Raw genomic sequence first — 144,179 nt, 5'->3', positions numbered from 1 at the left:
TAATATCTGAAAAACACTCTTTTTCACGGGAAAACTGTGTTCAAATCGCAGAAAACTGAGTGCGATACTGGTTACTTCTATAATTTAGTGTAATTGGGCTCTAAATTTAGGAATATAGATGATAAAACATCAGTTCTTCTTCACAGAGCTGATATAAAAGTATGAATGTATTGTGTACTCTTAGAAATCACAGTGATAGTCAAGCCACTCTTCAATGTAGTAAGATTTACATTTAAAGTCTGTTATATTTGAGAAAACACTGTGTAAAAACTTGGAAATCCAGAGAATGAGCTTCAATCCATGGTCAAAAGTAGGAGAAACACTGTGAATTCAAAGGAAAGAGCAGGGTAATATATAAGAATGTGCCTGAAACAATAGGAATACAAGTTTATTGAGCCTTAATATCTGAAAAACACTGTTTTTCCAGGGGAATCTGTGTTCAAATGGCAGAAAACTGAGTGCGATACTGGTTAATTCTATTATTTCAGTGTAAAAGCTTGGCGATTTAGCAAGAAGTTGATCAAACATCAGTTCTTCTTCACAGAGCTGATATAACAGTATAAATGTATGGAAAACTCTTAGAAATCACCATGATAGTAAAGCCAGTCTTCAATGTAGTAAGAATTTACATGTAAAGTCTGGTATATTTGGGAAAACACTGTGTAAATACTTGGAAATCCAGTGAATGAGCTTCAATCCATGGTCAAAAGTAGGAGAAACACTGTGAATTCAAAGGAAAGAGCAGGGTAATATATAAGAATGTGCCTGAAACAATAGGAATACAAGTTTATTGAGCCTTAATATCTGAAAAACACTGTTTTTCACGGGAAAACTGTGTTCAAATCGCAGAAAACTGAGTGCGATACTGGTTACTTCTATATTTCAGGGTAAAAGCTTGGCGATTTAGCAAGAAGTTGATCAAACATCAGTTCTTCACAGAGCTGATATAACAGTATAAATGTATTGAAAACTCTGAAAAATCACCATGATAGTCAAGCCAGTGTTCAATGTAGTAAAAATAGACATTTAAAATCTGGTATATTTGGGAAAACACTGTGTAAATACTTGGAAATCCAGTGAATGAGCTTCAATCCCTGGTCAAAAGTATGTCAAACACTGTGAATTAAAAGGATAGAACAGGGAAATACATAAGAATGTGCCTGAAACAATAGGAATACAAGTTTATTGAGCCTTAATATCTAATAAACACTCTTTTTTCCGCAGAAACTGTGTTCAAATCGCAGAAATCTGAGTGCGATACTGGTTACTTCTATCATTTCATGTAATTGGGCTCTAAATATAGGAATATAGATGATAAAACATCAGTTCTTCTTCACAGAGCTGATATAACAGTATAAATGTATGGTAAACTCTTAGAAATCACCACGATAATCAAGCCAGTCTTCAATGTAGTAGGAATTTACATTTAAAGTCTGGTATATTTGGGAAAACACTGTGTAAATACTTGGAAATCCAGTGAATGAGCTTCAATCCCTGGTAAAATGTAGTTCAAACACTGTGAATTCAAAGGAAAGAGCAGGGAAATATATAAGAATGTGCCTGAAACAATAGGAATACAAGTTTATTGAGCCTTAATATCTAATAAACACTCTTTTTTCCACAGAAACTGTGTTCAAATCGCAGAAATCTGAGTGCGATACTGGTTACTTCTATCATTTAGTGTAATTGGGCTCTAAATATAGGAATATAGATGATAAAACATCAGTTCTTCTTCACAGAGCTGATATAACAGTATAAATGTATGGAAAACTCTAAGAAATCACCATGATAGTCAAGCCAGTGTTCAATGTAGTAAAAATTGACATTTAAAGTCTGGTATATTTGGGAAAACACTGTAAATACTTGGAAATCCAGTGAATGAGCTTCAATCCATGGTCAAAAGTAGGTCAAACACTGTGAATTCAAAGGAAAGAGCAGGGAAATATATAAGAATGTGCCTGAAACAATAGGAATACAAGTTTATTGAGCCTTAATATCTGAAAAACACTGTTTTTCACGGGAAAACTGTGTTCAACTCGCAGAAAACTGAGTGCGATACTGGTTACTTCTATAATTTAGTGTAATTGGGCTCTAAATGTAGGATTATATATGATAAAACATCAGTTCTTGTTCACAGAGCTGATATAACAGTATAAATGTATGGTAAACTCTTAGAAATCACCACGATAATCAAGCCAGTCTTCAATGTAGTAAGAATTTACATTTAAAGTCTGGTATATTTGGGAAAACACTGTGTAAATACTTGGAAATCCAGTGAATGAGCTTCAATCCATGGTCAAAAGTAGGTCAAACACTGTGAATTCAAAGGAAAGAGCAGGGAAATATATAAGAATGTGCCTGAAACAATAGGAATACAAGTTTATTGAGCCTTAATATCTGAAAAACACTGATTTTCCAGGGGAAACTGTGTTCAAATCGCAGAAAACTGAGTGCGATACTGGTTAACTCTATATTTCAGTGTAAAAGCTTGGCGAGTTAGCAAGAAGTTGATCAAACATCAGTTCTTCTTCACAGAGCTGATATAACAGTATAAATGTATTGAAAACTCTAAAAAATCACCATGATAGTCAAGCCAGTGTTCAATGTAGTAAAAATAGACATTTAAAATCTGGTATATTTGGGAAAACACTGTGTAAATACTTGGAAATCCTTGGAATGAGCTTCAATAACTGGTCAAAACTAAGTCAAACACTGTTTATTCAAAGGAAAGAGTAGGGAAATATATAAGAATGTGTCTGAAACAATAGGAATACAAGTTTATTGAGCCTTAATATCTGATAAACACTCTTTTTTCCCGCAGAAACTGTGTTCAAATCGCAGAAAACTGAGTGCGATACTGGTTACTTCTATATTTCATTGTAAAAGCTTGGCGATTTAGCAAGAAGTTGATGAATCATAAGTTCTTCTTCAAAGAGCTGATATAACAGCATAAATGTATTGAAAACTCTAAGAAATTACCATGATAGTCAAGCCAGTGTTCAATGTAGTAAGAATTTACATTTAAAGTGTGGTATATTTGGGAAAACACTGTAAATACTTGGAAATCCAGTGAATGAGCTTCAATCCATGGTCAAAGTAGTTCAAACACTGTGAATTCAAAGGAAAGAGCAGGGAAATATATAAGAATGTGCCTGAAACAGTAGGAATACAAGTTTATTGAGTCTTAATATCTGAAAAACACTCTTTTTCACGGGAAAACTGTGTTCAAATCGCAGAAAACTGAGTGCGATACTGGTTACTTCTATAATTTAGTGTAATTGGGCTCTAAATTTAGGAATATAGATGATAAAACATCAGTTCTTCTTCACAGAGCTGATATAAAAGTATGAATGTATTGTGTACTCTTAGAAATCACAGTGATAGTCAAGCCACTCTTCAATGTAGTAAGATTTACATTTAAAGTCTGTTATATTTGAGAAAACACTGTGTAAAAACTTGGAAATCCAGAGAATGAGCTTCAATCCATGGTCAAAAGTAGGAGAAACACTGTGAATTCAAAGGAAAGAGCAGGGTAATATATAAGAATGTGCCTGAAACAATAGGAATACAAGTTTATTGAGCCTTAATATCTGAAAAACACTGTTTTTCCAGGGGAAACTGTGTTCAAATGGCAGAAAACTGAGTGCGATACTGGTTAATTCTATTATTTCAGTGTAAAAGCTTGGCGATTTAGCAAGAAGTTGATCAAACATCAGTTCTTCTTCACAGAGCTGATATAACAGTATAAATGTATGGAAAACTCTTAGAAATCACCATGATAGTAAAGCCAGTCTTCAATGTAGTAAGAATTTACATGTAAAGTCTGGTATATTTGGGAAAACACTGTGTAAATACTTGGAAATCCAGTGAATGAGCTTCAATCCATGGTCAAAAGTAGGAGAAACACTGTGAATTCAAAGGAAAGAGCAGGGTAATATATAAGAATGTGCCTGAAACAATAGGAATACAAGTTTATTGAGCCTTAATATCTGAAAAACACTGTTTTTCACTGGAAAACTGTGTTCAAATCGCACAAAACTGAGTGCGATACTGGTTACTTCTATATTTCAGGGTAAAAGCTTGGCGATTTAGCAAGAAGTTGATCAAACATCAGTTCTTCACAGAGCTGATATAACAGTATAAATGTATTGAAAACTCTGAAAAAATCACCATGATAGTCAAGCCAGTGTTCAATGTAGTAAAAATAGACATTTAAAATCTGGTATATTTGGGAAAACACTGTGTAAATACTTGGAAATCCAGTGAATGAGCTTCAATCCCTGGTCAAAAGTATGTCAAACACTGTGAATTAAAAGGATAGAACAGGGAAATACATAAGAATGTGCCTGAAACAATAGGAATACAAGTTTATTGAGCCTTAATATCTAATAAACACTCTTTTTTCCGCAGAAACTGTGTTCAAATCGCAGAAATCTGAGTGCGATACTGGTTACTTCTATCATTTCATGTAATTGGGCTCTAAATATAGGAATATAGATGATAAAACATCAGTTCTTCTTCACAGAGCTGATATAACAGTATAAATGTATGGTAAACTGTTAGAAATCACCACGATAATCAAGCCAGTCTTCAATGTAGTAGGAATTTACATTTAAAGTCTGGTATATTTGGGAAAACACTGTGTAAATACTTGGAAATCCAGTGAATGAGCTTCAATCCCTGGTAAAATGTAGTTCAAACACTGTGAATTCAAAGGAAAGAGCAGGGAAATATATAAGAATGTGCCTGAAACAATAGGAATACAAGTTTATTGAGCCTTAATATCTGAAAAACACTGTTTTTCACGGGAAAACTGTGTTCAACTCGCAGAAAACTGAGTGCGATACTGGTTACTTCTATAATTTAGTGTAATTGGGCTCTAAATGTAGGATTATATATGATAAAACATCAGTTCTTGTTCACAGAGCTGATATAACAGTATAAATGTATGGTAAACTCTTAGAAATCACCACGATAATCAAGCCAGTCTTCAATGTAGTAAGAATTTACATTTAAAGTCTGGTATATTTGGGAAAACACTGTGTAAATACTTGGAAATCCAGTGAATGAGCTTCAATCCATGGTCAAAAGTAGGTCAAACACTGTGAATTCAAAGGAAAGAGCAGGGAAATATATAAGAATGTGCCTGAAACAATAGGAATACAAGTTTATTGAGCCTTAATATCTGAAAAACACTGATTTTCCAGGGGAAACTGTGTTCAAATCGCAGAAAACTGAGTGCGATACTGGTTAACTCTATATTTCAGTGTAAAAGCTTGGCGAGTTAGCAAGAAGTTGATCAAACATCAGTTCTTCTTCACAGAGCTGATATAACAGTATAAAAGTATTGAAAACTCTAAAAAATCACCATGATAGTCAAGCCAGTGTTCAATGTAGTAAAAATAGACATTTAAAATCTGGTATATTTGGGAAAACACTGTGTAAATACTTGGAAATCCTTGGAATGAGCTTCAATAACTGGTCAAAACTAAGTCAAACACTGTTTATTCAAAGGAAAGAGTAGGGAAATATATAAGAATGTGACTGAAACAATAGGAATACAAGTTTATTGAGCCTTAATATCTGATAAACACTCTTTTTTTCCCGCAGAAACTGTGTTCAAATCGCAGAAAATTGAGTGCGATACTGGTTACTTCTATATTTCATTGTAAAAGATTGGCGATTTAGCAAGAAGTTGATGAATCATAAGTTCTTCTTCACAGAGCTGATATAACAGCATAAATGTATTGAAAACTCTAAGAAATTACCATGATAGTCAAGCCAGTGTTCAATGTAGTAAGAATTTACATTTAAAGTGTGGTATATTTGGGAAAACACTGTAAATACTTGGAAATCCAGTGAATGAGCTTCAATCCATGGTCAAAGTAGTTCAAACACTGTGAATTCAAAGGAAAGAGCAGGGAAATATATAAGAATGTGCCTGAAACAGTAGGAATACAAGTTTATTGAGTCTTAATATCTGAAAAACACTCTTTTTCACGGGAAAACTGTGTTCAAATCGCAGAAAACTGAGTGCGATACTGGTTACTTCTATAATTTAGTGTAATTGGGCTCTAAATTTAGGAATATAGATGATGAAACATCAGTTCTTCTTCACAGAGCTGATATAAAAGTATGAATGTATTGTGTACTCTTAGAAATCACAGTGATAGTCAAGCCACTCTTCAATGTAGTAAGATTTACATTTAAAGTCTGTTATATTTGAGAAAACACTGTGTAAAAACTTGGAAATCCAGAGAATGAGCTTCAATCCATGGTCAAAAGTAGGAGAAACACTGTGAATTCAAAGGAAAGAGCAGGGTAATATATAAGAATGTGCCTGAAACAATAGGAATACAAGTTTATTGAGCCTTAATATCTGAAAAACACTGTTTTTCCAGGGGAAACTGTGTTCAAATGGCAGAAAACTGAGTGCGATACTGGTTAATTCTATTATTTCAGTGTAAAAGCTTGGCGATTTAGCAAGAAGTTGATCAAACATCAGTTCTTCTTCACAGAGCTGATATAACAGTATAAATGTATGGAAAACTCTTAGAAATCACCATGATAGTAAAGCCAGTCTTCAATGTAGTAAGAATTTACATGTAAAGTCTGGTATATTTGGGAAAACACTGTGTAAATACTTGGAAATCCAGTGAATGAGCTTCAATCCATGGTCAAAAGTAGGAGAAACACTGTGAATTCAAAGGAAAGAGCAGGGTAATATATAAGAATGTGCCTGAAACAATAGGAATACAAGTTTATTGAGCCTTAATATCTGAAAAACACTGTTTTTCACGGGAAAACTGTGTTCAAATCGCAGAAAACTGAGTGCGATACTGGTTACTTCTATATTTCAGGGTAAAAGCTTGGCGATTTAGCAAGAAGTTGATCAAACATCAGTTCTTCTTCACAGAGCTGATATAACAGTATAAATGTATTGAAAACTCTGAAAAATCACCATGATAGTCAAGCCAGTGGTCAATGTAGTAAAAATAGACATTTAAAATCTGGTATATTTGGGAAAACACTGTGTAAATACTTGGAAATCCAGTGAATGAGCTTCAATCCCTGGTCAAAAGTATGTCAAACACTGTGAATTAAAAGGATAGAACAGGGAAATACATAAGAATGTGCCTGAAACAATAGGAATACAAGTTTATTGAGCCTTAATATCTAATAAACACTCTTTTTTCCGCAGAAACTGTGTTCAAATCGCAGAAATCTGAGTGCGATACTGGTTACTTCTATCATTTAGTGTAATTGGGCTCTAAATATAGGAATATAGATGATAAAACATCAGTTCTTCACAGAGCTGATATAACAGTATAAATGTATGGAAAACTCTAAGAAATCACCATGATAGTCAAGCCAGTGTTCAATGTAGTAAAAATTGACATTTAAAGTCTGGTATATTTGGGAAAACACTGTAAATACTTGGAAATCCAGTGAATGAGCTTCAATCCATGGTCAAAAGTAGGTCAAACACTGTGAATTCAAAGGAAAGAGCAGGGAAATATATAAGAATGTGCCTGAAACAATAGGAATACAAGTTTATTGAGCCTTAATATCTGAAAAACACTGTTTTTCACGGGAAAACTGTGTTCAACTCGCAGAAAACTGAGTGCGATACTGGTTACTTCTATAATTTAGTGTAATTGGGCTCTAAATGTAGGATTATATATGATAAAACATCAGTTCTTGTTCACAGAGCTGATATAACAGTATAAATGTATGGTAAACTCTTAGAAATCACCACGATAATCAAGCCAGTCTTCAATGTAGTAAGAATTTACATTTAAAGTCTGGTATATTTGGGAAAACACTGTGTAAATACTTGGAAATCCAGTGAATGAGCTTCAATCCATGGTCAAAAGTAGGTCAAACACTGTGAATTCAAAGGAAAGAGCAGGGAAATATATAAGAATGTGCCTGAAACAATAGGAATACAAGTTTATTGAGCCTTAATATCTGAAAAACACTGATTTTCCAGGGGAAACTGTGTTCAAATCGCAGAAAACTGAGTGCGATACTGGTTAACTCTATATTTCAGTGTAAAAGCTTGGCGAGTTAGCAAGAAGTTGATCAAACATCAGTTCTTCTTCACAGAGCTGATATAACAGTATAAATGTATTGAAAACTCTAAAAAATCACCATGATAGTCAAGCCAGTGTTCAATGTAGTAAAAATAGACATTTAAAATCTGGTATATTTGGGAAAACACTGTGTAAATACTTGGAAATCCTTGGAATGAGCTTCAATAACTGGTCAAAACTAAGTCAAACACTGTTTATTCAAAGGAAAGAGTAGGGAAATATATAAGAATGTGACTGAAACAATAGGAATACAAGTTTATTGAGCCTTAATATCTGATAAACTCTCTTTTTTCCCGCAGAAACTGTGTTCAAATCGCAGAAAACTGAGTGCGATACTGGTTACTTCTATATTTCAGAGTAAAAGCTTGGCGATTTAGCAAGAAGTTGATGAATCATAAGTTCTTCTTCACAGAGCTGATATAACAGCATAAATGTATTGAAAACTCTAAGAAATTACCATGATAGTCAAGCCAGTGTTCAATGTAGTAAGAATTTACATTTAAAGTGTGGTATATTTGGGAAAACACTGTAAATACTTGGAAATCCAGTGAATGAGCTTCAATCCCTGGTAAAATGTAGTTCAAACACTGTGAATTCAAAGGAAAGAGCAGGGAAATATATAAGAATGTGCCTGAAACAATAGGAATACAAGTTTATTGAGCCTTAATATCTAATAAACACTCTTTTTTCCGCAGAAACTGTGTTCAAATCGCAGAAATCTGAGTGCGATACTGGTTACTTCTATCATTTAGTGTAATTGGGCTCTAAATATAGGAATATAGATGATAAAACATCAGTTCTTCTTCACAGAGCTGATATAACAGTATAAATGTATGGAAAACTCTAAGAAATCACCATGATAGTCAAGCCAGTGTTCAATGTAGTAAAAATTGACATTTAAAGTCTGGTATATTTGGGAAAACACTGTAAATACTTGGAAATCCAGTGAATGAGCTTCAATCCATGGTCAAAAGTAGGTCAAACACTGTGAATTCAAAGGAAAGAGCAGGGAAATATATAAGAATGTGCCTGAAACAATAGGAATACAAGTTTATTGAGCCTTAATATCTGAAAAACACTGTTTTTCACGGGAAAACTGTGTTCAACTCGCAGAAAACTGAGTGCGATACTGGTTACTTCTATAATTTAGTGTAATTGGGCTCTAAATGTAGGATTATATATGATAAAACATCAGTTCTTGTTCACAGAGCTGATATAACAGTATAAATGTATGGTAAACTCTTAGAAATCACCACGATAATCAAGCCAGTCTTCAATGTAGTAAGAATTTACATTTAAAGTCTGGTATATTTGGGAAAACACTGTGTAAATACTTGGAAATCCAGTGAATGAGCTTCAATCCATGGTCAAAAGTAGGTCAAACACTGTGAATTCAAAGGAAAGAGCAGGGAAATATATAAGAATGTGCCTGAAACAATAGGAATACAAGTTTATTGAGCCTTAATATCTGAAAAACACTGATTTTCCAGGGGAAACTGTGTTCAAATCGCAGAAAACTGAGTGCGATACTGGTTAACTCTATATTTCAGTGTAAAAGCTTGGCGAGTTAGCAAGAAGTTGATCAAACATCAGTTCTTCTTCACAGAGCTGATATAACAGTATAAATGTATTGAAAACTCTAAAAAATCACCATGATAGTCAAGCCAGTGTTCAATGTAGTAAAAATAGACATTTAAAATCTGGTATATTTGGGAAAACACTGTGTAAATACTTGGAAATCCTTGGAATGAGCTTCAATAACTGGTCAAAACTAAGTCAAACACTGTTTATTCAAAGGAAAGAGTAGGGAAATATATAAGAATGTGACTGAAACAATAGGAATACAAGTTTATTGAGCCTTAATATCTGATAAACACTCTTTTTTCCCGCAGAAACTGTGTTCAAATCGCAGAAAACTGAGTGCGATACTGGTTACTTCTATATTTCATTGTAAAAGCTTGGCGATTTAGCAAGAAGTTGATGAATCATAAGTTCTTCTTCAAAGAGCTGATATAACAGCATAAATGTATTGAAAACTCTAAGAAATTACCATGATAGTCAAGCCAGTGTTCAATGTAGTAAGAATTTACATTTAAAGTGTGGTATATTTGGGAAAACACTGTAAATACTTGGAAATCCAGTGAATGAGCTTCAATCCATGGTCAAAGTAGTTCAAACACTGTGAATTCAAAGGAAAGAGCAGGGAAATATATAAGAATGTGCCTGAAACAGTAGGAATACAAGTTTATTGAGTCTTAATATCTGAAAAACACTCTTTTTCACGGGAAAACTGTGTTCAAATCGCAGAAAACTGAGTGCGATACTGGTTACTTCTATAATTTAGTGTAATTGGGCTCTAAATTTAGGAATATAGATGATAAAACATCAGTTCTTCTTCACAGAGCTGATATAAAAGTATGAATGTATTGTGTACTCTTAGAAATCACAGTGATAGTCAAGCCACTCTTCAATGTAGTAAGATTTACATTTAAAGTCTGTTATATTTGAGAAAACACTGTGTAAAAACTTGGAAATCCAGAGAATGAGCTTCAATCCATGGTCAAAAGTAGGAGAAACACTGTGAATTCAAAGGAAAGAGCAGGGTAATATATAAGAATGTGCCTGAAACAATAGGAATACAAGTTTATTGAGCCTTAATATCTGAAAAACACTGTTTTTCCAGGGGAAACTGTGTTCAAATGGCAGAAAACTGAGTGCGATACTGGTTAATTCTATTATTTCAGTGTAAAAGCTTGGCGATTTAGCAAGAAGTTGATCAAACATCAGTTCTTCTTCACAGAGCTGATATAACAGTATAAATGTATGGAAAACTCTTAGAAATCACCATGATAGTAAAGCCAGTCTTCAATGTAGTAAGAATTTACATGTAAAGTCTGGTATATTTGGGAAAACACTGTGTAAATACTTGGAAATCCAGTGAATGAGCTTCAATCCATGGTCAAAAGTAGGAGAAACACTGTGAATTCAAAGGAAAGAGCAGGGTAATATATAAGAATGTGCCTGAAACAATAGGAATACAAGTTTATTGAGCCTTAATATCTGAAAAACACTGTTTTTCACTGGAAAACTGTGTTCAAATCGCACAAAACTGAGTGCGATACTGGTTACTTCTATATTTCAGGGTAAAAGCTTGGCGATTTAGCAAGAAGTTGATCAAACATCAGTTCTTCACAGAGCTGATATAACAGTATAAATGTATTGAAAACTCTGAAAAATCACCATGATAGTCAAGCCAGTGGTCAATGTAGTAAAAATAGACATTTAAAATCTGGTATATTTGGGAAAACACTGTGTAAATACTTGGAAATCCAGTGAATGAGCTTCAATCCCTGGTCAAAAGTATGTCAAACACTGTGAATTAAAAGGATAGAACAGGGAAATACATAAGAATGTGCCTGAAACAATAGGAATACAAGTTTATTGAGCCTTAATATCTAATAAACACTCTTTTTTCCGCAGAAACTGTGTTCAAATCGCAGAAATCTGAGTGCGATACTGGTTACTTCTATCATTTAGTGTAATTGGGCTCTAAATATAGGAATATAGATGATAAAACATCAGTTCTTCACAGAGCTGATATAACAGTATAAATGTATGGAAAACTCTAAGAAATCACCATGATAGTCAAGCCAGTGTTCAATGTAGTAAAAATTGACATTTAAAGTCTGGTATATTTGGGAAAACACTGTAAATACTTGGAAATCCAGTGAATGAGCTTCAATCCATGGTCAAAAGTAGGTCAAACACTGTGAATTCAAAGGAAAGAGCAGGGAAATATATAAGAATGTGCCTGAAACAATAGGAATACAAGTTTATTGAGCCTTAATATCTGAAAAACACTGTTTTTCACGGGAAAACTGTGTTCAACTCGCAGAAAACTGAGTGCGATACTGGTTACTTCTATAATTTAGTGTAATTGGGCTCTAAATGTAGGATTATATATGATAAAACATCAGTTCTTGTTCACAGAGCTGATATAACAGTATAAATGTATGGTAAACTCTTAGAAATCACCACGATAATCAAGCCAGTCTTCAATGTAGTAAGAATTTACATTTAAAGTCTGGTATATTTGGGAAAACACTGTGTAAATACTTGGAAATCCAGTGAATGAGCTTCAATCCATGGTCAAAAGTAGGTCAAACACTGTGAATTCAAAGGAAAGAGCAGGGAAATATATAAGAATGTGCCTGAAACAATAGGAATACAAGTTTATTGAGCCTTAATATCTGAAAAACACTGATTTTCCAGGGGAAACTGTGTTCAAATCGCAGAAAACTGAGTGCGATACTGGTTAACTCTATATTTCAGTGTAAAAGCTTGGCGAGTTAGCAAGAAGTTGATCAAACATCAGTTCTTCTTCACAGAGCTGATATAACAGTATAAATGTATTGAAAACTCTAAAAAATCACCATGATAGTCAAGCCAGTGTTCAATGTAGTAAAAATAGACATTTAAAATCTGGTATATTTGGGAAAACACTGTGTAAATACTTGGAAATCCTTGGAATGAGCTTCAATAACTGGTCAAAACTAAGTCAAACACTGTTTATTCAAAGGAAAGAGTAGGGAAATATATAAGAATGTGACTGAAACAATAGGAATACAAGTTTATTGAGCCTTAATATCTGATAAACACTCTTTTTTCCCGCAGAAACTGTGTTCAAATCGCAGAAAACTGAGTGCGATACTGGTTACTTCTATATTTCATTGTAAAAGCTTGGCGATTTAGCAAGAAGTTGATGAATCATAAGTTCTTCTTCAAAGAGCTGATATAACAGCATAAATGTATTGAAAACTCTAAGAAATTACCATGATAGTCAAGCCAGTGTTCAATGTAGTAAGAATTTACATTTAAAGTGTGGTATATTTGGGAAAACACTGTAAATACTTGGAAATCCAGTGAATGAGCTTCAATCCATGGTCAAAGTAGTTCAAACACTGTGAATTCAAAGGAAAGAGCAGGGAAATATATAAGAATGTGCCTGAAACAGTAGGAATACAAGTTTATTGAGTCTTAATATCTGAAAAACACTCTTTTTCACGGGAAAACTGTGTTCAAATCGCAGAAAACTGAGTGCGATACTGGTTACTTCTATAATTTAGTGTAATTGGGCTCTAAATTTAGGAATATAGATGATAAAACATCAGTTCTTCTTCACAGAGCTGATATAAAAGTATGAATGTATTGTGTACTCTTAGAAATCACAGTGATAGTCAAGCCACTCTTCAATGTAGTAAGATTTACATTTAAAGTCTGTTATATTTGAGAAAACACTGTGTAAAAACTTGGAAATCCAGAGAATGAGCTTCAATCCATGGTCAAAAGTAGGAGAAACACTGTGAATTCAAAGGAAAGAGCAGGGTAATATATAAGAATGTGCCTGAAACAATAGGAATACAAGTTTATTGAGCCTTAATATCTGAAAAACACTGTTTTTCCAGGGGAAACTGTGTTCAAATGGCAGAAAACTGAGTGCGATACTGGTTAATTCTATTATTTCAGTGTAAAAGCTTGGCGATTTAGCAAGAAGTTGATCAAACATCAGTTCTTCTTCACAGAGCTGATATAACAGTATAAATGTATGGAAAACTCTTAGAAATCACCATGATAGTAAAGCCAGTCTTCAATGTAGTAAGAATTTACATGTAAAGTCTGGTATATTTGGGAAAACACTGTGTAAATACTTGGAAATCCAGTGAATGAGCTTCAATCCATGGTCAAAAGTAGGAGAAACACTGTGAATTCAAAGGAAAGAGCAGGGTAATATATAAGAATGTGCCTGAAACAATAGGAATACAAGTTTATTGAGCCTTAATATCTGAAAAACACTGTTTTTCACTGGAAAACTGTGTTCAAATCGCACAAAACTGAGTGCGATACTGGTTACTTCTATATTTCAGGGTAAAAGCTTGGCGATTTAGCAAGAAGTTGATCAAACATCAGTTCTTCACAGAGCTGATATAACAGTATAAATGTATTGAAAACTCTGAAAAATCACCATGATAGTCAAGCCAGTGGTCAATGTAGTAAAAATAGACATTTAAAATCTGGTATATTTGGGAAAACACTGTGTAAATACTTGGAAATCCAGTGAATGAGCTTCAATCCCTGGTCAAAAGTATGTCAAACACTGTGAATTAAAAGGATAGAACAGGGAAATACATAAGAATGTGCCTGAAACAATAGGAATACAAGTTTATTGAGCCTTAATATCTAATAAACACTCTTTTTTCCGCAGAAACTGTGTTCAAATCGCAGAAATCTGAGTGCGATACTGGTTACTTCTATCATTTAGTGTAATTGGGCTCTAAATATAGGAATATAGATGATAAAACATCAGTTCTTCACAGAGCTGATATAACAGTATAAATGTATGGAAAACTCTAAGAAATCACCATGATAGTCAAGCCAGTGTTCAATGTAGTAAAAATTGACATTTAAAGTCTGGTATATTTGGGAAAACACTGTAAATACTTGGAAATCCAGTGAATGAGCTTCAATCCATGGTCAAAAGTAGGTCAAACACTGTGAATTCAAAGGAAAGAGCAGGGAAATATATAAGAATGTGCCTGAAACAATAGGAATACAAGTTTATTGAGCCTTAATATCTGAAAAACACTGTTTTTCACGGGAAAACTGTGTTCAACTCGCAGAAAACTGAGTGCGATACTGGTTACTTCTATAATTTAGTGTAATTGGGCTCTAAATGTAGGATTATATATGATAAAACATCAGTTCTTGTTCACAGAGCTGATATAACAGTATAAATGTATGGTAAACTCTTAGAAATCACCACGATAATCAAGCCAGTCTTCAATGTAGTAAGAATTTACATTTAAAGTCTGGTATATTTGGGAAAACACTGTGTAAATACTTGGAAATCCAGTGAATGAGCTTCAATCCATGGTCAAAAGTAGGTCAAACACTGTGAATTCAAAGGAAAGAGCAGGGAAATATATAAGAATGTGCCTGAAACAATAGGAATACAAGTTTATTGAGCCTTAATATCTGAAAAACACTGATTTTCCAGGGGAAACTGTGTTCAAATCGCAGAAAACTGAGTGCGATACTGGTTAACTCTATATTTCAGTGTAAAAGCTTGGCGAGTTAGCAAGAAGTTGATCAAACATCAGTTCTTCTTCACAGAGCTGATATAACAGTATAAATGTATTGAAAACTCTAAAAAATCACCATGATAGTCAAGCCAGTGTTCAATGTAGTAAAAATAGACATTTAAAATCTGGTATATTTGGGAAAACACTGTGTAAATACTTGGAAATCCTTGGAATGAGCTTCAATAACTGGTCAAAACTAAGTCAAACACTGTTTATTCAAAGGAAAGAGTAGGGAAATATATAAGAATGTGACTGAAACAATAGGAATACAAGTTTATTGAGCCTTAATATCTGATAAACACTCTTTTTTCCCGCAGAAACTGTGTTCAAATCGCAGAAAACTGAGTGCGATACTGGTTACTTCTATATTTCATTGTAAAAGCTTGGCGATTTAGCAAGAAGTTGATGAATCATAAGTTCTTCTTCAAAGAGCTGATATAACAGCATAAATGTATTGAAAACTCTAAGAAATTACCATGATAGTCAAGCCAGTGTTCAATGTAGTAAGAATTTACATTTAAAGTGTGGTATATTTGGGAAAACACTGTAAATACTTGGAAATCCAGTGAATGAGCTTCAATCCATGGTCAAAGTAGTTCAAACACTGTGAATTCAAAGGAAAGAGCAGGGAAATATATAAGAATGTGCCTGAAACAGTAGGAATACAAGTTTATTGAGTCTTAATATCTGAAAAACACTCTTTTTCACGGGAAAACTGTGTTCAAATCGCAGAAAACTGAGTGCGATACTGGTTACTTCTATAATTTAGTGTAATTGGGCTCTAAATTTAGGAATATAGATGATAAAACATCAGTTCTTCTTCACAGAGCTGATATAAAAGTATGAATGTATTGTGTACTCTTAGAAATCACAGTGATAGTCAAGCCACTCTTCAATGTAGTAAGATTTACATTTAAAGTCTGTTATATTTGAGAAAACACTGTGTAAAAACTTGGAAATCCAGAGAATGAGCTTCAATCCATGGTCAAAAGTAGGAGAAACACTGTGAATTCAAAGGAAAGAGCAGGGTAATATATAAGAATGTGCCTGAAACAATAGGAATACAAGTTTATTGAGCCTTAATATCTGAAAAACACTGTTTTTCCAGGGGAAACTGTGTTCAAATGGCAGAAAACTGAGTGCGATACTGGTTAATTCTATTATTTCAGTGTAAAAGCTTGGCGATTTAGCAAGAAGTTGATCAAACATCAGTTCTTCTTCACAGAGCTGATATAACAGTATAAATGTATGGAAAACTCTTAGAAATCACCATGATAGTAAAGCCAGTCTTCAATGTAGTAAGAATTTACATGTAAAGTCTGGTATATTTGGGAAAACACTGTGTAAATACTTGGAAATCCAGTGAATGAGCTTCAATCCATGGTCAAAAGTAGGAGAAACACTGTGAATTCAAAGGAAAGAGCAGGGTAATATATAAGAATGTGCCTGAAACAATAGGAATACAAGTTTATTGAGCCTTAATATCTGAAAAACACTGTTTTTCACTGGAAAACTGTGTTCAAATCGCACAAAACTGAGTGCGATACTGGTTACTTCTATATTTCAGGGTAAAAGCTTGGCGATTTAGCAAGAAGTTGATCAAACATCAGTTCTTCACAGAGCTGATATAACAGTATAAATGTATTGAAAACTCTGAAAAATCACCATGATAGTCAAGCCAGTGGTCAATGTAGTAAAAATAGACATTTAAAATCTGGTATATTTGGGAAAACACTGTGTAAATACTTGGAAATCCAGTGAATGAGCTTCAATCCCTGGTCAAAAGTATGTCAAACACTGTGAATTAAAAGGATAGAACAGGGAAATACATAAGAATGTGCCTGAAACAATAGGAATACAAGTTTATTGAGCCTTAATATCTAATAAACACTCTTTTTTCCGCAGAAACTGTGTTCAAATCGCAGAAATCTGAGTGCGATACTGGTTACTTCTATCATTTAGTGTAATTGGGCTCTAAATATAGGAATATAGATGATAAAACATCAGTTCTTCACAGAGCTGATATAACAGTATAAATGTATGGAAAACTCTAAGAAATCACCATGATAGTCAAGCCAGTGTTCAATGTAGTAAAAATTGACATTTAAAGTCTGGTATATTTGGGAAAACACTGTAAATACTTGGAAATCCAGTGAATGAGCTTCAATCCATGGTCAAAAGTAGGTCAAACACTGTGAATTCAAAGGAAAGAGCAGGGAAATATATAAGAATGTGCCTGAAACAATAGGAATACAAGTTTATTGAGCCTTAATATCTGAAAAACACTGTTTTTCACGGGAAAACTGTGTTCAACTCGCAGAAAACTGAGTGCGATACTGGTTACTTCTATAATTTAGTGTAATTGGGCTCTAAATGTAGGATTATATATGATAAAACATCAGTTCTTGTTCACAGAGCTGATATAACAGTATAAATGTATGGTAAACTCTTAGAAATCACCACGATAATCAAGCCAGTCTTCAATGTAGTAAGAATTTACATTTAAAGTCTGGTATATTTGGGAAAACACTGTGTAAATACTTGGAAATCCAGTGAATGAGCTTCAATCCATGGTCAAAAGTAGGTCAAACACTGTGAATTCAAAGGAAAGAGCAGGGAAATATATAAGAATGTGCCTGAAACAATAGGAATACAAGTTTATTGAGCCTTAATATCTGAAAAACACTGATTTTCCAGGGGAAACTGTGTTCAAATCGCAGAAAACTGAGTGCGATACTGGTTAACTCTATATTTCAGTGTAAAAGCTTGGCGAGTTAGCAAGAAGTTGATCAAACATCAGTTCTTCTTCACAGAGCTGATATAACAGTATAAATGTATTGAAAACTCTAAAAAATCACCATGATAGTCAAGCCAGTGTTCAATGTAGTAAAAATAGACATTTAAAATCTGGTATATTTGGGAAAACACTGTGTAAATACTTGGAAATCCTTGGAATGAGCTTCAATAACTGGTCAAAACTAAGTCAAACACTGTTTATTCAAAGGAAAGAGTAGGGAAATATATAAGAATGTGACTGAAACAATAGGAATACAAGTTTATTGAGCCTTAATATCTGATAAACTCTCTTTTTTCCCGCAGAAACTGTGTTCAAATCGCAGAAAACTGAGTGCGATACTGGTTACTTCTATATTTCAGAGTAAAAGCTTGGCGATTTAGCAAGAAGTTGATGAATCATAAGTTCTTCTTCACAGAGCTGATATAACAGCATAAATGTATTGAAAACTCTAAGAAATTACCATGATAGTCAAGCCAGTGTTCAATGTAGTAAGAATTTACATTTAAAGTGTGGTATATTTGGGAAAACACTGTAAATACTTGGAAATCCAGTGAATGAGCTTCAATCCCTGGTAAAATGTAGTTCAAACACTGTGAATTCAAAGGAAAGAGCAGGGAAATATATAAGAATGTGCCTGAAACAGTAGGAATACAAGTTTATTGAGTCTTAATATCTGAAAAACACTCTTTTTCACGGGAAAACTGTGTTCAAATCGCAGAAAACTGAGTGCGATACTGGTTACTTCTATAATTTAGTGTAATTGGGCTCTAAATTTAGGAATATAGATGATAAAACATCAGTTCTTCTTCACAGAGCTGATATAAAAGTATGAATGTATTGTGTACTCTTAGAAATCACAGTGATAGTCAAGCCACTCTTCAATGTAGTAAGATTTACATTTAAAGTCTGTTATATTTGAGAAAACACTGTGTAAAAACTTGGAAATCCAGAGAATGAGCTTCAATCCATGGTCAAAAGTAGGAGAAACACTGTGAATTCAAAGGAAAGAGCAGGGTAATATATAAGAATGTGCCTGAAACAATAGGAATACAAGTTTATTGAGCCTTAATATCTGAAAAACACTGTTTTTCCAGGGGAATCTGTGTTCAAATGGCAGAAAACTGAGTGCGATACTGGTTAATTCTATTATTTCAGTGTAAAAGCTTGGCGATTTAGCAAGAAGTTGATCAAACATCAGTTCTTCTTCACAGAGCTGATATAACAGTATAAATGTATGGAAAACTCTTAGAAATCACCATGATAGTAAAGCCAGTCTTCAATGTAGTAAGAATTTACATGTAAAGTCTGGTATATTTGGGAAAACACTGTGTAAATACTTGGAAATCCAGTGAATGAGCTTCAATCCATGGTCAAAAGTAGGAGAAACACTGTGAATTCAAAGGAAAGAGCAGGGTAATATATAAGAATGTGCCTGAAACAATAGGAATACAAGTTTATTGAGCCTTAATATCTGAAAAACACTGTTTTTCACGGGAAAACTGTGTTCAAATCGCAGAAAACTGAGTGCGATACTGGTTACTTCTATATTTCAGGGTAAAAGCTTGGCGATTTAGCAAGAAGTTGATCAAACATCAGTTCTTCACAGAGCTGATATAACAGTATAAATGTATTGAAAACTCTGAAAAATCACCATGATAGTCAAGCCAGTGTTCAATGTAGTAAAAATAGACATTTAAAATCTGGTATATTTGGGAAAACACTGTGTAAATACTTGGAAATCCAGTGAATGAGCTTCAATCCCTGGTCAAAAGTATGTCAAACACTGTGAATTAAAAGGATAGAACAGGGAAATACATAAGAATGTGCCTGAAACAATAGGAATACAAGTTTATTGAGCCTTAATATCTAATAAACACTCTTTTTTCCGCAGAAACTGTGTTCAAATCGCAGAAATCTGAGTGCGATACTGGTTACTTCTATCATTTCATGTAATTGGGCTCTAAATATAGGAATATAGATGATAAAACATCAGTTCTTCTTCACAGAGCTTATATAACAGTATAAATGTATGGTAAACTCTTAGAAATCACCACGATAATCAAGCCAGTCTTCAATGTAGTAGGAATTTACATTTAAAGTCTGGTATATTTGGGAAAACACTGTGTAAATACTTGGAAATCCAGTGAATGAGCTTCAATCCCTGGTAAAATGTAGTTCAAACACTGTGAATTCAAAGGAAAGAGCAGGGAAATATATAAGAATGTGCCTGAAACAATAGGAATACAAGTTTATTGAGCCTTAATATCTAATAAACACTCTTTTTTCCGCAGAAACTGTGTTCAAATCGCAGAAATCTGAGTGCGATACTGGTTACTTCTATCATTTAGTGTAATTGGGCTCTAAATATAGGAATATAGATGATAAAACATCAGTTCTTCTTCACAGAGCTGATATAACAGTATAAATGTATGGAAAACTCTAAGAAATCACCATGATAGTCAAGCCAGTGTTCAATGTAGTAAAAATTGACATTTAAAGTCTGGTATATTTGGGAAAACACTGTAAATACTTGGAAATCCAGTGAATGAGCTTCAATCCATGGTCAAAAGTAGGTCAAACACTGTGAATTCAAAGGAAAGAGCAGGGAAATATATAAGAATGTGCCTGAAACAATAGGAATACAAGTTTATTGAGCCTTAATATCTGAAAAACACTGTTTTTCACGGGAAAACTGTGTTCAACTCGCAGAAAACTGAGTGCGATACTGGTTACTTCTATAATTTAGTGTAATTGGGCTCTAAATGTAGGATTATATATGATAAAACATCAGTTCTTGTTCACAGAGCTGATATAACAGTATAAATGTATGGTAAACTCTTAGAAATCACCACGATAATCAAGCCAGTCTTCAATGTAGTAAGAATTTACATTTAAAGTCTGGTATATTTGGGAAAACACTGTGTAAATACTTGGAAATCCAGTGAATGAGCTTCAATCCATGGTCAAAAGTAGGTCAAACACTGTGAATTCAAAGGAAAGAGCAGGGAAATATATAAGAATGTGCCTGAAACAATAGGAATACAAGTTTATTGAGCCTTAATATCTGAAAAACACTGATTTTCCAGGGGAAACTGTGTTCAAATCGCAGAAAACTGAGTGCGATACTGGTTAACTCTATATTTCAGTGTAAAAGCTTGGCGAGTTAGCAAGAAGTTGATCAAACATCAGTTCTTCTTCACAGAGCTGATATAACAGTATAAATGTATTGAAAACTCTAAAAAATCACCATGATAGTCAAGCCAGTGTTCAATGTAGTAAAAATAGACATTTAAAATCTGGTATATTTGGGAAAACACTGTGTAAATACTTGGAAATCCTTGGAATGAGCTTCAATAACTGGTCAAAACTAAGTCAAACACTGTTTATTCAAAGGAAAGAGTAGGGAAATATATAAGAATGTGACTGAAACAATAGGAATACAAGTTTATTGAGCCTTAATATCTGATAAACACTCTTTTTTCCCGCAGAAACTGTGTTCAAATCGCAGAAAACTGAGTGCGATACTGGTTACTTCTATATTTCATTGTAAAAGCTTGGCGATTTAGCAAGAAGTTGATGAATCATAAGTTCTTCTTCAAAGAGCTGATATAACAGCATAAATGTATTGAAAACTCTAAGAAATTACCATGATAGTCAAGCCAGTGTTCAATGTAGTAAGAATTTACATTTAAAGTGTGGTATATTTGGGAAAACACTGTAAATACTTGGAAATCCAGTGAATGAGCTTCAATCCATGGTCAAAGTAGTTCAAACACTGTGAATTCAAAGGAAAGAGCAGGGAAATATATAAGAATGTGCCTGAAACAGTAGGAATACAAGTTTATTGAGTCTTAATATCTGAAAAACACTCTTTTTCACGGGAAAACTGTGTTCAAATCGCAGAAAACTGAGTGCGATACTGGTTACTTCTATAATTTAGTGTAATTGGGCTCTAAATTTAGGAATATAGATGATAAAACATCAGTTCTTCTTCACAGAGCTGATATAAAAGTATGAATGTATTGTGTACTCTTAGAAATCACAGTGATAGTCAAGCCACTCTTCAATGTAGTAAGATTTACATTTAAAGTCTGTTATATTTGAGAAAACACTGTGTAAAAACTTGGAAATCCAGAGAATGAGCTTCAATCCATGGTCAAAAGTAGGAGAAACACTGTGAATTCAAAGGAAAGAGCAGGGTAATATATAAGAATGTGCCTGAAACAATAGGAATACAAGTTTATTGAGCCTTAATATCTGAAAAACACTGTTTTTCCAGGGGAAACTGTGTTCAAATGGCAGAAAACTGAGTGCGATACTGGTTAATTCTATTATTTCAGTGTAAAAGCTTGGCGATTTAGCAAGAAGTTGATCAAACATCAGTTCTTCTTCACAGAGCTGATATAACAGAATAAATGTATGGAAAACTCTTAGAAATCACCATGATAGTAAAGCCAGTCTTCAATGTAGTAAGAATTTACATGTAAAGTCTGGTATATTTGGGAAAACACTGTGTAAATACTTGGAAATCCAGTGAATGAGCTTCAATCCATGGTCAAAAGTAGGAGAAACACTGTGAATTCAAAGGAAAGAGCAGGGTAATATATAAGAATGTGCCTGAAACAATAGGAATACAAGTTTATTGAGCCTTAATATCTGAAAAACACTGTTTTTCACTGGAAAACTGTGTTCAAATCGCACAAAACTGAGTGCGATACTGGTTACTTCTATATTTCAGGGTAAAAGCTTGGCGATTTAGCAAGAAGTTGATCAAACATCAGTTCTTCACAGAGCTGATATAACAGTATAAATGTATTGAAAACTCTGAAAAAATCACCATGATAGTCAAGCCAGTGTTCAATGTAGTAAAAATAGACATTTAAAATCTGGTATATTTGGGAAAACACTGTGTAAATACTTGGAAATCCAGTGAATGAGCTTCAATCCCTGGTCAAAAGTATGTCAAACACTGTGAATTAAAAGGATAGAACAGGGAAATACATAAGAATGTGCCTGAAACAATAGGAATACAAGTTTATTGAGCCTTAATATCTAATAAACACTCTTTTTTCCGCAGAAACTGTGTTCAAATCGCAGAAATCTGAGTGCGATACTGGTTACTTCTATCATTTCATGTAATTGGGCTCTAAATATAGGAATATAGATGATAAAACATCAGTTCTTCTTCACAGAGCTGATATAACAGTATAAATGTATGGTAAACTGTTAGAAATCACCACGATAATCAAGCCAGTCTTCAATGTAGTAGGAATTTACATTTAAAGTCTGGTATATTTGGGAAAACACTGTGTAAATACTTGGAAATCCAGTGAATGAGCTTCAATCCCTGGTAAAATGTAGTTCAAACACTGTGAATTCAAAGGAAAGAGCAGGGAAATATATAAGAATGTGCCTGAAACAATAGGAATACAAGTTTATTGAGCCTTAATATCTGAAAAACACTGTTTTTCACGGGAAAACTGTGTTCAACTCGCAGAAAACTGAGTGCGATACTGGTTACTTCTATAATTTAGTGTAATTGGGCTCTAAATGTAGGATTATATATGATAAAACATCAGTTCTTGTTCACAGAGCTGATATAACAGTATAAATGTATGGTAAACTCTTAGAAATCACCACGATAATCAAGCCAGTCTTCAATGTAGTAAGAATTTACATTTAAAGTCTGGTATATTTGGGAAAACACTGTGTAAATACTTGGAAATCCAGTGAATGAGCTTCAATCCATGGTCAAAAGTAGGTCAAACACTGTGAATTCAAAGGAAAGAGCAGGGAAATATATAAGAATGTGCCTGAAACAATAGGAATACAAGTTTATTGAGCCTTAATATCTGAAAAACACTGATTTTCCAGGGGAAACTGTGTTCAAATCGCAGAAAACTGAGTGCGATACTGGTTAACTCTATATTTCAGTGTAAAAGCTTGGCGAGTTAGCAAGAAGTTGATCAAACATCAGTTCTTCTTCACAGAGCTGATATAACAGTATAAATGTATTGAAAACTCTAAAAAATCACCATGATAGTCAAGCCAGTGTTCAATGTAGTAAAAATAGACATTTAAAATCTGGTATATTTGGGAAAACACTGTGTAAATACTTGGAAATCCTTGGAATGAGCTTCAATAACTGGTCAAAACTAAGTCAAACACTGTTTATTCAAAGGAAAGAGTAGGGAAATATATAAGAATGTGACTGAAACAATAGGAATACAAGTTTATTGAGCCTTAATATCTGATAAACTCTCTTTTTTCCCGCAGAAACTGTGTTCAAATCGCAGAAAACTGAGTGCGATACTGGTTACTTCTATATTTCAGAGTAAAAGCTTGGCGATTTAGCAAGAAGTTGATGAATCATAAGTTCTTCTTCACAGAGCTGATATAACAGCATAAATGTATTGAAAACTCTAAGAAATTACCATGATAGTCAAGCCAGTGTTCAATGTAGTAAGAATTTACATTTAAAGTGTGGTATATTTGGGAAAACACTGTAAATACTTGGAAATCCAGTGAATGAGCTTCAATCCATGGTCAAAGTAGTTCAAACACTGTGAATTCAAAGGAAAGAGCAGGGAAATATATAAGAATGTGCCTGAAACAGTAGGAATACAAGTTTATTGAGTCTTAATATCTGAAAAACACTCTTTTTCACGGGAAAACTGTGTTCAAATCGCAGAAAACTGAGTGCGATACTGGTTACTTCTATAATTTAGTGTAATTGGGCTCTAAATTTAGGAATATAGATGATAAAACATCAGTTCTTCTTCACAGAGCTGATATAAAAGTATGAATGTATTGTGTACTCTTAGAAATCACAGTGATAGTCAAGCCACTCTTCAATGTAGTAAGATTTACATTTAAAGTCTGTTATATTTGAGAAAACACTGTGTAAAAACTTGGAAATCCAGAGAATGAGCTTCAATCCATGGTCAAAAGTAGGAGAAACACTGTGAATTCAAAGGAAAGAGCAGGGTAATATATAAGAATGTGCCTGAAACAATAGGAATACAAGTTTATTGAGCCTTAATATCTGAAAAACACTGTTTTTCCAGGGGAAACTGTGTTCAAATGGCAGAAAACTGAGTGCGATACTGGTTAATTCTATTATTTCAGTGTAAAAGCTTGGCGATTTAGCAAGAAGTTGATCAAACATCAGTTCTTCTTCACAGAGCTGATATAACAGTATAAATGTATGGAAAACTCTTAGAAATCACCATGATAGTAAAGCCAGTCTTCAATGTAGTAAGAATTTACATGTAAAGTCTGGTATATTTGGGAAAACACTGTGTAAATACTTGGAAATCCAGTGAATGAGCTTCAATCCATGGTCAAAAGTAGGAGAAACACTGTGAATTCAAAGGAAAGAGCAGGGTAATATATAAGAATGTGCCTGAAACAATAGGAATACAAGTTTATTGAGCCTTAATATCTGAAAAACACTGTTTTTCACGGGAAAACTGTGTTCAAATCGCAGAAAACTGAGTGCGATACTGGTTACTTCTATATTTCAGGGTAAAAGCTTGGCGATTTAGCAAGAAGTTGATCAAACATCAGTTCTTCTTCACAGAGCTGATATAACAGTATAAATGTATTGAAAACTCTGAAAAATCACCATGATAGTCAAGCCAGTGGTCAATGTAGTAAAAATAGACATTTAAAATCTGGTATATTTGGGAAAACACTGTGTAAATACTTGGAAATCCAGTGAATGAGCTTCAATCCATGGTCAAAAGTATGTCAAACACTGTGAATTAAAAGGATAGAACAGGGAAATACATAAGAATGTGCCTGAAACAATAGGAATACAAGTTTATTGAGCCTTAATATCTAATAAACACTCTTTTTTCCGCAGAAACTGTGTTCAAATCGCAGAAATCTGAGTGCGATACTGGTTACTTCTATCATTTAGTGTAATTGGGCTCTAAATATAGGAATATAGATGATAAAACATCAGTTCTTCACAGAGCTGATATAACAGTATAAATGTATGGAAAACTCTAAGAAATCACCATGATAGTCAAGCCAGTGTTCAATGTAGTAAAAATTGACATTTAAAGTCTGGTATATTTGGGAAAACACTGTAAATACTTGGAAATCCAGTGAATGAGCTTCAATCCATGGTCAAAAGTTGGTCAAACACTGTGAATTCAAAGGAAAGAGTAGGGAAATATATAAGAATGTGCCTGAAACAATAGGAATACAAGTTTATTGAGCCTTAATATCTGAAAAACACTGTTTTTCACGGGAAAACTGTGTTCAACTCGCAGAAAACTGAGTGCGATACTGGTTACTTCTATAATTTAGTGTAATTGGGCTCTAAATGTAGGATTATATATGATAAAACATCAGTTCTTGTTCACAGAGCTGATATAACAGTATAAATGTATGGTAAACTCTTAGAAATCACCACGATAATCAAGCCAGTCTTCAATGTAGTAAGAATTTACATTTAAAGTCTGGTATATTTGGGAAAACACTGTGTAAATACTTGGAAATCCAGTGAATGAGCTTCAATCCATGGTCAAAAGTAGGTCAAACACTGTGAATTCAAAGGAAAGAGCAGGGAAATATATAAGAATGTGCCTGAAACAATAGGAATACAAGTTTATTGAGCCTTAATATCTGAAAAACACTGATTTTCCAGGGGAAATTGTGTTCAAATCGCAGAAAACTGAGTGCGATACTGGTTAACTCTATATTTCAGTGTAAAAGCTTGGCGAGTTAGCAAGAAGTTGATGAAACATCACTTCTTCTTCACAGAGCTGATATAACAGTATAAATGTATTGAAAACTCTAAAAAATCACCATGATAGTCAAGCCAGTGTTCAATGTAGTAAAAATAGACATTTAAAATCTGGTATATTTGGGAAAACACTGTGTAAATACTTGGAAATCCTTGGAATGAGCTTCAATAACTGGTCAAAACTAAGTCAAACACTGTTTATTCAAAGGAAAGAGTAGGGAAATATATAAGAATGTGACTGAAACAATAGGAATACAAGTTTATTGAGCCTTAATATCTGATAAACTCTCTTTTTTCCCGCAGAAACTGTGTTCAAATCGCAGAAAACTGAGTGCGATACTGGTTACTTCTATATTTCAGAGTAAAAGCTTGGCGATTTAGCAAGAAGTTGATGAATCATAAGTTCTTCTTCACAGAGCTGATATAACAGCATAAATGTATTGAAAACTCTAAGAAATTACCATGATAGTCAAGCCAGTGTTCAATGTAGTAAGAATTTACATTTAAAGTGTGGTATATTTGGGAAAACACTGTAAATACTTGGAAATCCAGTGAATGAGCTTCAATCCATGGTCAAAGTAGTTCAAACACTGTGAATTCAAAGGAAAGAGCAGGGAATTATATAAGAATGTGCCTGAAACAGTAGGAATACAAGTTTATTGAGTCTTAATATCTGAAAAACACTCTTTTTCACGGGAAAACTGTGTTCAAATCGCAGAAAACTGAGTGCGATACTGGTTACTTCTTTAATTTAGTGTAATTTGGCTCTAAATTTAGGAATATAGATGATAAAACATCAGTTCTTCTTCACAGAGCTGATATAAAAGTATGAATGTATTGTGTACTCTTAGAAATCACAGTGATAGTCAAGCCACTCTTCAATGTAGTAAGATTTACATTTAAAGTCTGTTATATTTGAGAAAACACTGTGTAAAAACTTGGAAATCCAGAGAATGAGCTTCAATCCATGGTCAAAAGTAGGAGAAACACTGTGAATTCAAAGGAAAGAGCAGGGTAATATATAAGAATGTGCCTGAAACAATAGGAATACAAGTTTATTGAGCCTTAATATCTGAAAAACACTGTTTTTCCAGGGGAAACTGTGTTCAAATGGCAGAAAACTGAGTGCGATACTGGTTAATTCTATTATTTCAGTGTAAAAGCTTGGCGATTTAGCAAGAAGTTGATCAAACATCAGTTCTTCTTCACAGAGCTGATATAACAGTATAAATGTATGGAAAACTCTTAGAAATCACCATGATAGTAAAGCCAGTCTTCAATGTAGTAAGAATTTACATGTAAAGTCTGGTATATTTGGGAAAACACTGTGTAAATACTTGGAAATCCAGTGAATGAGCTTCAATCCATGGTCAAAAGTAGGAGAAACACTGTGAATTCAAAGGAAAGAGCAGGGTAATATATAAGAATGTGCTTGAAACAATAGGAATACAAGTTTATTGAGCCTTAATATCTGAAAAACACTGTTTTTCACGGGAAAACTGTGTTCAAATCGCAGAAAACTGAGTGCGATACTGGTTACTTCTATATTTCAGGGTAAAAGCTTGGCGATTTAGCAAGAAGTTGATAAACATCAGTTCTTCACAGAGCTGATATAACAGTATAAATGTATTGAAAACTCTGAAAAATCACCATGATAGTCAAGCCAGTGGTCAATGTAGTAAAAATAGACATTTAAAATCTGGTATATTTGGGAAAACACTGTGTAAATACTTGGAAATCCAGTGAATGAGCTTCAATCCCTGGTCAAAAGTATGTCAAACACTGTGAATTAAAAGGATAGAACAGGGAAATACATAAGAATGTGCCTGAAACAATAGGAATACAAGTTTATTGAGCCTTAATATCTAATAAACACTCTTTTTTCCGCAGAAACTGTGTTCAAATCGCAGAAATCTGAGTGCGATACTGGTTACTTCTATCATTTCATGTAATTGGGCTCTAAATATAGGAATATAGATGATAAAACATCAGTTCTTCTTCACAGAGCTGATATAACATTATAAATGTATGGTAAACTCTTAGAAATCACCACGATAATCAAGCCAGTCTTCAATGTAGTAGGAATTTACATTTAAAGTCTGGTATATTTGGGAAAACACTGTGTAAATACTTGGAAATCCAGTGAATGAGCTTCAATCCCTGGTAAAATGTAGTTCAAACACTGTGAATTCAAAGGAAAGAGCAGGGAAATATATAAGAATGTGCCTGAAACAATAGGAATACAAGTTTATTGAGCCTTAATATCTGAAAAACACTGATTTTCCAGGGGAAACTGTGTTCAAATCGCGGAAAACTGAGTGCGATACTGGTTAATTCTATATTTCAGTGTAAAAGCTTGGCGAGTTAGCAAGAAGTTGATCAAACAACAGTTCTTCTTCACAGAGCTGATATAACAGTATAAATGTATGGAAAACTCTAAGAAATCACCATGATAGTCAAGCCAGTGTTCAATGTAGTAAAAATTGACATTTAAAGTCTGGTATATTTGGGAAAACACTGTAAATACTTGGAAATCCAGTGAATGAGCTTCAATCCATGGTCAAAAGTAGGTCAAACACTGTGAATTCAAAGGAAAGAGCAGGGAAATATGTAAGAATGTGCCTGAAACAATAGGAATACAAGTTTATTGAGCCTTAATATCTGAAAAACACTGTTTTTCACGGGAAAACTGTGTTCAACTCGCAGAAAACTGAGTGCGATAGTGGTTACTTCTATAATTTAGTGTAATTGGGCTCTAAATGTAAGATTATATATGATAAAACATCAGTTCTTGTTCACAGAGCTGATATAACAGTATAAATGTATGGTAAACTCTTAGAAATCACCACGATAATCAAGCCAGTCTTCAATGTTGTAAGAATTTACATTTAAAGTTTGGTATATTTGGGAAAACACTGTGTAAATACTTGGAAATCCAGTGAATGAGCTTCAATCCATGGTCAAAAGTAGGTCAAACACTGTGAATTCAAAGGAAAGAGCAGGGAAATATATAAGAATGTGCCTGAAACAATAGGAATACAAGTTTATTGAGCCTTAATATCTGAAAAACACTGATTTTCCAGGGGAAACTGTGTTCAAATCGCAGAAAACTGAGTGCGATACTGGTTAATTCTATATTTCAGTGTAAAAGCTTGGCGAGTTAGCAAGAAGTTGATCAAACATCAGTTCTTCTTCACAGAGCTGATATAACAGTATAAATGTATTGAAAACTCTAAAAAATCACCATGATAGTCAAGCCAGTGTTCAATGTAGTAAAAATAGACATTTAAAATCTGGTATATTTGGGAAAACACTGTGTAAATACTTGGAAATCCTTGGAATGAGCCTCAATAACTGGTCAAAACTAAGTCAAACACTGTTTATTCAAAGGAAAGAGTAGGGAAATATATAAGAATGTGCCTAAAACAATAGGAATACAAGTTTATTGAGCCTTAATATCTGAAAAACACTGATTTTCACGGGAAAACTGTGTTCAAATCGCAGAAAACTGAGTGCGATAGTGGTTACTTCTAGAATTTAGTGTAATTGGGCTCTAAATTTAGGATTATATATGATAAAACATCAGTTCTTCTTCACAGAGCTGATATAACAGTATAAATGTATGGTAAACTCTTAGAAATCACCACGATAATCAAGCCAGTCTTCAATGTAGTAAGAATTTACATTTAAAGTCTGGTATATTTGGGAAAACACTGTGTAAATACTTGGAAATCCAGTGAATGAGCTTCAATCCATGGTCAAAAGTAGGTCAAACACTGTGAATTCAAAGGAAAGAGCAGGGAAATATATAAGAATGTGCCTGAAACAATAGGAATACAAGTTTATTGAGCCTTAATATCTGAAAAACACTGATTTTCCAGGGGAAACTGTGTTCAAATCGCAGAAAACTGAGTGCGATACTGGTTAATTCTATATTTCAATGTAAAAGCTTGGCTATTTAGCAAGAAGTTGATGAATCATAAGTTCTTCTTCACAGAGCTGATATAACAGTATAAATGTATGGAAAAGTCTTAGAAATCACCATGATAGTAAAGCCAGTCTTTAATGTAGTAAGAATTTACTTTAAAATCTGGTATATTTGGCAAAACGCTGTACAAATACTTGGAAATCCTTGGAATGAGCTTCAATAACTGGTCAAAACTAAGTCAAACACTGTTTATTCAAAGGAAAGAGTAGGGAAATATATAAGAATGTGACTGAAGCAATAGCAATACAAGTTTATTGAGCCTTAATATCTGATAAACACTCTTTTTTCCCGCAGAAACTGTGTTCAAAAGGCAGAAAACTGAGTGCGATACTGGTTACTTCTATATTTCAGTGTAAAAGCTTGGCGATTTAGCAAGAAGTTGATGAATCATAAGTTCTTCTTCACAGAGCTGATATAACAGTATAAATGTATTGAAAACTCTAAGAAATCACCATGATAGTCAAGCCAGTGTTCAATGTAGTAAGAATTTACATTTAAAGTGTGGTATATTTGGGAAAACACTGTAAATACTTGGAAATCCAGTGAATGAGCTTCAATCCATGGTCAAAGTAGTTCAAACACTGTGAATTCAAAGGAAAGAGCAGGGAAATATATAAGAATGTGCCTGAAACAGTAGGAATACAAGTTTATTGAGCCTTAATATCTGAAAAACACTCTTTTTCACGGGAAAACTGTGTTCAAATCGCAGAAAACTGAGTGCGATACTGGTTACTTCTATAATTTAGTGTAATTGGGCTCTAAATTTAGGAATATAGATGATAAAACATCAGTTCTTCTTCACAGAGCTGATATAAAAGTATGAATGTATTGTGAACTCTTAGAAATCACAGTGATAGTCAAGCCACTCTTCAATGTAGTAAGATTTACATTTAAAGTCTGTTATATTTGAGAAAACACTGTGTAAATACTTGGAAATCCAGTGAATGAGCTTCAATCCATGGTCAAAAGTAGGACAAACACTGTGAATTCAAAGGAAAGAGCAGGGTAATATATAAGAATGTGCCTGAAACAATAGGAATACAAGTTAATTGAGCCTTAATATCTGAAAAACACTGTTTTTCCAGGGGAAACTGTGTTCAAATGGCAGAAAACTGAGTGCGATACTGGTTAATTCTATTATTTCAGTGTAAAAGCTTGGCGATTTAGCAAGAAGTTGATCAAACATCAGTTCTTCTTCACAGAGCTGATATAACAGTATAAATGTATGGAAAACTCTTAGAAATCACCATGATAGTAAAGCCAGTCTTCAATGTAGTAAGAATTTACATGTAAAGTCTGGTATATTTGGGAAAACACTGTGTAAATACTTGGAAATCCAGTGAATGAGCTTCAATCCATGGTCAAAAGTAGGTCAAACACTGTGAATTCAAAGGAAAGAGCAGGGAAATATATAAGAATGTGCCTGAAACAATAGGAATACAAGTTTATTGAGCCTTAATATCTGAAAAACACTGTTTTTCACGGGAAAACTGTGTTCAACTCGCAGAAAACTGAGTGCGATACTGGTTACTTCTATAATTTAGTGTAATCGGGCTCTAAATTTAGGAATATAGATGATAAAACATCAGTTCTTCTTCACAGAGCTGATATAACAGTATAAATCTATGGATGAGTCTTAGAAATCACCATGATAGTAAAGCCAGTCGTTAATGTAGTAAGAATTTACTTTAAAATCTGGTATATTTGGCAAAACGCTGTATAAATACTTGGAAATCCTTGGAATGAGCTTCAATAACTGGTCAAAACTAAGTCAAACACTGTTTATTCAAAGGAAAGAGTAGGGAAATATATAAGAATGTGACTGAAGCAATAGGAATACAAGTTTATTGAGCCTTAATATCTGATAAACACTCTTTTTTCCCGCAGAAACTGTGTTCAAATCTCAGAAAACTGAGTGCGATACTGGTTACTTCTATATTTCAGTGTAAAAGCTTGGCGATTTAGCAAGAAGTTGATGAATCATAAGTTCTTCTTCACAGAGCTGATATAACAGTATAAATGTATTGAAAACTCTAAGAAATCACCATGATAGTCAAGCCAGTGTTCAATGTAGTAAGAATTTACATTTAAAGTGTGGTATATTTGGGAAAACACTGTAAATACTTGGAAATCCAGTGAATGAGCTTCAATCCATGGTCAAAGTAGTTCAAACACTGTGAATTCAAAGGAAAGAGCAGGGAAATATATAGGAATGTGCCTGAAACAGTAGGAATACAAGTTTATTGAGCCTTAATATCTGAAAAACACTCTTTTTCACGGGAAAACTGTGTTCAAATCGCAGAAAACTGAGTGCGATACTGGTTACTTCTATAATTTAGTGTAATTGGGCTCTAAATTTAGGAATATAGATGATAAAACATCAGTTCTTCTTCACAGAGCTGATATAAAAGTATGAATGTATTGTGAACTCTTAGAAATCACAGTGATAGTCAAGCCACTCTTCAATGTAGTAAGATTTACATTTAAAGTCTGTTATATTTGAGAAAACACTGTGTAAATACTTGGAAATCCAGTGAATGAGCTTCAATCCATGGTCAAAAGTAGGACAAACACTGTGAATTCAAAGGAAAGAGCAGGGTAATATATAAGAATGTGCCTGAAACAATAGGAATACAAGTTTATTGAGCCTTAATATCTGAAAAACACTGTTTTTCCAGGGGAAACTGTGTTCAAATGGCAGAAAACTGAGTGCGATACTGGTTAATTCTATAATTTAGTGTAATTGGGCTCTAAATTTAGGAATATAGATGATAAAACATCAGTTCTTCTTCACAGAGCTGATATAAAAGTATGAATATATTGTGAACTCTTAGAAATCACCACGATAATCAAGCCACTCTTCAATGTAGTAAGAATTTACATTTAATGTCTGTTATATTTGAGAAAACACTGTGTAAATACTTGGAAATACTTTGAATGAGCTTCAATAACTGGTCAAAACTAAGTCAAACACTGTTTATTCAAAGGAAAGAGTAGGGAAATATATAAGAATTTGCCTGAAACAATAGGAATACAAGTTTATTGAGCCTTAATATCTGAAAAACACTGTTTTTCCAGGGGAAACTGCGTTCAAATCGCAGAAAACTGAGTGCGATACTGGTTACTTCTATAATTTAGTGTAATTGGGCTCTAAATTTAGGAATATAGATGATAAAACATCAGTTCTTCTTCACAGAGCTGATATAACAGTATAAATGTATGGTAAACTCTTAGAAATCACGACGATAATCAAGCCAGTCTTCAATGTAGTAAGAATTTACATTTAAAGTCTGGTATATTTGGGAAAACACTGTGTAAATACTTGGAAATCCAGTGAATGAGCTTCAATCCATGGTCAAAAGTAGGACAAACACTGTGAATTCAAAGGAAAGAGCAGGGTAATATATAAGAATGTGCCTGAAACAATAGGAATACAAGTTTATTGAGCCTTAATATCTGAAAAACACTGTTTTTCCAGGGGAAACTATGTTCAAATCGCAGAAAACTGAGTGCGATACTGGTTAATTCTATATTTCAGTGTAAAAGCTTGGCGATTTAGCAAGAAGTTGATCAAACATTAGTTCTTCTTCACAGAGCTGATATAACAGTATAAATGTATTGAAAACTCTAAGAAATCACCATGATAGTCAAGCCAGTGTTCAATGTAGTAAAAATTGACATTTAAAGTCTGGTATATTTGGGAAAACACTGTGTAAATACTTGGAAATCCAGTGAATGAGCTTCAATCCCTGGTCAAAAGTATTTCAAACACTGTGAATTCAAAGGATAGAGCAGGAAAATACATAAGAATGTGCCTGAAACAATACAAATACAAGTTTATTGAGCCTTAATATCTGATAAACACTCTTTTTTCCCGCAGAATCTGTGTTCAAATCGCAGAAAACTGAGTGCGATACTGGTTACTTCTATATTTCAGTGTAAAAGCTTGGCGATTTAGCAAGAAGTTGATGAATCATAAGTTCTTCTTCACAGAGCTGATATAACAGTATAAATGTATTGAAAACTCTAAGAAATCACCATGATAGTCAAGCCAGTGTTCAATGTAGTAAGAATTTACATTTAAAGTCTGGTATATTTGGGAAAACACTGTGTAAATACTTGGAAATCCAGTGAATGAGCTTCAATCCATGGTCAAAAGTAGGTCAAACACTGTGAATTCAAAGGAAAGAGCAAAGAAATATATAAGAATGTGCCTGAAACAATAGGAATACAAGTTTATTGAGCCTTAATATCTGAAAAACACTGTTTTTCACGGGAAAACTGTGTTCAAATCGCAGAAAACTGATTGCGATACTGGTTACTTCTATAATTTAGTGTAATTGGGCTCTAAATTTAGGATTATAGATGATAAAACATCAGTTCTTCTTCACAGAGCTGATATAACAGTATAAATGTATGGTAAACTCTTAGAAATCACCACGATAATCAAGCCAGTCTTCAATGTAGTAGGAATTTACATTTAAAGTCTGGTATATTTGGGAAAACACTGTGTAAATACTTGGAAATCCAGTGAATGAGCTTCAATCCCTGGTAAAAAGTAGTTCAAACACTGTGAATTCAAAGGAAAGAGCAGGGAAATATATAAGAATGTGCCTGAAACAATAGGAATACAAGTTTATTGAGCCTTGATATCTGAAAAACACTGATTTTCCAGGGGAAACTGTGTTCAAATCGCAGAAAACTGAGTGCGATACTGGTTAATTCTATATTTCAGTGTAAAAGCTTGGCGAGTTAGCAAGAAGTTGATCAAACATCAGTTCTTCTTCACAGAGCTGATATATCAGTATAAATGTATTGAAAACTCTAAGAAATCACCATGATAGTCAAGCCAGTGTTCATTGTAGTAAAAATTGACATTTAAAGTCTGGTATATTTGGGAAAACACTGTAAATACTTGGAAATCCAGTGAATGAGCTTCAATCCATGGTCAAAAGTAGGTCAAACACTGTGAATTCAAAGGAAAGAGCAGGGAAATATATAAGAATGTGCCTGAAACAATAGGAATACAAGTTGATTGAGCCTTAATATCTGAAAAACACTGATTTTCCAGGGGAAACTGTGTTCAAATCGCAGAAAACTGAGTGCGATACTGGTTACTTCTATATTTCAGTGTAAAAGCTTGGCGATTTAGCAAGAAGTTGATGAATCATAAGTTCTTCACAGAGCTGATATAACAGTATAAATGTATTGAAAACTCTAAGAAATCACCATGATAGTCAAGCCAGTGTTCAATGTAGTAAGAATTTACATTTAAAGTCTGGTATATTTGGGAAAACACTGTGTAAATACTTGGAAATCCAGTGAATGAGCTTCAATCCATGGTCAAAAGTAGGTCAAACACTGTGAATTCAAAGGAAAGAGCAAAGAAATATATAAGAATGTGCCTGAAACAATAGGAATACAAGTTTATTGAGCCTTAATATCTGAAAAACACTGTTTTTCACGGGAAAACTGTGTTCAAATCGCAGAAAACTGAGTGCGATACTGGTTAATTCTATAATTTAGTGTAATTGGGCTCTAAATTTAGGAATATAGATGATAAAACATCAGTTCTTCTTCACAGAGCTGATATAAAAGTATGAATATATTGTGAACTCTTAGAAATCACCACGATAATCAAGCCACTCTTCAATGTAGTAAGAATTTACATTTAATGTCTGTTATATTTGAGAAAACACTGTGTAAATACTTGGAAATACTTTGAATGAGCTTCAATAACTGGTCAAAACTAAGTCAAACACTGTTTATTCAAAGGAAAGAGTAGGGAAATATATAAGAATTTTCCTGAAACAATAGGAATACAAGTTTATTGAGCCTTAATATCTGAAAAACACTGTTTTTCCAGGGGAAACTGTGTTCAAATCGCAGAAAACTGAGTGCGATACTGGTTACTTCTATAATTTAGTGTAATTGGGCTCTAAATTTAGGAATATAGATGATAAAACATCAGTTCTTCTTCACAGAGCTGATATAACAGTATAAATGTATGGTAAACTCTTAGAAATCACGACGATAATCAAGCCAGTCTTCAATGTAGTAAGAATTTACATTTAAAGTCTGGTATATTTGGGAAAACACTGTGTAAATACTTGGAAATCCAGTGAATGAGCTTCAATCCCTGGTAAAATGTAGTTCAAACACTGTGAATTCAAAGGAAAGAGCAGGGAAATATATAAGAATGTGCCTGAAACAATAGGAATACAAGTTTATTGAGCCTTAATATCTGAAAAACACTTTTTCCAGGGGAAACTGTGTTCAAATCGCAGAAAACTGAGTGCGATACTGGTTACTTCTATATTTCAGTGTAAAAGCTTGGCGATTTAGCAAGAAGTTGATCAAACATCAGTTCTTCTTCACAGAGCTGATAAAACAGTATAAATGTATTGAAAACTCTAAGAAATCACCATGATAGTCAATCCAGTGTTCAATGTAGTAAAAATTGACATTTAAAGTCTGGTATATTTGGGAAAACACTCTGTAAATACTTGGAAATCCAGTGAATGAGCTTCAATCACTGGTCAAAAGTATTTCAAACACTTGAATTCAAAGGATAGAGCAGGAAAATACATAAGAATGTGCCTGAAACAATACGAATACAAGTTTATTGAGCCTTAATATCTGATAAACACTCTTTTTTCCCGCAGAAACTGTGTTCAAATCGCAGAAAACTGAGTGCGATACTGGTTACTTCTATATTTCAGTGTAAAAGCTTGGCAATTTAGCAAGAAGTTGATGAATCATAAGTTCTTCTTCACAGAGCTGATATAACAGTATAAATGTATTGAAAACTCTAAGAAATCACCATGATAGTCAAGCCAGTGTTCAATGTAGTAAGAATTTACATTTAAAGTCTGGTATATTTGGGAAAACACTGTGTAAATACTTGGAAATCCAGTGAATGAGCTTCAATCCATGGTCAAAAGTAGGTCAAACACTGTGAATTCAAAGGAAAGAGCAAGGAAATATATAAGAATGTGCCTGAAACAATAGGAATACAAGTTTATTGAGCCTTAATATCTGAAAAACACTGTTTTTCACGGGAAAACTGTGTTCAACTCGCAGAAAACTGAGTGCGATAATGGTTACTTCTATAATTTAGTGTAATTGGGCTCTAAATTTAGGATTATATATGATAAAACATCAGTTCTTCTTCACAGAGCTGATATAACAGTATAAATTTATGGTAAACTCTTAGAAATCACCACGATAATCAAGCCAGTCTTCAATGTAGTAAGAATTTACATTTAAAGTCTGGTATATTTGGGAAAACACTGTGTAAATACTTGGAAATCCAGTGAATGAGCTTCAATCCATGGTCAAAAGTAGGTCAAACACTGTGAATTCAAAGGAAAGAGCAGGGAAATATATAAGAATGTGCCTGAAACAATAGGAATACAAGTTTATTGAGCCTTAATATCTGAAAAACACTGATTTTCCAGGGAAACTGTGTTAAATCGCAGAAAACTGAGTGCGATACTGGTTAATTCTATATTTCAGTGTAAAAGCTTGGCGATTTAGCAAGAAGTTGATGAATCATAAGTTCTTCTTCACAGAGCTGATATAACAGTATAAATGTATGGAAAAGTCTTAGAAATCACCATGATAGTAAAGCCAGTCTTTAATGTAGTAAGAATTTACTTTAAAATCTGGTATATTTGGCAAAACGCTGTATAAATACTTGGAAATCCTTGGAATGAGCTTCAATAACTGGTCAAAACTAAGTCAAACACTGTTTATTCAAAGGAAAGAGTAGGGAAATATATAAGAATGTGACTGAAGCAATAGGAATACAAGTTTATTGAGCCTTAATATCTGATAAACACTCTTTTTTCCCGCAGAAACTGTGTTCAAAAGGCAGAAAACTGAGTGCGATACTGGTTACTTCTATATTTCAGTGTAAAAGCTTGGCGATTTAGCAAGAAGTTGATGAATCATAAGTTCTTCACAGAGCTGATATAACAGTATAAATGTATTGAAAACTCTAAGAAATCACCATGATAGTCAAGCCAGTGTTCAATGTAGTAAGAATTTACATTTAAAGTCTGGTATATTTGGGAAAACACTGTGTAAATACTTGGAAATCCAGTGAATGAGCTTCAATCCATGGTCAAAAGTAGGTCAAACACTGTGAATTCAAAGGAAAGAGCAAAGAAATATATAAGAATGTGCCTGAAACAATAGGAATACAAGTTTATTGAGCCTTAATATCTGAAAAACACTGTTTTTCACGGGAAAACTGTGTTCAAATCGCAGAAAACTGAGTGCGATACTGGTTAATTCTATAATTTAGTGTAATTGGGCTCTAAATTTAGGAATATAGATGATAAAACATCAGTTCTTCTTCACAGAGCTGATATAAAAGTATGAATATATTGTGAACTCTTAGAAATCACCACGATAATCAAGCCACTCTTCAATGTAGTAAGAATTTACATTTAATGTCTGTTATATTTGAGAAAACACTGGGTAAATACTTGGAAATACTTTGAATGAGCTTCAATAACTGGTCAAAACTAAGTCAAACACTGTTTATTCAAAGGAAAGAGTAGGGAAATATATAAGAATTTTCCTGAAACAATAGGAATACAAGTTTATTGAGCCTTAATATCTGAAAAACACTGTTTTTCCAGGGGAAACTGTGTTCAAATCGCAGAAAACTGAGTGCGATACTGGTTACTTCTATAATTTAGTGTAATTGGGCTCTAAATTTAGGAATATAGATGATAAAACATCAGTTCTTCTTCACAGAGCTGATATAACAGTATAAATGTATGGTAAACTCTTAGAAATCACGACGATAATCAAGCCAGTCTTCAATGTAGTAAGAATTTACATTTAAAGTCTGGTATATTTGGGAAAACACTGTGTAAATACTTGGAAATCCAGTGAATGAGCTTCAATCCCTGGTAAAATGTAGTTCAAACACTGTGAATTCAAAGGAAAGAGCAGGGAAATATATAAGAATGTGCCTGAAACAATAGGAATACAAGTTTATTGAGCCTTAATATCTGAAAAACACTTTTTCCAGGGGAAACTGTGTTCAAATCGCAGAAAACTGAGTGCGATACTGGTTACTTCTATATTTCAGTGTAAAAGCTTGGCGATTTAGCAAGAAGTTGATCAAACATCAGTTCTTCTTCACAGAGCTGATAAAACAGTATAAATGTATTGAAAACTCTAAGAAATCACCATGATAGTCAATCCAGTGTTCAATGTAGTAAAAATTGACATTTAAAGTCTGGTATATTTGGGAAAACACTCTGTAAATACTTGGAAATCCAGTGAATGAGCTTCAATCACTGGTCAAAAGTATTTCAAACACTTGAATTCAAAGGATAGAGCAGGAAAATACATAAGAATGTGCCTGAAACAATACGAATACAAGTTTATTGAGCCTTAATATCTGATAAACACTCTTTTTTCCCGCAGAAACTGTGTTCAAATCGCAGAAAACTGAGTGCGATACTGGTTACTTCTATATTTCAGTGTAAAAGCTTGGCAATTTAGCAAGAAGTTGATGAATCATAAGTTCTTCTTCACAGAGCTGATATAACAGTATAAATGTATTGAAAACTCTAAGAAATCACCATGATAGTCAAGCCAGTGTTCAATGTAGTAAGAATTTACATTTAAAGTCTGGTATATTTGGGAAAACACTGTGTAAATACTTGGAAATCCAGTGAATGAGCTTCAATCCATGGTCAAAAGTAGGTCAAACACTGTGAATTCAAAGGAAAGAGCAAGGAAATATATAAGAATGTGCCTGAAACAATAGGAATACAAGTTTATTGAGCCTTAATATCTGAAAAACACTGTTTTTCACGGGAAAACTGTGTTCAACTCGCAGAAAACTGAGTGCGATAATGGTTACTTCTATAATTTAGTGTAATTGGGCTCTAAATTTAGGATTATATATGATAAAACATCAGTTCTTCTTCACAGAGCTGATATAACAGTATAAATTTATGGTAAACTCTTAGAAATCACCACGATAATCAAGCCAGTCTTCAATGTAGTAAGAATTTACATTTAAAGTCTGGTATATTTGGGAAAACACTGTGTAAATACTTGGAAATCCAGTGAATGAGCTTCAATCCATGGTCAAAAGTAGGTCAAACACTGTGAATTCAAAGGAAAGAGCAGGGAAATATATAAGAATGTGCCTGAAACAATAGGAATACAAGTTTATTGAGCCTTAATATCTGAAAAACACTGATTTTCCAGGGAAACTGTGTTAAATCGCAGAAAACTGAGTGCGATACTGGTTAATTCTATATTTCAGTGTAAAAGCTTGGCGATTTAGCAAGAAGTTGATGAATCATAAGTTCTTCTTCACAGAGCTGATATAACAGTATAAATGTATGGAAAAGTCTTAGAAATCACCATGATAGTAAAGCCAGTCTTTAATGTAGTAAGAATTTACTTTAAAATCTGGTATATTTGGCAAAACGCTGTATAAATACTTGGAAATCCTTGGAATGAGCTTCAATAACTGGTCAAAACTAAGTCAAACACTGTTTATTCAAAGGAAAGAGTAGGGAAATATATAAGAATGTGACTGAAGCAATAGGAATACAAGTTTATTGAGCCTTAATATCTGATAAACACTCTTTTTTCCCGCAGAAACTGTGTTCAAAAGGCAGAAAACTGAGTGCGATACTGGTTACTTCTATATTTCAGTGTAAAAGCTTGGCGATTTAGCAAGAAGTTGATCAAACATCAGTTCTTCTTCACAGAGCTGATATAACAGTATAAATGTATGGAAAACTCTTAGAAATCACCATGATAGTAAAGCCAGTCTTCATTGTAGTAAGAATTTACATGTAAAGTCTGGTATATTTGGGAAAACACTGTGTAAATACTTGGAAATCCAGTGAATGAGCTTCAATCCCTGGTAAAATGTAGTTCAAACACTGTGAATTCAAAGGAAAGAGCAGGGAAATATATAAGAATGTGCCTGAAACAATAGGAATACAAGTTTATTGAGCCTTAATATCTGAAAAACACTTTTTCCAGGGGAAACTGTGTTCAAATCGCAGAAAACTGAGTGCGATACTGGTTACTTCTATATTTCAGTGTAAAAGCTTGGCGATTTAGCAAGAAGTTGATCAAACATCAGTTCTTCTTCACAGAGCTGATAAAACAGTATAAATGTATTGAAAACTCTAAGAAATCACCATGATAGTCAATCCAGTGTTCAATGTAGTAAAAATTGACATTTAAAGTCTGGTATATTTGGGAAAACACTGTGTAAATACTTGGAAATCCAGTGAATGAGCTTCAATCACTGGTCAAAAGTATTTCAAACACTTGAATTCAAAGGATAGAGCAGGAAAATACATAAGAATGTGCCTGAAACAATACGAATACAAGTTTATTGAGCCTTAATATCTGATAAACACTCTTTTTTCCCGCAGAAACTGTGTTCAAATCGCAGAAAACTGAGTGCGATACTGGTTACTTCTATATTTCAGTGTAAAAGCTTGGCAATTTAGCAAGAAGTTGATGAATCATAAGTTCTTCTTCACAGAGCTGATATATAACAGTATAAATGTATTGAAAACTCTAAGAAATCACCATGATAGTCAAGCCAGTGTTCAATGTAGTAAGAATTTACATTTAAAGTCTGGTATATTTGGGAAAACACTGTGTAAATACTTGGAAATCCAGTGAATGAGCTTCAATCCATGGTCAAAAGTAGGTCAAACACTGTGAATTCAAAGGAAAGAGCAAGGAAATATATAAGAATGTGCCTGAAACAATAGGAATACAAGTTTATTGAGCCTTAATATCTGAAAAACACTGTTTTTCACGGGAAAACTGTGTTCAACTCGCAGAAAACTGAGTGCGATACTGGTTACTTCTATAATTTAGTGTAATTGGGCTCTAAATTTAGGATTATATATGATAAAACATCAGTTCTTCTTCACAGAGCTGATATAACAGTATAAATTTATGGTAAACTCTTAGAAATCACCACGATAATCAAGCCAGTCTTCAATGTAGTAAGAATTTACATTTAAAGTCTGGTATATTTGGGAAAACACTGTGTAAATACTTGGAAATCCAGTGAATGAGCTTCAATCCATGGTCAAAAGTAGGTCAAACACTGTGAATTCAAAGGAAAGAGCAGGGAAATATATAAGAATGTGCCTGAAACAATAGGAATACAAGTTTATTGAGCCTTAATATCTGAAAAACACTGATTTTCCAGGGAAACTGTGTTAAATCGCAGAAAACTGAGTGCGATACTGGTTAATTCTATATTTCAGTGTAAAAGCTTGGCGATTTAGCAAGAAGTTGATGAATCATAAGTTCTTCTTCACAGAGCTGATATAACAGTATAAATGTATTGAAAACTCTGAAAAATCACCATGATAGTCAAGCCAGTGGTCAATGTAGTAAAAATAGACATTTAAAATCTGGTATATTTGGGAAAACACTGTGTAAATACTTGGAAATCCAGTGAATGAGCTTCAATCCATGGTCAAAAGTATGTCAAACACTGTGAATTAAAAGGATAGAACAGGGAAATACATAAGAATGTGCCTGAAACAATAGGAATACAAGTTTATTGAGCCTTAATATCTAATAAACACTCTTTTTTCCGCAGAAACTGTGTTCAAATCGCAGAAATCTGAGTGCGATACTGGTTACTTCTATCATTTAGTGTAATTGGGCTCTAAATATAGGAATATAGATGATAAAACATCAGTTCTTCACAGAGCTGATATAACAGTATAAATGTATGGAAAACTCTAAGAAATCACCATGATAGTCAAGCCAGTGTTCAATGTAGTAAAAATTGACATTTAAAGTCTGGTATATTTGGGAAAACACTGTAAATACTTGGAAATCCAGTGAATGAGCTTCAATCCATGGTCAAAAGTTGGTCAAACACTGTGAATTCAAAGGAAAGAGTAGGGAAATATATAAGAATGTGCCTGAAACAATAGGAATACAAGTTTATTGAGCCTTAATATCTGAAAAACACTGTTTTTCACGGGAAAACTGTGTTCAACTCGCAGAAAACTGAGTGCGATACTGGTTACTTCTATAATTTAGTGTAATTGGGCTCTAAATGTAGGATTATATATGATAAAACATCAGTTCTTGTTCACAGAGCTGATATAACAGTATAAATGTATGGTAAACTCTTAGAAATCACCACGATAATCAAGCCAGTCTTCAATGTAGTAAGAATTTACATTTAAAGTCTGGTATATTTGGGAAAACACTGTGTAAATACTTGGAAATCCAGTGAATGAGCTTCAATCCATGGTCAAAAGTAGGTCAAACACTGTGAATTCAAAGGAAAGAGCAGGGAAATATATAAGAATGTGCCTGAAACAATAGGAATACAAGTTTATTGAGCCTTGATATCTGAAAAACACTGATTTTCCAGGGGAAACTGTGTTCAAATCGCAGAAAACTGAGTGCGATACTGGTTAATTCTATATTTCAGTGTAAAAGCTTGGCGAGTTAGCAAGAAGTTGATCAAACATCAGTTCTTCTTCACAGAGCTGATATATCAGTATAAATGTATTGAAAACTCTAAGAAATCACCATGATAGTCAAGCCAGTGTTCATTGTAGTAAAAATTGACATTTAAAGTCTGGTATATTTGGGAAAACACTGTAAATACTTGGAAATCCAGTGAATGAGCTTCAATCCATGGTCAAAAGTAGGTCAAACACTGTGAATTCAAAGGAAAGAGCAGGGAAATATATAAGAATGTGCCTGAAACAATAGGAATACAAGTTGATTGAGCCTTAATATCTGAAAAACACTGATTTTCCAGGGGAAACTGTGTTCAAATCGCAGAAAACTGAGTGCGATACTGGTTACTTCTATATTTCAGTGTAAAAGCTTGGCGATTTAGCAAGAAGTTGATGAATCATAAGTTCTTCACAGAGCTGATATAACAGTATAAATGTATTGAAAACTCTAAGAAATCACCATGATAGTCAAGCCAGTGTTCAATGTAGTAAGAATTTACATTTAAAGTCTGGTATATTTGGGAAAACACTGTGTAAATACTTGGAAATCCAGTGAATGAGCTTCAATCCATGGTCAAAAGTAGGTCAAACACTGTGAATTCAAAGGAAAGAGCAAAGAAATATATAAGAATGTGCCTGAAACAATAGGAATACAAGTTTATTGAGCCTTAATATCTGAAAAACACTGTTTTTCACGGGAAAACTGTGTTCAAATCGCAGAAAACTGAGTGCGATACTGGTTAATTCTATAATTTAGTGTAATTGGGCTCTAAATTTAGGAATATAGATGATAAAACATCAGTTCTTCTTCACAGAGCTGATATAAAAGTATGAATATATTGTGAACTCTTAGAAATCACCACGATAATCAAGCCACTCTTCAATGTAGTAAGAATTTACATTTAATGTCTGTTATATTTGAGAAAACACTGTGTAAATACTTGGAAATACTTTGAATGAGCTTCAATAACTGGTCAAAACTAAGTCAAACACTGTTTATTCAAAGGAAAGAGTAGGGAAATATATAAGAATTTTCCTGAAACAATAGGAATACAAGTTTATTGAGCCTTAATATCTGAAAAACACTGTTTTTCCAGGGGAAACTGTGTTCAAATCGCAGAAAACTGAGTGCGATACTGGTTACTTCTATAATTTAGTGTAATTGGGCTCTAAATTTAGGAATATAGATGATAAAACATCAGTTCTTCTTCACAGAGCTGATATAACAGTATAAATGTATGGTAAACTCTTAGAAATCACGACGATAATCAAGCCAGTCTTCAATGTAGTAAGAATTTACATTTAAAGTCTGGTATATTTGGGAAAACACTGTGTAAATACTTGGAAATCCAGTGAATGAGCTTCAATCCCTGGTAAAATGTAGTTCAAACACTGTGAATTCAAAGGAAAGAGCAGGGAAATATATAAGAATGTGCCTGAAACAATAGGAATACAAGTTTATTGAGCCTTAATATCTGAAAAACACTTTTTCCAGGGGAAACTGTGTTCAAATCGCAGAAAACTGAGTGCGATACTGGTTACTTCTATATTTCAGTGTAAAAGCTTGGCGATTTAGCAAGAAGTTGATCAAACATCAGTTCTTCTTCACAGAGCTGATAAAACAGTATAAATGTATTGAAAACTCTAAGAAATCACCATGATAGTCAATCCAGTGTTCAATGTAGTAAAAATTGACATTTAAAGTCTGGTATATTTGGGAAAACACTCTGTAAATACTTGGAAATCCAGTGAATGAGCTTCAATCACTGGTCAAAAGTATTTCAAACACTTGAATTCAAAGGATAGAGCAGGAAAATACATAAGAATGTGCCTGAAACAATACGAATACAAGTTTATTGAGCCTTAATATCTGATAAACACTTTTTTCCCGCAGAAACTGTGTTCAAATCGCAGAAAACTGAGTGCGATACTGGTTACTTCTATATTTCAGTGTAAAAGCTTGGCAATTTAGCAAGAAGTTGATGAATCATAAGTTCTTCTTCACAGAGCTGATATAACAGTATAAATGTATTGAAAACTCTAAGAAATCACCATGATAGTCAAGCCAGTGTTCAATGTAGTAAGAATTTACATTTAAAGTCTGGTATATTTGGGAAAACACTGTGTAAATACTTGGAAATCCAGTGAATGAGCTTCAATCCATGGTCAAAAGTAGGTCAAACACTGTGAATTCAAAGGAAAGAGCAAGGAAATATATAAGAATGTGCCTGAAACAATAGGAATACAAGTTTATTGAGCCTTAATATCTGAAAAACACTGTTTTTCACGGGAAAACTGTGTTCAACTCGCAGAAAACTGAGTGCGATAATGGTTACTTCTATAATTTAGTGTAATTGGGCTCTAAATTTAGGATTATATATGATAAAACATCAGTTCTTCTTCACAGAGCTGATATAACAGTATAAATTTATGGTAAACTCTTAGAAATCACCACGATAATCAAGCCAGTCTTCAATGTAGTAAGAATTTACATTTAAAGTCTGGTATATTTGGGAAAACACTGTGTAAATACTTGGAAATCCAGTGAATGAGCTTCAATCCATGGTCAAAAGTAGGTCAAACACTGTGAATTCAAAGGAAAGAGCAGGGAAATATATAAGAATGTGCCTGAAACAATAGGAATACAAGTTTATTGAGCCTTAATATCTGAAAAACACTGATTTTCCAGGGAAACTGTGTTAAATCGCAGAAAACTGAGTGCGATACTGGTTAATTCTATATTTCAGTGTAAAAGCTTGGCGATTTAGCAAGAAGTTGATGAATCATAAGTTCTTCTTCACAGAGCTGATATAACAGTATAAATGTATGGAAAAGTCTTAGAAATCACCATGATAGTAAAGCCAGTCTTTAATGTAGTAAGAATTTACTTTAAAATCTGGTATATTTGGCAAAACGCTGTATAAATACTTGGAAATCCTTGGAATGAGCTTCAATAACTGGTCAAAACTAAGTCAAACACTGTTTATTCAAAGGAAAGAGTAGGGAAATATATAAGAATGTGACTGAAGCAATAGGAATACAAGTTTATTGAGCCTTAATATCTGATAAACACTCTTTTTTCCCGCAGAAACTGTGTTCAAAAGGCAGAAAACTGAGTGCGATACTGGTTACTTCTATATTTCAGTGTAAAAGCTTGGCGATTTAGCAAGAAGTTGATCAAACATCAGTTCTTCTTCACAGAGCTGATATAACAGTATAAATGTATGGAAAACTCTTAGAAATCACCATGATAGTAAAGCCAGTCTTCATTGTAGTAAGAATTTACATGTAAAGTCTGGTATATTTGGGAAAACACTGTGTAAATACTTGGAAATCCAGTGAATGAGCTTCAATCCCTGGTAAAATGTAGTTCAAACACTGTGAATTCAAAGGAAAGAGCAGGGAAATATATAAGAATGTGCCTGAAACAATAGGAATACAAGTTTATTGAGCCTTAATATCTGAAAAACACTTTTTCCAGGGGAAACTGTGTTCAAATCGCAGAAAACTGAGTGCGATACTGGTTACTTCTATATTTCAGTGTAAAAGCTTGGCGATTTAGCAAGAAGTTGATCAAACATCAGTTCTTCTTCACAGAGCTGATAAAACAGTATAAATGTATTGAAAACTCTAAGAAATCACCATGATAGTCAATCCAGTGTTCAATGTAGTAAAAATTGACATTTAAAGTCTGGTATATTTGGGAAAACACTGTGTAAATACTTGGAAATCCAGTGAATGAGCTTCAATCACTGGTCAAAAGTATTTCAAACACTTGAATTCAAAGGATAGAGCAGGAAAATACATAAGAATGTGCCTGAAACAATACGAATACAAGTTTATTGAGCCTTAATATCTGATAAACACTCTTTTTTCCCGCAGAAACTGTGTTCAAATCGCAGAAAACTGAGTGCGATACTGGTTACTTCTATATTTCAGTGTAAAAGCTTGGCAATTTAGCAAGAAGTTGATGAATCATAAGTTCTTCTTCACAGAGCTGATATATAACAGTATAAATGTATTGAAAACTCTAAGAAATCACCATGATAGTCAAGCCAGTGTTCAATGTAGTAAGAATTTACATTTAAAGTCTGGTATATTTGGGAAAACACTGTGTAAATACTTGGAAATCCAGTGAATGAGCTTCAATCCATGGTCAAAAGTAGGTCAAACACTGTGAATTCAAAGGAAAGAGCAAGGAAATATATAAGAATGTGCCTGAAACAATAGGAATACAAGTTTATTGAGCCTTAATATCTGAAAAACACTGTTTTTCACGGGAAAACTGTGTTCAACTCGCAGAAAACTGAGTGCGATACTGGTTACTTCTATAATTTAGTGTAATTGGGCTCTAAATTTAGGATTATATATGATAAAACATCAGTTCTTCTTCACAGAGCTGATATAACAGTATAAATTTATGGTAAACTCTTAGAAATCACCACGATAATCAAGCCAGTCTTCAATGTAGTAAGAATTTACATTTAAAGTCTGGTATATTTGGGAAAACACTGTGTAAATACTTGGAAATCCAGTGAATGAGCTTCAATCCATGGTCAAAAGTAGGTCAAACACTGTGAATTCAAAGGAAAGAGCAGGGAAATATATAAGAATGTGCCTGAAACAATAGGAATACAAGTTTATTGAGCCTTAATATCTGAAAAACACTGATTTTCCAGGGAAACTGTGTTAAATCGCAGAAAACTGAGTGCGATACTGGTTAATTCTATATTTCAGTGTAAAAGCTTGGCGATTTAGCAAGAAGTTGATGAATCATAAGTTCTTCTTCACAGAGCTGATATAACAGTATAAATGTATTGAAAACTCTGAAAAATCACCATGATAGTCAAGCCAGTGGTCAATGTAGTAAAAATAGACATTTAAAATCTGGTATATTTGGGAAAACACTGTGTAAATACTTGGAAATCCAGTGAATGAGCTTCAATCCATGGTCAAAAGTATGTCAAACACTGTGAATTAAAAGGATAGAACAGGGAAATACATAAGAATGTGCCTGAAACAATAGGAATACAAGTTTATTGAGCCTTAATATCTAATAAACACTCTTTTTTCCGCAGAAACTGTGTTCAAATCGCAGAAATCTGAGTGCGATACTGGTTACTTCTATCATTTAGTGTAATTGGGCTCTAAATATAGGAATATAGATGATAAAACATCAGTTCTTCACAGAGCTGATATAACAGTATAAATGTATGGAAAACTCTAAGAAATCACCATGATAGTCAAGCCAGTGTTCAATGTAGTAAAAATTGACATTTAAAGTCTGGTATATTTGGGAAAACACTGTAAATACTTGGAAATCCAGTGAATGAGCTTCAATCCATGGTCAAAAGTTGGTCAAACACTGTGAATTCAAAGGAAAGAGTAGGGAAATATATAAGAATGTGCCTGAAACAATAGGAATACAAGTTTATTGAGCCTTAATATCTGAAAAACACTGTTTTTCACGGGAAAACTGTGTTCAACTCGCAGAAAACTGAGTGCGATACTGGTTACTTCTATAATTTAGTGTAATTGGGCTCTAAATGTAGGATTATATATGATAAAACATCAGTTCTTGTTCACAGAGCTGATATAACAGTATAAATGTATGGTAAACTCTTAGAAATCACCACGATAATCAAGCCAGTCTTCAATGTAGTAAGAATTTACATTTAAAGTCTGGTATATTTGGGAAAACACTGTGTAAATACTTGGAAATCCAGTGAATGAGCTTCAATCCATGGTCAAAAGTAGGTCAAACACTGTGAATTCAAAGGAAAGAGCAGGGAAATATATAAGAATGTGCCTGAAACAATAGGAATACAAGTTTATTGAGCCTTAATATCTGAAAAACACTGATTTTCCAGGGGAAATTGTGTTCAAATCGCAGAAAACTGAGTGCGATACTGGTTAACTCTATATTTCAGTGTAAAAGCTTGGCGAGTTAGCAAGAAGTTGATGAAACATCACTTCTTCTTCACAGAGCTGATATAACAGTATAAATGTATTGAAAACTCTAAAAAATCACCATGATAGTCAAGCCAGTGTTCAATGTAGTAAAAATAGACATTTAAAATCTGGTATATTTGGGAAAACACTGTGTAAATACTTGGAAATCCTTGGAATGAGCTTCAATAACTGGTCAAAACTAAGTCAAACACTGTTTATTCAAAGGAAAGAGTAGGGAAATATATAAGAATGTGACTGAAACAATAGGAATACAAGTTTATTGAGCCTTAATATCTGATAAACTCTCTTTTTTCCCGCAGAAACTGTGTTCAAATCGCAGAAAACTGAGTGCGATACTGGTTACTTCTATATTTCAGAGTAAAAGCTTGGCGATTTAGCAAGAAGTTGATGAATCATAAGTTCTTCTTCACAGAGCTGATATAACAGCATAAATGTATTGAAAACTCTAAGAAATTACCATGATAGTCAAGCCAGTGTTCAATGTAGTAAGAATTTACATTTAAAGTGTGGTATATTTGGGAAAACACTGTAAATACTTGGAAATCCAGTGAATGAGCTTCAATCCATGGTCAAAGTAGTTCAAACACTGTGAATTCAAAGGAAAGAGCAGGGAATTATATAAGAATGTGCCTGAAACAGTAGGAATACAAGTTTATTGAGTCTTAATATCTGAAAAACACTCTTTTTCACGGGAAAACTGTGTTCAAATCGCAGAAAACTGAGTGCGATACTGGTTACTTCTTTAATTTAGTGTAATTTGGCTCTAAATTTAGGAATATAGATGATAAAACATCAGTTCTTCTTCACAGAGCTGATATAAAAGTATGAATGTATTGTGTACTCTTAGAAATCACAGTGATAGTCAAGCCACTCTTCAATGTAGTAAGATTTACATTTAAAGTCTGTTATATTTGAGAAAACACTGTGTAAAAACTTGGAAATCCAGAGAATGAGCTTCAATCCATGGTCAAAAGTAGGAGAAACACTGTGAATTCAAAGGAAAGAGCAGGGTAATATATAAGAATGTGCCTGAAACAATAGGAATACAAGTTTATTGAGCCTTAATATCTGAAAAACACTGTTTTTCCAGGGGAAACTGTGTTCAAATGGCAGAAAACTGAGTGCGATACTGGTTAATTCTATTATTTCAGTGTAAAAGCTTGGCGATTTAGCAAGAAGTTGATCAAACATCAGTTCTTCTTCACAGAGCTGATATAACAGTATAAATGTATGGAAAACTCTTAGAAATCACCATGATAGTAAAGCCAGTCTTCAATGTAGTAAGAATTTACATGTAAAGTCTGGTATATTTGGGAAAACACTGTGTAAATACTTGGAAATCCAGTGAATGAGCTTCAATCCATGGTCAAAAGTAGGAGAAACACTGTGAATTCAAAGGAAAGAGCAGGGTAATATATAAGAATGTGCCTGAAACAATAGGAATACAAGTTTATTGAGCCTTAATATCTGAAAAACACTGTTTTTCACGGGAAAACTGTGTTCAAATCGCAGAAAACTGAGTGCGATACTGGTTACTTCTATATTTCAGGGTAAAAGCTTGGCGATTTAGCAAGAAGTTGATAAACATCAGTTCTTCACAGAGCTGATATAACAGTATAAATGTATTGAAAACTCTGAAAAATCACCATGATAGTCAAGCCAGTGGTCAATGTAGTAAAAATAGACATTTAAAATCTGGTATATTTGGGAAAACACTGTGTAAATACTTGGAAATCCAGTGAATGAGCTTCAATCCCTGGTCAAAAGTATGTCAAACACTGTGAATTAAAAGGATAGAACAGGGAAATACATAAGAATGTGCCTGAAACAATAGGAATACAAGTTTATTGAGCCTTAATATCTAATAAACACTCTTTTTTCCGCAGAAACTGTGTTCAAATCGCAGAAATCTGAGTGCGATACTGGTTACTTCTATCATTTCATGTAATTGGGCTCTAAATATAGGAATATAGATGATAAAACATCAGTTCTTCTTCACAGAGCTGATATAACATTATAAATGTATGGTAAACTCTTAGAAATCACCACGATAATCAAGCCAGTCTTCAATGTAGTAGGAATTTACATTTAAAGTCTGGTATATTTGGGAAAACACTGTGTAAATACTTGGAAATCCAGTGAATGAGCTTCAATCCCTGGTAAAATGTAGTTCAAACACTGTGAATTCAAAGGAAAGAGCAGGGAAATATATAAGAATGTGCCTGAAACAATAGGAATACAAGTTTATTGAGCCTTAATATCTGAAAAACACTGATTTTCCAGGGGAAACTGTGTTCAAATCGCGGAAAACTGAGTGCGATACTGGTTAATTCTATATTTCAGTGTAAAAGCTTGGCGAGTTAGCAAGAAGTTGATCAAACAACAGTTCTTCTTCACAGAGCTGATATAACAGTATAAATGTATGGAAAACTCTAAGAAATCACCATGATAGTCAAGCCAGTGTTCAATGTAGTAAAAATTGACATTTAAAGTCTGGTATATTTGGGAAAACACTGTAAATACTTGGAAATCCAGTGAATGAGCTTCAATCCATGGTCAAAAGTAGGTCAAACACTGTGAATTCAAAGGAAAGAGCAGGGAAATATGTAAGAATGTGCCTGAAACAATAGGAATACAAGTTTATTGAGCCTTAATATCTGAAAAACACTGTTTTTCACGGGAAAACTGTGTTCAACTCGCAGAAAACTGAGTGCGATAGTGGTTACTTCTATAATTTAGTGTAATTGGGCTCTAAATGTAAGATTATATATGATAAAACATCAGTTCTTGTTCACAGAGCTGATATAACAGTATAAATGTATGGTAAACTCTTAGAAATCACCACGATAATCAAGCCAGTCTTCAATGTTGTAAGAATTTACATTTAAAGTTTGGTATATTTGGGAAAACACTGTGTAAATACTTGGAAATCCAGTGAATGAGCTTCAATCCATGGTCAAAAGTAGGTCAAACACTGTGAATTCAAAGGAAAGAGCAGGGAAATATATAAGAATGTGCCTGAAACAATAGGAATACAAGTTTATTGAGCCTTAATATCTGAAAAACACTGATTTTCCAGGGGAAACTGTGTTCAAATCGCAGAAAACTGAGTGCGATACTGGTTAATTCTATATTTCAGTGTAAAAGCTTGGCGAGTTAGCAAGAAGTTGATCAAACATCAGTTCTTCTTCACAGAGCTGATATAACAGTATAAATGTATTGAAAACTCTAAAAAATCACCATGATAGTCAAGCCAGTGTTCAATGTAGTAAAAATAGACATTTAAAATCTGGTATATTTGGGAAAACACTGTGTAAATACTTGGAAATCCTTGGAATGAGCCTCAATAACTGGTCAAAACTAAGTCAAACACTGTTTATTCAAAGGAAAGAGTAGGGAAATATATAAGAATGTGCCTAAAACAATAGGAATACAAGTTTATTGAGCCTTAATATCTGAAAAACACTGATTTTCACGGGAAAACTGTGTTCAAATCGCAGAAAACTGAGTGCGATAGTGGTTACTTCTAGAATTTAGTGTAATTGGGCTCTAAATTTAGGATTATATATGATAAAACATCAGTTCTTCTTCACAGAGCTGATATAACAGTATAAATGTATGGTAAACTCTTAGAAATCACCACGATAATCAAGCCAGTCTTCAATGTAGTAAGAATTTACATTTAAATTCTGGTATATTTGGGAAAACACTGTGTAAATACTTGGAAATCCAGTGAATGAGCTTCAATCCATGGTCAAAAGTAGGTCAAACACTGTGAATTCAAAGGAAAGAGCAGGGAAATATATAAGAATGTGCCTGAAACAATAGGAATACAAGTTTATTGAGCCTTAATATCTGAAAAACACTGATTTTCCAGGGGAAACTGTGTTCAAATCGCAGAAAACTGAGTGCGATACTGGTTAATTCTATATTTCAATGTAAAAGCTTGGCTATTTAGCAAGAAGTTGATGAATCATAAGTTCTTCTTCACAGAGCTGATATAACAGTATAAATGTATGGAAAAGTCTTAGAAATCACCATGATAGTAAAGCCAGTCTTTAATGTAGTAAGAATTTACTTTAAAATCTGGTATATTTGGCAAAACGCTGTACAAATACTTGGAAATCCTTGGAATGAGCTTCAATAACTGGTCAAAACTAAGTCAAACACTGTTTATTCAAAGGAAAGAGTAGGGAAATATATAAGAATGTGACTGAAGCAATAGCAATACAAGTTTATTGAGCCTTAATATCTGATAAACACTCTTTTTTCCCGCAGAAACTGTGTTCAAAAGGCAGAAAACTGAGTGCGATACTGGTTACTTCTATATTTCAGTGTAAAAGCTTGGCGATTTAGCAAGAAGTTGATGAATCATAAGTTCTTCTTCACAGAGCTGATATAACAGTATAAATGTATTGAAAACTCTAAGAAATCACCATGATAGTCAAGCCAGTGTTCAATGTAGTAAGAATTTACATTTAAAGTGTGGTATATTTGGGAAAACACTGTAAATACTTGGAAATCCAGTGAATGAGCTTCAATCCATGGTCAAAGTAGTTCAAACACTGTGAATTCAAAGGAAAGAGCAGGGAAATATATAAGAATGTGCCTGAAACAGTAGGAATACAAGTTTATTGAGCCTTAATATCTGAAAAACACTCTTTTTCACGGGAAAACTGTGTTCAAATCGCAGAAAACTGAGTGCGATACTGGTTACTTCTATAATTTAGTGTAATTGGGCTCTAAATTTAGGAATATAGATGATAAAACATCAGTTCTTCTTCACAGAGCTGATATAAAAGTATGAATGTATTGTGAACTCTTAGAAATCACAGTGATAGTCAAGCCACTCTTCAATGTAGTAAGATTTACATTTAAAGTCTGTTATATTTGAGAAAACACTGTGTAAATACTTGGAAATCCAGTGAATGAGCTTCAATCCATGGTCAAAAGTAGGACAAACACTGTGAATTCAAAGGAAAGAGCAGGGTAATATATAAGAATGTGCCTGAAACAATAGGAATACAAGTTAATTGAGCCTTAATATCTGAAAAACACTGTTTTTCCAGGGGAAACTGTGTTCAAATGGCAGAAAACTGAGTGCGATACTGGTTAATTCTATTATTTCAGTGTAAAAGCTTGGCGATTTAGCAAGAAGTTGATCAAACATCAGTTCTTCTTCACAGAGCTGATATAACAGTATAAATGTATGGAAAACTCTTAGAAATCACCATGATAGTAAAGCCAGTCTTCAATGTAGTAAGAATTTACATGTAAAGTCTGGTATATTTGGGAAAACACTGTGTAAATACTTGGAAATCCAGTGAATGAGCTTCAATCCATGGTCAAAAGTAGGTCAAACACTGTGAATTCAAAGGAAAGAGCAGGGAAATATATAAGAATGTGCCTGAAACAATAGGAATACAAGTTTATTGAGCCTTAATATCTGAAAAACACTGTTTTTCACGGGAAAACTGTGTTCAACTCGCAGAAAACTGAGTGCGATACTGGTTACTTCTATAATTTAGTGTAATCGGGCTCTAAATTTAGGAATATAGATGATAAAACATCAGTTCTTCTTCACAGAGCTGATATAAAAGTATGAATATATTGTGAACTCTTGGAAATCACCACGATAATCAAGCCACTCTTCAATGTAGTAAGAATTTACATTTAATGTCTGTTATATTTGAGAAAACACTGTGTAAATACTTGGAAATACTTTGAATGAGCTTCAATAACTGGTCAAAACTAAGTCAAACACTGTTTATTCAAAGGAAAGAGTAGGGAAATATATAAGAATTTTCCTGAAACAATAGGAATACAAGTTTATTGAGCCTTAATATCTGAAAAACACTGTTTTTCCAGGGGAAACTGTGTTCAAATCGCAGAAAACTGAGTGCGATACTGGTTACTTCTATAATTTAGTGTAATTGGGCTCTAAATTTAGGAATATAGATGATAAAACATCAGTTCTTCTTCACAGAGCTGATATAACAGTATAAATGTATGGTAAACTCTTAGAAATCACGACGATAATCAAGCCAGTCTTCAATGTAGTAAGAATTTACATTTAAAGTCTGGTATATTTGGGAAAACACTGTGTAAATACTTGGAAATCCAGTGAATGAGCTTCAATCCCTGGTAAAATGTAGTTCAAACACTGTGAATTCAAAGGAAAGAGCAGGGAAATATATAAGAATGTGCCTGAAACAATAGGAATACAAGTTTATTGAGCCTTAATATCTGAAAAACACTTTTTCCAGGGTAAACTGTGTTCAAATCGCAGAAAACTGAGTGCGATAATGGTTAATTCTATATTTCAGTGTAAAAGCTTGGCGAGTTAGCAAGAAGATGATCAAACATCAGTTCTTCTTCACAGAGCTGATATAACAGTATAAATGTATTGAAAACTCTAAGAAATCACCATGATAGTCAAGTTTGTGTTCAATGTAGTAAAAATTGACATTTAATGTCTGGTATATTTGGGAAAACACTGTAAATACTTGGAAATCCAGTGAATGAGCTTCAATCCATGGTCAAAATTAGGTCAAACACTGTGAATTCAAAGGATAGAGCAGGGAAATATATAAGAATGTGCCTGAAACAATAGGAATACAAGTTTATTGAGCCTTAATATCTGAAAAACACTGTTTTTCACGGGAAAACTGTGTTCAAATCGCAGAAAACTGAGTGCGATACTGGTTACTTCTATAATTTAGTGTAATTGGGCTCTAAATTTAGGATTATATATGATAAAACATCAGTTCTTCTTCACAGAGCTGATATAACAGTATAAATCTATGGATGAGTCTTAGAAATCACCATGATAGTAAAGCCAGTCGTTAATGTAGTAAGAATTTACTTTAAAATCTGGTATATTTGGCAAAACGCTGTATAAATACTTGGAAATCCTTGGAATGAGCTTCAATAACTGGTCAAAACTAAGTCAAACACTGTTTATTCAAAGGAAAGAGTAGGGAAATATATAAGAATGTGACTGAAGCAATAGGAATACAAGTTTATTGAGCCTTAATATCTGATAAACACTCTTTTTTCCCGCAGAAACTGTGTTCAAATCTCAGAAAACTGAGTGCGATACTGGTTACTTCTATATTTCAGTGTAAAAGCTTGGCGATTTAGCAAGAAGTTGATGAATCATAAGTTCTTCTTCACAGAGCTGATATAACAGTATAAATGTATTGAAAACTCTAAGAAATCACCATGATAGTCAAGCCAGTGTTCAATGTAGTAAGAATTTACATTTAAAGTGTGGTATATTTGGGAAAACACTGTAAATACTTGGAAATCCAGTGAATGAGCTTCAATCCATGGTCAAAGTAGTTCAAACACTGTGAATTCAAAGGAAAGAGCAGGGAAATATATAGGAATGTGCCTGAAACAGTAGGAATACAAGTTTATTGAGCCTTAATATCTGAAAAACACTCTTTTTCACGGGAAAACTGTGTTCAAATCGCAGAAAACTGAGTGCGATACTGGTTACTTCTATAATTTAGTGTAATTGGGCTCTAAATTTAGGAATATAGATGATAAAACATCAGTTCTTCTTCACAGAGCTGATATAAAAGTATGAATGTATTGTGAACTCTTAGAAATCACAGTGATAGTCAAGCCACTCTTCAATGTAGTAAGATTTACATTTAAAGTCTGTTATATTTGAGAAAACACTGTGTAAATACTTGGAAATCCAGTGAATGAGCTTCAATCCATGGTCAAAAGTAGGACAAACACTGTGAATTCAAAGGAAAGAGCAGGGTAATATATAAGAATGTGCCTGAAACAATAGGAATACAAGTTTATTGAGCCTTAATATCTGAAAAACACTGTTTTTCCAGGGGAAACTGTGTTCAAATGGCAGAAAACTGAGTGCGATACTGGTTAATTCTATAATTTAGTGTAATTGGGCTCTAAATTTAGGAATATAGATGATAAAACATCAGTTCTTCTTCACAGAGCTGATATAAAAGTATGAATATATTGTGAACTCTTAGAAATCACCACGATAATCAAGCCACTCTTCAATGTAGTAAGAATTTACATTTAATGTCTGTTATATTTGAGAAAACACTGTGTAAATACTTGGAAATACTTTGAATGAGCTTCAATAACTGGTCAAAACTAAGTCAAACACTGTTTATTCAAAGGAAAGAGTAGGGAAATATATAAGAATTTGCCTGAAACAATAGGAATACAAGTTTATTGAGCCTTAATATCTGAAAAACACTGTTTTTCCAGGGGAAACTGCGTTCAAATCGCAGAAAACTGAGTGCGATACTGGTTACTTCTATAATTTAGTGTAATTGGGCTCTAAATTTAGGAATATAGATGATAAAACATCAGTTCTTCTTCACAGAGCTGATATAACAGTATAAATGTATGGTAAACTCTTAGAAATCACGACGATAATCAAGCCAGTCTTCAATGTAGTAAGAATTTACATTTAAAGTCTGGTATATTTGGGAAAACACTGTGTAAATACTTGGAAATCCAGTGAATGAGCTTCAATCCATGGTCAAAAGTAGGACAAACACTGTGAATTCAAAGGAAAGAGCAGGGTAATATATAAGAATGTGCCTGAAACAATAGGAATACAAGTTTATTGAGCCTTAATATCTGAAAAACACTGTTTTTCCAGGGGAAACTATGTTCAAATCGCAGAAAACTGAGTGCGATACTGGTTAATTCTATATTTCAGTGTAAAAGCTTGGCGATTTAGCAAGAAGTTGATCAAACATTAGTTCTTCTTCACAGAGCTGATATAACAGTATAAATGTATTGAAAACTCTAAGAAATCACCATGATAGTCAAGCCAGTGTTCAATGTAGTAAAAATTGACATTTAAAGTCTGGTATATTTGGGAAAACACTGTGTAAATACTTGGAAATCCAGTGAATGAGCTTCAATCCCTGGTCAAAAGTATTTCAAACACTGTGAATTCAAAGGATAGAGCAGGAAAATACATAAGAATGTGCCTGAAACAATACAAATACAAGTTTATTGAGCCTTAATATCTGATAAACACTCTTTTTTCCCGCAGAATCTGTGTTCAAATCGCAGAAAACTGAGTGCGATACTGGTTACTTCTATATTTCAGTGTAAAAGCTTGGCGATTTAGCAAGAAGTTGATGAATCATAAGTTCTTCTTCACAGAGCTGATATAACAGTATAAATGTATTGAAAACTCTAAGAAATCACCATGATAGTCAAGCCAGTGTTCAATGTAGTAAGAATTTACATTTAAAGTCTGGTATATTTGGGAAAACACTGTGTAAATACTTGGAAATCCAGTGAATGAGCTTCAATCCATGGTCAAAAGTAGGTCAAACACTGTGAATTCAAAGGAAAGAGCAAAGAAATATATAAGAATGTGCCTGAAACAATAGGAATACAAGTTTATTGAGCCTTAATATCTGAAAAACACTGTTTTTCACGGGAAAACTGTGTTCAAATCGCAGAAAACTGATTGCGATACTGGTTACTTCTATAATTTAGTGTAATTGGGCTCTAAATTTAGGATTATAGATGATAAAACATCAGTTCTTCTTCACAGAGCTGATATAACAGTATAAATGTATGGTAAACTCTTAGAAATCACCACGATAATCAAGCCAGTCTTCAATGTAGTAGGAATTTACATTTAAAGTCTGGTATATTTGGGAAAACACTGTGTAAATACTTGGAAATCCAGTGAATGAGCTTCAATCCCTGGTAAAAAGTAGTTCAAACACTGTGAATTCAAAGGAAAGAGCAGGGAAATATATAAGAATGTGCCTGAAACAATAGGAATACAAGTTTATTGAGCCTTGATATCTGAAAAACACTGATTTTCCAGGGGAAACTGTGTTCAAATCGCAGAAAACTGAGTGCGATACTGGTTAATTCTATATTTCAGTGTAAAAGCTTGGCGAGTTAGCAAGAAGTTGATCAAACATCAGTTCTTCTTCACAGAGCTGATATATCAGTATAAATGTATTGAAAACTCTAAGAAATCACCATGATAGTCAAGCCAGTGTTCATTGTAGTAAAAATTGACATTTAAAGTCTGGTATATTTGGGAAAACACTGTAAATACTTGGAAATCCAGTGAATGAGCTTCAATCCATGGTCAAAAGTAGGTCAAACACTGTGAATTCAAAGGAAAGAGCAGGGAAATATATAAGAATGTGCCTGAAACAATAGGAATACAAGTTGATTGAGCCTTAATATCTGAAAAACACTGATTTTCCAGGGGAAACTGTGTTCAAATCGCAGAAAACTGAGTGCGATACTGGTTACTTCTATATTTCAGTGTAAAAGCTTGGCGATTTAGCAAGAAGTTGATGAATCATAAGTTCTTCACAGAGCTGATATAACAGTATAAATGTATTGAAAACTCTAAGAAATCACCATGATAGTCAAGCCAGTGTTCAATGTAGTAAGAATTTACATTTAAAGTCTGGTATATTTGGGAAAACACTGTGTAAATACTTGGAAATCCAGTGAATGAGCTTCAATCCATGGTCAAAAGTAGGTCAAACACTGTGAATTCAAAGGAAAGAGCAAAGAAATATATAAGAATGTGCCTGAAACAATAGGAATACAAGTTTATTGAGCCTTAATATCTGAAAAACACTGTTTTTCACGGGAAAACTGTGTTCAAATCGCAGAAAACTGATTGCGATACTGGTTACTTCTATAATTTAGTGTAATTGGGCTCTAAATTTAGGATTATAGATGATAAAACATCAGTTCTTCTTCACAGAGCTGATATAACAGTATGAATATATTGTGAACTCTTAGAAATCACAGTGATAGTCAAGCCACTCTTCAATGTAGTAAGATTTACATTTAAAGTCTGTTATATTTGAGAAAACACTGTGTAAATACTTGGAAATCCAGTGAATGAGCTTCAATCCATGGTCAAAAGTAGGACAAACACTGTGAATTCAAAGGAAAGAGCAGGGTAATATATAAGAATGTGCCTGAAACAATAGGAATACAAGTTTATTGAGCCTTAATATCTGAAAAACACTGTTTTTCCAGGGGAAACTGTGTTCAAATGGCAGAAAACTGAGTGCGATACTGGTTAATTCTATTATTTCAGTGTAAAAGCTTGGCGATTTAGCAAGAAGTTGATCAAACATCAGTTCTTCTTCACAGAGCTGATATAACAGTATAAATGTATGGAAAACTCTTAGAAATCACCATGATAGTAAAGCCAGTCTTCAATGTAGTAAGAATTTACATGTAAAGTCTGGTATATTTGGGAAAACACTGTGTAAATACTTGGAAATCCAGTGAATGAGCTTCAATCCATGGTCAAAAGTAGGTCAAACACTGTGAATTCAAAGGAAAGAGCAGGGAAATATATAAGAATGTGCCTGAAACAATAGGAATACAAGTTTATTGAGCCTTAATATCTGAAAAACACTGTTTTTCACGGGAAAACTGTGTTCAACTCGCAGAAAACTGAGTGCGATACTGGTTACTTCTATAATTTAGTGTAATCGGGCTCTAAATTTAGGAATATAGATGATAAAACATCAGTTCTTCTTCACAGAGCTGATATAAAAGTATGAATATATTGTGAACTCTTAGAAATCACCACGATAATCAAGCCACTCTTCAATGTAGTAAGAATTTACATTTAATGTCTGTTATATTTGAGAAAACACTGTGTAAATACTTGGAAATACTTTGAATGAGCTTCAATAACTGGTCAAAACTAAGTCAAACACTGTTTATTCAAAGGAAAGAGTAGGGAAATATATAAGAATTTTCCTGAAACAATAGGAATACAAGTTTATTGAGCCTTAATATCTGAAAAACACTGTTTTTCCAGGGGAAACTGTGTTCAAATCGCAGAAAACTGAGTGCGATACTGGTTACTTCTATAATTTAGTGTAATTGGGCTCTAAATTTAGGAATATAGATGATAAAACATCAGTTCTTCTTCACAGAGCTGATATAACAGTATAAATGTATGGTAAACTCTTAGAAATCACGACGATAATCAAGCCAGTCTTCAATGTAGTAAGAATTTACATTTAAAGTCTGGTATATTTGGGAAAACACTGTGTAAATACTTGGAAATCCAGTGAATGAGCTTCAATCCCTGGTAAAATGTAGTTCAAACACTGTGAATTCAAAGGAAAGAGCAGGGAAATATATAAGAATGTGCCTGAAACAATAGGAATACAAGTTTATTGAGCCTTAATATCTGAAAAACACTTTTTCCAGGGGAAACTGTGTTCAAATCGCAGAAAACTGAGTGCGATACTGGTTACTTCTATATTTCAGTGTAAAAGCTTGGCGATTTAGCAAGAAGTTGATCAAACATCAGTTCTTCTTCACAGAGCTGATAAAACAGTATAAATGTATTGAAAACTCTAAGAAATCACCATGATAGTCAATCCAGTGTTCAATGTAGTAAAAATTGACATTTAAAGTCTGGTATATTTGGGAAAACACTCTGTAAATACTTGGAAATCCAGTGAATGAGCTTCAATCACTGGTCAAAAGTATTTCAAACACTTGAATTCAAAGGATAGAGCAGGAAAATACATAAGAATGTGCCTGAAACAATACGAATACAAGTTTATTGAGCCTTAATATCTGATAAACACTCTTTTTTCCCGCAGAAACTGTGTTCAAATCGCAGAAAACTGAGTGCGATACTGGTTACTTCTATATTTCAGTGTAAAAGCTTGGCAATTTAGCAAGAAGTTGATGAATCATAAGTTCTTCTTCACAGAGCTGATATAACAGTATAAATGTATTGAAAACTCTAAGAAATCACCATGATAGTCAAGCCAGTGTTCAATGTAGTAAGAATTTACATTTAAAGTCTGGTATATTTGGGAAAACACTGTGTAAATACTTGGAAATCCAGTGAATGAGCTTCAATCCATGGTCAAAAGTAGGTCAAACACTGTGAATTCAAAGGAAAGAGCAAGGAAATATATAAGAATGTGCCTGAAACAATAGGAATACAAGTTTATTGAGCCTTAATATCTGAAAAACACTGTTTTTCACGGGAAAACTGTGTTCAACTCGCAGAAAACTGAGTGCGATACTGGTTACTTCTATAATTTAGTGTAATTGGGCTCTAAATTTAGGATTATATATGATAAAACATCAGTTCTTCTTCACAGAGCTGATATAACAGTATAAATTTATGGTAAACTCTTAGAAATCACCACGATAATCAAGCCAGTCTTCAATGTAGTAAGAATTTACATTTAAAGTCTGGTATATTTGGGAAAACACTGTGTAAATACTTGGAAATCCAGTGAATGAGCTTCAATCCATGGTCAAAAGTAGGTCAAACACTGTGAATTCAAAGGAAAGAGCAGGGAAATATATAAGAATGTGCCTGAAACAATAGGAATACAAGTTTATTGAGCCTTAATATCTGAAAAACACTGATTTTCCAGGGAAACTGTGTTAAATCGCAGAAAACTGAGTGCGATACTGGTTAATTCTATATTTCAGTGTAAAAGCTTGGCGATTTAGCAAGAAGTTGATGAATCATAAGTTCTTCTTCACAGAGCTGATATAACAGTATAAATGTATGGAAAAGTCTTAGAAATCAACATGATAGTAAAGCCAGTCTTTAATGTAGTAAGAATTTACTTTAAAATCTGGTATATTTGGCAAAACGCTGTATAAATACTTGGAAATCCTTGGAATGAGCTTCAATAACTGGTCAAAACTAAGTCAAACACTGTTTATTCAAAGGAAAGAGTAGGGAAATATATAAGAATGTGACTGAAGCAATAGGAATACAAGTTTATTGAGCCTTAATATCTGATAAACACTCTTTTTTCCCGCAGAAACTGTGTTCAAAAGGCAGAAAACTGAGTGCGATACTGGTTACTTCTATATTTCAGTGTAAAAGCTTGGCGATTTAGCAAGAAGTTGATCAAACATCAGTTCTTCTTCACAGAGCTGATATAACAGTATAAATGTATGGAAAACTCTTAGAAATCACCATGATAGTAAAGCCAGTCTTCATTGTAGTAAGAATTTACATGTAAAGTCTGGTATATTTGGGAAAACACTGTGTAAATACTTGGAAATCCAGTGAATGAGCTTCAATCCATGGTCAAAAGTAGGTCAAACACTGTGAATTCAAAGGAAAAAGCTGGGAAATATATAAGAATGTGCCTGAAACAATAGGAATACAAGTTTATTGAGCCTTAATATCTGAAAAACACTGATTTTCCAGGGGAAACTGTGTTCAAATGGCAGAAAACTGAGTGCGATACTGGTTAATTCTATATTTCAGTGTAAAAGCTTGGCGATTTAGCAAGAAGTTGATCAAACATCAGTTCTTCTTCACAGAGCTGATATAACAGTATAAATGTAGGGAAAACTCTTAGAAATCACCATGATAGTAAAGCCAGTCTTCAATGTAGTAAGAATTTACATGCAAAGTCTGGTATATTTAGGAAAACACTGTGTAAATACTTGGAAATCCAGTGAATGAGCTTCAATCCATGGTCAAAAGTAGGTCAAACACTGTGAATTCAAAGGAAAGAGCAGGGAAATATATAAGAATGTGCCTGAAACAATAGGAATACAAGTTTATTGAGCCTTAATATCTGAAAAACACTGTTTTTCACGGGAAAACTGTGTTCAAATCGCAGAAAACTGAGTGCGATACTGGTTACTTCTATAATTTAGTGTAATTGGGCTCTAAATTTAGGAATATAGATGATAAAACATCAGTTCTTCTTCACAGAGCTGATATAAAAGTATGAATGTATTGTGAACTCTTAGAAATCACCACGATAATCAAGCCACTCTTCAATGTAGTAAGAATTTACATTTAATGTCTGTTATATTTGAGAAAACACTGTGTAAATACTTGGAATTCCTTTGAATGAGCTTAAATAACTGGTCAAAACTAAGTCAAACACTGTTTATTCAAAGGAAAGAGTAAGGAAATATATAAGAATTTGCCTGAAACAATAGGAATACAAGTTTATTGAGCCTTAATATCTGAAAAACACTGTTTTTCCAGTGGAAACTGTGTTCAAATCGCAGAAAACTGATTGCGATACTGGTTACTTCTATAATTTAGTGTAATTGGGCTCTAAATTTAGGATTATAGATGATAAAACATCAGTTCTTCTTCACAGAGCTGATATAACAGTATAAATGTATGGTAAACTCTTAGAAATCACCACGATAATCAAGCCAGTCTTCAATGTAGTAGGAATTTACATTTAAAGTCTGGTATATTTGGGAAAACACTGTGTAAATACTTGGAAATCCAGTGAATGAGCTTCAATCCCTGGTAAAAAGTAGTTCAAACACTGTGAATTCAAAAGAAAGAGCAGGGAAATATATAAGAATGTGCCTGAAACAATAGGAATACAAGTTTATTGAGCCTTAATATCTGAAAAACACTGATTTTCCAGGAGAAACTGTGTTCAAATCGCAGAAAACTGAGTGCGATACTGGTTAATTCTATATTTCAGTGTAAAAGCTTGGCGAGTTAGCAAGAGGTTGATCAAACATCAGTTCTTCTTCACAGAGCTGATATAACAGTATAAATGTATTGAAAACTCTAAGAAATCACCATGATAGTCAAGCCAGTGTTCATTTTAGTAAAAATTGACATTTAAAGTCTGGTATATTTGGGAAAACACTGAAAATACTTGGAAATCCAGTGAATGAGCTTCAATCCATGGTCAAAAGTAGGTCAAACACTGTGAATTCAAAGGAAAGAGCAGGGAAATATATAAGAATGTGCCTGAAACAATAGGAATACAAGTTTATTGAGCCTTAATATCTGAAAAACACTGTTTTTCACGGGAAAACTGTATTCAAATCGCAGAAAACTGAGTGCGATACTGGTTACTTCTATAATTTAGTGTAATTGGGCTCTAAATTTAGGAATATAGATGATAAAACATCAGTTCTTCTTCACAGAGCTGATATAAAAGTATGAATGTATTGTTAACTCTTAGAAATAACCGTGATAGTCAAGCCACTCTTCAATGTAGTAAGAATTTACATTTAAAGTCTGTTATATTTGAGAAAACACTGTGTAAATACTTGGAAATCCAGTGAATGAGCTTCAATCCATGGTCAAAAGTAGGACAAACACTGTGAATTCAAAGGAAAGAGCAGGGTAATATATAAGAATGTGCCTGAAACAATAGGAATACAAGTTTATTGAGCCTCAATATCTGAAAAACACTGATTTTCCAGGGGAAACGTGTTCAAATCGCAGAAAACTGAGTGCGATAATGGTTAATTCTATATTTCAGTGTAAAAGCTTGGCGAGTTAGCAAGAAGATGATCAAACATCAGTTCTTCTTCACAGAGCTGATATAACAGTATAAATGTATTGAAAACTCTAAGAAATCACCATGATAGTCAAGCCAGTGTTCATTTTAGTAAAAATTGACATTTAAAGTCTGGTATATTTGGGAAAACACTGAAAATACTTGGAAATCCAGTGAATGAGCTTCAATCCATGGTCAAAAGTAGGTCAAACACTGTGAATTCAAAGGAAAGAGCAGGGAAATATATAAGAATGTGCCTGAAACAATAGGAATACAAGTTGATTGAGCCTTAATATCTGAAAAACACTGTTTTTCACGGGAAAACTGTATTCAAATCGCAGAAAACTGAGTGCGATACTGGTTACTTCTATAATTTAGTGTAATTGGGCTCTAAATTTAGGAATATAGATGATAAAACATCAGTTCTTCTTCACAGAGCTGATATAAAAGTATGAATGTATTGTTAACTCTTAGAAATAACCGTGATAGTCAAGCCACTCTTCAATGTAGTAAGAATTTACATTTAAAGTCTGTTATATTTGAGAAAACACTGTGTAAATACTTGGAAATCCAGTGAATGAGCTTCAATCCATGGTCAAAAGTAGGACAAACACTGTGAATTCAAAGGAAAGAGCAGGGTAATATATAAGAATGTGCCTGAAACAATAGGAATACAAGTTTATTGAGCCTCAATATCTGAAAAACACTGATTTTCCAGGGGAAACGTGTTCAAATCGCAGAAAACTGAGTGCGATAATGGTTAATTCTATATTTCAGTGTAAAAGCTTGGCGAGTTAGCAAGAAGATGATCAAACATCAGTTCTTCTTCACAGAGCTGATATAACAGTATAAATGTATTGAAAACTCTAAGAAATCACCATGATAGTCAAGCTTGTGTTCAATGTAGTAAAAATTGACATTTAAAGTCTGGTATATTTGGGAAAACACTGTAAATACTTGGAAATCCAGTGAATGAGCTTCAATCCATGGTCAAAATTAGGTCAAACACTGTGAATTCAAAGGATAGAGCAGGGAAATATATAAGAATGTGCCTGAAACAATAGGAATACAAGTTTATTGAGCCTTAATATCTGAAAAACACTGTTTTTCACGGGAAAACTGTGTTCAAATCGCAGAAAACTGAGTGCGATACTGGTTACTTCTATAATTTAGTGTAATTGGGCTCTAAATTTAGGATTATATATGATAAAACATCAGTTCTTCTTCACAGAGCTGATATAACAGTATAAATGTATGGTAAACTCTTAGAAATCACCACGATAATCAAGCCAGTCTTCAATGTAGTAAGAATTTACATTTAAAGTCTGGTATATTTGGGAAAACACTGTGTAAATACTTGGAAATCCAGTGAATGAGCTTCAATCCATGGTCAAAAGTAGGTCAAACACTGTGAATTCAAAGGAAAGAGCAGGGAAATATATAAGAATGTGCCTGAAACAATAGGAATACAAGTTTATTGAGCCTTAATATCTGAAAAACACTGATTTTCCAGGGGAAACTGTGTTCAAATCGCAGAAAACTGAGTGCGATACTGGTTAATTCTATATTTCAGTGTAAAAGCTTGGCGATTTAGCAAGAATTTGATGAATCATAAGTTCTTCTTCACAGAGCTGATATAACAGTATAAATCTATGGATAAGTCTTAGAAATCACCATGATAGTAAAGCCAGTCGTTAATGTAGTAAGAATTTACTTTAAAATCTGGTATATTTGGCAAAACGCTGTATAAATACTTGGAAATCCTTGGAATGAGCTTCAATAACTGGTCAAAACTAAGTCAAACACTGTTTATTCAAAGGAAAGAGTAGGGAAATATATAAGAATGTGACTGAAGCAATAGGAATACAAGTTTATTGAGCCTTAATATCTGATAAACACTCTTTTTTCCCGCAGAAACTGTGTTCAAATCGCAGAAAACTGAGTGCGATACTGGTTACTTCTATATTTCAGTGTAAAAGCTTGGCGATTTAGCAAGAAGTTGATGAATCATAAGTTCTTCTTCACAGAGCTGATATAACAGTATAAATGTATTGAAAACTCTAAGAAATCACCATGATAGTCAAGCCAGTGTTCAATGTAGTAAGAATTTACATTTAAAGTGTGGTATATTTGGGAAAACACTGTAAATACTTGGAAATCCAGTGAATGAGCTTCAATCCATGGTCAAAGTAGTTCAAACACTGTGAATTCAAAGGAAAGAGCAGGGAAATATATAGGAATGTGCCTGAAACAGTAGGAATACAAGTTTATTGAGCCTTAATATCTGAAAAACACTCTTTTTCACGGGAAAACTGTGTTCAAATCGCAGAAAACTGAGTGCGATACTGGTTACTTCTATAATTTAGTGTAATTGGGCTCTAAATTTAGGAATATAGATGATAAAACATCAGTTCTTCTTCACAGAGCTGATATAAAAGTATGAATGTATTGTGAACTCTTAGAAATCACAGTGATAGTCAAGCCACTCTTCAATGTAGTAAGATTTACATTTAAAGTCTATTATATTTGAGAAAACACTGTGTAAATACTTGGAAATCCAGTGAATGAGCTTCAATCCATGGTCAAAAGTAGGACAAACACTGTGAATTCAAAGGAAAGAGCAGGGTAATATATAAGAATGTGCCTGAAACAATAGGAATACAAGTTTATTGAGCCTTAATATCTGAAAAACACTGTTTTTCCAGGGGAAACTATGTTCAAATCGCAGAAAACTGAGTGCGATACTGGTTAATTCTATATTTCAGTGTAAAAGCTTGGCTATTTAGCAAGAAGTTGATCAAACATTAGTTCTTCTTCACAGAGCTGATATAACAGTATAAATGTATTGAAAACTCTAAGAAATCACCATGATAGTCAAGCCAGTGTTCAATGTAGTAAAAATTGACATTTAAAGTCTGGTATATTTGGGAAAACACTGTGTAAATACTTGGAAATCCAGTGAATGAGCTTCAATCCCTGGTCAAAAGTATTTCAAACACTGTGAATTCAAAGGATAGAGCAGGAAAATACATAAGAATGTGCCTGAAACAATACAAATACAAGTTTATTGAGCCTTAATATCTGATAAACACTCTTTTTTCCCGCAGAATCTGTGTTCAAATCGCAGAAAACTGAGTGCGATACTGGTTACTTCTATATTTCAGTGTAAAAGCTTGGCGATTTAGCAAGAAGTTGATGAATCATAAGTTCTTCTTCACAGAGCTGATATAACAGTATAAATGTATTGAAAACTCTAAGAAATCACCATGATAGTCAAGCCAGTGTTCAATGTAGTAAGAATTTACATTTAAAGTCTGGTATATTTGGGAAAACACTGTGTAAATACTTGGAAATCCAGTGAATGAGCTTCAATCCATGGTCAAAAGTAGGTCAAACACTGTGAATTCAAAGGAAAGAGCAAAGAAATATATAAGAATGTGCCTGAAACAATAGGAATACAAGTTTATTGAGCCTTAATATCTGAAAAACACTGTTTTTCACGGGAAAACTGTGTTCAAATCGCAGAAAACTGATTGCGATACTGGTTACTTCTATAATTTAGTGTAATTGGGCTCTAAATTTAGGATTATAGATGATAAAACATCAGTTCTTCTTCACAGAGCTGATATAACAGTATAAATGTATGGTAAACTCTTAGAAATCACCACGATAATCAAGCCAGTCTTCAATGTAGTAGGAATTTACATTTAAAGTCTGGTATATTTGGGAAAACACTGTGTAAATACTTGGAAATCCAGTGAATGAGCTTCAATCCCTGGTAAAAAGTAGTTCAAACACTGTGAATTCAAAGGAAAGAGCAGGGAAATATATAAGAATGTGCCTGAAACAATAGGAATACAAGTTTATTGAGCCTTGATATCTGAAAAACACTGATTTTCCAGGGGAAACTGTGTTCAAATCGCAGAAAACTGAGTGCGATACTGGTTAATTCTATATTTCATTGTAAAAGCTTGGCGAGTTAGCAAGAAGTTGATCAAACATCAGTTCTTCTTCACAGAGCTGATATATCAGTATAAATGTATTGAAAACTCTAAGAAATCACCATGATAGTCAAGCCAGTGTTCATTGTAGTAAAAATTGACATTTAAAGTCTGGTATATTTGGGAAAACACTGTGTAAATACTTGGAAATCCAGTGAATGAGCTTCAATCCATGGTCAAAAGTAGGTCAAACACTGTGAATTCAAAGGAAAGAGCAGGGAAATATATAAGAATGTGCCTGAAACAATAGGAATACAAGTTTATTGAGCCTTAATATCTGAAAAACACTGATTTTCCAGGGGAAACTGTGTTCAAATCGCAGAAAACTGAGTGCGATACTGGTTACTTCTATATTTCAGTGTAAAAGCTTGGCGATTTAGCAAGAAGTTGATGAATCATAAGTTCTTCTTCACAGAGCTGATATAACAGTATAAATGTATTGAAAACTCTAAGAAATCACCATGATAGTCAAGCCAGTGTTCAATGTAGTAAGAATTTACATTTAAAGTCTGGTATATTTGGGAAAACACTGTGTAAATACTTGGAAATCCAGTGAATGAGCTTCAATCCATGGTCAAAAGTAGGTCAAACACTGTGAATTCAAAGGAAAGAGCAAAGAAATATATAAGAATGTGCCTGAAACAATAGGAATACAAGTTTATTGAGCCTTAATATCTGAAAAACACTGTTTTTCACGGGAAAACTGTGTTCAAATCGCAGAAAACTGATTGCGATACTGGTTACTTCTATAATTTAGTGTAATTGGGCTCTAAATTTAGGATTATAGATGATAAAACATCAGTTCTTCTTCACAGAGCTGATATAACAGTATAAATGTATGGTAAACTCTTAGAAATCACCACGATAATCAAGCCAGTCTTCAATGTAGTAGGAATTTACATTTAAAGTCTGGTATATTTGGGAAAACACTGTGTAAATACTTGGAAATCCAGTGAATGAGCTTCAATCCCTGGTAAAAAGTATTTCAAACACTGTGAATTCAAAGGATAGAGCAGGAAAATACATAAGAATGTGCCTGAAACAATACAAATACAAGTTTATTGAGCCTTAATATCTGATAAACACTCTTTTTTCCCGCAGAATCTGTGTTCAAATCGCAGAAAACTGAGTGCGATACTGGTTACTTCTATATTTCAGTGTAAAAGCTTGGCGATTTAGCAAGAAGTTGATGAATCATAAGTTCTTCTTCACAGAGCTGATATAACAGTATAAATGTATTGAAAACTCTAAGAAATCACCATGATAGTCAAGCCAGTGTTCAATGTAGTAAGAATTTACATTTAAAGTCTGGTATATTTGGGAAAACACTGTGTAAATACTTGGAAATCCAGTGAATGAGCTTCAATCCATGGTCAAAAGTAGGTCAAACACTGTGAATTCAAAGGAAAGAGCAAAGAAATATATAAGAATGTGCCTGAAACAATAGGAATACAAGTTTATTGAGCCTTAATATCTGAAAAACACTGTTTTTCACGGGAAAACTGTGTTCAAATCGCAGAAAACTGATTGCGATACTGGTTACTTCTATAATTTAGTGTAATTGGGCTCTAAATTTAGGATTATAGATGATAAAACATCAGTTCTTCTTCACAGAGCTGATATAACAGTATAAATGTATGGTAAACTCTTAGAAATCACCACGATAATCAAGCCAGTCTTCAATGTAGTAGGAATTTACATTTAAAGTCTGGTATATTTGGGAAAACACTGTGTAAATACTTGGAAATCCAGTGAATGAGCTTCAATCCCTGGTAAAAAGTAGTTCAAACACTGTGAATTCAAAGGAAAGAGCAGGGAAATATATAAGAATGTGCCTGAAACAATAGGAATACAAGTTTATTGAGCCTTGATATCTGAAAAACACTGATTTTCCAGGGGAAACTGTGTTCAAATCGCAGAAAACTGAGTGCGATACTGGTTAATTCTATATTTCAGTGTAAAAGCTTGGCGAGTTAGCAAGAAGTTGATCAAACATCAGTTCTTCTTCACAGAGCTGATATATCAGTATAAATGTATTGAAAACTCTAAGAAATCACCATGATAGTCAAGCCAGTGTTCATTGTAGTAAAAATTGACATTTAAAGTCTGGTATATTTGGGAAAACACTGTAAATACTTGGAAATCCAGTGAATGAGCTTCAATCCATGGTCAAAAGTAGGTCAAACACTGTTAATTCAAAGGAAAGAGCAGGGAAATATATAAGAATGTGCCTGAAACAATAGGAATACAAGTTGATTGAGCCTTAATATCTGAAAAACACTGATTTTCCAGGGGAAACTGTGTTCAAATCGCAGAAAACTGAGTGCGATACTGGTTACTTCTATAATTCAGTGTAAAAGCTTGGCGATTTAGCAAGAAGTTGATGAATCATAAGTTCTTCACAGAGCTGATATAACAGTATAAATGTATTGAAAACTCTAAGAAATCACCATGATAGTCAAGCCAGTGTTCAATGTAGTAAGAATTTACATTTAAAGTCTGGTATATTTGGGAAAACACTGTGTAAATACTTGGAAATCCAGTGAATGAGCTTCAATCCATGGTCAAAAGTAGGTCAAACACTGTGAATTCAAAGGAAAGAGCAAAGAAATATATAAGACTGTGCCTGAAACAATAGGAATACAAGTTTATTGAGCCTTAATATCTGAAAAACACTGTTTTTCACGGGAAAACTGTGTTCAAATCGCAGAAAACTGATTGCGATACTGGTTACTTCTATAATTTAGTGTAATTGGGCTCTAAATTTAGGATTATAGATGATAAAACATCAGTTCTTCTTCACAGAGCTGATATAACAGTATAAATGTATGGTAAACTCTTAGAAATCACCACGATAATCAAGCCAGTCTTCAATGTAGTAGGAATTTACATTTAAAGTCTGGTATATTTGGGAAAACACTGTGTAAATACTTGGAAATCCAGTGAATGAGCTTCAATCCCTGGTAAAAAGTAGTTCAAACACTGTGAATTCAAAGGAAAGAGCAGGGAAATATATAAGAATGTGCCTGAAACAATAGGAATACAAGTTTATTGAGCCTTGATATCTGAAAAACACTGATTTTCCAGGGGAAACTGTGTTCAAATCGCAGAAAACTGATTGCGATACTGGTTACTTCTATAATTTAGTGTAATTGGGCTCTAAATTTAGGATTATAGATGATAAAACATCAGTTCTTCTTCACAGAGCTGATATAACAGTATAAATGTATGGTAAACTCTTAGAAATCACCACGATAATCAAGCCAGTCTTCAATGTAGTAGGAATTTACATTTAAAGTCTGGTATATTTGGGAAAACACTGTGTAAATACTTGGAAATCCAGTGAATGAGCTTCAATCCCTGGTAAAAAGTAGTTCAAACACTGTGAATTCAAAGGAAAGAGCAGGGAAATATATAAGAATGTGCCTGAAACAATAGGAATACAAGTTTATTGAGCCTTGATATCTGAAAAACACTGATTTTCCAGGGGAAACTGTGTTCAAATCGCAGAAAACTGAGTGCGATACTGGTTAATTCTATATTTCAGTGTAAAAGCTTGGCGAGTTAGCAAGAAGTTGATCAAACATCAGTTCTTCTTCACAGAGCTGATATATCAGTATAAATGTATTGAAAACTCTAAGAAATCACCATGATAGTCAAGCCAGTGTTCATTGTAGTAAAAATTGACATTTAAAGTCTGGTATATTTGGGAAAACACTGTAAATACTTGGAAATCCAGTGAATGAGCTTCAATCCATGGTCAAAAGTAGGTCAAACACTGTGAATTCAAAGGAAAGAGCAGGGAAATATATAAGAATGTGCCTGAAACAATAGGAATACAAGTTGATTGAGCCTTAATATCTGAAAAACACTGATTTTCCAGGGGAAACTGTGTTCAAATCGCAGAAAACTGAGTGCGATACTGGTTAATTCTATATTTCAGTGTAAAAGCTTGGCGAGTTAGCAAGAAGTTGATCAAACATCAGTTCTTCTTCACAGAGCTGATATAACAGTATAAATGTATTGAAAACTCTAAGAAATCACCATGATAGTCAAGCCAGTGTTCATTGTAGTAAAAATTGACATTTAAAGTCTGGTATATTTGGGAAAACACTGTAAATACTTGGAAATCCAGTGAATGAGCTTCAATCCATGGTCAAAAGTAGGTCAAACACTGTGAATTCAAAGGAAAGAGCAGGGAAATATATAAGAATGTGCCTGAAACAATAGGAATACAAGTTTATTGAGCCTTAATATCTGAAAAACACTGATTTTCCAGGGGAAACTGTGTTCAAATCGCAGAAAACTGAGTGCGATACTGGTTACTTCTATATTTCAGTGTAAAAGCTTGGCGATTTAGCAAGAAGTTGATGAATCATAAGTTCTTCTTCACAGAGCTGATATAACAGTATAAATGTATTGAAAACTCTAAGAAATCACCATGATAGTCAAGCCAGTGTTCAATGTAGTAAGAATTTACATTTAAAGTCTGGTATATTTGGGAAAACACTGTGTAAATACTTGGAAATCCAGTGAATGAGCTTCAATCCATGGTCAAAAGTAGGTCAAACACTGTGAATTCAAAGGAAAGAGCAAAGAAATATATAAGAATGTGCCTGAAACAATAGGAATACAAGTTGATTGAGCCTTAATATCTGAAAAACACTGTTTTTCACGGGAAAACTGTGTTCAAATCGCAGAAAACTGATTGCGATACTGGTTACTTCTATAATTTAGTGTAATTGGGCTCTAAATTTAGGATTATATATGATAAAACATCAGTTCTTCTTCACAGAGCTGATATAACAGTATAAATTTATGGTAAACTCTTAGAAATCACCACGATAATCAAGCCAGTCTTCAATGTAGTAAGAATTTACATTTAAAGTCTGGTATATTTGGGAAAACACTGTGTAAATACTTGGAAATCCAGTGAATGAGCTTCAATCCATGGTCAAAAGTAGGTCAAACACTGTGAATTCAAAGGAAAGAGCAGGGAAATATATAAGAATGTGCCTGAAACAATAGGAATACAAGTTTATTGAGCCTTAATATCTGAAAAACACTGATTTTCCAGGGAAACTGTGTTAAATCGCAGAAAACTGAGTGCGATACTGGTTAATTCTATATTTCAGTGTAAAAGCTTGGCGATTTAGCAAGAAGTTGATGAATCATAAGTTCTTCTTCACAGAGCTGATATAACAGTATAAATGTATGGAAAAGTCTTAGAAATCACCATGATAGTAAAGCCAGTCTTTAATGTAGTAAGAATTTACTTTAAAATCTGGTATATTTGGCAAAACGCTGTATAAATACTTGGAAATCCTTGGAATGAGCTTCAATAACTGGTCAAAACTAAGTCAAACACTGTTTATTCAAAGGAAAGAGTAGGGAAATATATAAGAATGTGACTGAAGCAATAGGAATACAAGTTTATTGAGCCTTAATATCTGATAAACACTCTTTTTTCCCGCAGAAACTGTGTTCAAAAGGCAGAAAACTGAGTGCGATACTGGTTACTTCTATATTTCAGTGTAAAAGCTTGGCGATTTAGCAAGAAGTTGATCAAACATCAGTTCTTCTTCACAGAGCTGATATAACAGTATAAATGTATGGAAAACTCTTAGAAATCACCATGATAGTAAAGCCAGTCTTCATTGTAGTAAGAATTTACATGTAAAGTCTGGTATATTTGGGAAAACACTGTGTAAATACTTGGAAATCCAGTGAATGAGCTTCAATCCCTGGTAAAATGTAGTTCAAACACTGTGAATTCAAAGGAAAGAGCAGGGAAATATATAAGAATGTGCCTGAAACAATAGGAATACAAGTTTATTGAGCCTTAATATCTGAAAAACACTTTTTCCAGGGGAAACTGTGTTCAAATCGCAGAAAACTGAGTGCGATACTGGTTACTTCTATATTTCAGTGTAAAAGCTTGGCGATTTAGCAAGAAGTTGATCAAACATCAGTTCTTCTTCACAGAGCTGATAAAACAGTATAAATGTATTGAAAACTCTAAGAAATCACCATGATAGTCAATCCAGTGTTCAATGTAGTAAAAATTGACATTTAAAGTCTGGTATATTTGGGAAAACACTGTGTAAATACTTGGAAATCCAGTGAATGAGCTTCAATCACTGGTCAAAAGTATTTCAAACACTTGAATTCAAAGGATAGAGCAGGAAAATACATAAGAATGTGCCTGAAACAATACGAATACAAGTTTATTGAGCCTTAATATCTGATAAACACTCTTTTTTCCCGCAGAAACTGTGTTCAAATCGCAGAAAACTGAGTGCGATACTGGTTACTTCTATATTTCAGTGTAAAAGCTTGGCAATTTAGCAAGAAGTTGATGAATCATAAGTTCTTCTTCACAGAGCTGATATATAACAGTATAAATGTATTGAAAACTCTAAGAAATCACCATGATAGTCAAGCCAGTGTTCAATGTAGTAAGAATTTACATTTAAAGTCTGGTATATTTGGGAAAACACTGTGTAAATACTTGGAAATCCAGTGAATGAGCTTCAATCCATGGTCAAAAGTAGGTCAAACACTGTGAATTCAAAGGAAAGAGCAAGGAAATATATAAGAATGTGCCTGAAACAATAGGAATACAAGTTTATTGAGCCTTAATATCTGAAAAACACTGTTTTTCACGGGAAAACTGTGTTCAACTCGCAGAAAACTGAGTGCGATACTGGTTACTTCTATAATTTAGTGTAATTGGGCTCTAAATTTAGGATTATATATGATAAAACATCAGTTCTTCTTCACAGAGCTGATATAACAGTATAAATTTATGGTAAACTCTTAGAAATCACCACGATAATCAAGCCAGTCTTCAATGTAGTAAGAATTTACATTTAAAGTCTGGTATATTTGGGAAAACACTGTGTAAATACTTGGAAATCCAGTGAATGAGCTTCAATCCATGGTCAAAAGTAGGTCAAACACTGTGAATTCAAAGGAAAGAGCAGGGAAATATATAAGAATGTGCCTGAAACAATAGGAATACAAGTTTATTGAGCCTTAATATCTGAAAAACACTGATTTTCCAGGGAAACTGTGTTAAATCGCAGAAAACTGAGTGCGATACTGGTTAATTCTATATTTCAGTGTAAAAGCTTGGCGATTTAGCAAGAAGTTGATGAATCATAAGTTCTTCTTCACAGAGCTGATATAACAGTATAAATGTATTGAAAACTCTGAAAAATCACCATGATAGTCAAGCCAGTGGTCAATGTAGTAAAAATAGACATTTAAAATCTGGTATATTTGGGAAAACACTGTGTAAATACTTGGAAATCCAGTGAATGAGCTTCAATCCATGGTCAAAAGTATGTCAAACACTGTGAATTAAAAGGATAGAACAGGGAAATACATAAGAATGTGCCTGAAACAATAGGAATACAAGTTTATTGAGCCTTAATATCTAATAAACACTCTTTTTTCCGCAGAAACTGTGTTCAAATCGCAGAAATCTGAGTGCGATACTGGTTACTTCTATCATTTAGTGTAATTGGGCTCTAAATATAGGAATATAGATGATAAAACATCAGTTCTTCACAGAGCTGATATAACAGTATAAATGTATGGAAAACTCTAAGAAATCACCATGATAGTCAAGCCAGTGTTCAATGTAGTAAAAATTGACATTTAAAGTCTGGTATATTTGGGAAAACACTGTAAATACTTGGAAATCCAGTGAATGAGCTTCAATCCATGGTCAAAAGTTGGTCAAACACTGTGAATTCAAAGGAAAGAGTAGGGAAATATATAAGAATGTGCCTGAAACAATAGGAATACAAGTTTATTGAGCCTTAATATCTGAAAAACACTGTTTTTCACGGGAAAACTGTGTTCAACTCGCAGAAAACTGAGTGCGATACTGGTTACTTCTATAATTTAGTGTAATTGGGCTCTAAATGTAGGATTATATATGATAAAACATCAGTTCTTGTTCACAGAGCTGATATAACAGTATAAATGTATGGTAAACTCTTAGAAATCACCACGATAATCAAGCCAGTCTTCAATGTAGTAAGAATTTACATTTAAAGTCTGGTATATTTGGGAAAACACTGTGTAAATACTTGGAAATCCAGTGAATGAGCTTCAATCCATGGTCAAAAGTAGGTCAAACACTGTGAATTCAAAGGAAAGAGCAGGGAAATATATAAGAATGTGCCTGAAACAATAGGAATACAAGTTTATTGAGCCTTAATATCTGAAAAACACTGATTTTCCAGGGGAAATTGTGTTCAAATCGCAGAAAACTGAGTGCGATACTGGTTAACTCTATATTTCAGTGTAAAAGCTTGGCGAGTTAGCAAGAAGTTGATGAAACATCACTTCTTCTTCACAGAGCTGATATAACAGTATAAATGTATTGAAAACTCTAAAAAATCACCATGATAGTCAAGCCAGTGTTCAATGTAGTAAAAATAGACATTTAAAATCTGGTATATTTGGGAAAACACTGTGTAAATACTTGGAAATCCTTGGAATGAGCTTCAATAACTGGTCAAAACTAAGTCAAACACTGTTTATTCAAAGGAAAGAGTAGGGAAATATATAAGAATGTGACTGAAACAATAGGAATACAAGTTTATTGAGCCTTAATATCTGAAAAACACTCTTTTTCACGGGAAAACTGTGTTCAAATCGCAGAAAACTGAGTGCGATACTGGTTACTTCTTTAATTTAGTGTAATTTGGCTCTAAATTTAGGAATATAGATGATAAAACATCAGTTCTTCTTCACAGAGCTGATAAAACAGTATAAATGTATTGAAAACTCTAAGAAATCACCATGATAGTCAATCCAGTGTTCAATGTAGTAAAAATTGACATTTAAAGTCTGGTATATTTGGGAAAACACTGTGTAAATACTTGGAAATCCAGTGAATGAGCTTCAATCACTGGTCAAAAGTATTTCAAACACTTGAATTCAAAGGATAGAGCAGGAAAATACATAAGAATGTGCCTGAAACAATACGAATACAAGTTTATTGAGCCTTAATATCTGATAAACACTCTTTTTTCCCGCAGAAACTGTGTTCAAATCGCAGAAAACTGAGTGCGATACTGGTTACTTCTATATTTCAGTGTAAAAGCTTGGCAATTTAGCAAGAAGTTGATGAATCATAAGTTCTTCTTCACAGAGCTGATATATAACAGTATAAATGTATTGAAAACTCTAAGAAATCACCATGATAGTCAAGCCAGTGTTCAATGTAGTAAGAATTTACATTTAAAGTCTGGTATATTTGGGAAAACACTGTGTAAATACTTGGAAATCCAGTGAATGAGCTTCAATCCATGGTCAAAAGTAGGTCAAACACTGTGAATTCAAAGGAAAGAGCAAGGAAATATATAAGAATGTGCCTGAAACAATAGGAATACAAGTTTATTGAGCCTTAATATCTGAAAAACACTGTTTTTCACGGGAAAACTGTGTTCAACTCGCAGAAAACTGAGTGCGATACTGGTTACTTCTATAATTTAGTGTAATTGGGCTCTAAATTTAGGATTATATATGATAAAACATCAGTTCTTCTTCACAGAGCTGATATAACAGTATAAATTTATGGTAAACTCTTAGAAATCACCACGATAATCAAGCCAGTCTTCAATGTAGTAAGAATTTACATTTAAAGTCTGGTATATTTGGGAAAACACTGTGTAAATACTTGGAAATCCAGTGAATGAGCTTCAATCCATGGTCAAAAGTAGGTCAAACACTGTGAATTCAAAGGAAAGAGCAGGGAAATATATAAGAATGTGCCTGAAACAATAGGAATACAAGTTTATTGAGCCTTAATATCTGAAAAACACTGATTTTCCAGGGAAACTGTGTTAAATCGCAGAAAACTGAGTGCGATACTGGTTAATTCTATATTTCAGTGTAAAAGCTTGGCGATTTAGCAAGAAGTTGATGAATCATAAGTTCTTCTTCACAGAGCTGATATAACAGTATAAATGTATTGAAAACTCTGAAAAATCACCATGATAGTCAAGCCAGTGGTCAATGTAGTAAAAATAGACATTTAAAATCTGGTATATTTGGGAAAACACTGTGTAAATACTTGGAAATCCAGTGAATGAGCTTCAATCCATGGTCAAAAGTATGTCAAACACTGTGAATTAAAAGGATAGAACAGGGAAATACATAAGAATGTGCCTGAAACAATAGGAATACAAGTTTATTGAGCCTTAATATCTAATAAACACTCTTTTTTCCGCAGAAACTGTGTTCAAATCGCAGAAATCTGAGTGCGATACTGGTTACTTCTATCATTTAGTGTAATTGGGCTCTAAATATAGGAATATAGATGATAAAACATCAGTTCTTCACAGAGCTGATATAACAGTATAAATGTATGGAAAACTCTAAGAAATCACCATGATAGTCAAGCCAGTGTTCAATGTAGTAAAAATTGACATTTAAAGTCTGGTATATTTGGGAAAACACTGTAAATACTTGGAAATCCAGTGAATGAGCTTCAATCCATGGTCAAAAGTTGGTCAAACACTGTGAATTCAAAGGAAAGAGTAGGGAAATATATAAGAATGTGCCTGAAACAATAGGAATACAAGTTTATTGAGCCTTAATATCTGAAAAACACTGTTTTTCACGGGAAAACTGTGTTCAACTCGCAGAAAACTGAGTGCGATACTGGTTACTTCTATAATTTAGTGTAATTGGGCTCTAAATGTAGGATTATATATGATAAAACATCAGTTCTTGTTCACAGAGCTGATATAACAGTATAAATGTATGGTAAACTCTTAGAAATCACCACGATAATCAAGCCAGTCTTCAATGTAGTAAGAATTTACATTTAAAGTCTGGTATATTTGGGAAAACACTGTGTAAATACTTGGAAATCCAGTGAATGAGCTTCAATCCATGGTCAAAAGTAGGTCAAACACTGTGAATTCAAAGGAAAGAGCAGGGAAATATATAAGAATGTGCCTGAAACAATAGGAATACAAGTTTATTGAGCCTTAATATCTGAAAAACACTGATTTTCCAGGGGAAATTGTGTTCAAATCGCAGAAAACTGAGTGCGATACTGGTTAACTCTATATTTCAGTGTAAAAGCTTGGCGAGTTAGCAAGAAGTTGATGAAACATCACTTCTTCTTCACAGAGCTGATATAACAGTATAAATGTATTGAAAACTCTAAAAAATCACCATGATAGTCAAGCCAGTGTTCAATGTAGTAAAAATAGACATTTAAAATCTGGTATATTTGGGAAAACACTGTGTAAATACTTGGAAATCCTTGGAATGAGCTTCAATAACTGGTCAAAACTAAGTCAAACACTGTTTATTCAAAGGAAAGAGTAGGGAAATATATAAGAATGTGACTGAAACAATAGGAATACAAGTTTATTGAGCCTTAATATCTGAAAAACACTCTTTTTCACGGGAAAACTGTGTTCAAATCGCAGAAAACTGAGTGCGATACTGGTTACTTCTTTAATTTAGTGTAATTTGGCTCTAAATTTAGGAATATAGATGATAAAACATCAGTTCTTCTTCACAGAGCTGATATAAAAGTATGAATGTATTGTGTACTCTTAGAAATCACAGTGATAGTCAAGCCACTCTTCAATGTAGTAAGATTTACATTTAAAGTCTGTTATATTTGAGAAAACACTGTGTAAAAACTTGGAAATCCAGAGAATGAGCTTCAATCCATGGTCAAAAGTAGGAGAAACACTGTGAATTCAAAGGAAAGAGCAGGGTAATATATAAGAATGTGCCTGAAACAATAGGAATACAAGTTTATTGAGCCTTAATATCTGAAAAACACTGTTTTTCCAGGGGAAACTGTGTTCAAATGGCAGAAAACTGAGTGCGATACTGGTTAATTCTATTATTTCAGTGTAAAAGCTTGGCGATTTAGCAAGAAGTTGATCAAACATCAGTTCTTCTTCACAGAGCTGATATAACAGTATAAATGTATGGAAAACTCTTAGAAATCACCATGATAGTAAAGCCAGTCTTCAATGTAGTAAGAATTTACATGTAAAGTCTGGTATATTTGGGAAAACACTGTGTAAATACTTGGAAATCCAGTGAATGAGCTTCAATCCATGGTCAAAAGTAGGAGAAACACTGTGAATTCAAAGGAAAGAGCAGGGTAATATATAAGAATGTGCCTGAAACAATAGGAATACAAGTTTATTGAGCCTTAATATCTGAAAAACACTGTTTTTCACGGGAAAACTGTGTTCAAATCGCAGAAAACTGAGTGCGATACTGGTTACTTCTATATTTCAGGGTAAAAGCTTGGCGATTTAGCAAGAAGTTGATAAACATCAGTTCTTCACAGAGCTGATATAACAGTATAAATGTATTGAAAACTCTGAAAAATCACCATGATAGTCAAGCCAGTGGTCAATGTAGTAAAAATAGACATTTAAAATCTGGTATATTTGGGAAAACACTGTGTAAATACTTGGAAATCCAGTGAATGAGCTTCAATCACTGGTCAAAAGTATTTCAAACACTTGAATTCAAAGGATAGAGCAGGAAAATACATAAGAATGTGCCTGAAACAATACGAATACAAGTTTATTGAGCCTTAATATCTGATAAACACTCTTTTTTCCCGCAGAAACTGTGTTCAAATCGCAGAAAACTGAGTGCGATACTGGTTACTTCTATATTTCAGTGTAAAAGCTTGGCAATTTAGCAAGAAGTTGATGAATCATAAGTTCTTCTTCACAGAGCTGATATATAACAGTATAAATGTATTGAAAACTCTAAGAAATCACCATGATAGTCAAGCCAGTGTTCAATGTAGTAAGAATTTACATTTAAAGTCTGGTATATTTGGGAAAACACTGTGTAAATACTTGGAAATCCAGTGAATGAGCTTCAATCCATGGTCAAAAGTAGGTCAAACACTGTGAATTCAAAGGAAAGAGCAAGGAAATATATAAGAATGTGCCTGAAACAATAGGAATACAAGTTTATTGAGCCTTAATATCTGAAAAACACTGTTTTTCACGGGAAAACTGTGTTCAACTCGCAGAAAACTGAGTGCGATACTGGTTACTTCTATAATTTAGTGTAATTGGGCTCTAAATTTAGGATTATATATGATAAAACATCAGTTCTTCTTCACAGAGCTGATATAACAGTATAAATTTATGGTAAACTCTTAGAAATCACCACGATAATCAAGCCAGTCTTCAATGTAGTAAGAATTTACATTTAAAGTCTGGTATATTTGGGAAAACACTGTGTAAATACTTGGAAATCCAGTGAATGAGCTTCAATCCATGGTCAAAAGTAGGTCAAACACTGTGAATTCAAAGGAAAGAGCAGGGAAATATATAAGAATGTGCCTGAAACAATAGGAATACAAGTTTATTGAGCCTTAATATCTGAAAAACACTGATTTTCCAGGGAAACTGTGTTAAATCGCAGAAAACTGAGTGCGATACTGGTTAATTCTATATTTCAGTGTAAAAGCTTGGCGATTTAGCAAGAAGTTGATGAATCATAAGTTCTTCTTCACAGAGCTGATATAACAGTATAAATGTATTGAAAACTCTGAAAAATCACCATGATAGTCAAGCCAGTGGTCAATGTAGTAAAAATAGACATTTAAAATCTGGTATATTTGGGAAAACACTGTGTAAATACTTGGAAATCCAGTGAATGAGCTTCAATCCATGGTCAAAAGTATGTCAAACACTGTGAATTAAAAGGATAGAACAGGGAAATACATAAGAATGTGCCTGAAACAATAGGAATACAAGTTTATTGAGCCTTAATATCTAATAAACACTCTTTTTTCCGCAGAAACTGTGTTCAAATCGCAGAAATCTGAGTGCGATACTGGTTACTTCTATCATTTAGTGTAATTGGGCTCTAAATATAGGAATATAGATGATAAAACATCAGTTCTTCACAGAGCTGATATAACAGTATAAATGTATGGAAAACTCTAAGAAATCACCATGATAGTCAAGCCAGTGTTCAATGTAGTAAAAATTGACATTTAAAGTCTGGTATATTTGGGAAAACACTGTAAATACTTGGAAATCCAGTGAATGAGCTTCAATCCATGGTCAAAAGTTGGTCAAACACTGTGAATTCAAAGGAAAGAGTAGGGAAATATATAAGAATGTGCCTGAAACAATAGGAATACAAGTTTATTGAGCCTTAATATCTGAAAAACACTGTTTTTCACGGGAAAACTGTGTTCAACTCGCAGAAAACTGAGTGCGATACTGGTTACTTCTATAATTTAGTGTAATTGGGCTCTAAATGTAGGATTATATATGATAAAACATCAGTTCTTGTTCACAGAGCTGATATAACAGTATAAATGTATGGTAAACTCTTAGAAATCACCACGATAATCAAGCCAGTCTTCAATGTAGTAAGAATTTACATTTAAAGTCTGGTATATTTGGGAAAACACTGTGTAAATACTTGGAAATCCAGTGAATGAGCTTCAATCCATGGTCAAAAGTAGGTCAAACACTGTGAATTCAAAGGAAAGAGCAGGGAAATATATAAGAATGTGCCTGAAACAATAGGAATACAAGTTTATTGAGCCTTAATATCTGAAAAACACTGATTTTCCAGGGGAAATTGTGTTCAAATCGCAGAAAACTGAGTGCGATACTGGTTAACTCTATATTTCAGTGTAAAAGCTTGGCGAGTTAGCAAGAAGTTGATGAAACATCACTTCTTCTTCACAGAGCTGATATAACAGTATAAATGTATTGAAAACTCTAAAAAATCACCATGATAGTCAAGCCAGTGTTCAATGTAGTAAAAATAGACATTTAAAATCTGGTATATTTGGGAAAACACTGTGTAAATACTTGGAAATCCTTGGAATGAGCTTCAATAACTGGTCAAAACTAAGTCAAACACTGTTTATTCAAAGGAAAGAGTAGGGAAATATATAAGAATGTGACTGAAACAATAGGAATACAAGTTTATTGAGCCTTAATATCTGAAAAACACTCTTTTTCACGGGAAAACTGTGTTCAAATCGCAGAAAACTGAGTGCGATACTGGTTACTTCTTTAATTTAGTGTAATTTGGCTCTAAATTTAGGAATATAGATGATAAAACATCAGTTCTTCTTCACAGAGCTGATATAAAAGTATGAATGTATTGTGTACTCTTAGAAATCACAGTGATAGTCAAGCCACTCTTCAATGTAGTAAGATTTACATTTAAAGTCTGTTATATTTGAGAAAACACTGTGTAAAAACTTGGAAATCCAGAGAATGAGCTTCAATCCATGGTCAAAAGTAGGAGAAACACTGTGAATTCAAAGGAAAGAGCAGGGTAATATATAAGAATGTGCCTGAAACAATAGGAATACAAGTTTATTGAGCCTTAATATCTGAAAAACACTGTTTTTCCAGGGGAAACTGTGTTCAAATGGCAGAAAACTGAGTGCGATACTGGTTAATTCTATTATTTCAGTGTAAAAGCTTGGCGATTTAGCAAGAAGTTGATCAAACATCAGTTCTTCTTCACAGAGCTGATATAACAGTATAAATGTATGGAAAACTCTTAGAAATCACCATGATAGTAAAGCCAGTCTTCAATGTAGTAAGAATTTACATGTAAAGTCTGGTATATTTGGGAAAACACTGTGTAAATACTTGGAAATCCAGTGAATGAGCTTCAATCCATGGTCAAAAGTAGGAGAAACACTGTGAATTCAAAGGAAAGAGCAGGGTAATATATAAGAATGTGCCTGAAACAATAGGAATACAAGTTTATTGAGCCTTAATATCTGAAAAACACTGTTTTTCACGGGAAAACTGTGTTCAAATCGCAGAAAACTGAGTGCGATACTGGTTACTTCTATATTTCAGGGTAAAAGCTTGGCGATTTAGCAAGAAGTTGATAAACATCAGTTCTTCACAGAGCTGATATAACAGTATAAATGTATTGAAAACTCTGAAAAATCACCATGATAGTCAAGCCAGTGGTCAATGTAGTAAAAATAGACATTTAAAATCTGGTATATTTGGGAAAACACTGTGTAAATACTTGGAAATCCAGTGAATGAGCTTCAATCCCTGGTCAAAAGTATGTCAAACACTGTGAATTAAAAGGATAGAACAGGGAAATACATAAGAATGTGCCTGAAACAATAGGAATACAAGTTTATTGAGCCTTAATATCTAATAAACACTCTTTTTTCCGCAGAAACTGTGTTCAAATCGCAGAAATCTGAGTGCGATACTGGTTACTTCTATCATTTCATGTAATTGGGCTCTAAATATAGGAATATAGATGATAAAACATCAGTTCTTCTTCACAGAGCTGATATAACATTATAAATGTATGGTAAACTCTTAGAAATCACCACGATAATCAAGCCAGTCTTCAATGTAGTAGGAATTTACATTTAAAGTCTGGTATATTTGGGAAAACACTGTGTAAATACTTGGAAATCCAGTGAATGAGCTTCAATCCCTGGTAAAATGTAGTTCAAACACTGTGAATTCAAAGGAAAGAGCAGGGAAATATATAAGAATGTGCCTGAAACAATAGGAATACAAGTTTATTGAGCCTTAATATCTGAAAAACACTGATTTTCCAGGGGAAACTGTGTTCAAATCGCGGAAAACTGAGTGCGATACTGGTTAATTCTATATTTCAGTGTAAAAGCTTGGCGAGTTAGCAAGAAGTTGATCAAACAACAGTTCTTCTTCACAGAGCTGATATAACAGTATAAATGTATGGAAAACTCTAAGAAATCACCATGATAGTCAAGCCAGTGTTCAATGTAGTAAAAATTGACATTTAAAGTCTGGTATATTTGGGAAAACACTGTAAATACTTGGAAATCCAGTGAATGAGCTTCAATCCATGGTCAAAAGTAGGTCAAACACTGTGAATTCAAAGGAAAGAGCAGGGAAATATGTAAGAATGTGCCTGAAACAATAGGAATACAAGTTTATTGAGCCTTAATATCTGAAAAACACTGTTTTTCACGGGAAAACTGTGTTCAACTCGCAGAAAACTGAGTGCGATAGTGGTTACTTCTATAATTTAGTGTAATTGGGCTCTAAATGTAAGATTATATATGATAAAACATCAGTTCTTGTTCACAGAGCTGATATAACAGTATAAATGTATGGTAAACTCTTAGAAATCACCACGATAATCAAGCCAGTCTTCAATGTTGTAAGAATTTACATTTAAAGTTTGGTATATTTGGGAAAACACTGTGTAAATACTTGGAAATCCAGTGAATGAGCTTCAATCCATGGTCAAAAGTAGGTCAAACACTGTGAATTCAAAGGAAAGAGCAGGGAAATATATAAGAATGTGCCTGAAACAATAGGAATACAAGTTTATTGAGCCTTAATATCTGAAAAACACTGATTTTCCAGGGGAAACTGTGTTCAAATCGCAGAAAACTGAGTGCGATACTGGTTAATTCTATATTTCAGTGTAAAAGCTTGGCGAGTTAGCAAGAAGTTGATCAAACATCAGTTCTTCTTCACAGAGCTGATATAACAGTATAAATGTATTGAAAACTCTAAAAAATCACCATGATAGTCAAGCCAGTGTTCAATGTAGTAAAAATAGACATTTAAAATCTGGTATATTTGGGAAAACACTGTGTAAATACTTGGAAATCCTTGGAATGAGCCTCAATAACTGGTCAAAACTAAGTCAAACACTGTTTATTCAAAGGAAAGAGTAGGGAAATATATAAGAATGTGACTGAAGCAATAGCAATACAAGTTTATTGAGCCTTAATATCTGAAAAACACTGATTTTCCAGGGGAAACTGTGTTCAAATCGCAGAAAACTGAGTGCGATACTGGTTAATTCTATATTTCAATGTAAAAGCTTGGCTATTTAGCAAGAAGTTGATGAATCATAAGTTCTTCTTCACAGAGCTGATATAACAGTATAAATGTATGGAAAAGTCTTAGAAATCACCATGATAGTAAAGCCAGTCTTTAATGTAGTAAGAATTTACTTTAAAATCTGGTATATTTGGCAAAACGCTGTACAAATACTTGGAAATCCTTGGAATGAGCTTCAATAACTGGTCAAAACTAAGTCAAACACTGTTTATTCAAAGGAAAGAGTAGGGAAATATATAAGAATGTGACTGAAGCAATAGCAATACAAGTTTATTGAGCCTTAATATCTGATAAACACTCTTTTTTCCCGCAGAAACTGTGTTCAAAAGGCAGAAAACTGAGTGCGATACTGGTTACTTCTATATTTCAGTGTAAAAGCTTGGCGATTTAGCAAGAAGTTGATGAATCATAAGTTCTTCTTCACAGAGCTGATATAACAGTATAAATGTATTGAAAACTCTAAGAAATCACCATGATAGTCAAGCCAGTGTTCAATGTAGTAAGAATTTACATTTAAAGTGTGGTATATTTGGGAAAACACTGTAAATACTTGGAAATCCAGTGAATGAGCTTCAATCCATGGTCAAAGTAGTTCAAACACTGTGAATTCAAAGGAAAGAGCAGGGAAATATATAAGAATGTGCCTGAAACAGTAGGAATACAAGTTTATTGAGCCTTAATATCTGAAAAACACTCTTTTTCACGGGAAAACTGTGTTCAAATCGCAGAAAACTGAGTGCGATACTGGTTACTTCTATAATTTAGTGTAATTGGGCTCTAAATTTAGGAATATAGATGATAAAACATCAGTTCTTCTTCACAGAGCTGATATAAAAGTATGAATGTATTGTGAACTCTTAGAAATCACAGTGATAGTCAAGCCACTCTTCAATGTAGTAAGATTTACATTTAAAGTCTGTTATATTTGAGAAAACACTGTGTAAATACTTGGAAATCCAGTGAATGAGCTTCAATCCATGGTCAAAAGTAGGACAAACACTGTGAATTCAAAGGAAAGAGCAGGGTAATATATAAGAATGTGCCTGAAACAATAGGAATACAAGTTAATTGAGCCTTAATATCTGAAAAACACTGTTTTTCCAGGGGAAACTGTGTTCAAATGGCAGAAAACTGAGTGCGATACTGGTTAATTCTATTATTTCAGTGTAAAAGCTTGGCGATTTAGCAAGAAGTTGATCAAACATCAGTTCTTCTTCACAGAGCTGATATAACAGTATAAATGTATGGAAAACTCTTAGAAATCACCATGATAGTAAAGCCAGTCTTCAATGTAGTAAGAATTTACATGTAAAGTCTGGTATATTTGGGAAAACACTGTGTAAATACTTGGAAATCCAGTGAATGAGCTTCAATCCATGGTCAAAAGTAGGTCAAACACTGTGAATTCAAAGGAAAGAGCAGGGAAATATATAAGAATGTGCCTGAAACAATAGGAATACAAGTTTATTGAGCCTTAATATCTGAAAAACACTGTTTTTCACGGGAAAACTGTGTTCAACTCGCAGAAAACTGAGTGCGATACTGGTTAATTCTATATTTCAGTGTAATCGGGCTCTAAATTTAGGAATATAGATGATAAAACATCAGTTCTTCTTCACAGAGCTGATATAAAAGTATGAATATATTGTGAACTCTTGGAAATCACCACGATAATCAAGCCACTCTTCAATGTAGTAAGAATTTACATTTAATGTCTGTTATATTTGAGAAAACACTGTGTAAATACTTGGAAATACTTTGAATGAGCTTCAATAACTGGTCAAAACTAAGTCAAACACTGTTTATTCAAAGGAAAGAGTAGGGAAATATATAAGAATTTTCCTGAAACAATAGGAATACAAGTTTATTGAGCCTTAATATCTGAAAAACACTGTTTTTCCAGGGGAAACTGTGTTCAAATCGCAGAAAACTGAGTGCGATACTGGTTACTTCTATAATTTAGTGTAATTGGGCTCTAAATTTAGGAATATAGATGATAAAACATCAGTTCTTCTTCACAGAGCTGATATAACAGTATAAATGTATGGTAAACTCTTAGAAATCACCACGATAATCAAGCCAGTCTTCAATGTAGTAAGAATTTACATTTAAAGTCTGGTATATTTGGGAAAACACTGTGTAAATACTTGGAAATCCAGTGAATGAGCTTCAATCCCTGGTAAAATGTAGTTCAAACACTGTGAATTCAAAGGAAAGAGCAGGGAAATATATAAGAATGTGCCTGAAACAATAGGAATACAAGTTTATTGAGCCTTAATATCTGAAAAACACTTTTTCCAGGGGAAACTGTGTTCAAATCGCAGAAAACTGAGTGCGATAATGGTTAATTCTATATTTCAGTGTAAAAGCTTGGCGAGTTAGCAAGAAGATGATCAAACATCAGTTCTTCTTCACAGAGCTGATATAACAGTATAAATGTATTGAAAACTCTAAGAAATCACCATGATAGTCAAGTTTGTGTTCAATGTAGTAAAAATTGACATTTAATGTCTGGTATATTTGGGAAAACACTGTAAATACTTGGAAATCCAGTGAATGAGCTTCAATCCATGGTCAAAATTAGGTCAAACACTGTGAATTCAAAGGATAGAGCAGGGAAATATATAAGAATGTGCCTGAAACAATAGGAATACAAGTTTATTGAGCCTTAATATCTGAAAAACACTGTTTTTCACGGGAAAACTGTGTTCAAATCGCAGAAAACTGAGTGCGATACTGGTTACTTCTATAATTTAGTGTAATTGGGCTCTAAATTTAGGATTATATATGATAAAACATCAGTTCTTCTTCACAGAGCTGATATAACAGTATAAATCTATGGATGAGTCTTAGAAATCACCATGATAGTAAAGCCAGTCGTTAATGTAGTAAGAATTTACTTTAAAATCTGGTATATTTGGCAAAACGCTGTATAAATACTTGGAAATCCTTGGAATGAGCTTCAATAACTGGTCAAAACTAAGTCAAACACTGTTTATTCAAAGGAAAGAGTAGGGAAATATATAAGAATGTGACTGAAGCAATAGGAATACAAGTTTATTGAGCCTTAATATCTGATAAACACTCTTTTTTCCCGCAGAAACTGTGTTCAAATCTCAGAAAACTGAGTGCGATACTGGTTACTTCTATATTTCAGTGTAAAAGCTTGGCGATTTAGCAAGAAGTTGATGAATCATAAGTTCTTCTTCACAGAGCTGATATAACAGTATAAATGTATTGAAAACTCTAAGAAATCACCATGATAGTCAAGCCAGTGTTCAATGTAGTAAGAATTTACATTTAAAGTGTGGTATATTTGGGAAAACACTGTAAATACTTGGAAATCCAGTGAATGAGCTTCAATTCATGGTCAAAGTAGTTCAAACACTGTGAATTCAAAGGAAAGAGCAGGGAAATATATAGGAATGTGCCTGAAACAGTAGGAATACAAGTTTATTGAGCCTTAATATCTGAAAAACACTCTTTTTCACGGGAAAACTGTGTTCAAATCGCAGAAAACTGAGTGCGATACTGGTTACTTCTATAATTTAGTGTAATTGGGCTCTAAATTTAGGAATATAGATGATAAAACATCAGTTCTTCTTCACAGAGCTGATATAAAAGTATGAATGTATTGTGAACTCTTAGAAATCACAGTGATAGTCAAGCCACTCTTCAATGTAGTAAGATTTACATTTAAAGTCTGTTATATTTGAGAAAACACTGTGTAAATACTTGGAAATCCAGTGAATGAGCTTCAATCCATGGTCAAAAGTAGGACAAACACTGTGAATTCAAAGGAAAGAGCAGGGTAATATATAAGAATGTGCCTGAAACAATAGGAATACAAGTTTATTGAGCCTTAATATCTGAAAAACACTGTTTTTCCAGGGGAAACTGTGTTCAAATGGCAGAAAACTGAGTGCGATACTGGTTAATTCTATAATTTAGTGTAATTGGGCTCTAAATTTAGGAATATAGATGATAAAACATCAGTTCTTCTTCACAGAGCTGATATAAAAGTATGAATATATTGTGAACTCTTAGAAATCACCACGATAATCAAGCCACTCTTCAATGTAGTAAGAATTTACATTTAATGTCTGTTATATTTGAGAAAACACTGTGTAAATACTTGGAAATACTTTGAATGAGCTTCAATAACTGGTCAAAACTAAGTCAAACACTGTTTATTCAAAGGAAAGAGTAGGGAAATATATAAGAATTTGCCTGAAACAATAGGAATACAAGTTTATTGAGCCTTAATATCTGAAAAACACTGTTTTTCCAGGGGAAACTGCGTTCAAATCGCAGAAAACTGAGTGCGATACTGGTTACTTCTATAATTTAGTGTAATTGGGCTCTAAATTTAGGAATATAGATGATAAAACATCAGTTCTTCTTCACAGAGCTGATATAACAGTATAAATGTATGGTAAACTCTTAGAAATCACGACGATAATCAAGCCAGTCTTCAATGTAGTAAGAATTTACATTTAAAGTCTGGTATATTTGGGAAAACACTGTGTAAATACTTGGAAATCCAGTGAATGAGCTTCAATCCATGGTCAAAAGTAGGACAAACACTGTGAATTCAAAGGAAAGAGCAGGGTAATATATAAGAATGTGCCTGAAACAATAGGAATACAAGTTTATTGAGCCTTAATATCTGAAAAACACTGTTTTTCCAGGGGAAACTATGTTCAAATCGCAGAAAACTGAGTGCGATACTGGTTAATTCTATATTTCAGTGTAAAAGCTTGGCGATTTAGCAAGAAGTTGATCAAACATTAGTTCTTCTTCACAGAGCTGATATAACAGTATAAATGTATTGAAAACTCTAAGAAATCACCATGATAGTCAAGCCAGTGTTCAATGTAGTAAAAATTGACATTTAAAGTCTGGTATATTTGGGAAAACACTGTGTAAATACTTGGAAATCCAGTGAATGAGCTTCAATCCCTGGTCAAAAGTATTTCAAACACTGTGAATTCAAAGGATAGAGCAGGAAAATACATAAGAATGTGCCTGAAACAATACAAATACAAGTTTATTGAGCCTTAATATCTGATAAACACTCTTTTTTCCCGCAGAATCTGTGTTCAAATCGCAGAAAACTGAGTGCGATACTGGTTACTTCTATATTTCAGTGTAAAAGCTTGGCGATTTAGCAAGAAGTTGATGAATCATAAGTTCTTCTTCACAGAGCTGATATAACAGTATAAATGTATTGAAAACTCTAAGAAATCACCATGATAGTCAAGCCAGTGTTCAATGTAGTAAGAATTTACATTTAAAGTCTGGTATATTTGGGAAAACACTGTGTAAATACTTGGAAATCCAGTGAATGAGCTTCAATCCATGGTCAAAAGTAGGTCAAACACTGTGAATTCAAAGGAAAGAGCAAAGAAATATATAAGAATGTGCCTGAAACAATAGGAATACAAGTTTATTGAGCCTTAATATCTGAAAAACACTGTTTTTCACGGGAAAACTGTGTTCAAATCGCAGAAAACTGATTGCGATACTGGTTACTTCTATAATTTAGTGTAATTGGGCTCTAAATTTAGGATTATAGATGATAAAACATCAGTTCTTCTTCACAGAGCTGATATAACAGTATAAATGTATGGTAAACTCTTAGAAATCACCACGATAATCAAGCCAGTCTTCAATGTAGTAGGAATTTACATTTAAAGTCTGGTATATTTGGGAAAACACTGTGTAAATACTTGGAAATCCAGTGAATGAGCTTCAATCCCTGGTAAAAAGTAGTTCAAACACTGTGAATTCAAAGGAAAGAGCAGGGAAATATATAAGAATGTGCCTGAAACAATAGGAATACAAGTTTATTGAGCCTTGATATCTGAAAAACACTGATTTTCCAGGGGAAACTGTGTTCAAATCGCAGAAAACTGAGTGCGATACTGGTTAATTCTATATTTCAGTGTAAAAGCTTGGCGAGTTAGCAAGAAGTTGATCAAACATCAGTTCTTCTTCACAGAGCTGATATATCAGTATAAATGTATTGAAAACTCTAAGAAATCACCATGATAGTCAAGCCAGTGTTCATTGTAGTAAAAATTGACATTTAAAGTCTGGTATATTTGGGAAAACACTGTAAATACTTGGAAATCCAGTGAATGAGCTTCAATCCATGGTCAAAAGTAGGTCAAACACTGTGAATTCAAAGGAAAGAGCAGGGAAATATATAAGAATGTGCCTGAAACAATAGGAATACAAGTTGATTGAGCCTTAATATCTGAAAAACACTGATTTTCCAGGGGAAACTGTGTTCAAATCGCAGAAAACTGAGTGCGATACTGGTTACTTCTATATTTCAGTGTAAAAGCTTGGCGATTTAGCAAGAAGTTGATGAATCATAAGTTCTTCACAGAGATGATATAACAGTATAAATGTATTGAAAACTCTAAGAAATCACCATGATAGTCAAGCCAGTGTTCAATGTAGTAAGAATTTACATTTAAAGTCTGGTATATTTGGGAAAACACTGTGTAAATACTTGGAAATCCAGTGAATGAGCTTCAATCCATGGTCAAAAGTAGGTCAAACACTGTGAATTCAAAGGAAAGAGCAAAGAAATATATAAGAATGTGCCTGAAACAATAGGAATACAAGTTTATTGAGCCTTAATATCTGAAAAACACTGTTTTTCACGGGAAAACTGTGTTCAAATCGCAGAAAACTGATTGCGATACTGGTTACTTCTATAATTTAGTGTAATTGGGCTCTAAATTTAGGATTATAGATGATAAAACATCAGTTCTTCTTCACAGAGCTGATATAACAGTATGAATATATTGTGAACTCTTAGAAATCACAGTGATAGTCAAGCCACTCTTCAATGTAGTAAGATTTACATTTAAAGTCTGTTATATTTGAGAAAACACTGTGTAAATACTTGGAAATCCAGTGAATGAGCTTCAATCCATGGTCAAAAGTAGGACAAACACTGTGAATTCAAAGGAAAGAGCAGGGTAATATATAAGAATGTGCCTGAAACAATAGGAATACAAGTTTATTGAGCCTTAATATCTGAAAAACACTGTTTTTCCAGGGGAAACTGTGTTCAAATGGCAGAAAACTGAGTGCGATACTGGTTAATTCTATTATTTCAGTGTAAAAGCTTGGCGATTTAGCAAGAAGTTGATCAAACATCAGTTCTTCTTCACAGAGCTGATATATCAGTATAAATGTATGGAAAACTCTTAGAAATCACCATGATAGTAAAGCCAGTCTTCAATGTAGTAAGAATTTACATGTAAAGTCTGGTATATTTGGGAAAACACTGTGTAAATACTTGGAAATCCAGTGAATGAGCTTCAATCCATGGTCAAAAGTAGGTCAAACACTGTGAATTCAAAGGAAAGAGCAGGGAAATATATAAGAATGTGCCTGAAACAATAGGAATACAAGTTTATTGAGCCTTAATATCTGAAAAACACTGTTTTTCACGGGAAAACTGTGTTCAACTCGCAGAAAACTGAGTGCGATACTGGTTACTTCTATAATTTAGTGTAATCGGGCTCTAAATTTAGGAATATAGATGATAAAACATCAGTTCTTCTTCACAGAGCTGATATAAAAGTATGAATATATTGTGAACTCTTAGAAATCACCACGATAATCAAGCCACTCTTCAATGTAGTAAGAATTTACATTTAATGTCTGTTATATTTGAGAAAACACTGTGTAAATACTTGGAAATACTTTGAATGAGCTTCAATAACTGGTCAAAACTAAGTCAAACACTGTTTATTCAAAGGAAAGAGTAGGGAAATATATAAGAATTTTCCTGAAACAATAGGAATACAAGTTTATTGAGCCTTAATATCTGAAAAACACTGTTTTTCCAGGGGAAACTGTGTTCAAATCGCAGAAAACTGAGTGCGATACTGGTTACTTCTATAATTTAGTGTAATTGGGCTCTAAATTTAGGAATATAGATGATAAAACATCAGTTCTTCTTCACAGAGCTGATATAACAGTATAAATGTATGGTAAACTCTTAGAAATCACGACGATAATCAAGCCAGTCTTCAATGTAGTAAGAATTTACATTTAAAGTCTGGTATATTTGGGAAAACACTGTGTAAATACTTGGAAATCCAGTGAATGAGCTTCAATCCCTGGTAAAATGTAGTTCAAACACTGTGAATTCAAAGGAAAGAGCAGGGAAATATATAAGAATGTGCCTGAAACAATAGGAATACAAGTTTATTGAGCCTTAATATCTGAAAAACACTTTTTCCAGGGGAAACTGTGTTCAAATCGCAGAAAACTGAGTGCGATACTGGTTACTTCTATATTTCAGTGTAAAAGCTTGGCGATTTAGCAAGAAGTTGATCAAACATCAGTTCTTCTTCACAGAGCTGATAAAACAGTATAAATGTATTGAAAACTCTAAGAAATCACCATGATAGTCAATCCAGTGTTCAATGTAGTAAAAATTGACATTTAAAGTCTGGTATATTTGGGAAAACACTCTGTAAATACTTGGAAATCCAGTGAATGAGCTTCAATCACTGGTCAAAAGTATTTCAAACACTTGAATTCAAAGGATAGAGCAGGAAAATACATAAGAATGTGCCTGAAACAATACGAATACAAGTTTATTGAGCCTTAATATCTGATAAACACTCTTTTTTCCCGCAGAAACTGTGTTCAAATCGCAGAAAACTGAGTGCGATACTGGTTACTTCTATATTTCAGTGTAAAAGCTTGGCAATTTAGCAAGAAGTTGATGAATCATAAGTTCTTCTTCACAGAGCTGATATAACAGTATAAATGTATTGAAAACTCTAAGAAATCACCATGATAGTCAAGCCAGTGTTCAATGTAGTAAGAATTTACATTTAAAGTCTGGTATATTTGGGAAAACACTGTGTAAATACTTGGAAATCCAGTGAATGAGCTTCAATCCATGGTCAAAAGTAGGTCAAACACTGTGAATTCAAAGGAAAGAGCAAGGAAATATATAAGAATGTGCCTGAAACAATAGGAATACAAGTTTATTGAGCCTTAATATCTGAAAAACACTGTTTTTCACGGGAAAACTGTGTTCAACTCGCAGAAAACTGAGTGCGATACTGGTTACTTCTATAATTTAGTGTAATTGGGCTCTAAATTTAGGATTATATATGATAAAACATCAGTTCTTCTTCACAGAGCTGATATAACAGTATAAATTTATGGTAAACTCTTAGAAATCACCACGATAATCAAGCCAGTCTTCAATGTAGTAAGAATTTACATTTAAAGTCTGGTATATTTGGGAAAACACTGTGTAAATACTTGGAAATCCAGTGAATGAGCTTCAATCCATGGTCAAAAGTAGGTCAAACACTGTGAATTCAAAGGAAAGAGCAGGGAAATATATAAGAATGTGCCTGAAACAATAGGAATACAAGTTTATTGAGCCTTAATATCTGAAAAACACTGATTTTCCAGGGAAACTGTGTTAAATCGCAGAAAACTGAGTGCGATACTGGTTAATTCTATATTTCAGTGTAAAAGCTTGGCGATTTAGCAAGAAGTTGATGAATCATAAGTTCTTCTTCACAGAGCTGATATAACAGTATAAATGTATGGAAAAGTCTTAGAAATCACCATGATAGTAAAGCCAGTCTTTAATGTAGTAAGAATTTACTTTAAAATCTGGTATATTTGGCAAAACGCTGTATAAATACTTGGAAATCCTTGGAATGAGCTTCAATAACTGGTCAAAACTAAGTCAAACACTGTTTATTCAAAGGAAAGAGTAGGGAAATATATAAGAATGTGACTGAAGCAATAGGAATACAAGTTTATTGAGCCTTAATATCTGATAAACACTCTTTTTTCCCGCAGAAACTGTGTTCAAAAGGCAGAAAACTGAGTGCGATACTGGTTACTTCTATATTTCAGTGTAAAAGCTTGGCGATTTAGCAAGAAGTTGATCAAACATCAGTTCTTCTTCACAGAGCTGATATAACAGTATAAATGTATGGAAAACTCTTAGAAATCACCATGATAGTAAAGCCAGTCTTCATTGTAGTAAGAATTTACATGTAAAGTCTGGTATATTTGGGAAAACACTGTGTAAATACTTGGAAATCCAGTGAATGAGCTTCAATCCCTGGTAAAATGTAGTTCAAACACTGTGAATTCAAAGGAAAGAGCAGGGAAATATATAAGAATGTGCCTGAAACAATAGGAATACAAGTTTATTGAGCCTTAATATCTGAAAAACACTTTTTCCAGGGGAAACTGTGTTCAAATCGCAGAAAACTGAGTGCGATACTGGTTACTTCTATATTTCAGTGTAAAAGCTTGGCGATTTAGCAAGAAGTTGATCAAACATCAGTTCTTCTTCACAGAGCTGATAAAACAGTATAAATGTATTGAAAACTCTAAGAAATCACCATGATAGTCAATCCAGTGTTCAATGTAGTAAAAATTGACATTTAAAGTCTGGTATATTTGGGAAAACACTGTGTAAATACTTGGAAATCCAGTGAATGAGCTTCAATCACTGGTCAAAAGTATTTCAAACACTTGAATTCAAAGGATAGAGCAGGAAAATACATAAGAATGTGCCTGAAACAATACGAATACAAGTTTATTGAGCCTTAATATCTGATAAACACTCTTTTTTCCCGCAGAAACTGTGTTCAAATCGCAGAAAACTGAGTGCGATACTGGTTACTTCTATATTTCAGTGTAAAAGCTTGGCAATTTAGCAAGAAGTTGATGAATCATAAGTTCTTCTTCACAGAGCTGATATATAACAGTATAAATGTATTGAAAACTCTAAGAAATCACCATGATAGTCAAGCCAGTGTTCAATGTAGTAAGAATTTACATTTAAAGTCTGGTATATTTGGGAAAACACTGTGTAAATACTTGGAAATCCAGTGAATGAGCTTCAATCCATGGTCAAAAGTAGGTCAAACACTGTGAATTCAAAGGAAAGAGCAAGGAAATATATAAGAATGTGCCTGAAACAATAGGAATACAAGTTTATTGAGCCTTAATATCTGAAAAACACTGTTTTTCACGGGAAAACTGTGTTCAACTCGCAGAAAACTGAGTGCGATACTGGTTACTTCTATAATTTAGTGTAATTGGGCTCTAAATTTAGGATTATATATGATAAAACATCAGTTCTTCTTCACAGAGCTGATATAACAGTATAAATTTATGGTAAACTCTTAGAAATCACCACGATAATCAAGCCAGTCTTCAATGTAGTAAGAATTTACATTTAAAGTCTGGTATATTTGGGAAAACACTGTGTAAATACTTGGAAATCCAGTGAATGAGCTTCAATCCATGGTCAAAAGTAGGTCAAACACTGTGAATTCAAAGGAAAGAGCAGGGAAATATATAAGAATGTGCCTGAAACAATAGGAATACAAGTTTATTGAGCCTTAATATCTGAAAAACACTGATTTTCCAGGGAAACTGTGTTAAATCGCAGAAAACTGAGTGCGATACTGGTTAATTCTATATTTCAGTGTAAAAGCTTGGCGATTTAGCAAGAAGTTGATGAATCATAAGTTCTTCTTCACAGAGCTGATATAACAGTATAAATGTATGGAAAAGTCTTAGAAATCAACATGATAGTAAAGCCAGTCTTTAATGTAGTAAGAATTTACTTTAAAATCTGGTATATTTGGCAAAACGCTGTATAAATACTTGGAAATCCTTGGAATGAGCTTCAATAACTGGTCAAAACTAAGTCAAACACTGTTTATTCAAAGGAAAGAGTAGGGAAATATATAAGAATGTGACTGAAGCAATAGGAATACAAGTTTATTGAGCCTTAATATCTGATAAACACTCTTTTTTCCCGCAGAAACTGTGTTCAAAAGGCAGAAAACTGAGTGCGATACTGGTTACTTCTATATTTCAGTGTAAAAGCTTGGCGATTTAGCAAGAAGTTGATCAAACATCAGTTCTTCTTCACAGAGCTGATATAACAGTATAAATGTATGGAAAACTCTTAGAAATCACCATGATAGTAAAGCCAGTCTTCATTGTAGTAAGAATTTACATGTAAAGTCTGGTATATTTGGGAAAACACTGTGTAAATACTTGGAAATCCAGTGAATGAGCTTCAATCCATGGTCAAAAGTAGGTCAAACACTGTGAATTCAAAGGAAAAAGCTGGGAAATATATAAGAATGTGCCTGAAACAATAGGAATACAAGTTTATTGAGCCTTAATATCTGAAAAACACTGATTTTCCAGGGGAAACTGTGTTCAAATGGCAGAAAACTGAGTGCGATACTGGTTAATTCTATATTTCAGTGTAAAAGCTTGGCGATTTAGCAAGAAGTTGATCAAACATCAGTTCTTCTTCACAGAGCTGATATAACAGTATAAATGTAGGGAAAACTCTTAGAAATCACCATGATAGTAAAGCCAGTCTTCAATGTAGTAAGAATTTACATGCAAAGTCTGGTATATTTAGGAAAACACTGTGTAAATACTTGGAAATCCAGTGAATGAGCTTCAATCCATGGTCAAAAGTAGGTCAAACACTGTGAATTCAAAGGAAAGAGCAGGGAAATATATAAGAATGTGCCTGAAACAATAGGAATACAAGTTTATTGAGCCTTAATATCTGAAAAACACTGTTTTTCACGGGAAAACTGTGTTCAAATCGCAGAAAACTGAGTGCGATACTGGTTACTTCTATAATTTAGTGTAATTGGGCTCTAAATTTAGGAATATAGATGATAAAACATCAGTTCTTCTTCACAGAGCTGATATAAAAGTATGAATGTATTGTGAACTCTTAGAAATCACCACGATAATCAAGCCACTCTTCAATGTAGTAAGAATTTACATTTAATGTCTGTTATATTTGAGAAAACACTGTGTAAATACTTGGAATTCCTTTGAATGAGCTTCAATAACTGGTCAAAACTAAGTCAAACACTGTTTATTCAAAGGAAAGAGTAAGGAAATATATAAGAATTTGCCTGAAACAATAGGAATACAAGTTTATTGAGCCTTAATATCTGAAAAACACTGTTTTTCCAGTGGAAACTGTGTTCAAATCGCAGAAAACTGATTGCGATACTGGTTACTTCTATAATTTAGTGTAATTGGGCTCTAAATTTAGGATTATAGATGATAAAACATCAGTTCTTCTTCACAGAGCTGATATAACAGTATAAATGTATGGTAAACTCTTAGAAATCACCACGATAATCAAGCCAGTCTTCAATGTAGTAGGAATTTACATTTAAAGTCTGGTATATTTGGGAAAACACTGTGTAAATACTTGGAAATCCAGTGAATGAGCTTCAATCCCTGGTAAAAAGTAGTTCAAACACTGTGAATTCAAAAGAAAGAGCAGGGAAATATATAAGAATGTGCCTGAAACAATAGGAATACAAGTTTATTGAGCCTTAATATCTGAAAAACACTGATTTTCCAGGAGAAACTGTGTTCAAATCGCAGAAAACTGAGTGCGATACTGGTTAATTCTATATTTCAGTGTAAAAGCTTGGCGAGTTAGCAAGAGGTTGATCAAACATCAGTTCTTCTTCACAGAGCTGATATAACAGTATAAATGTATTGAAAACTCTAAGAAATCACCATGATAGTCAAGCCAGTGTTCATTTTAGTAAAAATTGACATTTAAAGTCTGGTATATTTGGGAAAACACTGAAAATACTTGGAAATCCAGTGAATGAGCTTCAATCCATGGTCAAAAGTAGGTCAAACACTGTGAATTCAAAGGAAAGAGCAGGGAAATATATAAGAATGTGCCTGAAACAATAGGAATACAAGTTTATTGAGCCTTAATATCTGAAAAACACTGTTTTTCACGGGAAAACTGTATTCAAATCGCAGAAAACTGAGTGCGATACTGGTTACTTCTATAATTTAGTGTAATTGGGCTCTAAATTTAGGAATATAGATGATAAAACATCAGTTCTTCTTCACAGAGCTGATATAAAAGTATGAATGTATTGTTAACTCTTAGAAATAACCGTGATAGTCAAGCCACTCTTCAATGTAGTAAGAATTTACATTTAAAGTCTGTTATATTTGAGAAAACACTGTGTAAATACTTGGAAATCCAGTGAATGAGCTTCAATCCATGGTCAAAAGTAGGACAAACACTGTGAATTCAAAGGAAAGAGCAGGGTAATATATAAGAATGTGCCTGAAACAATAGGAATACAAGTTTATTGAGCCTCAATATCTGAAAAACACTGATTTTCCAGGGGAAACGTGTTCAAATCGCAGAAAACTGAGTGCGATAATGGTTAATTCTATATTTCAGTGTAAAAGCTTGGCGAGTTAGCAAGAAGATGATCAAACATCAGTTCTTCTTCACAGAGCTGATATAACAGTATAAATGTATTGAAAACTCTAAGAAATCACCATGATAGTCAAGCCAGTGTTCATTTTAGTAAAAATTGACATTTAAAGTCTGGTATATTTGGGAAAACACTGAAAATACTTGGAAATCCAGTGAATGAGCTTCAATCCATGGTCAAAAGTAGGTCAAACACTGTGAATTCAAAGGAAAGAGCAGGGAAATATATAAGAATGTGCCTGAAACAATAGGAATACAAGTTTATTGAGCCTTAATATCTGAAAAACACTGTTTTTCACGGGAAAACTGTATTCAAATCGCAGAAAACTGAGTGCGATACTGGTTACTTCTATAATTTAGTGTAATTGGGCTCTAAATTTAGGAATATAGATGATAAAACATCAGTTCTTCTTCACAGAGCTGATATAAAAGTATGAATGTATTGTTAACTCTTAGAAATAACCGTGATAGTCAAGCCACTCTTCAATGTAGTAAGAATTTACATTTAAAGTCTGTTATATTTGAGAAAACACTGTGTAAATACTTGGAAATCCAGTGAATGAGCTTCAATCCATGGTCAAAAGTAGGACAAACACTGTGAATTCAAAGGAAAGAGCAGGGTAATATATAAGAATGTGCCTGAAACAATAGGAATACAAGTTTATTGAGCCTCAATATCTGAAAAACACTGATTTTCCAGGGGAAACGTGTTCAAATCGCAGAAAACTGAGTGCGATAATGGTTAATTCTATATTTCAGTGTAAAAGCTTGGCGAGTTAGCAAGAAGATGATCAAACATCAGTTCTTCTTCACAGAGCTGATATAACAGTATAAATGTATTGAAAACTCTAAGAAATCACCATGATAGTCAAGCTTGTGTTCAATGTAGTAAAAATTGACATTTAAAGTCTGGTATATTTGGGAAAACACTGTAAATACTTGGAAATCCAGTGAATGAGCTTCAATCCATGGTCAAAATTAGGTCAAACACTGTGAATTCAAAGGATAGAGCAGGGAAATATATAAGAATGTGCCTGAAACAATAGGAATACAAGTTTATTGAGCCTTAATATCTGAAAAACACTGTTTTTCACGGGAAAACTGTGTTCAAATCGCAGAAAACTGAGTGCGATACTGGTTACTTCTATAATTTAGTGTAATTGGGCTCTAAATTTAGGATTATATATGATAAAACATCAGTTCTTCTTCACAGAGCTGATATAACAGTATAAATGTATGGTAAACTCTTAGAAATCACCACGATAATCAAGCCAGTCTTCAATGTAGTAAGAATTTACATTTAAAGTCTGGTATATTTGGGAAAACACTGTGTAAATACTTGGAAATCCAGTGAATGAGCTTCAATCCATGGTCAAAAGTAGGTCAAACACTGTGAATTCAAAGGAAAGAGCAGGGAAATATATAAGAATGTGCCTGAAACAATAGGAATACAAGTTTATTGAGCCTTAATATCTGAAAAACAATGATTTTCCAGGGGAAACTGTGTTCAAATCGCAGAAAACTGAGTGCGATACTGGTTAATTCTATATTTCAGTGTAAAAGCTTGGCGATTTAGCAAGAATTTGATGAATCATAAGTTCTTCTTCACAGAGCTGATATAACAGTATAAATCTATGGATAAGTCTTAGAAATCACCATGATAGTAAAGCCAGTCGTTAATGTAGTAAGAATTTACTTTAAAATCTGGTATATTTGGCAAAACGCTGTATAAATACTTGGAAATCCTTGGAATGAGCTTCAATAACTGGTCAAAACTAAGTCAAACACTGTTTATTCAAAGGAAAGAGTAGGGAAATATATAAGAATGTGACTGAAGCAATAGGAATACAAGTTTATTGAGCCTTAATATCTGATAAACACTCTTTTTTCCCGCAGAAACTGTGTTCAAATCGCAGAAAACTGAGTGCGATACTGGTTACTTCTATATTTCAGTGTAAAAGCTTGGCGATTTAGCAAGAAGTTGATGAATCATAAGTTCTTCTTCACAGAGCTGATATAACAGTATAAATGTATTGAAAACTCTAAGAAATCACCATGATAGTCAAGCCAGTGTTCAATGTAGTAAGAATTTACATTTAAAGTGTGGTATATTTGGGAAAACACTGTAAATACTTGGAAATCCAGTGAATGAGCTTCAATCCATGGTCAAAGTAGTTCAAACACTGTGAATTCAAAGGAAAGAGCAGGGAAATATATAGGAATGTGCCTGAAACAGTAGGAATACAAGTTTATTGAGCCTTAATATCTGAAAAACACTCTTTTTCACGGGAAAACTGTGTTCAAATCGCAGAAAACTGAGTGCGATACTGGTTACTTCTATAATTTAGTGTAATTGGGCTCTAAATTTAGGAATATAGATGATAAAACATCAGTTCTTCTTCACAGAGCTGATATAAAAGTATGAATGTATTGTGAACTCTTAGAAATCACAGTGATAGTCAAGCCACTCTTCAATGTAGTAAGATTTACATTTAAAGTCTGTTATATTTGAGAAAACACTGTGTAAATACTTGGAAATCCAGTGAATGAGCTTCAATCCATGGTCAAAAGTAGGACAAACACTGTGAATTCAAAGGAAAGAGCAGGGTAATATATAAGAATGTGCCTGAAACAATAGGAATACAAGTTTATTGAGCCTTAATATCTGAAAAACACTGTTTTTCCAGGGGAAACTATGTTCAAATCGCAGAAAACTGAGTGCGATACTGGTTAATTCTATATTTCAGTGTAAAAGCTTGGCGATTTAGCAAGAAGTTGATCAAACATTAGTTCTTCTTCACAGAGCTGATATAACAGTATAAATGTATTGAAAACTCTAAGAAATCACCATGATAGTCAAGCCAGTGTTCAATGTAGTAAAAATTGACATTTAAAGTCTGGTATATTTGGGAAAACACTGTGTAAATACTTGGAAATCCAGTGAATGAGCTTCAATCCCTGGCCAAAAGTATTTCAAACACTGTGAATTCAAAGGATAGAGCAGGAAAATACATAAGAATGTGCCTGAAACAATACAAATACAAGTTTATTGAGCCTTAATATCTGATAAACACTCTTTTTTCCCGCAGAATCTGTGTTCAAATCGCAGAAAACTGAGTGCGATACTGGTTACTTCTATATTTCAGTGTAAAAGCTTGGCGATTTAGCAAGAAGTTGATGAATCATAAGTTCTTCTTCACAGAGCTGATATAACAGTATAAATGTATTGAAAACTCTAAGAAATCACCATGATAGTCAAGCCAGTGTTCAATGTAGTAAGAATTTACATTTAAAGTCTGGTATATTTGGGAAAACACTGTGTAAATACTTGGAAATCCAGTGAATGAGCTTCAATCCATGGTCAAAAGTAGGTCAAACACTGTGAATTCAAAGGAAAGAGCAAAGAAATATATAAGAATGTGCCTGAAACAATAGGAATACAAGTTTATTGAGCCTTAATATCTGAAAAACACTGTTTTTCACGGGAAAACTGTGTTCAAATCGCAGAAAACTGATTGCGATACTGGTTACTTCTATAATTTAGTGTAATTGGGCTCTAAATTTAGGATTATAGATGATAAAACATCAGTTCTTCTTCACAGAGCTGATATAACAGTATAAATGTATGGTAAACTCTTAGAAATCACCACGATAATCAAGCCAGTCTTCAATGTAGTAGGAATTTACATTTAAAGTCTGGTATATTTGGGAAAACACTGTGTAAATACTTGGAAATCCAGTGAATGAGCTTCAATCCCTGGTAAAAAGTAGTTCAAACACTGTGAATTCAAAGGAAAGAGCAGGGAAATATATAAGAATGTGCCTGAAACAATAGGAATACAAGTTTATTGAGCCTTGATATCTGAAAAACACTGATTTTCCAGGGGAAACTGTGTTCAAATCGCAGAAAACTGAGTGCGATACTGGTTAATTCTATATTTCAGTGTAAAAGCTTGGCGAGTTAGCAAGAAGTTGATCAAACATCAGTTCTTCTTCACAGAGCTGATATATCAGTATAAATGTATTGAAAACTCTAAGAAATCACCATGATAGTCAAGCCAGTGTTCATTGTAGTAAAAATTGACATTTAAAGTCTGGTATATTTGGGAAAACACTGTGTAAATACTTGGAAATCCAGTGAATGAGCTTCAATCCATGGTCAAAAGTAGGTCAAACACTGTGAATTCAAAGGAAAGAGCAGGGAAATATATAAGAATGTGCCTGAAACAATAGGAATACAAGTTTATTGAGCCTTAATATCTGAAAAACACTGATTTTCCAGGGGAAACTGTGTTCAAATCGCAGAAAACTGAGTGCGATACTGGTTACTTCTATATTTCAGTGTAAAAGCTTGGCGATTTAGCAAGAAGTTGATGAATCATAAGTTCTTCTTCACAGAGCTGATATAACAGTATAAATGTATTGAAAACTCTAAGAAATCACCATGATAGTCAAGCCAGTGTTCAATGTAGTAAGAATTTACATTTAAAGTCTGGTATATTTGGGAAAACACTGTGTAAATACTTGGAAATCCAGTGAATGAGCTTCAATCCATGGTCAAAAGTAGGTCAAACACTGTGAATTCAAAGGAAAGAGCAAAGAAATATATAAGAATGTGCCTGAAACAATAGGAATACAAGTTTATTGAGCCTTAATATCTGAAAAACACTGTTTTTCACGGGAAAACTGTGTTCAAATCGCAGAAAACTGATTGCGATACTGGTTACTTCTATAATTTAGTGTAATTGGGCTCTAAATTTAGGATTATAGATGATAAAACATCAGTTCTTCTTCACAGAGCTGATATAACAGTATAAATGTATGGTAAACTCTTAGAAATCACCACGATAATCAAGCCAGTCTTCAATGTAGTAGGAATTTACATTTAAAGTCTGGTATATTTGGGAAAACACTGTGTAAATACTTGGAAATCCAGTGAATGAGCTTCAATCCCTGGTAAAAAGTATTTCAAACACTGTGAATTCAAAGGATAGAGCAGGAAAATACATAAGAATGTGCCTGAAACAATACAAATACAAGTTTATTGAGCCTTAATATCTGATAAACACTCTTTTTTCCCGCAGAATCTGTGTTCAAATCGCAGAAAACTGAGTGCGATACTGGTTACTTCTATATTTCAGTGTAAAAGCTTGGCGATTTAGCAAGAAGTTGATGAATCATAAGTTCTTCTTCACAGAGCTGATATAACAGTATAAATGTATTGAAAACTCTAAGAAATCACCATGATAGTCAAGCCAGTGTTCAATGTAGTAAGAATTTACATTTAAAGTCTGGTATATTTGGGAAAACACTGTGTAAATACTTGGAAATCCAGTGAATGAGCTTCAATCCATGGTCAAAAGTAGGTCAAACACTGTGAATTCAAAGGAAAGAGCAAAGAAATATATAAGAATGTGCCTGAAACAATAGGAATACAAGTTTATTGAGCCTTAATATCTGAAAAACACTGTTTTTCACGGGAAAACTGTGTTCAAATCGCAGAAAACTGATTGCGATACTGGTTACTTCTATAATTTAGTGTAATTGGGCTCTAAATTTAGGATTATAGATGATAAAACATCAGTTCTTCTTCACAGAGCTGATATAACAGTATAAATGTATGGTAAACTCTTAGAAATCACCACGATAATCAAGCCAGTCTTCAATGTAGTAGGAATTTACATTTAAAGTCTGGTATATTTGGGAAAACACTGTGTAAATACTTGGAAATCCAGTGAATGAGCTTCAATCCCTGGTAAAAAGTAGTTCAAACACTGTGAATTCAAAGGAAAGAGCAGGGAAATATATAAGAATGTGCCTGAAACAATAGGAATACAAGTTTATTGAGCCTTGATATCTGAAAAACACTGATTTTCCAGGGGAAACTGTGTTCAAATCGCAGAAAACTGAGTGCGATACTGGTTAATTCTATATTTCAGTGTAAAAGCTTGGCGAGTTAGCAAGAAGTTGATCAAACATCAGTTCTTCTTCACAGAGCTGATATATCAGTATAAATGTATTGAAAACTCTAAGAAATCACCATGATAGTCAAGCCAGTGTTCATTGTAGTAAAAATTGACATTTAAAGTCTGGTATATTTGGGAAAACACTGTAAATACTTGGAAATCCAGTGAATGAGCTTCAATCCATGGTCAAAAGTAGGTCAAACACTGTGAATTCAAAGGAAAGAGCAGGGAAATATATAAGAATGTGCCTGAAACAATAGGAATACAAGTTGATTGAGCCTTAATATCTGAAAAACACTGATTTTCCAGGGGAAACTGTGTTCAAATCGCAGAAAACTGAGTGCGATACTGGTTACTTCTATATTTCAGTGTAAAAGCTTGGCGATTTAGCAAGAAGTTGATGAATCATAAGTTCTTCACAGAGCTGATATAACAGTATAAATGTATTGAAAACTCTAAGAAATCACCATGATAGTCAAGCCAGTGTTCAATGTAGTAAGAATTTACATTTAAAGTCTGGTATATTTGGGAAAACACTGTGTAAATACTTGGAAATCCAGTGAATGAGCTTCAATCCATGGTCAAAAGTAGGTCAAACACTGTGAATTCAAAGGAAAGAGCAAAGAAATATATAAGACTGTGCCTGAAACAATAGGAATACAAGTTTATTGAGCCTTAATATCTGAAAAACACTGTTTTTCACGGGAAAACTGTGTTCAAATCGCAGAAAACTGATTGCGATACTGGTTACTTCTATAATTTAGTGTAATTGGGCTCTAAATTTAGGATTATAGATGATAAAACATCAGTTCTTCTTCACAGAGCTGATATAACAGTATAAATGTATGGTAAACTCTTAGAAATCACCACGATAATCAAGCCAGTCTTCAATGTAGTAGGAATTTACATTTAAAGTCTGGTATATTTGGGAAAACACTGTGTAAATACTTGGAAATCCAGTGAATGAGCTTCAATCCCTGGTAAAAAGTAGTTCAAACACTGTGAATTCAAAGGAAAGAGCAGGGAAATATATAAGAATGTGCCTGAAACAATAGGAATACAAGTTTATTGAGCCTTGATATCTGAAAAACACTGATTTTCCAGGGGAAACTGTGTTCAAATCGCAGAAAACTGATTGCGATACTGGTTACTTCTATAATTTAGTGTAATTGGGCTCTAAATTTAGGATTATAGATGATAAAACATCAGTTCTTCTTCACAGAGCTGATATAACAGTATAAATGTATGGTAAACTCTTAGAAATCACCACGATAATCAAGCCAGTCTTCAATGTAGTAGGAATTTACATTTAAAGTCTGGTATATTTGGGAAAACACTGTGTAAATACTTGGAAATCCAGTGAATGAGCTTCAATCCCTGGTAAAAAGTAGTTCAAACACTGTGAATTCAAAGGAAAGAGCAGGGAAATATATAAGAATGTGCCTGAAACAATAGGAATACAAGTTTATTGAGCCTTGATATCTGAAAAACACTGATTTTCCAGGGGAAACTGTGTTCAAATCGCAGAAAACTGAGTGCGATACTGGTTAATTCTATATTTCAGTGTAAAAGCTTGGCGAGTTAGCAAGAAGTTGATCAAACATCAGTTCTTCTTCACAGAGCTGATATATCAGTATAAATGTATTGAAAACTCTAAGAAATCACCATGATAGTCAAGCCAGTGTTCATTGTAGTAAAAATTGACATTTAAAGTCTGGTATATTTGGGAAAACACTGTAAATACTTGGAAATCCAGTGAATGAGCTTCAATCCATGGTCAAAAGTAGGTCAAACACTGTGAATTCAAAGGAAAGAGCAGGGAAATATATAAGAATGTGCCTGAAACAATAGGAATACAAGTTGATTGAGCCTTAATATCTGAAAAACACTGATTTTCCAGGGGAAACTGTGTTCAAATCGCAGAAAACTGAGTGCGATACTGGTTAATTCTATATTTCAGTGTAAAAGCTTGGCGAGTTAGCAAGAAGTTGATCAAACATCAGTTCTTCTTCACAGAGCTGATATAACAGTATAAATGTATTGAAAACTCTAAGAAATCACCATGATAGTCAAGCCAGTGTTCATTGTAGTAAAAATTGACATTTAAAGTCTGGTATATTTGGGAAAACACTGTAAATACTTGGAAATCCAGTGAATGAGCTTCAATCCATGGTCAAAAGTAGGTCAAACACTGTGAATTCAAAGGAAAGAGCAGGGAAATATATAAGAATGTGCCTGAAACAATAGGAATACAAGTTTATTGAGCCTTAATATCTGAAAAACACTGATTTTCCAGGGGAAACTGTGTTCAAATCGCAGAAAACTGAGTGCGATACTGGTTACTTCTATATTTCAGTGTAAAAGCTTGGCGATTTAGCAAGAAGTTGATGAATCATAAGTTCTTCTTCACAGAGCTGATATAACAGTATAAATGTATTGAAAACTCTAAGAAATCACCATGATAGTCAAGCCAGTGTTCAATGTAGTAAGAATTTACATTTAAAGTCTGGTATATTTGGGAAAACACTGTGTAAATACTTGGAAATCCAGTGAATGAGCTTCAATCCATGGTCAAAAGTAGGTCAAACACTGTGAATTCAAAGGAAAGAGCAAAGAAATATATAAGAATGTGCCTGAAACAATAGGAATACAAGTTGATTGAGCCTTAATATCTGAAAAACACTGTTTTTCACGGGAAAACTGTGTTCAAATCGCAGAAAACTGATTGCGATACTGGTTACTTCTATAATTTAGTGTAATTGGGCTCTAAATTTAGGATTATAGATGATAAAACATCAGTTCTTCTTCACAGAGCTGATATAACAGTATAAATGTATGGTAAACTCTTAGAAATCACCACGATAATCAAGCCAGTCTTCAATGTAGTAGGAATTTACATTTAAAGTCTGGTATATTTGGGAAAACACTGTGTAAATACTTGGAAATCCAGTGAATGAGCTTCAATCCCTGGTAAAAAGTAGTTCAAACACTGTGAATTCAAAGGAAAGAGCAGGGAAATATATAAGAATGTGCCTGAAACAATAGGAATACAAGTTTATTGAGCCTTGATATCTGAAAAACACTGATTTTCCAGGGGAAACTGTGTTCAAATCGCAGAAAACTGAGTGCGATACTGGTTAATTCTATATTTCAGTGTAAAAGCTTGGCGAGTTAGCAAGAAGTTGATCAAACATCAGTTCTTCTTCACAGAGCTGATATATCAGTATAAATGTATTGAAAACTCTAAGAAATCACCATGATAGTCAAGCCAGTGTTCATTGTAGTAAAAATTGACATTTAAAGTCTGGTATATTTGGGAAAACACTGTAAATACTTGGAAATCCAGTGAATGAGCTTCAATCCCTGGTCAAAAGTAGGTCAAACACTGTGAATTCAAACGAAAGAGCAGGGAAATATATAAGAATGTGCCTGAAACAATAGGAATACAAGTTGATTGAGCCTTAATATCTGAAAAACACTGATTTTCCAGGGGAAACTGTGTTCAAATCGCAGAAAACTGAGTGCGATACTGGTTACTTCTATATTTCAGTGTAAAAGCTTGGCGATTTAGCAAGAAGTTGATGAATCATAAGTTCTTCTTCACAGAGCTGATATAACAGTATAAATGTATTGAAAACTCTAAGAAATCACCATGATAGTCAAGCCAGTGTTCAATGTAGTAAGAATTTACATTTAAAGTCTGGTATATTTGGGAAAACACTGTGTAAATACTTGGAAATCCAGTGAATGAGCTTCAATCCATGGTCAAAAGTAGGTCAAACACTGTGAATTCAAAGGAAAGAGCAAAGAAATATATAAGAATGTGCCTGAAACAATAGGAATACAAGTTTATTGAGCCTTAATATCTGAAAAACACTGTTTTTCACGGGAAAACTGTGTTCAAATCGCAGAAAACTGATTGCGATACTGGTTACTTCTATAATTTAGTGTAATTGGGCTCTAAATTTAGGATTATAGATGATAAAACATCAGTTCTTCTTCACAGAGCTGATATAACAGTATAAATGTATGGTAAACTCTTAGAAATCACCACGATAATCAAGCCAGTCTTCAATGTAGTAGGAATTTACATTTAAAGTCTGGTATATTTGGGAAAACACTGTGTAAATACTTGGAAATCCAGTGAATGAGCTTCAATCCCTGGTAAAAAGTAGTTCAAACACTGTGAATTCAAAGGAAAGAGCAGGGAAATATATAAGAATGTGCCTGAAACAATAGGAATACAAGTTTATTGAGCCTTGATATCTGAAAAACACTGATTTTCCAGGGGAAACTGTGTTCAAATCGCAGAAAACTGAGTGCGATACTGGTTAATTCTATATTTCAGTGTAAAAGCTTGGCGAGTTAGCAAGAAGTTGATCAAACATCAGTTCTTCTTCACAGAGCTGATATATCAGTATAAATGTATTGAAAACTCTAAGAAATCACCATGATAGTCAAGCCAGTGTTCATTGTAGTAAAAATTGACATTTAAAGTCTGGTATATTTGGGAAAACACTGTAAATACTTGGAAATCCAGTGAATGAGCTTCAATCCATGGTCAAAAGTAGGTCAAACACTGTGAATTCAAAGGAAAGAGCAGGGAAATATATAAGAATGTGCCTGAAACAATAGGAATACAAGTTGATTGAGCCTTAATATCTGAAAAACACTGATTTTCCAGGGGAAACTGTGTTCAAATCGCAGAAAACTGAGTGCGATACTGGTTACTTCTATATTTCAGTGTGAAAGCTTGGCGATTTAGCAAGAAGTTGATGAATCATAAGTTCTTCACAGAGCTGATATAACAGTATAAATGTATTGAAAACTCTAAGAAATCACCATGATAGTCAAGCCAGTGTTCAATGTAGTAAGAATTTACATTTAAAGTCTGGTATATTTGGGAAAACACTGTGTAAATACTTGGAAATCCAGTGAATGAGCTTCAATCCATGGTCAAAAGTAGGTCAAACACTGTGAATTCAAAGGAAAGAGCAAAGAAATATATAAGAATGTGCCTGAAACAATAGGAATACAAGTTTATTGAGCCTTAATATCTGAAAAACACTGTTTTTCACGGGAAAACTGTGTTCAAATCGCAGAAAACTGATTGTGATACTGGTTACTTCTATAATTTAGTGTAATTGGGCTCTAAATTTAGGATTATAGATGATAAAACATCAGTTCTTCTTCACAGAGCTGATATAACAGTATAAATGTATGGTAAACTCTTAGAAATCACCACGATAATCAAGCCAGTCTTCAATGTAGTAGGAATTTACATTTAAAGTCTGGTATATTTGGGAAAACACTGTGTAAATACTTGGAAATCCAGTGAATGAGCTTCAATCCCTGGTAAAAAGTAGTTCAAACACTGTGAATTCAAAGGAAAGAGCAGGGAAATATATAAGAATGTGCCTGAAACAATAGGAATACAAGTTTATTGAGCCTTGATATCTGAAAAACACTGATTTTCCAGGGGAAACTGTGTTCAAATCGCAGAAAACTGAGTGCGATACTGGTTAATTCTGTATTTCAGTGTAAAAGCTTGGCGATTTAGCAAGAAGTTGATCAAACATCAGTTCTTCTTCACAGAGCTGATATATCAGTATAAATGTATTGAAAACTCTAAGAAATCACCATGATAGTCAAGCCAGTGTTCATTGTAGTAAAAATTGACATTTAAAGTCTGGTATATTTGGGAAAACACTGTAAATACTTGGAAATCCAGTGAATGAGCTTCAATCCATGGTCAAAAGTAGGTCAAACACTGTGAATTCAAAGGAAAGAGCAGGGAAATATATAAGAATGTGCCTGAAACAATAGGAATACAAGTTTATTGAGCCTTGATATCTGAAAAACACTGATTTTCCAGGGGAAACTGTGTTCAAATCGCAGAAAACTGAGTGCGATACTGGTTAATTCTATATTTCAGTGTAAAAGCTTGGCGAGTTAGCAAGAAGTTGATCAAACATCAGTTCTTCTTCACAGAGCTGATATATCAGTATAAATGTATTGAAAACTCTAAGAAATCACCATGATAGTCAAGCCAGTGTTCATTGTAGTAAAAATTGACATTTAAAGTCTGGTATATTTGGGAAAACACTGTAAATACTTGGAAATCCAGTGAATGAGCTTCAATCCATGGTCAAAAGTAGGTCAAACACTGTGAATTCAAAGGAAAGAGCAGGGAAATATATAAGAATGTGCCTGAAACAATAGGAATACAAGTTGATTGAGCCTTAATATCTGAAAAACACTGATTTTCCAGGGGAAACTGTGTTCAAATCGCAGAAAACTGAGTGCGATACTGGTTAATTCTATATTTCAGTGTAAAAGCTTGGCGAGTTAGCAAGAAGTTGATCAAACATCAGTTCTTCTTCACAGAGCTGATATAACAGTATAAATGTATTGAAAACTCTAAGAAATCACCATGATAGTCAAGCCAGTGTTCATTGTAGTAAAAATTGACATTTAAAGTCTGGTATATTTGGGAAAACACTGTAAATACTTGGAAATCCAGTGAATGAGCTTCAATCCATGGTCAAAAGTAGGTCAAACACTGTGAATTCAAAGGAAAGAGCAGGGAAATATATAAGAATGTGCCTGAAACAATAGGAATACAAGTTTATTGAGCCTTAATATCTGAAAAACACTGTTTTTCACGGGAAAACTGGGTTCAACTCGCAGAAAACTGAGTGCGATACTGGTTACTTCTATAATTTAGTGTAATTGGGCTCTAAATTTAGGAATATAGGTGATAAAACATCAGTTCTTCTTCACAGAGCTGATATAACAGTATAAATGTATGGTAAACTCTTAGAAATCACCACGATAATCAAGCCAGTCTTCAATGTAGTAAGAATTTACATTTAAAGTCTGGTATATTTGGGAAAACACTGTGTAAATACTTGGAAATCCAGTGAATGAGCTTCAATCCCTGGTCAAAAGTAGGTCAAACACTGTGAATTCAATGGAAAGGCTAGGGAAATATATAGGAAAGTGCCTGAAACAATAGGAATACAAGTTTATTGAGCCTTAATATCTGAAAAACACTGTTTTTCCAGGTGAAACTGTGTTCAAATCACAGTAAACTGAGTGCGATACTGGTTACTTCTATATTTCAGTGTAAAAGCTTGGCGATTTAGCAAGAAGTTGATCAAACATCAGTTCTTCTTCACAGAGCTGATATAACAGTATAAATGTATTGAAAACTCTAAAAAATCACCATGATCGTCAAGCCAGTGTTCAATGTAGTAAAAATTGACATTTAATATCTGGTATATTTGGGAAAACACTGTGTAAATACTTGGAAATCCAGTGAATGAGCTTCAATCCCTGGTCAAAAGTATGTCAAACACTGTGAATTCAAAGGATAGAGCAGGGAAATACATAAGAATGTGCCTGAAACAATAGGAATACAAGTTTATTGAGCCTTAATATCTGATAAACACTCTTTTTTCCCCGCAGAAACTGTGTTCAAATCGCAGAAATATGAGTGCGATACTGGTTACTTCTATAATTTAGTGTAATTGGGCTCTAAATTTAGGAATATAGATGATAAAACATCAGTTCTTCTTCACAGAGCTGATATAACAGTATGAATGTATTGTGAACTCTTAGAAATCACAGTGATAGTAAAGCCACTCTTCAATGTAGTAAGATGTACATTTAAAGTCTGTTATATTTGAGAAAACACTGTGTAAATACTTGGAAATCCAGTGAATGAGCTTCAATCCATGGTCAAAAGTAGGACAAACACTGTGAATTCAAAGGAAAGAGAAGGGCAATATATAAGAATGTACCTGAAACAATAGGAATACAAGTTTATTGAGCCTTAATATCTGAAAAACACTGTTTTTCCAGGGGAAACTGTGTTCAAATGGCAGAAAACTGAGTGCGATTCTGGTTAATTCTATTATTTCAGTGTAAAAGCTTGGCGATTTAGCAAGAAGTTGATCAAACATCAGTTCTTCTTCACAGAGCTGATATAACAGTATAAATGTATTGAAAACTCTAAGAAATCACCATGATAGTCAAGCCAGTGTTCAATGTAGTAAAAATTGACATTTAAAGTCTGGTATATTTGGGAAAACACTGTGTAAATACTTGGAAATCCAGTGAATGAGCTTCAATCCCTGGTCAAAAGTATTTCAAACACTGTGAATTCAAAGGATAGAGCAGGAAAATACATAAGAATGTGCCTGAAACAATACAAATACAAGTTTATTGAGCCTTAATATCTGATAAACACTCTTTTTTCCCGCAGAATCTGTGTTCAAATCGCAGAAAACTGAGTGCGATACTGGTTACTTCTATATTTCAGTGTAAAAGCTTGGCGATTTAGCAAGAAGTTGATGAATCATAAGTTCTTCTTCACAGAGCTGATATAACAGTATAAATGTATTGAAAACTCTAAGAAATCACCATGATAGTCAAGCCAGTGTTCATTGTAGTAAAAATTGACATTTAAAGTCTGGTATATTTGGGAAAACACTGTAAATACTTGGAAATCCAGTGAATGAGCTTCAATCCATGGTCAAAAGTAGGTCAAACACTGTGAATTCAAAGGAAAGAGCAGGGAAATATATAAGAATGTGCCTGAAACAATAGGAATACAAGTTTATTGAGCCTTGATATCTGAAAAACACTGATTTTCCAGGGGAAACTGTGTTCAAATCGCAGAAAACTGAGTGCGATACTGGTTAATTCTATATTTCAGTGTAAAAGCTTGGCGAGTTAGCAAGAAGTTGATCAAACATCAGTTCTTCTTCACAGAGCTGATATATCAGTATAAATGTATTGAAAACTCTAAGAAATCACCATGATAGTCAAGCCAGTGTTCATTGTAGTAAAAATTGACATTTAAAGTCTGGTATATTTGGGAAAACACTGTAAATACTTGGAAATCCAGTGAATGAGCTTCAATCCATGGTCAAAAGTAGGTCAAACACTGTGAATTCAAAGGAAAGAGCAGGGAAATATATAAGAATGTGCCTGAAACAATAGGAATACAAGTTGATTGAGCCTTAATATCTGAAAAACACTGATTTTCCAGGGGAAACTGTGTTCAAATCGCAGAAAACTGAGTGCGATACTGGTTAATTCTATATTTCAGTGTAAAAGCTTGGCGAGTTAGCAAGAAGTTGATCAAACATCAGTTCTTCTTCACAGAGCTGATATAACAGTATAAATGTATTGAAAACTCTAAGAAATCACCATGATAGTCAAGCCAGTGTTCATTGTAGTAAAAATTGACATTTAAAGTCTGGTATATTTGGGAAAACACTGTAAATACTTGGAAATCCAGTGAATGAGCTTCAATCCATGGTCAAAAGTAGGTCAAACACTGTGAATTCAAAGGAAAGAGCAGGGAAATATATAAGAATGTGCCTGAAACAATAGGAATACAAGTTTATTGAGCCTTAATATCTGAAAAACACTGTTTTTCACGGGAAAACTGGGTTCAACTCGCAGAAAACTGAGTGCGATACTGGTTACTTCTATAATTTAGTGTAATTGGGCTCTAAATTTAGGAATATAGGTGATAAAACATCAGTTCTTCTTCACAGAGCTGATATAACAGTATAAATGTATGGTAAACTCTTAGAAATCACCACGATAATCAAGCCAGTCTTCAATGTAGTAAGAATTTACATTTAAAGTCTGGTATATTTGGGAAAACACTGTGTAAATACTTGGAAATCCAGTGAATGAGCTTCAATCCCTGGTCAAAAGTAGGTCAAACACTGTGAATTCAATGGAAAGGCTAGGGAAATATATAGGAAAGTGCCTGAAACAATAGGAATACAAGTTTATTGAGCCTTAATATCTGAAAAACACTGTTTTTCCAGGTGAAACTGTGTTCAAATCACAGTAAACTGAGTGCGATACTGGTTACTTCTATATTTCAGTGTAAAAGCTTGGCGATTTAGCAAGAAGTTGATCAAACATCAGTTCTTCTTCACAGAGCTGATATAACAGTATAAATGTATTGAAAACTCTAAAAAATCACCATGATCGTCAAGCCAGTGTTCAATGTAGTAAAAATTGACATTTAATATCTGGTATATTTGGGAAAACACTGTGTAAATACTTGGAAATCCAGTGAATGAGCTTCAATCCCTGGTCAAAAGTATGTCAAACACTGTGAATTCAAAGGATAGAGCAGGGAAATACATAAGAATGTGCCTGAAACAATAGGAATACAAGTTTATTGAGCCTTAATATCTGATAAACACTCTTTTTTCCCCGCAGAAACTGTGTTCAAATCGCAGAAATATGAGTGCGATACTGGTTACTTCTATAATTTAGTGTAATTGGGCTCTAAATTTAGGAATATAGATGATAAAACATCTGTTCTTCTTCACAGAGCTGATATAACAGTATGAATGTATTGTGAACTCTTAGAAATCACAGTGATAGTCAAGCCACTCTTCAATGTAGTAAGATGTACATTTAAAGTCTGTTATATTTGAGAAAACACTGTGTAAATACTTGGAAATCCAGTGAATGAGCTTCAATCCATGGTCAAAAGTAGGACAAACACTGTGAATTCAAAGGAAAGAGAAGGGCAATATATAAGAATGTACCTGAAACAATAGGAATACAAGTTTATTGAGCCTTAATATCTGAAAAACACTGTTTTTCCAGGGGAAACTGTGTTCAAATGGCAGAAAACTGAGTGCGATTCTGGTTAATTCTATTATTTCAGTGTAAAAGCTTGGCGATTTAGCAAGAAGTTGATCAAACATCAGTTCTTCTTCACAGAGCTGATATAACAGTATAAATGTATTGAAAACTCTAAGAAATCACCATGATAGTCAAGCCAGTGTTCAATGTAGTAAAAATTGACATTTAAAGTCTGGTATATTTGGGAAAACACTGTGTAAATACTTGGAAATCCAGTGAATGAGCTTCAATCCCTGGTCAAAAGTATTTCAAACACTGTGAATTCAAAGGATAGAGCAGGAAAATACATAAGAATGTGCCTGAAACAATACAAATACAAGTTTATTGAGCCTTAATATCTGATAAACACTCTTTTTTCCCGCAGAATCTGTGTTCAAATCGCAGAAAACTGAGTGCGATACTGGTTACTTCTATATTTCAGTGTAAAAGCTTGGCGATTTAGCAAGAAGTTGATGAATCATAAGTTCTTCTTCACAGAGCTGATATAACAGTATAAATGTATTGAAAACTCTAAGAAATCACCATGATAGTCAAGCCAGTGTTCATTGTAGTAAAAATTGACATTTAAAGTCTGGTATATTTGGGAAAACACTGTAAATACTTGGAAATCCAGTGAATGAGCTTCAATCCATGGTCAAAAGTAGGTCAAACACTGTGAATTCAAAGGAAAGAGCAGGGAAATATATAAGAATGTGCCTGAAACAATAGGAATACAAGTTTATTGAGCCTTAATATCTGAAAAACACTGATTTTCCAGGGGAAACTGTGTTCAAATCGCAGAAAACTGAGTGCGATACTGGTTAATTCTATATTTCAGTGTAAAAGCTTGGCGAGTTAGCAAGAAGTTGATCAAACATCAGTTCTTCTTCACAGAGCTGATATATCAGTATAAATGTATTGAAAACTCTAAGAAATCACCATGATAGTCAAGCCAGTGTTCATTGTAGTAAAAATTGACATTTAAAGTCTGGTATATTTGGGAAAACACTGTAAATACTTGGAAATCCAGTGAATGAGCTTCAATCCATGGTCAAAAGTAGGTCAAACACTGTGAATTCAAAGGAAAGAGCAGGGAAATATATAAGAATGTGCCTGAAACAATAGGAATACAAGTTGATTGAGCCTTAATATCTGAAAAACACTGATTTTCCAGGGGAAACTGTGTTCAAATCGCAGAAAACTGAGTGCGATACTGGTTAATTCTATATTTCAGTGTAAAAGCTTGGCGAGTTAGCAAGAAGTTGATCAAACATCAGTTCTTCTTCACAGAGCTGATATAACAGTATAAATGTATTGAAAACTCTAAGAAATCACCATGATAGTCAAGCCAGTGTTCATTGTAGTAAAAATTGACATTAAAAGTCTGGTATATTTGGGAAAACACTGTAAATACTTGGAAATCCAGTGAATGAGCTTCAATCCATGGTCAAAAGTAGGTCAAACACTGTGAATTCAAAGGAAAGAGCAGGGAAATATATAAGAATGTGCCTGAAACAATAGGAATACAAGTTTATTGAGCCTTAATATCTGAAAAACACTGATTTTCCAGGGGAAACTGTGTTCAAATCGCAGAAAACTGAGTGCGATACTGGTTAATTCTATATTTCAGTGTAAAAGCTTGGCGAGTTAGCAAGAAGTTGATCAAACATCAGTTCTTCTTCACAGAGCTGATATAACAGTATAAATGTATTGAAAACTCTAAGAAATCACCATGATAGTCAAGCCAGTGTTCAATGTAGTAAAAATTGACATTTAAAGTCTGGTATATTTGGGAAAACACTGTGTAAATACTTGGAAATCCAGTGAATGAGCTTCAATCCCTGGTCAAAAGTATTTCAAACACTGTGAATTCAAAGGATAGAGCAGGAAAATACATAAGAATGTGCCTGAAACAATACAAATACAAGTTTATTGAGCCTTAATATCTGATAAACACTCTTTTTTCCCGCAGAATCTGTGTTCAAATCGCAGAAAACTGAGTGCGATACTGGTTACTTCTATATTTCAGTGTAAAAGCTTGGCGATTTAGCAAGAAGTTGATGAATCATAAGTTCTTCTTCACAGAGCTGATATAACAGTATAAATGTATTGAAAACTCTAAGAAATCACCATGATAGTCAAGCCAGTGTTCAATGTAGTAAGAATTTACATTTAAAGTCTGGTATATTTGGGAAAACACTGTGTAAATACTTGGAAATCCAGTGAATGAGCTTCAATCCATGGTCAAAAGTAGGTCAAACACTGTGAATTCAAAGGAAAGAGCAAAGAAATATATAAGAATGTGCCTGAAACAATAGGAATACAAGTTTATTGAGCCTTAATATCTGAAAAACACTGTTTTTCACGGGAAAACTGTGTTCAAATCGCAGAAAACTGATTGCGATACTGGTTACTTCTATAATTTAGTGTAATTGGGCTCTAAATTTAGGATTATAGATGATAAAACATCAGTTCTTCTTCACAGAGCTGATATAACAGTATAAATGTATGGTAAACTCTTAGAAATCACCACGATAATCAAGCCAGTCTTCAATGTAGTAGGAATTTACATTTAAAGTCTGGTATATTTGGGAAAACACTGTGTAAATACTTGGAAATCCAGTGAATGAGCTTCAATCCCTGGTAAAAAGTAGTTCAAACACTGTGAATTCAAAGGAAAGAGCAGGGAAATATATAAGAATGTGCCTGAAACAATAGGAATACAAGTTTATTGAGCCTTGATATCTGAAAAACACTGATTTTCCAGGGGAAACTGTGTTCAAATCGCAGAAAACTGAGTGCGATACTGGTTAATTCTGTATTTCAGTGTAAAAGCTTGGCGAGTTAGCAAGAAGTTGATCAAACATCAGTTCTTCTTCACAGAGCTGATATATCAGTATAAATGTATTGAAAACTCTAAGAAATCACCATGATAGTCAAGCCAGTGTTCATTGTAGTAAAAATTGACATTTAAAGTCTGGTATATTTGGGAAAACACTGTAAATACTTGGAAATCCAGTGAATGAGCTTCAATCCATGGTCAAAAGTAGGTCAAACACTGTGAATTCAAAGGAAAGAGCAGGGAAATATATAAGAATGTGCCTGAAACAATAGGAATACAAGTTTATTGAGCCTTGATATCTGAAAAACACTGATTTTCCAGGGGAAACTGTGTTCAAATCGCAGAAAACTGAGTGCGATACTGGTTAATTCTATATTTCAGTGTAAAAGCTTGGCGAGTTAGCAAGAAGTTGATCAAACATCAGTTCTTCTTCACAGAGCTGATATATCAGTATAAATGTATTGAAAACTCTAAGAAATCACCATGATAGTCAAGCCAGTGTTCATTGTAGTAAAAATTGACATTTAAAGTCTGGTATATTTGGGAAAACACTGTAAATACTTGGAAATCCAGTGAATGAGCTTCAATCCATGGTCAAAAGTAGGTCAAACACTGTGAATTCAAAGGAAAGAGCAGGGAAATATATAAGAATGTGCCTGAAACAATAGGAATACAAGTTGATTGAGCCTTAATATCTGAAAAACACTGATTTTCCAGGGGTAACTGTGTTCAAATCGCAGAAAACTGAGTGCGATACTGGTTAATTCTATATTTCAGTGTAAAAGCTTGGCGAGTTAGCAAGAAGTTGATCAAACATCAGTTCTTCTTCACAGAGCTGATATAACAGTATAAATGTATTGAAAACTCTAAGAAATCACCATGATAGTCAAGCCAGTGTTCATTGTAGTAAAAATTGACATTTAATATCTGGTATATTTGGGAAAACACTGTGTAAATACTTGGAAATCCAGTGAATGAGCTTCAATCCCTGGTCAAAAGTATGTCAAACACTGTGAATTCAAAGGATAGAGCAGGGAAATACATAAGAATGTGCCTGAAACAATAGGAATACAAGTTTATTGAGCCTTAATATCTGATAAACACTCTTTTTTCCCCGCAGAAACTGTGTTCAAATCGCAGAAATATGAGTGCGATACTGGTTACTTCTATAATTTAGTGTAATTGGGCTCTAAATTTAGGAATATAGATGATAAAACATCAGTTCTTCTTCACAGAGCTGATATAACAGTATGAATGTATTGTGAACTCTTAGAAATCACAGTGATAGTCAAGCCACTCTTCAATGTAGTAAGATGTACATTTAAAGTCTGTTATATTTGAGAAAACACTGTGTAAATACTTGGAAATCCAGTGAATGAGCTTCAATCCATGGTCAAAAGTAGGACAAACACTGTGAATTCAAAGGAAAGAGAAGGGCAATATATAAGAATGTGCCTGAAACAATAGGAATACAAGTTTATTGAGCCTTAATATCTGAAAAACACTGTTTTTCCAGGGGAAACTGTGTTCAAATGGCAGAAAACTGAGTGCGATTCTGGTTAATTCTATTATTTCAGTGTAAAAGCTTGGCGATTTAGCAAGAAGTTGATCAAACATCAGTTCTTCTTCACAGAGCTGATATAACAGTATAAATGTATTGAAAACTCTAAGAAATCACCATGATAGTCAAGCCAGTGTTCAATGTAGTAAAAAGTGACATTTAAAGTCTGGTATATTTGGGAAAACACTGTGTAAATACTTGGAAATCCAGTGAATGAGCTTCAATCCCTGGTCAAAAGTATTTCAAACACTGTGAATTCAAAGGATAGAGCAGGAAAATACATAAGAATGTGCCTGAAACAATACAAATACAAGTTTATTGAGCCTTAATATCTGATAAACACTCTTTTTTCCCGCAGAATCTGTGTTCAAATCGCAGAAAACTGAGTGCGATACTGGTTACTTCTATATTTCAGTGTAAAAGCTTGGCGATTTAGCAAGAAGTTGATGAATCATAAGTTCTTCTTCACAGAGCTGATATAACAGTATAAATGTATTGAAAACTCTAAGAAATCACCATGATAGTCAAGCCAGTGTTCAATGTAGTAAGAATTTACATTTAAAGTCTGGTATATTTGGGAAAACACTGTGTAAATACTTGGAAATCCAGTGAATGAGCTTCAATCCATGGTCAAAAGTAGGTCAAACACTGTGAATTCAAAGGAAAGAGCAAAGAAATATATAAGAATGTGCCTGAAACAATAGGAATACAAGTTTATTGAGCCTTAATATCTGAAAAACACTGTTTTTCACGGGAAAACTGTGTTCAAATCGCAGAAAACTGATTGTGATACTGGTTACTTCTATAATTTAGTGTAATTGGGCTCTAAATTTAGGATTATAGATGATAAAACATCAGTTCTTCTTCACAGAGCTGATATAACAGTATAAATGTATGGTAAACTCTTAGAAATCACCACGATAATCAAGCCAGTCTTCAATGTAGTAGGAATTTACATTTAAAGTCTGGTATATTTGGGAAAACACTGTGTAAATACTTGGAAATCCAGTGAATGAGCTTCAATCCCTGGTAAAAAGTAGTTCAAACACTGTGAATTCAAAGGAAAGAGCAGGGAAATATATAAGAATGTGCCTGAAACAATAGGAATACAAGTTTATTGAGCCTTGATATCTGAAAAACACTGATTTTCCAGGGGAAACTGTGTTCAAATCGCAGAAAACTGAGTGCGATACTGGTTAATTCTATATTTCAGTGTAAAAGCTTGGCGAGTTAGCAAGAAGTTGATCAAACATCAGTTCTTCTTCACAGAGCTGATATATCAGTATAAATGTATTGAAAACTCTAAGAAATCACCATGATAGTCAAGCCAGTGTTCATTGTAGTAAAAATTGACATTTAAAGTCTGGTATATTTGGGAAAACACTGTAAATACTTGGAAATCCAGTGAATGAGCTTCAATCCATGGTCAAAAGTAGGTCAAACACTGTGAATTCAAAGGAAAGAGCAGGGAAATATATAAGAATGTGCCTGAAACAATAGGAATACAAGTTGATTGAGCCTTAATATCTGAAAAACACTGATTTTCCAGGGGAAACTGTGTTCAAATCGCAGAAAACTGAGTGCGATACTGGTTACTTCTATATTTCAGTGTAAAAGCTTGGCGATTTAGCAAGAAGTTGATGAATCATAAGTTCTTCACAGAGCTGATATAACAGTATAAATGTATTGAAAACTCTAAGAAATCACCATGATAGTCAAGCCAGTGTTCAATGTAGTAAAAATTTACATTTAAAGTCTGGTATATTTGGGAAAACACTGTGTAAATACTTGGAAATCCAGTGAATGAGCTTCAATCCATGGTCAAAAGTAGGTCAAACACTGTGAATTCAAAGGAAAGAGCAAAGAAATATATAAGAATGTGCCTGAAACAATAGGAATACAAGTTTATTGAGCCTTAATATCTGAAAAACACTGTTTTTCACGGGAAAACTGTGTTCAAATCGCAGAAAACTGATTGCGATACTGGTTACTTCTATAATTTAGTGTAATTGGGCTCTAAATTTAGGATTATAGATGATAAAACATCAGTTCTTCTTCACAGAGCTGATATAACAGTATAAATGTATGGTAAACTCTTAGAAATCACCACGATAATCAAGCCAGTCTTCAATGTAGTAGGAATTTACATTTAAAGTCTGGTATATTTGGGAAAACACTGTGTAAATACTTGGAAATCCAGTGAATGAGCTTCAATCCCTGGTAAAAAGTAGTTCAAACACTGTGAATTCAAAGGAAAGAGCAGGGAAATATATAAGAATGTGCCTGAAACAATAGGAATACAAGTTTATTGAGCCTTGATATCTGAAAAACACTGATTTTCCAGGGGAAACTGTGTTCAAATCGCAGAAAACTGAGTGCGATACTGGTTAATTCTATATTTCAGTGTAAAAGCTTGGCGAGTTAGCAAGAAGTTGATCAAACATCAGTTCTTCTTCACAGAGCTGATATATCAGTATAAATGTATTGAAAACTCTAAGAAATCACCATGATAGTCAAGCCAGTGTTCATTGTAGTAAAAATTGACATTTAAAGTCTGGTATATTTGGGAAAACACTGTAAATACTTGGAAATCCAGTGAATGAGCTTCAATCCATGGTCAAAAGTAGGTCAAACACTGTGAATTCAAAGGAAAGAGCAGGGAAATATATAAGAATGTGCCTGAAACAATAGGAATACAAGTTGATTGAGCCTTAATATCTGAAAAACACTGATTTTCCAGGGGTAACTGTGTTCAAATCGCAGAAAACTGAGTGCGATACTGGTTAATTCTATATTTCAGTGTAAAAGCTTGGCGAGTTAGCAAGAAGTTGATCAAACATCAGTTCTTCTTCACAGAGCTGATATAACAGTATAAATGTATTGAAAACTCTAAGAAATCACCATGATAGTCAAGCCAGTGTTCAATGTAGTAAAAATTGACATTTAAAGTCTGGTATATTTGGGAAAACACTGTGTAAATACTTGGAAATCCAGTGAATGAGCTTCAATCCCTGGTCAAAAGTATTTCAAACACTGTGAATTCAAAGGATAGAGCAGGAAAATACATAAGAATGTGCCTGAAACAATACAAATACAAGTTTATTGAGCCTTAATATCTGATAAACACTCTTTTTTCCTGCAGAATCTGTGTTCAAATCGCAGAAAACTGAGTGCGATACTGGTTACTTCTATATTTCAGTGTAAAAGCTTGGCGATTTAGCAAGAAGTTGATGAATCATAAGTTCTTCTTCACAGAGCTGATATAACAGTATAAATGTATTGAAAACTCTAAGAAATCACCATGATAGTCAAGCCAGTGTTCAATGTAGTAAGAATTTACATTTAAAGTCTGGTATATTTGGGAAAACACTGTGTAAATACTTGGAAATCCAGTGAATGAGCTTCAATCCATGGTCAAAAGTAGGTCAAACACTGTGAATTCAAAGAAAAGAGCAAAGAAATATATAAGAATGTGCCTGAAACAATAGGAATACAAGTTTATTGAGCCTTAATATCTGAAAAACACTGTTTTTCACGGGAAAACTGTGTTCAAATCGCAGAAAACTGATTGTGATACTGGTTACTTCTATAATTTAGTGTAATTGGGCTCTAAATTTAGGATTATAGATGATAAAACATCAGTTCTTCTTCACAGAGCTGATATAACAGTATAAATGTATGGTAAACTCTTAGAAATCACCACGATAATCAAGCCAGTCTTCAATGTAGTAGGAATTTACATTTAAAGTCTGGTATATTTGGGAAAACACTGTGTAAATACTTGGAAATCCAGTGAATGAGCTTCAATCCCTGGTAAAAAGTAGTTCAAACACTGTGAATTCAAAGGAAAGAGCAGGGAAATATATAAGAATGTGACTGAAACAATAGGAATACAAGTTTATTGAGCCTTGATATCTGAAAAACACTGATTTTCCAGGGGAAACTGTGTTCAAATCGCAGAAAACTGAGTGCGATACTGGTTAATTCTATATTTCAGTGTAAAAGCTTGGCGAGTTAGCAAGAAGTTGATCAAACATCAGTTCTTCTTCACAGAGCTGATATATCAGTATAAATGTATGGAAAACTCTAAGAAATCACCATGATAGTCAAGCCAGTGTTCATTGTAGTAAAAATTGACATTTAAAGTCTGGTATATTTGGGAAAACACTGTAAATACTTGGAAATCCAGTGAATGAGCTTCAATCCATGGTCAAAAGTAGGTCAAACACTGTGAATTCAAAGGAAAGAGCAGGGAAATATATAAGAATGTGCCTGAAACAATAGGAATACAAGTTGATTGAGCCTTAATATCTGAAAAACACTGATTTTCCAGGGGAAACTGTGTTCAAATCGCAGAAAACTGAGTGCGATACTGGTTACTTCTATATTTCAGTGTAAAAGCTTGGCGATTTAGCAAGAAGTTGATGAATCATAAGTTCTTCACAGAGCTGATATAACAGTATAAATGTATTGAAAACTCTAAGAAATCACCATGATAGTCAAGCCAGTGTTCAATGTAGTAAGAATTTACATTTAAAGTCTGGTATATTTGGGAAAACACTGTGTAAATACTTGGAAATCCAGTGAATGAGCTTCAATCCATGGTCAAAAGTAGGTCAAACACTGTGAATTCAAAGGAAAGAGCAAAGAAATATATAAGAATGTGCCTGAAACAATAGGAATACAAGTTTATTGAGCCTTAATATCTGAAAAACACTGTTTTTCACGGGAAAACTGTGTTCAAATCGCAGAAAACTGATTGCGATACTGGTTACTTCTATAATTTAGTGTAATTGGGCTCTAAATTTAGGATTATAGATGATAAAACATCAGTTCTTCTTCACAGAGCTGATATAACAGTATAAATGTATGGTAAACTCTTAGAAATCACCACGATAATCAAGCCAGTCTTCAATGTAGTAGGAATTTACATTTAAAGTCTGGTATATTTGGGAAAACACTGTGTAAATACTTGGAAATCCAGTGAATGAGCTTCAATCCCTGGTAAAAAGTAGTTCAAACACTGTGAATTCAAAGGAAAGAGCAGGGAAATATATAAGAATGTGCCTGAAACAATAGGAATACAAGTTTATTGAGCCTTGATATCTGAAAAACACTGATTTTCCAGGGGAAACTGTGTTCAAATCGCAGAAAACTGAGTGCGATACTGGTTAATTCTATATTTCAGTGTAAAAGCTTGGCGAGTTAGCAAGAAGTTGATCAAACATCAGTTCTTCTTCACAGAGCTGATATATCAGTATAAATGTATTGAAAACTCTAAGAAATCACCATGATAGTCAAGCCAGTGTTCATTGTAGTAAAAATTGACATTTAAAGTCTGGTATATTTGGGAAAACACTGTAAATACTTGGAAATCCAGTGAATGAGCTTCAATCCATGGTCAAAAGTAGGTCAAACACTGTGAATTCAAAGGAAAGAGCAGGGAAATATATAAGAATGTGCCTGAAACAATAGGAATACAAGTTGATTGAGCCTTAATATCTGAAAAACACTGATTTTCCAGGGGTAACTGTGTTCAAATCGCAGAAAACTGAGTGCGATACTGGTTAATTCTATATTTCAGTGTAAAAGCTTGGCGAGTTAGCAAGAAGTTGATCAAACATCAGTTCTTCTTCACAGAGCTGATATAACAGTATAAATGTATTGAAAACTCTAAGAAATCACCATGATAGTCAAGCCAGTGTTCAATGTAGTAAAAATTGACATTTAAAGTCTGGTATATTTGGGAAAACACTGTGTAAATACTTGGAAATCCAGTGAATGAGCTTCAATCCCTGGTCAAAAGTATTTCAAACACTGTGAATTCAAAGGATAGAGCAGGAAAATACATAAGAATGTGCCTGAAACAATACAAATACAAGTTTATTGAGCCTTAATATCTGATAAACACTCTTTTTTCCTGCAGAATCTGTGTTCAAATCGCAGAAAACTGAGTGCGATACTGGTTACTTCTATATTTCAGTGTAAAAGCTTGGCGATTTAGCAAGAAGTTGATGAATCATAAGTTCTTCTTCACAGAGCTGATATAACAGTATAAATGTATTGAAAACTCTAAGAAATCACCATGATAGTCAAGCCAGTGTTCAATGTAGTAAGAATTTACATTTAAAGTCTGGTATATTTGGGAAAACACTGTGTAAATACTTGGAAATCCAGTGAATGAGCTTCAATCCATGGTCAAAAGTAGGTCAAACACTGTGAATTCAAAGAAAAGAGCAAAGAAATATATAAGAATGTGCCTGAAACAATAGGAATACAAGTTTATTGAGCCTTAATATCTGAAAAACACTGTTTTTCACGGGAAAACTGTGTTCAAATCGCAGAAAACTGATTGTGATACTGGTTACTTCTATAATTTAGTGTAATTGGGCTCTAAATTTAGGATTATAGATGATAAAACATCAGTTCTTCTTCACAGAGCTGATATAACAGTATAAATGTATGGTAAACTCTTAGAAATCACCACGATAATCAAGCCAGTCTTCAATGTAGTAGGAATTTACATTTAAAGTCTGGTATATTTGGGAAAACACTGTGTAAATACTTGGAAATCCAGTGAATGAGCTTCAATCCCTGGTAAAAAGTAGTTCAAACACTGTGAATTCAAAGGAAAGAGCAGGGAAATATATAAGAATGTGACTGAAACAATAGGAATACAAGTTTATTGAGCCTTGATATCTGAAAAACACTGATTTTCCAGGGGAAACTGTGTTCAAATCGCAGAAAACTGAGTGCGATACTGGTTAATTCTATATTTCAGTGTAAAAGCTTGGCGAGTTAGCAAGAAGTTGATCAAACATCAGTTCTTCTTCACAGAGCTGATATATCAGTATAAATGTATGGAAAACTCTAAGAAATCACCATGATAGTCAAGCCAGTGTTCATTGTAGTAAAAATTGACATTTAAAGTCTGGTATATTTGTGAAAACACTGTAAATACTTGGAAATCCAGTGAATGAGCTTCAATCCATGGTCAAAAGTAGGTCAAACACTGTGAATTCAAAGGAAAGAGCAGGGAAATATATAAGAATGTGCCTGAAACAATAGGAATACAAGTTGATTGAGCCTTAATATCTGAAAAACACTGATTTTCCAGGGGAAACTGTGTTCAAATCGCAGAAAACTGAGTGCGATACTGGTTACTTCTATATTTCAGTGTAAAAGCTTGGCGATTTAGCAAGAAGTTGATGAATCATAAGTTCTTCACAGAGCTGATATAACAGTATAAATGTATTGAAAACTCTAAGAAATCACCATGATAGTCAAGCCAGTGTTCAATGTAGTAAGAATTTACATTTAAAGTCTGGTATATTTGGGAAAACACTGTGTAAATACTTGGAAATCCAGTGAATGAGCTTCAATCCATGGTCAAAAGTAGGTCAAACACTGTGAATTCAAAGGAAAGAGCAAAGAAATATATAAGAATGTGCCTGAAACAATAGGAATACAAGTTTATTGAGCCTTAATATCTGAAAAACACTGTTTTTCACGGGAAAACTGTGTTCAAATCGCAGAAAACTGAGTGCGATACTGGTTACTTCTATAATTTAGTGTAATTGGGCTCTAAATTTAGGATTATAGATGATAAAACATCAGTTCTTCTTCACAGAGCTGATATAACAGTATAAATGTATGGTAAACTCTTAGAAATCACCACGATAATCAAGCCAGTCTTCAATGTAGTAGGAATTTACATTTAAAGTCTGGTATATTTGGGAAAACACTGTGTAAATACTTGGAAATCCAGTGAATGAGCTTCAATCCCTGGTAAAAAGTAGTTCAAACACTGTGAATTCAAAGGAAAGAGCAGGGAAATATATAAGAATGTGCCTGAAACAATAGGAATACAAGTTTATTGAGCCTTGATATCTGAAAAACACTGATTTTCCAGGGGAAACTGTGTTCAAATCGCAGAAAACTGAGTGCGATACTGGTTAATTCTATATTTCAGTGTAAAAGCTTGGCGAGTTAGCAAGAAGTTGATCAAACATCAGTTCTTCTTCACAGAGCTGATATATCAGTATAAATGTATTGAAAACTCTAAGAAATCACCATGATAGTCAAGCCAGTGTTCATTGTAGTAAAAATTGACATTTAAAGTCTGGTATATTTGGGAAAACACTGTAAATACTTGGAAATCCAGTGAATGAGCTTCAATCCATGGTCAAAAGTAGGTCAAACACTGTGAATTCAAAGGAAAGAGCAGGGAAATATATAAGAATGTGCCTGAAACAATAGGAATACAAGTTGATTGAGCCTTAATATCTGAAAAACACTGATTTTCCAGGGGTAACTGTGTTCAAATCGCAGAAAACTGAGTGCGATACTGGTTAATTCTATATTTCAGTGTAAAAGCTTGGCGAGTTAGCAAGAAGTTGATCAAACATCAGTTCTTCTTCACAGAGCTGATATAACAGTATAAATGTATTGAAAACTCTAAGAAATCACCATGATAGTCAAGCCAGTGTTCATTGTAGTAAAAATTGACATTTAAAGTCTGGTATATTTGGGAAAACACTGTAAATACTTGGAAATCCAGTGAATGAGCTTCAATCCATGGTCAAAAGTAGGTCAAACATTGTGAATTCAAAGGAAAGAGCAGGGAAATATATAAGAATGTGCCTGAAACAATAGGAATACAAGTTGATTGAGCCTTAATATCTGAAAAACACTGATTTTCCAGGAGAAACTGTGTTCAAATCGCAGAAAACTGAGTGCGATACTGGTTACTTCTATATTTCAGTGTAAAAGCTTGGCGATTTAGCAAGAAGTTGATGAATCATAAGTTCTTCTTCACAGAGCTGATATAACAGTATAAATGTATTGAAAACTCTAAGAAATCACCATGATAGTCAAGCCAGTGTTCAATGTAGTAAGAATTTACATTTAAAGTCTGGTATATTTGGGAAAACACTGTGTAAATACTTGGAAATCCAGTGAATGAGCTTCAATCCATGGTCAAAAGTAGGTCAAACACTGTGAATTCAAAGGAAAGAGCAAAGAAATATATAAGAATGTGCCTGAAACAATAGGAATACAAGTTGATTGAGCCTTAATATCTGAAAAACACTGTTTTTCACGGGAAAACTGTGTTCAAATCGCAGAAAACTGATTGCGATACTGGTTACTTCTATAATTTAGTGTAATTGGGCTCTAAATTTAGGATTATAGATGATAAAACATCAGTTCTTCTTCACAGAGCTGATATAACAGTATAAATGTATGGTAAACTCTTAGAAATCACCACGATAATCAAGCCAGTCTTCAATGTAGTAGGAATTTACATTTAAAGTCTGGTATATTTGGGAAAACACTGTGTAAATACTTGGAAATCCAGTGAATGAGCTTCAATCCCTGGTAAAAAGTAGTTCAAACACTGTGAATTCAAAGGAAAGAGCAGGGAAATATATAAGAATGTGCCTGAAACAATAGGAATACAAGTTTATTGAGCCTTGATATCTGAAAAACACTGATTTTCCAGGGGAAACTGTGTTCAAATCGCAGAAAACTGAGTGCGATACTGGTTAATTCTATATTTCAGTGTAAAAGCTTGGCGAGTTAGCAAGAAGTTGATCAAACATCAGTTCTTCTTCACAGAGCTGATATATCAGTATAAATGTATTGAAAACTCTAAGAAATCACCATGATAGTCAAGCCAGTGTTCATTGTAGTAAAAATTGACATTTAAAGTCTGGTATATTTGGGAAAACACTGTAAATACTTGGAAATCCAGTGAATGAGCTTCAATCCATGGTCAAAAGTAGGTCAAACACTGTGAATTCAAAGGAAAGAGCAGGGAAATATATAAGAATGTGCCTGAAACAATAGGAATACAAGTTGATTGAGCCTTAATATCTGAAAAACACTGATTTTCCAGGGGAAACTGTGTTCAAATCGCAGAAAACTGAGTGCGATACTGGTTACTTCTATATTTCAGTGTAAAAGCTTGGCGATTTAGCAAGAAGTTGATGAATCATAAGTTCTTCTTCACAGAGCTGATATAACAGTATAAATGTATTGAAAACTCTAAGAAATCACCATGATAGTCAAGCCAGTGTTCAATGTAGTAAGAATTTACATTTAAAGTCTGGTATATTTGGGAAAACACTGTGTAAATACTTGGAAATCCAGTGAATGAGCTTCAATCCATGGTCAAAAGTAGGTCAAACACTGTGAATTCAAAGGAAAGAGCAAAGAAATATATAAGAATGTGCCTGAAACAATAGGAATACAAGTTTATTGAGCCTTAATATCTGAAAAACACTGTTTTTCACGGGAAAACTGTGTTCAAATCGCAGAAAACTGAGTGCGATACTGGTTACTTCTATAATTTAGTGTAATTGGGCTCTAAATTTAGGATTATAGATGATAAAACATCAGTTCTTCTTCACAGAGCTGATATAACAGTATAAATGTATGGTAAACTCTTAGAAATCACCACGATAATCAAGCCAGTCTTCAATGTAGTAGGAATTTACATTTAAAGTCTGGTATATTTGGGAAAACACTGTGTAAATACTTGGAAATCCAGTGAATGAGCTTCAATCCCTGGTAAAAAGTAGTTCAAACACTGTGAATTCAAAGGAAAGAGCAGGGAAATATATAAGAATGTGCCTGAAACAATAGGAATACAAGTTTATTGAGCCTTGATATCTGAAAAACACTGATTTTCCAGGGGAAACTGTGTTCAAATCGCAGAAAACTGAGTGCGATACTGGTTAATTCTATATTTCAGTGTAAAAGCTTGGCGAGTTAGCAAGAAGTTGATCAAACATCAGTTCTTCTTCACAGAGCTGATATATCAGTATAAATGTATTGAAAACTCTAAGAAATCACCATGATAGTCAAGCCAGTGTTCATTGTAGTAAAAATTGACATTTAAAGTCTGGTATATTTGGGAAAACACTGTAAATACTTGGAAATCCAGTGAATGAGCTTCAATCCATGGTCAAAAGTAGGTCAAACACTGTGAATTCAAAGGAAAGAGCAGGGAAATATATAAGAATGTGCCTGAAACAATAGGAATACAAGTTGATTGAGCCTTAATATCTGAAAAACACTGATTTTCCAGGGGTAACTGTGTTCAAATCGCAGAAAACTGAGTGCGATACTGGTTAATTCTATATTTCAGTGTAAAAGCTTGGCGAGTTAGCAAGAAGTTGATCAAACATCAGTTCTTCTTCACAGAGCTGATATAACAGTATAAATGTATTGAAAACTCTAAGAAATCACCATGATAGTCAAGCCAGTGTTCATTGTAGTAAAAATTGACATTTAAAGTCTGGTATATTTGGGAAAACACTGTAAATACTTGGAAATCCAGTGAATGAGCTTCAATCCATGGTCAAAAGTAGGTCAAACATTGTGAATTCAAAGGAAAGAGCAGGGAAATATATAAGAATGTGCCTGAAACAATAGGAATACAAGTTGATTGAGCCTTAATATCTGAAAAACACTGATTTTCCAGGAGAAACTGTGTTCAAATCGCAGAAAACTGAGTGCGATACTGGTTACTTCTATATTTCAGTGTAAAAGCTTGGCGATTTAGCAAGAAGTTGATGAATCATAAGTTCTTCTTCACAGAGCTGATATAACAGTATAAATGTATTGAAAACTCTAAGAAATCACCATGATAGTCAAGCCAGTGTTCAATGTAGTAAGAATTTACATTTAAAGTCTGGTATATTTGGGAAAACACTGTGTAAATACTTGGAAATCCAGTGAATGAGCTTCAATCCATGGTCAAAAGTAGGTCAAACACTGTGAATTCAAAGGAAAGAGCAAAGAAATATATAAGAATGTGCCTGAAACAATAGGAATACAAGTTGATTGAGCCTTAATATCTGAAAAACACTGTTTTTCACGGGAAAACTGTGTTCAAATCGCAGAAAACTGATTGCGATACTGGTTACTTCTATAATTTAGTGTAATTGGGCTCTAAATTTAGGATTATAGATGATAAAACATCAGTTCTTCTTCACAGAGCTGATATAACAGTATAAATGTATGGTAAACTCTTAGAAATCACCACGATAATCAAGCCAGTCTTCAATGTAGTAGGAATTTACATTTAAAGTCTGGTATATTTGGGAAAACACTGTGTAAATACTTGGAAATCCAGTGAATGAGCTTCAATCCATGGTCAAAAGTAGTTCAAACACTGTGAATTCAAAGGAAAGAGCAGGGAAATATATAAGAATGTGCCTGAAACAATAGGAATACAAGTTTATTGAGCCTTGATATCTGAAAAACACTGATTTTCCAGGGGAAACTGTGTTCAAATCGCAGAAAACTGAGTGCGATACTGGTTAATTCTATATTTCAGTGTAAAAGCTTGGCGAGTTAGCAAGAAGTTGATCAAACATCAGTTCTTCTTCACAGAGCTGATATATCAGTATAAATGTATTGAAAACTCTAAGAAATCACCATGATAGTCAAGCCAGTGTTCATTGTAGTAAAAATTGACATTTAAAGTCTGGTATATTTGGGAAAACACTGTAAATACTTGGAAATCCAGTGAATGAGCTTCAATCCATGGTCAAAAGTAGGTCAAACACTGTGAATTCAAAGGAAAGAGCAGGGAAATATATAAGAATGTGCCTGAAACAATAGGAATACAAGTTGATTGAGCCTTAATATCTGAAAAACACTGATTTTCCAGGGGAAACTGTGTTCAAATCGCAGAAAACTGAGTGCGATACTGGTTACTTCTATATTTCAGTGTAAAAGCTTGGCGATTTAGCAAGAAGTTGATGAATCATAAGTTCTTCTTCACAGAGCTGATATAACAGTATAAATGTATTGAAAACTCTAAGAAATCACCATGATAGTCAAGCCAGTGTTCAATGTAGTAAGAATTTACATTTAAAGTCTGGTATATTTGGGAAAACACTGTGTAAATACTTGGAAATCCAGTGAATGAGCTTCAATCCATGGTCAAAAGTAGGTCAAACACTGTGAATTCAAAGGAAAGAGCAAAGAAATATATAAGAATGTGCCTGAAACAATAGGAATACAAGTTTATTGAGCCTTAATATCTGAAAAACACTGTTTTTCACGGGAAAACTGTGTTCAAATCGCAGAAAACTGAGTGCGATACTGGTTACTTCTATAATTTAGTGTAATTGGGCTCTAAATTTAGGATTATAGATGATAAAACATCAGTTCTTCTTCACAGAGCTGATATAACAGTATAAATGTATGGTAAACTCTTAGAAATCACCACGATAATCAAGCCAGTCTTCAATGTAGTAGGAATTTACATTTAAAGTCTGGTATATTTGGGAAAACACTGTGTAAATACTTGGAAATCCAGTGAATGAGCTTCAATCCCTGGTAAAAAGTAGTTCAAACACTGTGAATTCAAAGGAAAGAGCAGGGAAATATATAAGAATGTGCCTGAAACAATAGGAATACAAGTTTATTGAGCCTTGATATCTGAAAAACACTGATTTTCCAGGGGAAACTGTGTTCAAATCGCAGAAAACTGAGTGCGATACTGGTTAATTCTATATTTCAGTGTAAAAGCTTGGCGAGTTAGCAAGAAGTTGATCAAACATCAGTTCTTCTTCACAGAGCTGATATATCAGTATAAATGTATTGAAAACTCTAAGAAATCACCATGATAGTCAAGCCAGTGTTCATTGTAGTAAAAATTGACATTTAAAGTCTGGTATATTTGGGAAAACACTGTAAATACTTGGAAATCCAGTGAATGAGCTTCAATCCATGGTCAAAAGTAGGTCAAACACTGTGAATTCAAAGGAAAGAGCAGGGAAATATATAAGAATGTGCCTGAAACAATAGGAATACAAGTTGATTGAGCCTTAATATCTGAAAAACACTGATTTTCCAGGGGTAACTGTGTTCAAATCGCAGAAAACTGAGTGCGATACTGGTTAATTCTATATTTCAGTGTAAAAGCTTGTCGAGTTAGCAAGAAGTTGATCAAACATCAGTTCTTCTTCACAGAGCTGATATAACAGTATAAATGTATTGAAAACTCTAAGAAATCACCATGATAGTCAAGCCAGTGTTCATTGTAGTAAAAATTGACATTTAAAGTCTGGTATATTTGGGAAAACACTGTAAATACTTGGAAATCCAGTGAATGAGCTTCAATCCATGGTCAAAAGTAGGTCAAACATTGTGAATTCAAAGGAAAGAGCAGGGAAATATATAAGAATGTGCCTGAAACAATAGGAATACAAGTTGATTGAGCCTTAATATCTGAAAAACACTGATTTTCCAGGAGAAACTGTGTTCAAATCGCAGAAAACTGAGTGCGATACTGGTTACTTCTATATTTCAGTGTAAAAGCTTGGCGATTTAGCAAGAAGTTGATGAATCATAAGTTCTTCTTCACAGAGCTGATATAACAGTATAAATGTATTGAAAACTCTAAGAAATCACCATGATAGTCAAGCCAGTGTTCAATGTAGTAAGAATTTACATTTAAAGTCTGGTATATTTGGGAAAACACTGTGTAAATACTTGGAAATCCAGTGAATGAGCTTCAATCCATGGTCAAAAGTAGGTCAAACACTGTGAATTCAAAGGAAAGAGCAAAGAAATATATAAGAATGTGCCTGAAACAATAGGAATACAAGTTTATTGAGCCTTAATATCTGAAAAACACTGTTTTTCACGGGAAAACTGTGTTCAAATCGCAGAAAACTGATTGCGATACTGGTTACTTCTATAATTTAGTGTAATTGGGCTCTAAATTTAGGATTATAGATGATAAAACATCAGTTCTTCTTCACAGAGCTGATATAACAGTATAAATGTATGGTAAACTCTTAGAAATCACCACGATAATCAAGCCAGTCTTCAATGTAGTAGGAATTTACATTTAAAGTCTGGTATATTTGGGAAAACACTGTGTAAATACTTGGAAATCCAGTGAATGAGCTTCAATCCATGGTCAAAAGTAGTTCAAACACTGTGAATTCAAAGGAAAGAGCAGGGAAATATATAAGAATGTGCCTGAAACAATAGGAATACAAGTTTATTGAGCCTTGATATCTGAAAAACACTGATTTTCCAGGGGAAACTGTGTTCAAATCGCAGAAAACTGAGTGCGATACTGGTTAATTCTATATTTCAGTGTAAAAGCTTGGCGAGTTAGCAAGAAGTTGATCAAACATCAGTTCTTCTTCACAGAGCTGATATATCAGTATAAATGTATTGAAAACTCTAAGAAATCACCATGATAGTCAAGCCAGTGTTCATTGTAGTAAAAATTGACATTTAAAGTCTGGTATATTTGGGAAAACACTGTAAATACTTGGAAATCCAGTGAATGAGCTTCAATCCATGGTCAAAAGTAGGTCAAACACTGTGAATTCAAAGGAAAGAGCAGGGAAATATATAAGAATGTGCCTGAAACAATAGGAATACAAGTTGATTGAGCCTTAATATCTGAAAAACACTGTTTTTCACGGGAAAACTGTATTCAAATCGCAGAAAACTGAGTGCGATACTGGTTACTTCTATAATTTAGTGTAATTGGGCTCTAAATTTAGGAATATAGATGATAAAACATCAGTTCTTCTTCACAGAGCTGATATAAAAGTATGAATGTATTGTTAACTCTTAGAAATCACCGTGATAGTCAAGCCACTCTTCAATGTAGTAAGAATTTACATTTAAAGTCTGTTATATTTGAGAAAACACTGTGTAAATACTTGGAAATCCAGTGATTGAGCTTCAATCCATGGTCAAAAGTAGGACAAACACTGTGAATTCAAAGGAAAGAGCAGGGTAATATATAAGAATGTGCCTGAAACAATACGAATACAAGTTTATTGAGCCTTAATATCTGATAAACACTCTTTTTTCCCGCAGAAACTGAGTTCAAATCGCAGAAAACTGAGTGCGATACTGGTTACTTCTATATTTCAGTGTAAAAGCTTGGCGATTTAGCAAGAAGTTGATGAATCATAAGTTCTTCTTCACAGAGCTGATATAACAGTATAAATGTATTGAAAACTCTAAGAAATCACCATGATAGTCAAGCCAGTGTTCAATGTAGTAAGAATTTACATTTAAAGTCTGGTATATTTGGGAAAACACTGTGTAAATACTTGGAAATCCAGTGAATGAGCTTCAATCCATGGTCAAAAGTAGGTCAAACACTGTGAATTCAAAGGAAAGAGCAAAGAAATATATAAGAATGTGCCTGAAACAATAGGAATACAAGTTTATTGAGCCTTAATATCTGAAAAACACTGTTTTTCACGGGAAAACTGTGTTCAAATCGCAGAAAACTGATTGCGATACTGGTTACTTCTATAATTTAGTGTAATTGGGCTCTAAATTTAGGATTATAGATGATAAAACATCAGTTCTTCTTCACAGAGCTGATATAACAGTATAAATGTATGGTAAACTCTTAGAAATCACCACGATAATCAAGCCAGTCTTCAATGTAGTAGGAATTTACATTTAAAGTCTGGTATATTTGGGAAAACACTGTGTAAATACTTGGAAATCCAGTGAATGAGCTTCAATCCCTGGTAAAAAGTAGTTCAAACACTGTGAATTCAAAGGAAAGAGCAGGGAAATATATAAGAATGTGCCTGAAACAATAGGAATACAAGTTTATTGAGCCTTGATATCTGAAAAACACTGATTTTCCAGGGGAAACTGTGTTCAAATCGCAGAAAACTGAGTGCGATACTGGTTAATTCTATATTTCAGTGTAAAAGCTTGGCGAGTTAGCAAGAAGTTGATCAAACATCAGTTCTTCTTCACAGAGCTGATATATCAGTATAAATGTATTGAAAACTCTAAGAAATCACCATGATAGTCAAGCCAGTGTTCATTGTAGTAAAAATTGACATTTAAAGTCTGGTATATTTGGGAAAACACTGTAAATACTTGGAAATCCAGTGAATGAGCTTCAATCCATGGTCAAAAGTAGGTCAAACACTGTGAATTCAAAGGAAAGAGCAGGGAAATATATAAGAATGTGCCTGAAACAATAGGAATACAAGTTGATTGAGCCTTAATATCTGAAAAACACTGATTTTCCAGGGGAAACTGTGTTCAAATCGCAGAAAACTGAGTGCGATACTGGTTAATTCTATATTTCAGTGTAAAAGCTTGGCGAGTTAGCAAGAAGTTGATCAAACATCAGTTCTTCTTCACAGAGCTGATATAACAGTATAAATGTATTGAAAACTCTAAGAAATCACCATGATAGTCAAGCCAGTGTTCATTGTAGTAAAAATTGACATTTAAAGTCTGGTATATTTGGGAAAACACTGTAAATACTTGGAAATCTAGTGAATGAGCTTCAATCCATGGTCAAAAGTAGGTCAAACACTGTGAATTCAAAGGAAAGAGCAGGGAAATATATAAGAATGTGCCTGAAACAATAGGAATACAAGTTTATTGAGCCTTAATATCTGAAAAACACTGTTTTTCACGGGAAAACTGTATTCAAATCGCAGAAAACTGAGTGCGATACTGGTTACTTCTATAATTTAGTGTAATTGGGCTCTAAATTTAGGAATATAGATGATAAAACATCAGTTCTTCTTCACAGAGCTGATATAAAAGTATGAATGTATTGTTAACTCTTAGAAATCACCGTGATAGTCAAGCCACTCTTCAATGTAGTAAGAATTTACATTTAAAGTCTGTTATATTTGAGAAAACACTGTGTAAATACTTGGAAATCCAGTGATTGAGCTTCAATCCATGGTCAAAAGTAGGACAAACACTGTGAATTCAAAGGAAAGAGCAGGGTAATATATAAGAATGTGCCTGAAACAATACGAATACAAGTTTATTGAGCCTTAATATCTGATAAACACTCTTTTTTCCCGCAGAAACTGAGTTCAAATCGCAGAAAACTGAGTGCGATACTGGTTACTTCTATATTTCAGTGTAAAAGCTTGGCGATTTAGCAAGAAGTTGATGAATCATAAGTTCTTCTTCACAGAGCTGATATAACAGTATAAATGTATTGAAAACTCTAAGAAATCACCATGATAGTCAAGCCAGTGTTCAATGTAGTAAGAATTTACATTTAAAGTCTGGTATATTTGGGAAAACACTGTGTAAATACTTGGAAATCCAGTGAATGAGCTTCAATCCATGGTCAAAAGTAGGTCAAACACTGTGAATTCAAAGGAAAGAGCAAAGAAATATATAAGAATGTGCCTGAAACAATAGGAATACAAGTTTATTGAGCCTTAATATCTGAAAAACACTGTTTTTCACGGGAAAACTGTGTTCAAATCGCAGAAAACTGATTGTGATACTGGTTACTTCTATAATTTAGTGTAATTGGGCTCTAAATTTAGGATTATAGATGATAAAACATCAGTTCTTCTTCACAGAGCTGATATAACAGTATAAATGTATGGTAAACTCTTAGAAATCACCACGATAATCAAGCCAGTCTTCAATGTAGTAGGAATTTACATTTAAAGTCTGGTATATTTGGGAAAACACTGTGTAAATACTTGGAAATCCAGTGAATGAGCTTCAATCCCTGGTAAAAAGTAGTTCAAACACTGTGAATTCAAAGGAAAGAGCAGGGAAATATATAAGAATGTGCCTGAAACAATAGGAATACAAGTTTATTGAGCCTTGATATCTGAAAAACACTGATTTTCCAGGGGAAACTGTGTTCAAATCGCAGAAAACTGAGTGCGATACTGGTTAATTCTATATTTCAGTGTAAAAGCTTGGCGAGTTAGCAAGAAGTTGATCAAACATCAGTTCTTCTTCACAGAGCTGATATATCAGTATAAATGTATGGAAAACTCTAAGAAATCACCATGATAGTCAAGCCAGTGTTCATTGTAGTAAAAATTGACATTTAAAGTCTGGTATATTTGGGAAAACACTGTAAATACTTGGAAATCCAGTGAATGAGCTTCAATCCATGGTCAAAAGTAGGTCAAACACTGTGAATTCAAAGGAAAGAGCAGGGAAATATATAAGAATGTGCCTGAAACAATAGGAATACAAGTTGATTGAGCCTTAATATCTGAAAAACACTGATTTTCCAGGGGAAACTGTGTTCAAATCGCAGAAAACTGAGTGCGATACTGGTTACTTCTATATTTCAGTGTAAAAGCTTGGCGATTTAGCAAGAAGTTGATGAATCATAAGTTCTTCACAGAGCTGATATAACAGTATAAATGTATTGAAAACTCTAAGAAATCACCATGATAGTCAAGCCAGTGTTCAATGTAGTAAGAATTTACATTTAAAGTCTGGTATATTTGGGAAAACACTGTGTAAATACTTGGAAATCCAGTGAATGAGCTTCAATCCATGGTCAAAAGTAGGTCAAACACTGTGAATTCAAAGGAAAGAGCAAAGAAATATATAAGAATGTGCCTGAAACAATAGGAATACAAGTTTATTGAGCCTTAATATCTGAAAAACACTGTTTTTCACGGGAAAACTGTGTTCAAATCGCAGAAAACTGATTGCGATACTGGTTACTTCTATAATTTAGTGTAATTGGGCTCTAAATTTAGGATTATAGATGATAAAACATCAGTTCTTCTTCACAGAGCTGATATAACAGTATAAATGTATGGTAAACTCTTAGAAATCACCACGATAATCAAGCCAGTCTTCAATGTAGTAGGAATTTACATTTAAAGTCTGGTATATTTGGGAAAACACTGTGTAAATACTTGGAAATCCAGTGAATGAGCTTCAATCCCTGGTAAAAAGTAGTTCAAACACTGTGAATTCAAAGGAAAGAGCAGGGAAATATATAAGAATGTGCCTGAAACAATAGGAATACAAGTTTATTGAGCCTTGATATCTGAAAAACACTGATTTTCCAGGGGAAACTGTGTTCAAATCGCAGAAAACTGAGTGCGATACTGGTTAATTCTATATTTCAGTGTAAAAGCTTGGCGAGTTAGCAAGAAGTTGATCAAACATCAGTTCTTCTTCACAGAGCTGATATATCAGTATAAATGTATTGAAAACTCTAAGAAATCACCATGATAGTCAAGCCAGTGTTCATTGTAGTAAAAATTGACATTTAAAGTCTGGTATATTTGGGAAAACCCTGTAAATACTTGGAAATCCAGTGAATGAGCTTCAATCCATGGTCAAAAGTAGGTCAAACACTGTGAATTCAAAGGAAAGAGCAGGGAAATATATAAGAATGTGCCTGAAACAATAGGAATACAAGTTGATTGAGCCTTAATATCTGAAAAACACTGATTTTCCAGGGGTAACTGTGTTCAAATCGCAGAAAACTGAGTGCGATACTGGTTAATTCTATATTTCAGTGTAAAAGCTTGGCGAGTT

This window comes from Plecotus auritus (genome assembly GCF_963455305.1).
Source record: "Plecotus auritus genome assembly, chromosome: 14".
Lineage (NCBI taxonomy): Eukaryota > Metazoa > Chordata > Mammalia > Chiroptera > Vespertilionidae > Plecotus > Plecotus auritus.
This window is presented reverse-complemented; position numbering follows the sequence as displayed.